This window comes from Lagenorhynchus albirostris, chromosome 2 (genome assembly GCF_949774975.1).
Source record: "Lagenorhynchus albirostris chromosome 2, mLagAlb1.1, whole genome shotgun sequence".
Classification (NCBI taxonomy): Eukaryota; Metazoa; Chordata; class Mammalia; order Artiodactyla; family Delphinidae; genus Lagenorhynchus; species Lagenorhynchus albirostris.
In genome coordinates, this window is record NC_083096.1 from 89,848,840 (window position 1) to 89,990,078 (window position 141,239).

At 48.9% G+C, this 141,239-nt stretch overlaps 4 protein-coding genes and 1 long non-coding RNA gene across 11 annotated transcripts; 1 reads left to right on the forward strand and 4 right to left on the reverse strand.

The window, feature by feature from the left end:
• Nucleotides 1–874: 874 nt before the first annotated feature.
• On the reverse strand, nucleotides 875–53,042 carry LOC132514544 (uncharacterized). 3 transcript variants are annotated; one of them, XR_009538851.1, is made up of 8 exons: nucleotides 47,498–47,689; nucleotides 30,063–30,200; nucleotides 16,071–16,275; nucleotides 13,912–13,951; nucleotides 13,603–13,828; nucleotides 6,061–6,212; nucleotides 4,891–5,015; nucleotides 875–1,549 (listed from the first exon to the last, which is right to left on the reverse strand). It is a non-coding gene; the product is annotated as an uncharacterized LOC132514544 (long non-coding RNA). The 3 variants fall into 3 exon arrangements; XR_009538852.1 differs by lacking the exon at nucleotides 47,498–47,689 and adding an exon at nucleotides 52,336–53,042 and having other exon boundaries at nucleotides 13,603–13,951; XR_009538850.1 differs by having other exon boundaries at nucleotides 13,603–13,951.
• On the reverse strand, nucleotides 9,953–11,875 carry UBL4B (ubiquitin like 4B). Its single transcript, XM_060142420.1, has one exon. It carries the CDS (start codon nucleotides 10,826–10,828, stop codon nucleotides 10,328–10,330), a length of 501 nt encoding a protein of 166 aa, XP_059998403.1. The 5' UTR covers nucleotides 10,829–11,875; the 3' UTR covers nucleotides 9,953–10,327.
• Nucleotides 51,428–61,765, forward strand: ALX3 (ALX homeobox 3). Of its 2 annotated transcripts, none has more exons than XM_060139405.1 (4): nucleotides 51,428–51,707; nucleotides 56,862–57,178; nucleotides 60,028–60,156; nucleotides 60,931–61,765. In XM_060139405.1, the coding sequence occupies exons 1-4, from the start codon at nucleotides 51,431–51,433 to the stop codon at nucleotides 61,075–61,077; spliced, it is 870 nt and encodes a 289-aa protein (XP_059995388.1). In that variant the 5' UTR covers nucleotides 51,428–51,430; the 3' UTR covers nucleotides 61,078–61,765. The 2 variants fall into 2 exon arrangements, with proteins under 2 accessions (XP_059995388.1, XP_059995387.1); XM_060139404.1 differs by having other exon boundaries at nucleotides 60,570–61,067.
• Nucleotides 61,766–65,729: 3,964 nt separating this feature from the next.
• Nucleotides 65,730–83,907, reverse strand: STRIP1 (striatin interacting protein 1). 2 transcript variants are annotated; one of them, XM_060139407.1, is made up of 21 exons: nucleotides 83,713–83,907; nucleotides 81,174–81,243; nucleotides 80,354–80,428; nucleotides 79,788–79,922; nucleotides 79,569–79,689; nucleotides 78,720–78,788; nucleotides 77,616–77,722; nucleotides 77,380–77,507; nucleotides 75,935–76,117; nucleotides 75,328–75,545; nucleotides 74,056–74,121; nucleotides 73,887–73,950; nucleotides 72,722–72,793; nucleotides 72,171–72,245; nucleotides 71,876–71,973; nucleotides 70,448–70,574; nucleotides 70,137–70,237; nucleotides 69,313–69,379; nucleotides 68,694–68,798; nucleotides 67,879–68,083; nucleotides 65,730–66,695 (listed from the first exon to the last, which is right to left on the reverse strand). In XM_060139407.1, the coding sequence occupies exons 1-21, from the start codon at nucleotides 83,890–83,892 to the stop codon at nucleotides 66,448–66,450; spliced, it is 2,514 nt and encodes an 837-aa protein (XP_059995390.1). In that variant the 5' UTR covers nucleotides 83,893–83,907; the 3' UTR covers nucleotides 65,730–66,447. The 2 variants fall into 2 exon arrangements, with proteins under 2 accessions (XP_059995390.1, XP_059995389.1); XM_060139406.1 differs by having other exon boundaries at nucleotides 81,174–81,246.
• Nucleotides 83,908–99,822: 15,915 nt separating this feature from the next.
• AHCYL1 (adenosylhomocysteinase like 1) lies at nucleotides 99,823–140,829 on the reverse strand. 3 transcript variants are annotated; one of them, XM_060139414.1, is made up of 17 exons: nucleotides 140,438–140,829; nucleotides 114,569–114,680; nucleotides 111,674–111,817; nucleotides 110,403–110,503; nucleotides 109,867–109,969; nucleotides 108,604–108,698; nucleotides 107,918–108,024; nucleotides 106,973–107,089; nucleotides 106,654–106,717; nucleotides 105,760–105,848; nucleotides 105,326–105,396; nucleotides 104,855–104,949; nucleotides 104,671–104,769; nucleotides 104,207–104,275; nucleotides 103,671–103,749; nucleotides 102,410–102,530; nucleotides 99,823–101,888 (listed from the first exon to the last, which is right to left on the reverse strand). In XM_060139414.1, the coding sequence occupies exons 1-17, from the start codon at nucleotides 140,555–140,557 to the stop codon at nucleotides 101,882–101,884; spliced, it is 1,593 nt and encodes a 530-aa protein (XP_059995397.1). In that variant the 5' UTR covers nucleotides 140,558–140,829; the 3' UTR covers nucleotides 99,823–101,881. The 3 variants fall into 3 exon arrangements, with proteins under 3 accessions (XP_059995397.1, XP_059995399.1, XP_059995398.1); XM_060139416.1 differs by lacking the exon at nucleotides 140,438–140,829 and adding an exon at nucleotides 119,786–120,046; XM_060139415.1 differs by lacking the exon at nucleotides 99,823–101,888 and having other exon boundaries at nucleotides 102,406–102,530.
• Nucleotides 140,830–141,239: the final 410 nt, after the last annotated feature.

Here is a 141,239-nt window from a genome sequence, read left to right on the forward strand (position 1 = left end):
AGTCCCTCACGCTCCTGCGCACCTCCTTCCGCATCTCCCTCTGGATGGCGTTTTCCAGTGCCCTTATCAGTGCCTCCAACAAGGCCCAGGGGACCCTGGGAGACTGCCACCAGGGTTTCTGCTCGTGCCCTGAGAGCTCTCCACTCTGTCTGCAGGCCCAGAGCCCCTACCTCTGCAATGGCTTCTCCTGCAGGCTGTGAGCCTGGGTACTGCTCAGGACAACCAGGTCCAGGCAGGAAAGCCAAGTCCAAACCACAGCTTTCTGAAAGCCCAGCATCAGCCCTCAACCAGCCGTAGGCCCCAGAGAGATGCCTGGACTAGGAGCTCCCTGAGGGCAGGGGAAGAACCTGATCGTTCACTATTAGGTCTCCATCCCCAGCCCTGGGGCCTGGCCCCGAAGAGGCACTTGACACATAGATGCTGAACAGTTGCAAAGGCAGCTAGCAAGACAATGGGTAGTGCTGCTGGGAGGGGGCTGGGAGGGCCCCTGGGGACCAGCCAGATCTCACTTCTGCCCCTTATTGGTTGAGTCACTTGAGTTCTCTGAGTCTCCAATTATGACTCTTTATCTGAAAGGTGAGAATAACAATGCTTGTCTCACCCACTGTTTAAAGGTCATGATGTGACCCTGTGTGTACCACTGGGCCGGGGGCTGGCAGGAGCTCCACAAATGCTGCAGTGCAGGCAGAGGCAGAACTGCCACTACCACACCTTCATGACACCCTGGTACCACTGCAGAGCTTCCACGGGGGCCTCTTCCACCAAACACACCTCCCCACTCGTTCACCGATGCCTCCTGCCATGATGTGTGCCGGCAGGAGCACCCTGTACCAACCAATGAATCAGACCCAGTAGGAGATTTATATGAGTTTATTACATGGAATTGGCTTACATGAGTGTGGGGCTGGCTAAGCGGGTCCGAGGTCTGTGGGGCAGGCAAGCAGGCAGGAAGGGATGACCATGGGCAGGCTGAAACCCACAGGCACCAGCTGAAGCTGTTGGCCACAGGCCTGAGTCCCTCTCAGGGAAGACCCACGCCTTCTCTGAAAGGGCTTCCAACAGAGTGAGCCAGAGATTACCCCGCTGGGATAATCTCCATAATTTAAAGTCAGCTGATTAGGGACTTTAATCACCTGTGCAAAATCCCTTTGCAGCAGCACCTGGGTTAGTGTTTGATTGAATAACTGGGAGATGGCGAGTGTATGCTACAAAATAGCTGCTGCTTCCTTTCTGTTCTCCAACTCCATGAGAGACTAGCACATGGGAATTCTAGCCAAGCCAGGCTACCAGGAAGGCATCACATACCCCATGGGCTTAAATCTGCATAAAGACGCAGTAGTCACACTTCTCGTCAACATACAGTCACAGTTTACAAAGCACATTTCAATTCCATTGTCTCACATGATCCTCCTGACAGCTCTCTGAAGGGAACTGAATTATTTTATTTTACTGGTGACTTACCCAGCCTCACACACAGCTGCTAAGTGACAGAGTTGGGACTTGAGCCTCTGTTGACCTGTTTCATTCACATCCTCACCGGAGAGTGAGTCTGATAAGGGGAGGGAGGAGAGAAAAGCTTTGGTTACTGGATGCATTTTAAAGAAGGACAAAGGAATAGAGACCCAGGTTTGCAAGACAACCTTTGCCTACGTTTTGGTTTTGCTGGGGTCTATTCTGGATGATAACAAGATAAGGTGTCACGAGTAGGGGATTTTACTCTCCTGCATATGGTGCTAAAAAGGTACCATTACTTTCCCCCAATTAAATTGAATCTGTTCCAAGACTCTATCCTACCTGTCCAGAGGGGAATTCAAGGTGCTGTTATTGGCGCTTCCTCTCCACTACCCATCAGAGGGCAGCAAAGGCTCTGGGGTTTCCCACATCACAGCAGCTTCAGGAAAGGGTCCACTGGCCTCTGTGCCCACTATCCACCAGCTACGCTCATGACCAATCCTCATTTGGTCTCTGCTGAGAGTCAACCTTCTCAGGCCACCCTCCTGCCATTGTCCTCAGCGCCTGCCACCTCCCTGGAGCGCGACAATGAACCGTGGCCCCTCCCAACATCCTTGGAACCCCCATCCCTTGCCCTTTAGCCTGTTATCTTCCACACTTCCCTCCCACCGTCTCCCCATAAAAGACAATCCAGCGTAATCCCCTCAATGAACCTATATTTTTACAAAACAAAATCCAGGAGATGGTAAGAGTGGTCTTCTAGGTGCCTGACAACTAACTGGTGTTTTTGGCCTTACCACCCCAAAACAGCAGTAACAATGACAAAACTTACTGAACATTTATTGTATACTAATCACTTCACTTCTGTTCCTTCATTTAATCCTGTTAATAAGGTGCTATTATTATTAACCACTTTTACATACAAGGAAAACGGACAGAGGGCTGAAGTCACATGTCCAAGGTCAGCCCAGCTCACAAGCGCCTCCCAGCATTCTGACTCCAGGGCCTGCGCTCTAACACTGCTCTGTGCTATTTCTCCCCAAAATCCGTGTAAGGCAAGGTGGCACAAAAGCCTGCCTGTGATCTTGGGATGGAGGAAGGACAATTAAGTCCTTTTAAGGACAATTAAATCCTAAAAAAAAAATCAAGTCACAAACTAAAATTGCAATAAATTATCCCACCCAGGTGGGTGGGGAGTAGGGAAGGGGAGTAAAGGATTCAGATGCTGGTTCTACTATCTACCAACTCCCTGACTTATCCTCTTTGAGTGTCAATCTCCTCCATTATAAAATGAGGATGGTGATCCCAACCTTCCAAGCTTGATGAGAGGACAAAAAGAGAAGAAGTATGTGAGAGCTCTTTGTAAACTCTGAATTCTGTAGATGTTCCACGTTAAGGGCATGGGGCAGAACATGTGCCTCGCCAGCACCTGGGTGTAATAACCTCAGCCTTGGCAGCCCCAAACGAAGGACAGCCCGGTGCCAAGGTTAGGTCATTGTGCTGGAAGCTAGGAGACCAAGCAAGAAATTCCCTTTGAGACTGAGGCAGAGAGACAGAGAGTTTGCTTTCCTGTGCTAAAGATGCTGGAAAGCAAAGAACTACATTTCCCAGACTTCTTTGCAGCTAGGGCCCACATGTGACCGAGTTCCACTAAGAAAATTCGTACATGAGACTTGGACGGGTTGGGGAGGGGAGGCGTGGAAGTAGAAAGAAGCAGCAGACAGCAGCTGGGCCAGGGAAGGTGGAGCCTCCTGGGTGAGCTGTGGGAGGTTTCCAGAGCCTGCTCCCTGGGTAGAGGGCAGCAGAGCTGTGTCTCCACCACAGCAGCCCCGTGGGATGCTCGGGGGAATTCTCCTGGCTCTGTGATGCCTTGGCCCTCTCCAAGGTTCTATAAACTACCTAATGTCCTCTTATAAATTCCTTTCTGCTTAAATCAGCCAGAGTGGAATCTGTTCTCCCAGACTGGTATTGGAAGAGATTCCAAGCAAGAAACCCTCGAGGATATGAGAATCTGGGACTGGTTTCTGAACGAGTTGCATTTCCAGACAACAGAGAGCTGGTTAGCATCAGAAGACAGGATTTTAGCGGTGGACGGTTTCCTGGTGAAACAGCTACTGCTATCACTCTGAGGTCTCCACAATAAGGTGTCTGTGGAAGGCAAGGCTTCAGCAACGTGGCAGCTGCTGAGATAAACCTCTAAAATAAACTTTCATTGTGAGAAATTTCAAACCAACACAAAAATAGAGTTGCAGGATCAACCCTCATGCACCCAGTTTCTACAGTCATCCCCCATCATTGTCACTTCAGGAACTTCCTCTGTCCCAATTCACTGGATTGTTCTGAAGCAAATCTAATATAACATTTCACCCAGAAGTACTTCAGCGTACTTCTTTAAAAGGTGACTTTTAAAAACATAACCACGATAATATTATCTCACATTTTAGAAGTTAACACTAATTCCTTAATGTCGTCAAATATTCAGTCAATGTTCATACTTCCCCATTGTCTTGCCTTTTGTTTTTTAACAGTTTGTTCAAATCAGGATCCAAATAACTCTATACACTGCAATTAGTTGATACATCTAAGTTTCCTTTAATCTATACATTTCCCTTCCTCTTTCTCTCTCTCTTTTATTTTTTTCTTCCTGTTGAAAAAAATGGGTCATTTGTTCCATAAAATTTCCCACAGACCAACCCCTCCCATCTAGCTTGTTGGAAAGTCAAAAACCACATTTCCAAGACTCTCTTTCAGCTAAGGTTTCATCACAGCCTGGCTTCTCCCAGGCAGACCACCCACATGGAACTTGTAGGTAGAAGTGAGCCAGGTAAGAAGAGGCAGCTCTTCAGTGGGGCTGGAGGCAGCAGAGTCCCTGGGGGCACCCATGGTGGGGACTCTGGGTCCTCCTCTCTGGAACCCGAGGAACCAAGTGGCAGGGGGGGTGGCAGTCTGGGTGTCTCTCTTGGCTGCAGTGCTCCTGGCTAAGTGTCCAAGCCTGGTCCCTTGGCCCTCCCAGGGATCCTGTAAGCCACCCCTCTCCATGCAACAAATCCCTTTAGGTGTGAACTGGTCAGAGCGTATTCTGCGGACTGCAGTAGAAATCAATGTGGGGTGGGGGGAGTAGAAGAAGCCTCAACGCTGCACAGCGCTTTAGGGTTTATAAAACACTTTCACATACATTGGGTGCTCTTAACCACCCCACGAGGAGGGCACTGCACAGATGAGTCAGACCAAGGAACCAAATCTCCCAGTTAAGCAGTATCTCAAGACTCAATCCCAAATCTTGATTCCAGCTTTCACACTGTTCTCTCTCACCAGCCGCCTCCCTCTCCTCATGGGCTGCCAGACTCACGGCACAGATGAGGGGTGTCTGGGGCTAAGATGGCCCCGGGAAATAAGGCAGCGCAGAGAGATGGTAGAGGCTATAGAAAGATGTCTCACTTTGCGTAGGATGAAAATGCATCCTCCTTAAACCCCTCTGCCTGGTGATGTCAGCGACAGGGCCACTTGGACAATGTCCTGCGGTCTGAGCACCCCGACACTCTTCTCCTTTCAGCCAGGCTGCGCTGGAGGGAGGGGCAGCAGTGGTCAGGAAAGACGGCCATTCAGGCTAAAGCCCACTCTGTCGCCCCAGTTCTGTCACCAAAGCCTCTTCGGGGTCCCTGTTCCTGTGTGTGTGTGTGTGTGTGTGTGTGTGTGTGTGTGTGTGTGTGTGTGTGTAACGGGGGTGCACTTGGAGTTGGTCAGGGAAATAAAGTGGAAGGGGGCCCAGGGGAGGACTGAAAGGACTGAGGCTTTCTCCAACGTGTGGTCATTCAAGTTTAAGTAGCGGCAGTGGCCTGAGGTTGTCTGGATGAGAGGAGGGGCCGGGCAGGGGGGCTCCGAGGGCCTCCCCCCGGCCCTTTCTGATGGACAGCAGCTTTGATCCTGGGGTCTGCGGCTCATAAATAACGTCCCAGGCACGGGTGCCCTGGGACTTCTCCAAGGGCGGCTGGCTGACAAGGCCAACTTGGGCAGGCCTCGCGGGCAGGCCTAGCCCCACTGCAGTGGGCCGTGACGGGTTTATGGCCAGCAACCAACAGTAGTTACCTCAGATTTATCACCCTTCTACGAGGGCGGGGGAGCCGCTAAAGGCTGCCAGGGAGCCCTTAAATCACTGTGATGGGAAACACTGTCAGAGGCAGCGGCGGGCAGGCAGGTAGGAGCCACCCTGGGGGCTGGGGCTTCCTGCTGGCTCCCTGGCTTGCAGTCCTTTCCAGACGGGGATTTACAGCCCTGGAGCCCAGAGGAGCCACGAAGCCCCCCCGTGGGAGACAATAGGGACCACAAGAGCTGAACGAGAATGAGGGTGCCAGTGCAGCTGGATTGGCCCAGGCAGAGCCATGAGAGGGAGCACAGGGACCCAGCACCCAACCTGCTGGCCGCAGTGCCTGCGAGAGGGCAGCCTGCCACCTTGGCCAGCACTGCCTGGGCAGTGCCACCCTCCCGGAGGCACGTCCATCTGTGAGCAAGGCTGTTTGTGGCAACCGTCTGTGTGCAGATACCTGTGCCCTTTCTCTGGGTGTGTGTCTGTGTCGGGGTTTATATCAGCCAAAAAACGTGCATGCGTACCATGAGGCCATTTCCTATCATTCTCGAGCACCGGGCTGGAGAGCTGTGCCTATGAATTAGTGTTGCACGAGTGTGCAGGTGGGGTGGAGGATGGGACATCATCAAAGGCAGTGGGTTCTGGGTCCTCGTCCACGCCCGCCTACTGGGTGAGTCTGCAAATACAAGAATACAAGAGAGAGGACACTAGGAGGACAGGGAGAAGAGCTGGTGGGGTTTAATAGAAGGGCAACTACAGATGCAAGGAATGGGAGGAAAGGGAAGGTGGGCAGGGGTGGGTGGAAAGAGACAGAAGGATTAGAGAAAGAGCTCAAAGGAAGTGCCCAGATGCCCACACTATGCAGCCAACTCAGCCCCAAACATGGTCAGAGAGAACAGGAGGGAAAGGGTGGAGAAGAAGTACAGGAAGAAAAGCAGAAAGGACAAGGAGAGGAGGAAGGTGCCCCGAGAGGGAGGAGTGGGGCGAGGCAGCCACCGGGAGCACCATCTGCTCCGGGGGCCCGGGACCCGGCTTTGCAGCTTTCTCGTCTCAGCCGTCTCCACCAGCAACAGCTGGCTCTGCAGCTGGATCTGAGCACAGGGCAACCTGCCCTCCTGCCAGTCCCCTGCCACAGGTTGGCAGCCACCCAGGCCCAGCTCAGAGCACAAAGAGAGTGATCCAGGCTGGGGCCAAGACGGGAAGCAAGCTCGCCACCTTGGAGAGTTCACACAGAGAAGGGAGTCTCTGCCCTCGGACATACATGGGCTGATGCCGGCATGCACGTGCAGCACCCTTGCAAGGCCCAACCGCCAGCCAACACACAAGTGTGTGCACCCGCATGTCCATCTCCCTGTTCCCACGTGTCCTATGAGCGCTCGGGTCCTGACTACGATGTATCGCTTAAACAGAGCAAAGTTGGTCCAGGCCACCTCTTCCTGCAGCCCCAACAATTCCTGGGCTTGGCCCTGCAAAGTCTCCCCTTTCTGTCCTTACATTTGCTGTGAGGGATCTTCTGGCTGGACTGCCTGGGCTCCAGCAGCCTGGACCCCAAAAGGCCAGGTGTGGACCCAGACACTGCAAGTGGCACAGAACCTAGAGCTCATTTCTGCAAACCTGGCTCTGCCACTATAGACCCCACCCCATGGGTGTGAGGTGTTGGGTGTCTGTGTTTGTGGGTGTGCAGCTGTGGTGCGTCATGTGACTCGGGGCGTCATGGGACGCCCAGCCAGGTCGGATGCTGGGTGTGCTGAGCCAGGCGACAGTGCTCCAAGTGTGCCGTGTGGACCCCCGGGTGTCAGGAAAAGTCCCTCAGGGGCCCTTTAACTACCCGCCTTCCTATCCTTCACTGGCATCTGGCCCTTTGTGAGATCCCCTCCCTCTGAACTTGGGCAGGACCTGTGATTTGCTTCTAACTGCAGCATCAGGCATCAGAGTCTCTGGAACCCCTGGACCTTGTAAGCTCTCTCCTTCTCCAACATCTACCAGAATTTTCATCCTGACAGACCATTCCCTGCCCCATCCTTCAGGGCTATGGGTAAAAACCATGCAGTGAGCTCTCCACACATCCCCAGATCTCTAGCCTGGGCTGTGGCTGGGCTTCCCAAGGCCCCTCTGCTGCACTATGCAGCAAGGGACAGCAGGGGGTGCACTTCTCTCTAAACGGCCTTCTCAGGGAGATAGGGCTTCTTGTTCTTTGTGCTAAGTCCCTAGCACAAAGCCTGGCACAAAGTAGGATCACCGTCAATCTTTATTCATCAAAGAATAAAGGACTTATGAAATAGCACACAAACTAGAGTGCTGTGTCCGCTTCTCTCAGAAAGATGATTTCGCCAGGGACCAGGGGACCAAGGGTGCTGGCCTGCAGTGTTGCAAGAAGGAGCTAGGAGGAGAGGCCAGACTTCTCCGTGGCTAAGAACGCAAAGCTGGAAACCTGGATGTGGTAGCCATCCTAAGATGCCTCCTACTTGAGCAAGGTTGTTACCTTTAGCGACCTTGTGTCCTTTCATGGCAGGAGAGAGGTGCTGTGGTGAACTAAGTGGCAGAGCTACATGCCCAAGGCTGCAGTTTAAAAAGAGTGCCCCCCCATTCCCACCATCCTTCACGTGGTGGGGCAGAGGAGGGGACAGGGGGGTTGCTGGCACAGGTTTCAATTCGCCTTTGAAATAAGGTGAAACCGGGACAGGGAAGGATCCCCAGGGCAGGCAGTCCAGGAGCTAGGGCTCTCCACACAGAGTAGGATTCTAACCCATTGCTGGAGTATGAGGGGCCACTCTGCCCCCAGCCTCCCAATATTCCGTCATGCCTGTAAATTCATCCATTAGGGGACAAAGCCTGTCACCCCGCAGCGAGAAACGCAGCATTGAGTAAAATATCCCTGGGAGGGGGAACAGACGGAGGCAAGTCCTTGCTCAGTTCCATGTGGCGGTGCAGCCTCCCCCAGGCTCAGCTTTTGTGGGGAGGGTCAGGCGCAGGGCCCCCCCGGGAAGGGTGGAGTCAGTAGTGAGAGGCAATCACGGGCACAGAAGGGCGGAACAACTCTCCTTCCCCCCATTTTGGGCCTGGAGTCACCCTCCCCTGCAACGTCGGGGACGAGCAGTGGAGGTAGCTGCTCCCAGCAAGCCCTGACACTCCCGCTAACCAGAGACAACAAAGGCTTCCCCATCCCTCGTGCCAGCTTCTCTCTCAGCAAAAGGAATAAAACGGCCCACTTATTTTTATCACTCACAGATTTCCCGGGAAATGGGCTATTCGTTTCCCTAATGTAAAAATAATAGGCTCGTCCCCCTTGGTAGATGGTACAGCCCCAGCACGAACACACTCGAAGACCCGTCAGGAGGTCTCTCCCGTGGAGGCGGGGGGACCTGAGAGCAGGACCAGCCCCAATGGAGGCAGAGACACGGTTTCAGGAGTCTCTCCCTGCCACTGCCACTGCCCCACCCCGCTCTTCACTGTCGAGTCTTCACGCCTCACCCTCACAAACACCTGGGGGGTAGTAAATACTATTACAACGCGCCCCAGTTAATAGGATGCGGGGCCCCATAGGCCAAGGACAGGATGCCTCCCAGGGACCTGGGCACTGCTTGTTCCTTTCTAGACTGTGTCTTCATCCCCTTCCTTCTATCTCCATCCCCCAGGATGGACCGACCGCGGTCACAGCACTTCTGGGACTTCGGGGGACCAGGCTCTCAGTGAGTTCCCTGCCCCCTCACACACGGGGTGTAGGGGCTCCTCAGCTCTTGGCAAGGGCCATTCTCTCACACCGAGAGCAGAGAAGGGCGCCTGGCTCTCCTGTGGTCTACGGGCACTGGCCCCTCCACACTGAGCCCAGGGCCCTGCAAGGCTGCAGCTGGCGCCTGGGCATTTAGTCACGCAGGCTGTACTCTGGTTTTATGTTGCTGCTTTACTTGTCACATTTATGACCTCTCTCTCCATCTAGGCTGCACGCCCTGTGAGGGCAAGGATCCCGGCTGGTACCAGTTTTGCTCCCGGGAAGCCTGGGCAGTGGTGGGCGGGAAATGGGGGGTGCTCAGTGAGACCTGGTGATCGATGAGACTTGGGGCAGGGAGAGGTTGGGGGCACGGCTCCGTTCGCACTGGCCACGGTGAATGTGTGACGATGCAACCGCCTTTTCTGCCTAAGCTTCCTGCTCTTCCTGGTCTGTGTGTGTCTCCCTGAGAGCTCCAGCCCTGGCACACAGTAGGTGCTCTCCCCCGACTCCTACCTCTGCTGTCCCTGCCCCTGCCCCTTAAACTGTGGAAGCACAAGCAGGTAGACAGCAGGGAGAGCCTCACCCAAAGGGCAAGGGACAGCTACCTGGTACTTCTCCACCCCTGGCTGTCAGGAGGCCTGGGGGGTGGGCGCCATGGCCTGGGGATGGAAGAAAGGAACTCACATTATCTGTCTTTCTGTCCCCAAGGAGAAAGAGGGTCTGTTTAGAGCCACAGAGGTGTGCTGACAGCCTGGCTTGCTGCTGGGCATACAGCTGCCCAGGAGGCAGTGTGCAGCCTACAAGGGGGAAGCAGCCTTTGAGCGCCCCCTTTCAGGCTGCCCATGGGGCAATCAGAGCCCCTTCTAGGGGATGGTGATGGGGAGGGGATCATTCTGTGTTTCAGAGGGGAAACCACAGGCCCAAGAGAGGAGACAGGGGTCCAAAATCCCTCCAGTTACTTTGAAATTTCAGAAAGGGGTGAAGATGCCCGTACATCAGCAGGAACTAGTGGGGAGTCACCAGGGAGCACTTAAGGATGAGGCTGGGCGAATTTGAGCGTGCAAACGAGTAGGATGGCCGGTTTACTGCTTGGCCTCCTCCTCTCCCTCCTTGTCTCCGGGTCTCTGAACCTCAGGGTCCCTCTCCCCCGTGGGCTCCGTGAGCGGCTCCTCGCTCAGGAGGTGGTGCGCCAGCCGCTCCAGCTCCCCCAGGCTTATCCTCTGCAGGCGTTCCTTGTGCTCCCGCCTCAGCAACTGCAGCACTGCCTCGGTGTCCTGGGGCCCAAAGTGTTTGGCTAGGACCTGGCCCAGGTGGTGCCACAGGGGCTGGGGCTGGTGGGCCTCCTCGGGCACCGTCTTCTCCAGGGGCCGCACAATGACATTGGTGGAGGCATTGGGCCCAATGCAGTAGTCGGAGAGATGCTTGTCATCCGCCAGAAGCTGGCCGCGGAAGAGCAGGTGCCGCTGCTCCTCAGGTGCCCGCAGCCGCTCGGACACCAGCTTCTTCGGCATGGCCACGCTCTGTCGCCCCGACACCTTCAGGCTACATCTCTGGCCCAGGAGCAGCTGGACCGTGAGGAACATCGGGCCGATGGCGGAATCAGGAGGGATTCATGCTCCAGCGGCTGTCCTGAGGGTTAAGGGGCTCTGCAGGAGAAGGTGGCTTCTCCTTATCAATGGAGGGCGGTGGTCCCAGGAGGCCCCGGCCCAGGAAGACAGCCATTGGCCAATGCACGGTGATGTCACAATGCTGCCTGCCAGAAGGCTCATTTGCAGAGCGGGATGTCAGGGAAGTCAGAGGGGGATTTGGGACACAGAACATCCTTCCTCCATGAGAGGAGAAAGGAGAGGAGAAGAGGAGAAAAGGAGGGTCAGGAAAGAAAACACAGGGCTAGGAGAAAGGAGAGCAGGAGGGGGAATGGGAGGGCCCAAAGGACAGGGTGGCAGAAGGAAACATGTCCATATTGACTCATTCAGCACTATATATTGGGTGCCCTTTCTGCCGGACCTGTTCCTGGGGAGAGATCGTATCACAATAGATACTTTCTGCCCTAATTTATCAAGTGTCTTTCTATCACGCACTTGACACGCTCTCTTGGATTGGGTTTCCCAGACACAAAGACAGGGATTCCCGTGCATGTATTTAGTTGGCAGGTGACCTCAGGATGTGCCAGCAGGTGGGCGAGAAAGCAAGTCGATGGGGGGTGGGGCAGCCCCCATTGCATCAGTGAGCAGATTGCCTTTGCGGTCACCTGGGAGCCCTCAGTCCCGCCAGGCGCTCTGGGAGGCCTCGTGGAATACACCTGCCATGCTGCCGGGGAAGCAAAGAGGCTGGATCCTTGTGTTCTCGGTCCTGCCTTTGGTCAGTGGGGTACTAACTCCTTGGCACTCGTGGTCTGAATGCGTGCAGAGCAGGCTCCCATGACCAGAGAAGACCCTTGGGCAGAGACTTGCAGGTGCTGGCAGCACCTTCAGCTCTCCCCATTCCCCCCCATCCCCCACTCAAAAAGAATTCTCTCCTGTCCCAGTTAAAACCTACTCATCCAAAAGAATGGGACAACCCGAGGGAGATGCCAGGACAAATAAGTAGCTATGAAGCTAGACATAGCTTTCAAGCTAGTAGCTATGAAACAAGACAAAACGCTAGAGCTTAAAAAATCCCTCATGACCTTTGAATTCCAAAGTCAACTAACCCCACCCCGGCCCAGCCCCTTTTGCTGAAATGAATCCACCAGAGCCCATCTTAAAGAACGGGAGCACTGAGGGGCTCAGGCTGGGCCACCAGCAGGGTCCACAGCACGGGCATGGCCTTAGCCACCCCTCCCAACCCCCGGGGGCGGATACTGTCCTTTCCTCCACCTGCCAGAGGAGACAATGGGGCTGGGCTTACACGGCCGGCAGGCAGCAGAGCTCACGTCTTTGCCGCTACCGAGTTCTGCCTCCCGCAGAGCCTGCTCAGTGCCCCCTGTGTGCCAGGCACGGCGCAGGCGCCCAGGGCTCCAAGGCCAGTAAGGAAGGGGCATGACGGGGCCTCCGCGGTGTCAGCCACTGCTGCTGCCTTGGGAGTTTTCAGTTCAACTTTTAGCTCTCCTGGGCCAAGCCCTTTGTAACTGCTGGCGCATTTCAGCGCGTGAGGAAGGTGATCACCTCATTTTGGAAATGAGTGAGCGTGAAGGCCTGGCTGATGTCCAGCTGGTGGTGGGATACTGTCAGGGACGCCTTCACCTCCCCCCAGCCCTCCATGCTCCAGGGCTGCGCTCGGCAAGCACCTACTTCTTTCCTCGCCTCCTCTCTCCCTCCTCCTTTCCTTCCTTTTGCTCCAGCCTGGGCTACACTTGATTGACACTGTTGCCAACGTCCCTGGACCTTCCAGGCTTTGCCCTTCCATCGCCCTGGGCCGATTCCCCGCCCTGGTCGCTCCTGCCCAAGGCTCTGGCAGCCTTGGGCAGCGGAAGAAAACACCCACGGAGGCCACAAACTCAGCAGCCCTCCCCTCTCCTCTTAACCCCGTGTTCTCACTCTTGGCAGGTGACCAAATTCTAGTCCATAAACAAACTAAGCTCAAAAGTCAGGAATCTCCCCCAAGAATGACTGGCCCCAAAGGGGTGGGACTGGAAGGAGGAGATGTACTATGAGTTCCGAGCCACAGGCTGGAGGACAGTGACAGTCTGAACTGGGTTGGGGTCAGTGGAGATGCAGAGGAGGGGTGGACAGAAAAAATAAGAGGGCTCCTTTGGTCGGGGAGAGGAGGCGAGGAGGGAGGCAGGGAAGGGGCAGCTGACTGGGTGGCACTCCTGCGAGTGGCACCATCAGGTTTCATCCTTTTGCTTTTGGAATCAAAACTAGCTCCTCAGCCTGGCATCCCAGGGCGTCACGACCTGGCTCTGCTTCCACCCAGCCTTCCTCACACTGCATCCTCCACTCCAGCCACGTCAACCCGCCTTTGCTTCAACTTGCCTGTTTCATTTGAACTCTTCAACTCATCCTTCAAAACGCTGGTTAAAAACTCCTTCCTCATAAGGAAGCAGATGTAGAGAATGGACTTGAGGACACAGGAGGGGGAAGGGTAAGCTGGGACGAAGTGAGAGAGTGGCATGGATGTATATACACTACCACATGTAAAACAGATAGCTAGTGGGAAGCAGCCGCATACCACAGGGAGATCAGCTTGGTGCTTTGTGACCACCTAGAGGGGTGGGATAGGGAGGGTGGGAGGGAGGGAGACGCAAGAGGGAGGAGATATGGGGATATACGTATATGTATAGCTGATTCACTTTGTTATACAGCAGAAACTAACATACCATTGTAAAGCAATTATACTCTAGTAAAGATGTTAAAAAAAAAAAAAAAAAACCTACCTCCTCCATGAAGACTTCCCTGCTTTCCCCAGTCCTGGGTGGAAGTAATCCCACTTCTCTCTGTGCAACAATTACCGGCCTTGAATGCTCCCCGTATTGATGCACCCATATGTGTCTGTGTCTCCCTCAGTGACTCGCAGGGGCAGGAAGAGGCTTCATCTGTCTTCGTACCCCCTGCCTCCAGCACACAGAGCCTGGTACACAGAAGGCCTCGCCTGCATGTTTGCTGAATGAAGACAAAATTTAGACAGGCCGAGCCATGCAGGAGGATGCAGTGTCCAGTACGGCAGGCTGTGGAAGGCTACGAACCTGCCTGCAGCCTCTCCTTCTTCCCTAGAGAGACGACAATCTGAAATTACATAAAAAAGAAATCAGAAAGTGATTCCAGTCTTTACCCAAGGATCTTCTATAGTATTCTTTAAATAGCCACCTCCCTTGGTGCATTTGGAATAAGATAGAGTTTGCAGATGTACATACAGTGTGTGGTGGCCCCCATGGACTCCGTGATGGCAGAGCGTCTGTCTGTGCTGAGGGAGCAAAGGGTGGGTGAGGTTTCTCCTCGGCCCTCTGGGAGTTCCCAGCCCCCGGATGGGAGGACCCTGTGGTGGACAAACCGTGGGATGGACAGGATCGGAGGGAGGGGAGCTTCGGTGGGAGACACCCTGAGCACAGCTAACATAGGAAGGCTTCCTGGGGGCCAAGGTTTGAGTCGTCTTCTGCAGGAGATGAAAGGAAGGTGAACTGGGGAGGGGAGTGGCCTGCAATCTCTCTCCCAGGCTATGGGACATCTCAGGAAAGTGACAGGGGCCAGAGTCCTGAGCTTGGAGGAAGATGAGAACCGGCCACCTGCCTCAGCCTGCCCTCCTAGATGCAGCTGCCCGGGACACTGGCAGCCACTGGGGGAAAAATGTTGGGGCCTGGGCCTCTAGAAGCAGGTAAGACTACAGCTCAGGCTCCATCTCCCCAAGGCTAGTGGCCACTTGCAGGCTGGCGCCTCTGCGACAGGGGTTTCAAGGGCCACAGATGCTGGGTCACACTTTCCAAATCAGGCTTCCTGGTCTGGAGAGTCTCAGTGTGTTAGTGGGCCATGAGGACAGAAGCTTTAGAATTAGCAGTGTCCCCGGAAGCTGAGAGATGGTCACCACTGACTTCTGCCTCTGTGTTGGAGCCCCCATTGCCCAAGGGGGACAGTGGAGGCACGTTGCTGGGCCCTCAAATTGTATTTGGAGCTTGGAAATTTCATAACTTTTTCCCATGCAATTGCTTGTCTTCATTATGCAGTTAGCATAAGAAAATGTAGTTGTGTAATCAGAACAGGCAATCAGACAATGATTGCCATAATTAGGGGGGAAGATTAATGGGAATAGTGGGTTTTGCGACTTGAGGGAAAGGAACAAATGTGTACAGAGAGAACGTTGGTCAGTGGTGGGTCCCAACCCCACTCACAAACAACTATAAATGCAACTGTGTCACTGTGAAACCAGCACAAAGTCTGCAAGAGGGGAAGAGTGGGCAGGGGGAGGGTGCTTTGGGACAGGTCTGTGAACCCTTACGTGCCTGGAGCCCTTGGCAGGACTCCTGGACATTGGTACCCAAACACTGGTACCCAAAGGGCTTGAACTCTGTAGGATAAGAGCCATGGGTCCACCTGCCAGGCTGGGGCCGCCTTGAGCAGCCTGCTCCTTGCGTCTCATTTGTGTCCCCCGTCTAACGCCTCTCCTCTCTTGTAAAGGTCACAAGAGGCAGGTCATGCCCCCAGGACCTTAGCACAGTGTCTGACCCATAAAGACATTCAGTGTGTATTTATAAAAACTTGGAAATGTGAGCTCTCACCCTCAACCGTCAAGGAAGACCCCGTGGCATGAAGATACCTGCCCAAGTGTGATTCCCCACAGGTGGGCTGAGCTCTCCTGCTGGCACAGGTAGGCGGACAGAGCAGCCTCTGCAGACCTAGCAGGCCAAGGGAGGAAGGGGCCGAGAGATGCTGGCTGACAGCGGGTGGCAGGGGTGCCCTGCAAAAGGCTCATGAAAAAGGTATGCTATGCTTCTGCCCACCTCACTCCCTGGGCAAGTTATCAAGTTATTATGACACTTTAATAATGTCAAACTGACCTTCCAGGAGAGGCGGGGGTGGGGGGGGGGCGGGGGAAAGGCTGAGTGGAGGGGGACTAAGAGACACTGAGAAACGGGGATGGAGACAAAGCGAGCAGAAGAAAGACAGATGGAGCCACAGAAACAGCGGAGAGGGGAGAGGCGTGGAGAACAAGAGCGCTGAGCACAGGAGATGCTTAGAAAGGGGAGAAGTCCAGAGGGATTCGAGGAAGGGGGTAGGAGTGAGGGGCAGGGCGGAGGAACCACACAGAGGCAGCAGGGAGAAGGTACAAAAGGACACTTGTGCCAGAAAAGGAAAGAGGGGGAGCAGAAGAAACAGGAAGGAATTGTTACTGCAAAAAAAGGACAATAAATACCTCTGCAGGCCTCCCTGCTGAGAACAGCATCCTTCTTCCCCTCTCCTTATAGTCTGGAAATGGTTCACGGGAAAACTTTGGCAGAGAAAGTGGAGTCCGGGAGTGGAAAGCCTGAAATCCTGGTTCCGGCACCCCATGCCTCCTTCACCCCACGGCAGCCCCCCGTCCAGCACTTCCTGAGCACACAGGGCGCGCTCCGCGAGGCCTGCAGGAGAGAGCACTGAGCGGCAGGCAGGTGGGACACGGGCAAGCCCCCGACACAGCCCCGCTGCAAAGGCCGCCCTCAGGTCCGCCAGCGCGCTGCTCAAACCCCATTCAGCTTGTGCCACCGCCTGTAGCTGTGACCAGGGACCCCCTGCCCCTTTGAGTAGGGGTCTCCCAGAGCTGCTCTGTGCAGGCCAGTGAGGGCTGGCCCAGGACAGGGCAGGCAGCTCTTTAGGTGGCCCCTACCCTGGGCGCCCTCCAGGGTAGGCGTTTGGTAGCTAAATGAGGCCCATCGTTCGTCCCTCATCCACTGGCTGGCACTGGTTGTCTCAGCAGCTGTACCAAAGTGGGTCTGTGGCTGCTCCAGTGGGGACCTCAAAACCCCCCCGACATGGTCCTAAGGGGCTGAGGCCGAGGCAGATGGGCCCGAGCCTGGGCGGGCAGGGAGAGGGAACTGGAGCAGGAGGGAGGGAGATGGCAGGGGGCCTCGGAGCCCAGCGGACGTGGACTGCAGTCTCTGACTGAGGGTTGCCCAGCCTCTCTCCAGGCCTCAGTCCTTGCACCCAACCACCTAGGTCCTGCCCTGCCCTGCTGGCCTGCTGGCCCTTGGCTGGGAACCGCTCAGAAGCCCAGCCCAGAGCAGACACGTGCAACTCAGACTCACACCTTCTGGAAAACCTTGTGGAGCTGCAGCCTGCTGTGTGACCACTAGATGTCACTGGTGACCTCCCTGGGCGGCTCCAGCAGCCCCAACGGAGTGGGTCTAGGGCCTCCGCCCCCTTGGGGCCTGGGCACACAGGACTGGGACTGGGCCCAGAGCCTCATCTGGAGATGAGCCCCGTCCTCCCACAGACTGCCCGTCCTCCCTGCTCCCCGACCCTCACGGGTCATGCTCCAGGCAGCCATGCTCTGAGCACAGACGTCAGTGCCCACCCTGAGCTGGGCGCTGTGCCAGGTGCTGAGGCAGGAAGAAAGGATAGAAAGACACGTCCCTGTGTGGGGGACACATACACATAAACCTGTCATTTTAGCACTGGGCATTATCTTGACAATGGAGGGGAAGGAACTCCCAGCTCCAAGAGGAGGCGGGGGTCAGGCCAGGAAAGCTTCACCAGGGAGGGACCTGGGTGGGTCTGAAGGAGAAGCAGGAGCTTGCCTCCGTGAAAAAGGCAAGAAGGGCACCCTGGCTGAAGGTCCAGCATGCACAAGTCCATGTGTAAGAGTGTGGGACTCAGTGTAGGTGGAGCATGGTGGGCGGGGGTGAGAGATGGGGCAGGATAACCAGGCAGGGGCCAGTCACCTTCATACAAGTGTTCACTGCAGCTAAAACTTCTCTGAATTATCCACGTCTCACCCTAAATCCCTGCAGTGCACGTAGGAGCCCCAAAGGAGCAGCCCCCAGCTCACACACACACACACACACACGCCGCCAACCTAAGCTAGGATCTGCAAAGAGGCTTTCTTTCCCACGCCATCTTTGTGCTCTACCAGGGCTGCAGGAACACCCACCCGGCACTGCTGCCGAGAGGCAGTTCCCTCCTCCCCAGGGCCTTCCCCGGTGGGCCTGGTGGAGACGCTACCCATGGCGCGGCTGGTGGCCTGTCATCTCAGTTGGGGGTGCTTCAACCGTGATCCACACTGGGTGTCCTCTCAGCCCATCTGCACCCCGGGGCTGCGTGATTTCAGATGATAAAAGATAGTCTGCTTCAGCCTGTAGCCACGGTATCTGACGTTCATTTAAACATACTACATGTGCTCTGAACTTTAAAGGGGTGTATTATAAACCCTCAGAAGTCAGCAAGATGACTCCTCGGAGAAGGAACCATCCGTGGGCCCTGGGAGTGAGGGGGGTGCTCCGCTGCCCGAGCCAGGGCTGGTTATTCATGCTGCATCAGCGCCTGCGTTCCACAAACATTCCTCACACACTAAATCCGTGCCAGACGTTTGCGCTAGATGGTGAGGAGTAATCTCCGCTCTGCAAATCTAGCAGGGGCAAAAGGTGGGGCTCGGGCTGGACTCCGACTTGGCAGGTGGGGCACCAGAGGGGCAGGTGAGAGGGAGAGAAGCAGTTTTCTTCTGTCCTAGAAAAAGGGACAGGCATGAGGCTCTGGGAAGAAAGCTAAGGCAGAACCAGCCATCACCAGCTTCCCAACATCCATCAGGGCAGCATGGGGGGGGCTAACTGTGAAAAGCCTTGTTCCAGGCCAACTTTAATTTAAAGTCCTCCGGGAGGCTGTGAGCAGCAAACGATCAGATAGTGTCAGAGATCTGGGGAGGGATGTGTGGGGCGAAATAGGAAACTGCCTTCCTCACTTGGGGCCGGGGAGTGGGGACAGCTACAGGGTCCTGGCGGCTGAGGCAGGGCCTGACATGCCAGGCCGCGTGGAGCATTATGGGGCAGATTCTGGTTCCATTAGGACTGATGCTCTGCAGCCCATCATGTGTCCTTCAGTTCCTGAGTACTATTTCCCCCTTCACTTCCTAAAAAAGAAAAAAAATCCATAGTTTTGTCTTGGATGCAGCAATAAGAAAGATTTATTCACATCTAAGCCAGATTAAATGGAGAAGCAAAGGGGCTCCTGGGTCAGGCAGAAGGGTAGTAGCTGGGTCCATAGACCCAACTGAGGGCCAGAGTGGTTCTGGAGGGCCTAGCATTGGCGGGTACCGCCCTGGGAACAGCTTTGATTAATCCTCCCCTCCCTCCAGGGATGACTGCTCTTTGAAGATCTGTGTCATCAATCAGAGTGGCAGGAACCCTCCACCATGCAGCAAAGATCAAACATGATGCGTTAAAACTGAGGACAGAGGAGGTGCCCACAGAGCCCTGCCCTGAACAAACTCCTGCTCTTGCTGGTCTGCGAGTCCACCACTGGGTCTGGATGGAGAAGTCAGTGGCCATCCTATGCTGCCACACTGATTCTGCAGGACCAAAGGGGCCCCTTGCCGCTCCTGGTGAGATGCCAAGGCTGGTCCTCCAACAGGGCAGCTTGTTCCACCATCTCAGTCTGGCTGTTGACCTAAGGACGCTCAGGCCAGCCCTTGGTTGAGATTCTTGCCCACCAGCCCCCTTCCCTGAATTGATTGAAAGGCAGTCTCCTGCCAGGGAAAACAGCATGTAACCAGCCACAAGACCGTTGCCCCAAAGACGCTGGGACCAAAATGGAGGTCCAGAGAGAAAAGAGGAAAGAAAGCTGGGAACAGACCAGGTGAGGCTGGGCTTGGGGGCACTGAATTACCTGTCAGGCAGGCCTCTGTCAGGAGAAGAGGGACCGAATTCCAGCTGACAAAGGAGCTAGTGAACTTGGATTTGATTTGGGCTTGGACAACTACAAGGACGTCCAGCTGGCAGGTGGGGCACTGGGCTGGGCAGACTGTTGATCCTGTAGTGGTTGACTTCCTGCTCTTCCAGCTGGCAGTACTAACCAAAGGCCGTAGCCAAAAGCAAGAGGGACAACTTCTAATCCAACCAACAGCTGGTTGAATGTTCCAGGCAGCAGCATGGGCCGTATGAACCAATGGAAAATCTCGGGCCCAGTCAGGAGCTGCCTCACCCTTCCTAGGAGATATCAGAATTTCTTCAACTGAGTCAGTCCTGGTATGGAATCCCAAGAGACCAGCAGCCTGAGATACCAGCTGATGGCCTTCCCAGGGTCACCAACATGGGCTCAAGAGCTTCTCAGCTGTAAGAATATCACCCTGGACATTTTGGACATTAAGTCCATTTCCTAACAAATGCTCCTGGGACTCCTAGACAAGTCAACCCATTATTCTCATTCACAGGGGACTGATTAAGAGTTAAGTGTCGGGGATAGCAGGACTCAGGGTCAGGCAGGGAGCACACAGCAGCAGGACCAGATCTGAGGGTGGCAGGGGCCCTTTGCCTTGGAGAGAAGTAGAGAATGTCCAGGGAGCCACGAGCCAGCTGTCAGCCCTGCCCCTCCCTTGGCCTCTCCAAAATACTGTCCCCCATTGACACCCTTAATATACCTGTGTCTTCCCACCCAGCAGAACTCTGTACCTCAGATTCAGTAACTGATGGCTTGAGGCTGTGTCTGGCATTTTCAGTTGGTTTGGACACAAGGTGCTCAAAAGAGGCCTGGGAGGCAGCGGGCAGGTGGCTGGGTGATGGTAGGGCCAGGCTGAATAGAGGCTGAGAACTGGTCCTGCAGCCCTACCTCTGGACACCAGCTTCCTGGCAGGATGGCAGCTGCCCGTCAGACGCCAGTGTCTGTCAGGAGTGGTGTGTCTGCAGTGACAGCCCTGGGGCCAGGAAGCGGGGTGTGGGAGGCAAGACAAGAAGAGGAAGGCTCCAGACTGGAGAGTTGTGCGGAAATGGAAACAAGGCCCTGGCCTATGGCTTCTGACTAAGCTTAGGTGCTGGGGATCTGGTCTTCAGCCCTGAGGCCCTCTGGCCCATTGGCTGAGGAAAGGCAGAAGCGACCGAGCTGGGTTCTTTGCCAGGCAGGAAAAGAACTGGCCCAAGAACAGGGTCTGGTGGGAATCCCGTGGGTTGGCAGATCGGCTCTCCTCACCCAGCTGCTTGAGGGGTCACAGAGTGGTCAGTGCAGGAATCACTTGAGCTGTCCAAAACCACAGTGCACCCTCTCCAGCTCATGGCTGGGGAGAAGGGTAAAAGGGGATCTGGGTTCAGAAGGATTTAAGGTAACATTTAGGGAGAAATTTCTGATATGAAACTGGGATGCTGCTTCGTGTAAACTTTTAGCAATAAAGGGAACAAGCCCTGTTTAATCGACCCAGTTAGCCAGAAGCAGGAAGATGGAGACGCAGATGACCTTGACAAGCAGATGCCCTTGACAAGCCCTCATGGTAAACTCAAGCAGAGGTGCCAGGACAGAAAGACCCCTGCACTCGGGTCCACCAGGCCTCAGCCTAATGCAACAGGAAAAGAACAACTGAGATGTAATCCTTGTGTTCTGCTCAGTAGAAGAGGTGATGAGACGGTCCTGCTGTGGCCTAGCCTGGGGACCCCTGGGTGGTAGAATCATAGGTTGCCAGAGAGAAAGGGGAGCTCAAAGAACAAGACCTGCTACCCCTATCAAGAAACTGGGACCAGAGAGGTAACTTGCTATTTTCAGCCCTATTTTGGAGGGGTTTCCATGCCCGTGGACCCCTGGGAGAATGCCTTCCAGGAGAGGAGCTGAAGTCCAGCTCAAGGAAACGAGGGAGGACAGCCACGGGGAGCTGGGTGTGGGGAATGGTCCCCAAGGCCCCAGCCAAGCTTCTGGGCCCCAGATGAAGAGTGAATCGCTGGTTCCCCCTGGAGGGGAGTAGTCAGCCACCCCGTAAAAGTTTATTTTTATACATGTCTGATCTATTTCACATCCTCTCAGATATTTTGACACATATACAGGAAATGTAACTCTCCCCCATATGGCAGTGTTTGGTTGGCCAGACCTGGGGAAACTCAATAGGGTCACAGAGAAGCAGAGGGGAGCTGCAGCGTCAGGGAAGAATGCCAGAGGCCTGAGGCACCTGGGGCCAGCAGGCCAGGGACAGGAGTCAGAGCAAAGTCAATGCAGAAATCCCCCTGCCTGGGTACAGGGCTCCAGGGCCCCAAGCCTAGGAGGCTGAATGTGCTCCGGCCGCTGCTCCCAAGGAGGGACGAAGCGAACCAGGAGAGGGCAGCTAGAGCCAGGGAATGGGGCTGTTAGAAAGACAAAAACAAGTCAGGCCTGAGAGCCAAAGGCTGAGACACCTCAGACATCAGCAGGGCTCTTCTCCCCGCCCCCGCGCCCTGGCCTCTGAGCGAGAGACTTACAGCTCAAATGAAACAGAGGTAAGGGGGAAAGAGCTCTGGGATAGGCACTACCCACCTGGACCTTCCCTGCCTCATTGAACTTCTATGGGCCTCAGTTTCCTCATACACGCATCAGGTTGATACTATTCAGCTGGGAGGCCGGGAAGATTAAAGGGGAGAATGAATGTACTGTTTCTCAAAAGGGTCTGATAAAGAAGAGCTCTGGCAAATGCTAGTTCTCTGTCCTGAACTATAAAATGCGGAGGATGCTGGTGTCTCCTGCGCAGGGCAGCGGGAGGTAGAAACGGGACGATGTGAGTGGATCACCCGGCACAATGCCTGGCTCCAGGGGTGGCCAGACTCTTTGGTTCTTTCCTTCGGAACACACCGGGTCTCTACATGATGCTGGCATCCGCGTAGGGGTGTGAGCACAGGATGCTGCGGAAGAACAGAGAGGGGCGGCGTGCCCCTCCACACGGGTCAGGGAGGGTCCTTCTCAGCTCTACCCAGAGAGGAAAGTAAACTCCTCATTCCATGACGGACAGTGGCCAGAATAGCACACTCACTTTATGGGGCCTTTTTTCCCTTTTGTATTTTTATTTTTTGAAGTTGAAATTCATGGACGTCGCATTCCTACAGGGTGCCCTGCGGAGACAGGTTGAGGGATGGGCACCCCTAACTCACAGAGATGGGGGCAGATGCCCAGCGCTCTCCCCATGATCCCTTAATGCTGGCATCAGACGCAGGGCATGGCAAGATGGGCCATGGAACAAACTCTCCAAATGGAGCCATTTGGATTGTCCTACTGCTACGTGTTTGAAAACCACACGGATAGCCTGGCCTCTGCCTATGTTTCCAGGGCTTCCTTCCCCCTGGCTGTGGGCATTGCCGGCCTGGAATATGTCCCTGCCTTGGTCACCACTGCCCCAGCGAGCTAGTTCAGGACCTCAAAGAACCGAGGAAGAGCCTCACAGCGCCGGCTTGGTAAATGGAGTGTGACAGCTGAGAAGTCGCTAAGCCCTCCACTTCCTCCCTTCTCCTGTGGGACCCAGAGGGTTGAAGCTCTGAAAAGCCTGGGGAGTGTCAGTCGGTGGAGGCTGTACTTGGCCTCACCTCACCCCATTCCCCCACCCATCTCCCTGTAAATCCTGGCGACACAACAGGAAGGCCCTTTAACTAGCACATAAAAGTGCTTTGGGCTTTCAAAGCCCTGCTCTGCATTTATGGGGAGCCCGAGACTTTTACGGGCCATTTCTAGTCCTCCTCTCCCTGACCTACTGATGCATCGTGGTTTCTAGCTGTGGTGTGGGCAATTGTCACAGCCCAAGGCAAGTGACCATGGGGCAGGGGAGGAGAATGAGACAGCCCTGAACCTGGGAGGCGAGGATGCCTCAGCAAAGCCAAGCTGGTCACCCACCCTCAATGCGCCAGCGTGGCCCTCTGATTGGCCCTCTGTCCTTCACATGGGGCTCAAACTAAGGTTGCACAAAGTTGGTATTGATCAACTGACCGACTTGCAGTCACAGTAACTGTGGGTCAGTCTTGGAAGGGGCCCAGCAAACTCCTCTGAAGGACAGGGAGGGCCTTGTCCTAAGAGGTATTCAGCCCATTCTGGAGTTGGCCAGGCAGGTGAGCTGTTCACACTAGCATTCAAACAATTGATTTTTTTTTTGTTTTTTTTTTTTTAATTTTATTTTTGGCTGCGTTGGGTCCTCGTTGCTGCACGCGGGCGGCGTGTGGGATCTTCCCGGACCAGGACCCGAACCCGTGTCCCCTGCATCGGCAGGCAGACTCCCAACCACTGCACCACCAGGGAAGCCCTAAACAATTGATTTTTAAGATCTTGTTTAGCCCTGAAAGACTGAAGCTATAGACATCTAAGGATTTGGGGGAAAGATGATTAAGCATCTCTCCAACGTAGAGCTAGAGCTTCACCCCAGCAGCCTCACAGAAGAGCCCAGGAGAGTTTTCCCCACCTGGGCCTCTGATCCTACTCGATGCAGAGATCTCTCTGGCTCAGTGCATAGGCAGTGGGGATGGGGTGGGGCAGCCTGGGAGCTGACAGAAGCCTGGTGGAGAGGAAGAAGCGGCCAGGGTCTCCACCTGCTCCCGGGGTCTCCCTGCTTCTCCTGCCTGGAGACCTTAGTCAAGGAGGAAGCCCAGCCCTACAGGCTCCCAAGGCAGACCCCGAGACCCCTCACTGAGGCCTGCCTGTGTCCCCTCTCCATCCTGCTCACTGCCCCTCCTTTCTTGACTGTCTTCTCTATCAAGCTCCTTCTCTGCTATTTCTGTGGCGGCTGTTGTTAGTTTTTCCTCTCCCTCCTCATTCTCCCCTTTTCCTTTTCATTAGTCTCACCCCTACGCTCATTCTCTGGACCCTTCCACTTTGTATTTACCTTTTCTTTCTCCTCTTTCCCTTTCTATCTTTTTTATTTGATCTACCCATCTTATTCCCTCCTCTCTTGGACAAGACTGTCCCTTAAGGTCTCATTTAACAACGAAATCACATAATTTTTAAGATTCAATAAACACAGCACTTTCGTGGTTATTATTACGTTTAAACTTCACCATCATTCTCTGAGGTTGAGTCTGTTCCCATTTTACAGGTGCCAAACTGAGGCTCAGAGAACAGGCATGATTTGCTTAGAACCACACAGCTATTAGATGACTGATCTAGGATTACCTCCACCTGCCTTCAATAATAACGATGATCAAGATTTCTTATGGTAGCGGTATATAGTAGAGTGTCAGAATATAGTATAGTATATGCCAAATACAGATGGTATATTTAGTATAGTATACAGTACAGGGCTGAGTGTTTGTGTTTGTGTTCCCAGCTCACACCCCTAGGAGGTAGGTACTGCTGTTACTACCCCGTTTTACAAATGATGAAACTGAAGTGCAAAGAGATGAAATAACTTGCCTGCGTAACTAGTAAGCAGCAGAGTAAGATTCAAGCCCGGGCACCTGGCCTCCGGACTCTGTACGCACCATCTGCACCATCACTGGGCCCTCCCTCCTCTCCATGCTCGACAGCAAGTGGTCCCTTCATCAGGAAATTCAGGGTGATGGAGGCATCATCTCTGGCTCAGACAGTAACAGAGTCCTCAGGGGCCTATGGGCCTAGCCTACCAGGGGAAGGTGTCCACAGTGTGTGTCTGGGTCTGTGTGTCCTGAGGAACTCCAAGGCCAAGTGCTGAGCAGGGATGTCACAGGGGTCGGCTGAGACAAGAGGATTATGTCTCATTTCCAGACTAGAGAGAATAAAGGCCTCTATTTGGAGCCCCTGCCCCCCAGCTGGCCACTCTGCTCCCAGAAGGGCCTCTCGTTCCCCTTCTGGGAAGGCCTGGAGAACTTGTCCCTCCTCCTGACCTGCCCGGGGAGCAGCAGCTGAATCCTGCTCAGGGAGGGGTCCAACCACTATTGCTGGGCAGCACCCCACTTGGACGCATGGCCTCCCCAGCTGCTGGGGACTTCTTGGCGGGTACCTGGTCTGGCTCTCCCCCCCTGGCATGGCGAGGAATGTGCTTTTGTCATCCTATCCTCCCTCCCCGACCCTAGCCCAGCGCACAATTGGATTAAGAACAAAAATACGAGCTGTGTTTGTTTTAATCAGCTTCAAGACATGGGGGCTTTTAAAGGGAAGGAGAGCAGGCCGGAGCTGGCCCTGGGGCAGGCAGGCTGGGCGGTGATGCCATCCCAGGGTCAGGAGCACGCCGAGCAGTGAGTGCATCTGCAGGTCAGATGCTGGGGCAGATAAGGGCTGAGAGGGAGAGGACCTGGGGGGCCAGGGGGCTGGGGGCTGAGGGAGGATGAAAAGGATAGGAAGGAGGGAGGGAAAGACACAGGTTTTCCCTAAGAGTGCAGAGGGCTGGCAGCCTACAGTTCCCGGCACTGTAGGGTCCCAGGCTGGGACCAGGCTGAGAGCCGTCCTTTCACCGTGAGTCTCCCCACCCCTCTGTAGGTCAAGTGGATCTAGTCCAATGCAGCCAGCCTCCACTTAGCCCCTGCTCTGTGCCAAGGGCAGGGGACACACACATGATCCAGGAAAACGGTGCACTGGTGTGAGGCAGGAGGGGAGGATGCTGTGAGGCTGGGGGAGCCCCCTGGAGCCCAGAAGAGCCAACGGGGAGCCGTTTTTTCCAGAGAAGAGGCTTCCTCCTGGCCCTTGGAATGAGAGATGATGGGAAAGTGGTGAGGGAGAGTCAACCATGGTCTCCACCACCCAATGGCAGGAAAAACCCCTGCCAGGGGCCGCCACGGAGTCTGAGCAATGGTGTCTGGACTCAAGCTTCATGCCAGAGGTGCCAGCGCCAGAGGGGACAGGTGCTGATGGTGAGTCAAACACGCAGAACCCAGTGGAAATTGCGAGGTGTCAGGGTCAGGTTGAGGGAATCAAGGCCTGAAGGAGCAAGAGGCTGGAAAAATAATGCCATAACTGGGCAGATTTCAGGTTTGATGAAGACCTGGAGGCTGTGCAGTGTAGAGGAAGGGCTCGGAAGTCGAGCCAGTGGGTGCTCTGGGATCCTGGAGCAAATGCTTTTGAAAAAGCTCCTGTGGCTACACAGCTGTACACTTGCTATCCGAGTGGCTATCCTCACATTTGCCCTGTGAGCCAAGGAAAGCGGCCCAGACAGGTTCAGGGACTGGTCCAAGGTCACACAGCCTAGGACAGAAGAAGCTGGTACAATCACCGAAGGCTCGGGATATCTAGCCAGTGCTCCAACCCCCATGAATGGAACGGCCTCGGCTAGTTCTCAGGTCAAAGCCTCCAGATGGAAACAATAACATCAGACAGTTAAGGGCAGAACCCCCAGAGGCCCTTCCCAGACCCTTCCTGCTCCCCGGCCTTCCGAGCACCAGGAGAAAGGCCTGGACTGGCTCTGCCCATGCCCCAGTCACACTCCAACACTTTGGGCCACCCTTGCCCGGAGACGACTATGAGGTGATAGATAGCTGGACCTCTGGGCCAATCCCCACCCCCCCTTAGACCAAAGCATGGGCTCCTTGGGACAGAACTGGGTCTTCTAATTCGGGTCCAAGGAAGGGCTTTTGTCCACGATGATGTTTTTACCAGTCAGAGGCGAAAGAGAAAAATCGATAATGAATTCTGTATATGGTAACATTTAGTCAGCTTTTAAATTTGAAATATCGTCTCTTTTCTGATTTAAAATGTTCTTTCTTGTTACAAAACATGATGGAAGTAGGACTTCTAGAAAACCTATTCTTGGCAAAATTATAATTGTCAAACCTATGTCCATCCCCTTAATTTTTAATTGGTCCATAAAATCCACAAGTTTGGGAACAACTGTTATTATTTTATTTGGAGACATTCTTACCTAGCCTGAGGCACAGTTCAGACCTCTGCGCGCTGCGAGTACTTAATACATGTGGAGCATGGGGCATATTACAGCCTGGGTCAGCAGGGACTTCGGGTGGGGAGATCTGGGCCATAGAATCTCAAATGGCTGGGCAAGCCTGAGCAAATTACTGCACTTTCAGCCTCAGTTTCCTCTTCTGGAGGGAGAGACAGAGGACGAAGGAGTAACCTCTTCAGGCAACCTCTAAGATGAATCCCAAGGGCAACATTCCACGGCTCTGGGAAGGGTGACTGAGCTCCCGGGAAAGAGACTGGCCAGTCTCAAGCACTGAGTCTGCAGCTCTGCTCCAGGCAGAGGCCTGAAGGGGGTCGGGGAGAGGCACCTGTTCAGTCAGCCCACAGGAGAGAAGTTCTAGTAACAACAACCAAGGGTCTGCTGGCCACGAGACAAGAGCTTAACCGGACAGTAGCCAAGACTTAGGCCCAAACCAAATGAATGCCCACTGGCCCATGCCTTTGGATGCATCTCCCAGCCCCGCCAGGCTGGGACCAGGCTGAGAGCCGTCCTTTCACCGTGAGTCTCCCCACCCCTCTGTAGGTCAAGTGGATCTAGTCCAATGCAGCCAGCCTCCACTTAGCCCCTGCTCTGTGCCAAGGGCAGGGGACACACACATGATCCAGGAAAACGGTGCATACAATAGTGCCACATCAGTTAAATTTAGAATAGAAGAATTCATAAGTATCCGAGTGTGTTAAGAGGCAATTAGACTAAACAAAATACGAGCAGTCTCCACACTCAAGGACCGGTCCTCGGAAAATAACTCTACTGACCTGAGGGGGATACGGAGGAGAGAGGAGACCCAGTCCTCCCCTAACGAGAATTCTGGACGGAAAAGGTGGGTGTCGTGCACAGACCCAGCAACGAGGTAAAAGCAGAGGCAGAAGGCATGGACTTGGCCATCCATGGGGCCTGGGATGCAGCCATCTCTCTGAATGCGGAGCAAGATTAGAAAGGACGTGGGCCAGCCCAGAGCCAGGCACTGTCACCCCAGGCACTGTCTCCAGCGTGTGGGTGACTTTTTAGCCCTGATCCAGTTGTGAAGCAGGAAAGAGGTGTCTTTGCCAGGGTCCTTGGGTGCAGGGCAAGTGGGCACAGATGCCTGCACTGAGTATGGAAGGAACAGGGAGCCGTGGGGGCAGGGTGGTCGTAGCCCTTCCACCCCCTCGGGCGGCTCAGCTCTGCACAGTCTCAGCCCCATTCCCCAGACACCAAGGGACACCCGCTGCTGACACCATGGCATTGGGTTTCCCCTGGGCTGGCTCAGGCTACTGTCACCAGGCCTGCCAGGAAATTGCTGCTGACACTCGGGGAAGGGCCCCGGGAGCGGGGAGGCTAGGGATTGTGAAGTCGGTGAGTTCTGAGCAGGCGTTAGATGGGGCTGGAGCAGGGGAGTCCGCTATAGGTCTGAGGGGGATTCTAGCCACGTGAGTACAGGGTGGCAGTGTGGGAGTCCAGCCAGGGGACCCCAGAAGGTGATGGACAGGTCCTGGTACCAGGCTGGCAGCCTCCGACCTTACCAGCTGGCAGCTTGGAGCCTTCACCCCCGACAAAGACAGGTCTCTCTCCAGGAACCCCTCAAGGGCAGGGATAGAGCATCTCTGCAGATGACCAATCCATCTGTCCACCCATCAGCAGGTGTTTTAAATACCTGCCGTAGGCCTGACACAGTGACAAACACGCAGAATTTTCTCGGAAAGGCCTCTCTCCCCCTCAATCTAGGAGACTCAGGAAGGCACCTGAGAGCAGTGCCGGGTGGGGCAAGGCAGAGGGTGGTGTCTAACTTGCTTGAAATTATTATTCAATGTTCTTACTTTTCGGGGCTTCCCTGGTGGCGCAGTGGTTAAGAATCCGCCTGCCAATGCAGGGGACACGGGTTCGAGCCCTGCCCCGGGAAGATCCCACGTGCTGCGGAGCAACTAAGTCCGTGTGCCACAACTTCTGAGCCTGTGCTTGAGAGCCCGCAAGCCACAACTACTGAGCCCATGTGACACAACTACTGAAGCCTGTGTGCCTAGAGCCCGTGCTCTGCAACAAGAGAAGCCACGACAAAGAGAAGCCCGCGCACCGCAACGAAGAGTAGCCCCTGCTCGCCGCAACTAGAGAAAGCCTGTGTGCAGCAACGAAGACCCAATGCAGCCAGAAATAAAAACAAACAAATAAATAAATTAAAAAAAAAAAATGTTCTTACTTTTCATTTAATCAACTAAGGATATTAAAGAACAGACAAAAGGAAAGTATTTTAACACTTTTTAAAAAAACTAAAGAGGATAAAAGACAGTTTTTCCCAATATCAGTTAGTGATAGAGGTTAGACTAAGGGTTACTTTGTGGGGAACTGAATCAAAGCGACACCAGGAGGCCTGGGGGGCACTAGGCAAGTAGTAGCTCCGGATCCGGGAGTACATGGAAATTTGCTGATTTGTACTCTTGGTTAGAACACTTGGCCCACATAAGTGATACCTCAATGAAAAGAGCAAATAGAGACGGAAGTCGGACATTAGATTCATGGAAGCTCATGGACTTGGGGCCACGCTTCATGAGTTCAAATTCTAGCTCCACTTCTTGGTATCTGTGTGACTTTGAACAAATTACTTAACCTCTCTGTGCCTCAGTTTCCTCATCTCTAAATGAGGATAATAATTATACTTACTTTAAAGCGTCCTTGTGAGGGTTAACCGAGTTAATACATGCGAAGCCCATCAAAGTGTTTGCCATGTAGTCATCGCTCGGTAAGTGCTAGTCATTGTTATGAATATTATTCCAAGAAAGTGCAGCTGCCAACTTCATGCTGAAATATAAAAATAGATGAAACAACCTCAAATTAAGAAAACATAAAGTGACATTTCATAGTATGAATTACATTACATGATACTGCTTTCTTACACAAACTTATTAGAGGCTCTATATTTGATTACTCATTCATCACTCAAGAAATATTTAGTGAATGACACTAGCCTTCAAAACTATTCCAGACAGCGGAATAAAGCAGTGAATTAGACAAAGTCCCTGTCCTCATGAATTCACATTCTCATGTGGGAGACAGGACAGAAATAATCAAATAAACATATAATACAGCATCAGCAGAGGACAGCAAGCAGGATAAATACCAAAAAATCTACACAAAGCCACAACACACTGAAATGGCAGAAAATCAAGACAAATAGCAGATCTTGAAAGAAGTCAGAAGGAAAAAGAATGCTTCCCACAGAGGAACAAGGTAAGAATTACATCAGACTTCTCCTCAGACACTTCATCTTACAGACAAGATGAAAGGGGAGTGAAATATTCAACGTGCTGAAAGAATTCTGTATCCCGTGAAATCATCTCTGAAAAGCGAAAGAGAAACGGACTTTCTCAGGCAAGTGATGTCAACGGTGGTAAATGCCGTGAGGAAAAAGAGAGCAGCATAGAGGGAAGGTACCATCTCAGAGAGGTCAGGGCATCTCCCAAAGGGGGTGCCAGTTCCGTGGAGACCTGAACAAAGGGAAGGAGCAGAGCTGGAGCCCTGTGGGGATCAGGAGTGAGCGCTCCTGGCAGAGAGAACAGGGGGTGCCGAGGCCCCGGGGTTGGTGGGGTGTTGGAGAAGTAGAATGAAGCCAGCACTGCTGGAGCATGACAAACCCAGGGCGGAGGGTGCAGTGAAGAAGGAAGGACCCAGGGCCCGGGTCACGGGAGGAGTTTGAGTTCGGTTCCGAGTGCCAGGAGAAGCCACTGGAGGAGTCTGAGCCGAGTGGTGATACAATCAGGCCTCTCACTTCCAAAGATCACGCTTGGCCTTGGTGTGTGGAGAATGGGCAGGAGCAGGGAGACCAGGTTCGGGGCAGAGGGGGTGGGGAGAGTCATTGGCTTCTGCATACTTTGGGAAGGTGGAGCCAACAGGATGAGGGATGGACTGGATCTGGGGTGTGAGGAAAGGGGTCACGTGGGTCTTTGGCCTGAGCAACCGGGGAGGGGCAGTGCCTGTAGCTGAGGGGGGGCGCCTGCGAGAGAAGCTGGTTTGCGGCGCAGTGGAGAGTTCTGCTTTGTTGAGACGACTTTTAGGCTTGCAAGTGGAGAGGACACACGGGCAGCTGGACATACCAGTCTAGAACTCAAGGGAGCGGGAAGAGTGGAAAATACCACTGGGAATCGGCAGCAGCAGGAAGTCGAGTTCAAATGCCCTGCCTGTTCTCACGCTTGGGGTTTTCTCATAGTCATGGAAAACTGCCTGTAGCTCTGCTAAGAAAAGTGGAAACATTCTTTCTAGGGTTGTCTCATTAAGGCTGGAATATTCTACGCAACATCAGAGAAGGGGAGACGGGCACCCCTTGTCTCCAGCAACTCCATCAGTCCTCTCCCAGTGGGCAGGTGAGCAGACCTCTGATGCCAGGAGCTCCAGGAAAGGTGTGCTCAGGAAATCAGCCGAGAGGGATGCTTTGGGCCAGTGGCCAGAGGAAAATACCTCCTGGGCAGAACCACTCAGGGCTCTGGGCAGAACTGGAGACAATCTTATATGGTGCCCTGAAGAGACAGTGAAATAATCATTCCGGTCCAATTCTCTCTTGGACCTGATCACAATGTGACCTTTGAATAACAGCTGCATCTGGTCACTAAAACTGTGGCCGATGGGACTTTAACTGCCTCTAACACTTGCTGACATTCCTGTTTAAGGGAAGAAAGCAAATCTTAGACTCAAAGCCTTCCAAAGGCAACTCTAGCTACAATGTAATCACATCCTATGCTTTAGTTTTATTTATTTTTCTGGCTACCCTCTGTTTAAGACAAGTGCTACTGGTGTCCCATTTGGAGTTAAGAATGTACAATGTCCTTTTGAAAGATATTCGTGTGTATGTGTGCATACGTGTGTGTGTGTGTGTGTGTGTGTGTGTGTGTGTGTGTGTAGTCAGTTAATTTAAAGAAAAATGTTAACAGTACAAGTGGCACTCATATGAGGCCAAAATGACGAAGGTGCTACTCACATGACTACAGCCTGAAAAACCATGGCTATAAAAGATGCAGAAATGAAAATAAGAGGGCATCCCTGATGGTACAGTGGTTAAGAATCCACCTGCCAATGCAAGGGACACGGGTTCAAGCCCCGGTCCGGGAAGATCCCACATGCCGCGGAGCAACTAGGCCCGTGCGTCACAACTGCTGAGCCTACGCTCTAGAGCCCATGAGCCACAACTACTGAGCCCGTGCACCACAACTACTGGAACCCGCGCACCTAGAGCCCATGCTCCGCAACAAGAGAAGCCACTGCAATGAGAAGCCTGCACACCGCAACGAAGAGTAGCCCCCGCTCACCGCAACTAGAGAAAGCCTGCACGCAGCAACGAAGACCCAATGCAGCCAATAAATAAATAAATAAAATAAGTTTATAAAAAAAAGAAATGGAAATAAGAGCCCTGAGCCTCATATTCATACACAAAGCTCATAATCACCCGAGATCAAGGGCGAGAGCATCTTCCTTTCCCTTTATAGCCCTGTCAGGCTGCAGGTGGATAACTTTTTCTCTTCCATGTTGCTTTTGGTATTTGCTATGGCTAGATTTCACCAAAGGCAAAAATTCTCTGCATAGAGAATTCTCACCATCTCAAGGCCACGAATTTGATGTTACCAATGTTATTTCCCCAAATGCTGCAAACTTACGAAATGCCTTCTGAATCAGCAAAGATTATTATGTGCCCTTTAAATAACAGCTGCATCTGATCACACTCCTAATTCATGGGGATTGAAGTTCTGGACCAAAACGTCCCCAAATGATGCACTTACCAAATGATGCACTTACCAAAAATAAGGAGTGGGTTTGGGCATGACTCAGGGCCTTGAGCAGGCCAGACCTCAGGTAACTCTGTGTATCAGGTGGTCCCTGCACCGCATTGCCTGCCCAAGTCAGATGACAGTGTCCACGTGCGGTCCATAGAACCAGGTAGAGAACAGAGCTCAGGCAGAACAAGAACAGAAGATATTCAGATGCGAGTCGTGCTGACCTCTTAGGGCCCCAAAGAAGCCACCACACCCCTTCCCTGGAGACCTCTTGGCCCAGTGATATTATCCCAAAAGTAGGAATTGTGGGTCCTGGGTTCTCAGCACCCCCAGCTGCGCGGCTGGGCTGAGGGAGGCACAGCTGTCTTGCCCGAGGCTGTGTCTCTTGTGAAGGAGAAACATCCGGCCAATTCCACCAAGAATGTCAGTCAAAATGCAGCGCAGGACTCGGTCAGCTCAGCCATCCTGCCCAGCAGCTCTTGTGTCCTGGGAGCAGGCGCCTGGACCGTCCTCGGCCAGGATAGGGAGAGGCTCGTGTCCCAAGGGCTATGGCCTTTGCAGCCCCCTCATCCCCGCAGTCCTCTCCCACCTAAAACCTGCAGCCTGGGGGAGCTGCAGGACTTGGAGGATGTGACATAGGATGTGGGGACCCGGGGGCTCCGTGGAGAGATATGCAGAGGTGAAAGGGCAAACCTGCTTCTAGTCTCCTTATCAGGAATGGCCGAGGGAAAGGGAAGTGGGTAGCCCTGGAGGTCAGGCTGGGGGGTCATGGCTGGGGCAGGGTAAGACCCAGGAGACCTAAGAGGAGACCCTGCTGGGTGGGGGGAAAAGGAGAAAGGGGTGGGAGACTAGAGGAGGGCCAAGGAGGAACCAGCTGCTTGGCCCTTTCCCGAGGGGTTGGGGGGGCAGAAGCTAGGGTGGCCAACCCTCCAGGTTTGCCTGCGACCGAAGGGCTTCCTGAGAGACAAGACTTCCCGGTTTAAAACCTGTATGGTTGGTCCCTCGAGGAGCAGTCCTGCCTAGGGACTCACCATGCCACCCTGTTGGAATGCCTTCTTACTTCTCCGCCTCCCTTTATCCACGCAACAAATAATGAAATGTCATTATTTGCTCAGCAGTGAAAGGACAGGCATGACCTGGCCATTGAAGCCCGCAGACTGGGCCTCCCTTACAGCTCAGGCCCCCAAACATGGGGACTGCGTCTAGTTCATGGCTCCACCTCCCACTGAGCTGGCCCTGGGCCCTGAGCGGGACGGGTGCTGAATACATGTCTTCGGCTTGAGGGGCTAAGGCACCGTGGGCAGGCTGGGAGTGGGGACACCTCGGCGACCGGTGAAGGCCCACAGCCTCTCACCCACACCAGCCCACAAGCACACGCACCTACGCACACGGGCCCACCTAGTCTCTGAGCGACATTCTTCCTGACCCAGCACAGAGGGCACCCACCCCTCTCAGCTAGGAAGGGGGAAGAGGACACACGGCAGGCCTGTAGGCAGCCGCCAGCCTAGGTTAGGGGAAGGTGGTCCCCTAGATGAGGGGGACCAGAGCTGGCTTGTTTTCCCCTAGCTGAGAGGTCTTAGCCTCGGGCTCCAGCATCCCGTTCCCTCAGGGGTCCCACCTGCAAGGAGCCCACAATAGTCAATGTACCCCACGTATGTCTGGGGTCATCACGGGAAGGCAGAGGCAAGCCGAGGCTCCCTTGGCCTTGGTTCTTGCAGCTGGAGAAACCAGTGGGGACCCTGAGCCCTCTGGGGCACAGCAGGGACTGCTGGGGTAGGGGGCGGTGCTGGAAGAGGCTAGGGGTTCCAGCTACAACTCCGACTGACTCCTCTGCCCACTTAAGGAGTAGGGAACTATATTACTGAAGTCACCACGGGACTGTAAGTTTCTTGCAGGCAGGGGCTATGTGCACTCATCTTAGTCTACCCTGAAGGGCAGTGCTTAGATGGGCTATGGACTCTCCACACTGTCCATGGACAATGCCCTTAGAGCAGCACCCCACGTTTCTGTCCTGCCCCCTGGTGGCGTTTTGTCATATTGCAACTCATGAGATACAACAAAAAGCAAGGGGTAGGATTTCTGACTGGCTGAGTTCAGCCCACTGTACCCCCCATTTGGGGAGCCGGGTCTTGGGATATCATTAGGATAAGACCCTTTGAGTGTTCTAGGAATAGCTGGAACCTAGCCACTGCCAACCAGCTGAGGAGTGGGAGAAAAGAGCAGGATGTGGGAAGACAACTTCAGAGAAAACAGCAGCCTGGGACCTGATGCACACTATCCACAGACCACAGACAGACAGTGAAAGCACAGAAGGGACCTTGGATCTTTTAAATCAAAACTTAGGTGTCCAGAATTGGATTATCACAGTCTTTGGCAAACATACACTCATGCTCTCATTTAGTTAACTATTCACTTAGTTATTTTTCATAATTCATAAGTACCTATGAACTAGGGATTTTCTTTCTTTTCAAGCGGTAGAGCCCCGCTCTTCTTCTAAAGGAAATTTCACAGGAACCCCGGGGATATAAAAAGTGGAACTGCCCTGGCTGCTGGCTGCTTGGCCTCCCTTTCACTGCCCCAACGGCCCTGAGTAGCCCCTTAGAATTCTGTGCAACAGGATCTATAGCAACATGATCGATCTATGCCAGGACGGCAGAAACCTGTCTCCTTCATTCCTATACCCCAGTGCCCAGCACATGCCCAGTTCGGTGCCCGGTTTCAACAAATGTTGGGTGAAATGAATTGAATGAGAGCAGCTTGCTCTAATAACTGCCCAGGTCTGATTTGGAGAAAGGGCACCAAAAAGCGCCTCTGCCTCCAAATGTCTCCCCCATCAGCCTACCACAGTGCCTACTGTTCCGCATTACCACGCAGTCTAACCCTGCATGTCCTCCAGGACCCAGAGCGGATGCTACCTCCTCCGTGAAGCCTTCCCAGATGTCTCCAGCCAGAGTCATCTTGCTGCCTTTGAACGCTGGGGCCACTTTATTACACCTCTTTCCTGCATTCTTCACACTCACTCAGCCCTCAGCCCGAGTTATTTGCATACATGTCTCCTTTCCCCAACAGTGCAGATGCTGCACTCCTTAAGGGTAGGGCACGTTTGATTGACATTTGCTTCCATCTCAGTGCCTTCAAACAGTAATATTCAATACATTTGTTTGAGGAAGAAGGAAGTCTCCTGATACTCCTAAGGACACTGTGTCTCCAGAAAGGCCCGTTAAAGTTCTCAAGAAAGGCACCTGGAATCAATTTGACCTACTGAGACACGAGCATGGAGTGGTTTCTTCACTTCACAAACCGTCACCAAGCAGAGAGCACGGAAGGAGATCCAAAATAGGCAGGTTTGGGTGGAAAAGAGACACCTAGAGCCGCACTAGTGCCTGAGCTGTGTGCAGAGGATGGGGCCCTGGCCCTGAGAGAGATTCGAAAAATGTGGCCAAGGAAGAGCTGGAGGAAGGGGCCACAAGAGGAGAGAAGGGCTGGAGTGTCCTGGGTCCTGAGGCACTTGAGTTCGCCTCCCCACGTCTGTCTCCAGTGCCTGACAGGCTGGGACAGGGGGACTGGTTCCCTTTTTCTCCCCCAGAACATCTGGGGCTGCATCAGACATAACGATCTGGTAAAGAAAATTGTTATGGAAATATGTAACCGTGAGACGTTATCAAAGGCGTCTTTAAAGTTCCTTTTCAACCCCCAGCCGGGTGGAGGGGATTGGAAATTGGAAAACTGGGAGACGATTACAGGACCATCAAAGTGGTCGAAATTCAATCCAATCTGCAGGTTTAAGGATGGCTAGCAGACCCCTGCCCCAGCCCAGAAGGCTGCAAACCCACTGTTTAAAAACCAAATCAACAGCATCATCAGATCTGGGTCTGGAGCAAACAAACGGCGCCCACAAAGGCTTCCCTGGATTTCCCTTGCATTGAGGAAATCTGAGAAGTGAGGCCCTGGGGAGGCGCCTAGCCCTGGGAAGGCTCCCAGCTTCCAAGGCTTCTATCTTCTCCTCTCCAGCCCACCCCACCCCCATTCTGGGCTCCGCTCTTTGTCTCTCCATCCTTCTTGATGCCTTTCTTCTACATCTTTTTGTGCCTACCCTTTCTCCTTCCATCTGTCCCTCTTCTCCTTCCATCTCTCTTTATATATTTCTTGTCCTAACAGTGTTCTACCTCTCTCCTTTTCCCCTCTGTTTCCCTCTCAAAATCTGTCTTTTTGTGACATTTCCCTCCCTTTGTTGTGAATTTCTATCCCTTTTGTCTTTCAGCACTGCATCTGTCTCTTTACATTTTGTCTTTTCTTTCTTTTTCTTTCTTTCTCTCTCTCTGTCTCTCTCATTCTCTCTCTTTCTCTGTCTCTCTCTGTCTCTCTCTCTCTCTTCCTTTTTCTTTTTCACAGCAACAACCTCTTTTCTTCAGCCTCTCTTTCATTTTTCTGCCCTTTTTCTGCTTGTGGATTCCCTGTCATTTCAGGCTATGTATGAGAGGAAATCCTCTCTGGCTGGTGTATTTACCATTATGAGTCCTGGGTGTTTCTCCCGGGGGTCCAAACACAAAGAGTGCTCCATGCAGATGCTCATCGAATGACTCTTGTCCCAACGTCCATCGCCATGAACTGTCCATGGCGGCAAGATTACTGCGCCAGCACACACAGGCACACACAATAGACATGTGGTTTTACCTATGAGCAGGCTCTGCAGACATGTAAATTTATGTCCGGAGGGGTGGAATGCTACAGCACATAAAATTGATACAGGCAGAGAACGTCGGTAATTTACAATTCTTTTTTATGTGGAGTGAGAGAAAGAGACTATAATTTTGCTACTAATAAAGTTCTCCATATTTATCCTCAAGATGTGAGGGTTTATCTTCATTCATATTTCTTGTGGTCGTAACTTTGAAGCCTCTATGAGATTGCAGGTTTATAATTAGAAAAGAGCTCAATTTGCACGTCTCATTGGAAACACCGGGGAGTTTCATTCCACCCTGCAAAAGTTGCCGGTGACTAAGCACGAGAAGAAAACTCCATTTGGTCATTCACCTTAGAAGAATCGTTTTGGGGACGCAAAGGGAAACACACGTATGTTTATGGAAGAACGGAACGGAGAAAACGAAAGCAAACGCACAGTCCGCGCCGCAGGAACCCGGGGAAGACGCGGGAGCCGGCGCGGCTCGGCGCGCACAACCGACGGAAAGTGGCAATTAGCTGCCGGGCCGCTCGCCACGGCCTGCGGCCCGCGGCCCGGAAGAGAGCGGGACGAGAGCTGCAACGGCGGGTTCGGAGCAGCCGACACCCGCCCTCCTGTCTGCCACCCTCCCGTCGTGCCGTCTGCCCGTCGCGGGTCGCGGGCCCCGCGCGCCGCGCTCCCGGCTCGCGCGTTTCCTCTGCCCGCCGCCCCCAGCTCGGCTCTCGGAGAACCTCGACGCGCGGCGGACAACCTGCGTGCCGCTCTTAATTCACCAGGCCCCAAGTTCACGGGCGCCGCCCCGGTTCCGCTCGCGTGCGCCCCGGCCGGGCTCAGGCCCCGGGATGCGGTGCTGGAATCCACGGCCCCGGGTGGAGAGAAGAACGCGCCGGGCGGCCGCGGGCTCAACCCCCGGGGCCCCCTGAGCCCCAAGGCCCCCGGCGATCCCGGAAGAAACCAAGCGCCTGTTCTCTTTGATCTGGTTTTATAGAGATTTGATGCTGACATTAAACTTCGAATGCTTTTATCTATTTCAATCTCTCTCCTGTTCCTTCTTTGGGCGGGGACTCCTGTGCCAGCGCGACAATGTCTAAGGGCTGGCCAGGGCGCGCGGTTGGGACTAGGGCACCGGGGTCAGCGGGCCCTATGGCATGTCGGCGCGAGGGCGACGCTGGGCGCAGCCACCTACCCACCTTCACACGCAACTCCCGATCGCCCCACGTATCCCTCCTTACTCCCACTCGCGCGCCAGGCCGCTTTCTCCGCAGCGGGAGAAAGCAGAGCAGGGTTGGGAGGCGCGGGAGGCAGAGCAGGGTTGAGGCGCGGCGGAGAGACCGGGGCTCGGAGAGGCGCAGAGCATGGGGCCGGAGAGGAACTGGGAGCCGCCGCCGCCGCCGCCACTCCGTTCTCCCTCCGCAGCCCCTGTACCCATGCCGAGACACTCAATTACTTTCAGGTGTGGACCACTTAATAAAATAAATCTTCCGGGGCAGGAGGCAAGTTTTCAGGGGCCTAATTCAAATCAGCAGACTTTGCATTTGTAAAGAGGGGCTTCCCTAAAATCCCTACGGTTGGGGGACGCGAGGGAGTCGAGAATAGAGGTCTCTTCCTGGGATGATACTGCCAGTGGCTGTGTTGGGGGACCCGGAGAGCCCCTCTCTTTGTTTCTTTCCGTCGCTCCTTGGCTGTGTCTTTTCTATCTGTGTTCCCGGTACATCAGAACGGAATCAACCATTTTTGGACTGAATCACCGTTTAACTAACTAGAGACCTCCAGCCCACACAGGAGACCCAGTGGAAACAAAAGGTTCTGCCTCGCCCCACCCCCCCACCTCTTGCTTTCTTTTCTCCTCCTTTGTCTCCATCATCCATTGCCCAATGCCCTCTTGATCTGAGATTTCCAAACCTGGTTTTGCAGCACTCTAGGGAAACTCCAATTATCTCCAGGGCTTTGTGAAATGCTCAAAATGAAATAAACTTTAATTAACTTTAATTATTTAACTGCAGGTTATGGACCCCTGATTGGCAGGAAAAGCAAAGGAGAAGGTTGGTGAATCAGATAAAACATCCCTGGGTGTCACAGCTCCCGGAAGGTGAGAAATGCCAGCTTCAGAGATTTCAGGGCTCAGGAAAGAATCCCAGGCTCGGGAAAAGAAAGTCAAGTTCCCATTAATGTTTGGGGCCGGCGAGGGCTCTCTAACAAGAGAGGCCAGGGACTCTGTCCTTCCCTGGGGCTTCCTCCCCTCACCCTCTTGCAAACCATCTCCATCTAGGCCTTTGGAGGAGGAAGGGAGTGGGTTCCTCCCTTCCTACCCCACACCACTCCCATTTAAAATCCTTCAGTAAGGTCCAGTTTACACTGGACAAAGCAAACTGGTTCCTTCCTCTTTTGCTAGGAAATTTAGACCACAACAGAATTTTTGTATGAATTTCCCAGGAATCTGGGCTGCTGTAAACAGGCTATCTGTCATGGTTCTGTTCTTTTAGAGGAGTTACTCACCCCAAAGTCTTGAAGGGCCCCTCATCCTCCTCACACCACCGGATCTAGGAAATTGCCCTTCTCCTGAGCACAGGTACGGGAGCCCCAAGAGGTGACCCGATGGCCATGGTGGAGGGCAACTCGCTCCCACGGCGTCTGACAAGGGCCCACATGTTTCCCGTACAGAGAACAAATCTGCCCCATTAAAGCGTTACTCTGTTGGGGAAAACACTGATGCAATATTGGAAACATGCTGGGCCCACTGTGAGAGCCGGAAGCAGAGGCAGGTCTTCTCAGGAAGGCAGAGAAGGCCAGTGGGCGAAACTAATCCCACCACGTCCACCCTTGCTTGGCCCTGCAAATTGAGGGAGGGATTATTGACCAAAACATCCACACATAGAGGGAGCCTATGGGGCTGGTGGTGCAGTTACAGAGAAAGCAACTGGGGATAGACAGGGGAAGAAGGTGCTGGTGACTTGGGGGCAGCTGCAGGAATGGGACCTGGCTGCCTGGACTTGGGGCCAAACTGGAAGGAGAGTCCATTTCCCCGAGCCTAAACTTTACAACCAATAACTCCAAGGTTTGGGCCCCAGCGACACTGCTGATCTACATGGTTTATTAACAAATGGAAAATATATAAACACATAACAATTGCCTCTAAGAAAAAACTTATTAAAATCCCCCCGTGTTATTTGCAAGATAAACAGCTGAGACCATATGGGTGAGGGGGAAGGTGGCTGTGTCCTAATTAGCTCTCTGTTCCTGGCAAAAGTTCCCTCTTTAGGCCTCAGTTCCCTCATTTCTAAATGAAGATGACAACCTAGATCAGTGATTCTCAAGCTCTAGTCTGCATCTGTATCACCCGGAAAAAAAATGTTAAAACAGAAATTGCTGGCTGCACCCCAAGAGTTTCTGACTTAGTAGGTCTCACGGAGCACCAATAATCTGCCTTTCTCACAAGTTCCTAGATGCCACTGCTGCTGGCCTGATAACCTTTGGGCTAGATGCTGTTTAAACTCGCATCCAGATCTAACACTCTGTTCTATCTCCACGCCCCTGTATCTTCCCCTCATCCCTTGAGGTCTTTGGAGCCACATAAGAGAGGGCTGATGTTTTCACACTCAAGCTTGTATCCCCTGTCATCAGTGCAGGATAAATCTTTCGCTGGCCAACAGGGACTGGTCACCCTGCCCACTGAGGAATCCCTGCCCTCTCAGTACACATATTCCAGTTTGAATTAACCCCAGCTGGCTGACTGCAGGGCCTGAATCTCCAATAGTGGCTCTAATGCTTCTTTCCCTTTGTACCAAGCAGGGCTGGGCCTAATCCTAGCTAAATCTCAAGCAGGCCTTCAGAGGGGTTGGCAAGAGCCCAGGGTACATCTTCAGGCCCCTCGATGTAGCCTAGTATCTGCCAAACACTTGGCCCGACACACACATGCGCACACTCCGTCACACAGAGAACCCCGGTCGTCAGGAGAACTAGTTTTACTTTGATGTACCTCTCGCCGCACATTTGTTTCAGCTCCTCTCCTGGAGCCACGGCCTTATTTATCTTCTTGGCATGGGTTCTTAGAATACTTCCATTCAGGCAGCAGCAAAATCACTCAGCTCCACTGTTTTACGAAGTTTATCAAACAGCAAAATATCCGGTCTCTTTGTCCGATGGATCTGGTGTGAATGTGCCTACAGAGCTGCCTTTCCCCAGATGCCCTGGGGTCTGTGTGTGCTTATAGATACTCTCCCCTCTGAGGACCCCAAGAAATCCAGGGCTTGCCTACTTATGCTGCAAGGGGCCCCCAGAGCAAACGCAGGGCTTCGCGGCATCTTCCCGAATAGGGAGACCCAGCCACCGTACTCCACACGTGCACGCACACTCCACCAGCAGAGCCTCAGGCGCCCACAGCGGACTAACAACCCGGGCACCTCGCCCCCGTGCCCCCTCCCCAGGCCTGGCAGAGCGCCCCCAGCCCCAAAGGACGGAGGAGCTGCTTCTAAAATCATCACTGTCATCTCAGTCCTGAAGTTTGGGAGCTCGGTGGAGGGAACCACCTCTCCCGCAGCTGAGGGCTCGGGCCCTCTCCACCCACTTAAAGGGACCAAGGTTTCGACTCAGAACAAGGTCTCCTCCGCTGCTCTCCCCCCACCTCAAGCATGCTGCTTGCTTCCCAGGAATCATCCTCAGGGCTGGGCTCCCTGCCTCCGACAGCCCCTGCAGCCTTGCAGCCAGGGCTCTTTGAAGAGCAAGAGAGTCAGTAGCCAGGCCCACTCTCACTCAGCACCTGGGATGCCCCGTGCTGTCACCAGGATGGCACTGATCACAGGGTTCCAGAGCCCAGAAAGTCCACTCGGTGCCCTCCTCCCTCTGCCCCTTAAGGAGATCCCCAATGTCCAGCGGGTAGCCTGGGGCTTTGGAGATGCACTGGCTTTACAGTTGACAACGTGTACTGACTGAGTGAAGGACCCCTTTCAGGATGGAAATCTGGCTCAGAGGTTCAAAATGTCCCCTGAAGCCATGTCTCTGTGCCCTGTCTCTGCAGCCCCCATTCTCTGGGCTGCGGGTCATCCATATACCCCGCCACCCATGTGACAATAAGTCTGGTCACTCCTTCCCACTAACTACCTCTTCCTTTCAGCCGTCCCTCTTCATTTCCTCTGCCACACCCCAGTCAGGCCTTAGTCACCTCACGCCTGGACCACTTTCCTATATGCTGGCTATGTCCCTTTCTCGTCTGTCCCCTGGCTACTCTGGGCAAGTTACTTACGCTCTGTGTGCCCTAGTTTTCTCATCTGGAGAAATGATGGTACCTGCCTCATAAGGAATTACATAAGACAATGTGCTTAAAAGACCTGGCTCACAGTAAGTGTTCAATAAATGTCAGGTACCATCATTACTATTATTATTCTGCTCAAGCTACCAAAATCATATTCCCAAAGCACAGCTCTCATTCTCCTGCTGAATAACAACAACAACGATGACAACGGTAATAATACTAACACTTATTATGGGCCAGGCCCTGCTCCAAGTGCCTCTCAATACCCTCCCCACTGCCCAAAAGAAAGTAGGCGCCATATTGTGCATGTGCCACCTTCTGGTGCTGCCCAGCCCATGTGTTGTCATGTCTGCTACTCCTTCACAAAACCCCCTGCAGAGGCAGTCGAGCTCCCTGTGCCCAGACGCGTCCTGCCCACTTGACCCACGCTCAGCAGCTACCCTCCTCTCCACCGGCCCACATTTTCCTGGCCCTTCACATTTTCCTGGGCTGCTCAGAGATCTCCCAGGATTCCCTGAGAGGGGGAATGATCCTTTGCCTTGGTCCTCAGGGTGTGCAGCTGGGAGTCCAGGGCTAATGTGCTCATGACCACCGAGTGGTGTCCTTCTGCACCTGGAAGTGACCTGGCAGTGCAGCAGCCCCTCCCTGCTCACATCTGTTCCTCAGCAAGGGCAGCCTGTCTCACCCTTAGCAGTTATCTTAGAGGACTACTGTTCACGTGTCCAAATCTCATCTCCCCAGGAGAAAAAATCTTAGAAGAAGGACCCACTCCGGCTTTGGAGTCGGGGTGCATCCCCCCGGCCCGCAATTCTGCCCAGCACGGTCTCTGCCTCACCGAATGCTCAGATCCACTGAATGGCTGGGGCAGGTGCAGCCCTTGTCTGTCTTTGAAGACTCAGGCAGTGTGCCTGCTGGAGACGGTGCAAGCTGACCAGGCCACCTGCCTGGGGGCCTCCTGGTTCTGTCATTTAGGAAGTATGTGACATCTTGGGCCACTTACTTCATTTCTCTGAGTTCTATATTGTCATCTGTAAAGTACAAGTAATAATAGCTACCTCCAGAGCAGATGATATGAAATTTTAAAATGTAGAGTGCCGAGTTCAGACCGACCTCACAATGGGCTCTCAACACTATTTCCCCTCCCCATCGCTCAGCTCAAGCTCTAAGGCCAGGGTTCCCTCTGCTAAGCTGACAGCGAGGCAAACAGGGAATCTGAATACCCTTCTCAGATGAAAGGTGAGTCTGCTTCCTTCCTCCACCCATGTGAACCAAGAGCCCCCCGTGGAGCCCTGATATCAGCTCACTGTACTGAGGGAGCCCCCTGGGAGTTTGCCTGCTGTGACAGCTAAACACCCAGAGTGCACAAAACGTGTATGGTCCCATTTGGGGACCTCCCCAGTCTCCCTCAGGACAGGCAACGTGGCTCTCACTGCCCAGTGGGCTTTGCCACTTGCCTGCCAGGCACCCCATCATGCCCCGTGAAGTCCCCTTCTTAACCCATCAATGCAGCCACTCCTCCCGACCCAACATCTGACATTAGAGCCTTGCCTTCGGGGTCAGGCAACTTGGGTTGGGATCCGAGCAGCACTCAGCAATGGTGGGATACACGGTGGCGCCCAAGGAGCCGCAGTGTGGGATCCTCTCCTACGCAAAATCAGGACTGATTTGCGTCCTAAATCAGGCCAGTAGAATATGGCAGCAGTAATGGTGTGTGAGTTCCGAGGCTGGGCCATAAACGGCATCTCAGCTTCTACCTTGGTCTCTTGGTTCATTCTCTGTGGGGCAAGCCAGATGCCAGGTTATGAGGCAGCCACGTGGAAAGGCCCACATGGGGCTGAACTGAGGCCTCCCGTCAACAGTCAACACCAACCAGCCAACCATGTGAGCGGGCCACCTTGGAAGCAAATCCTCCGTAGCCTGGCCAATGTCTGACCTGGGGTCACGAGGCACCTCAAGACAGACCACTCGGCCAAGATGCTCCTGAATCCCTGACCCGCAGTCACTGACTATTGCTGTGTTAAGCCACTAAGGTTTGGAGTGATTTGTTATGCAGCATTAGATAACGAATACACAGACCAGTCTCAGCTTCTTCATTCTGTCAAATGGGAATATTACTACCGACTCTGTAACACAGTTAGAGAGGACAGGAGATGGCGTGTGCCTGGCACACTGTAGCTGCTCTGTGAGTGGTGGATACTATTATTGTTCCCAATCCTGCTCCCTCTCCTTCCCAGGAGACTCCAGAAGAGGCTGGGCAGAGGCCCTTCCGCCCTCTTCACTTGCTTTTCTCCCAGTGCCTTGTAAGGTGCAGGCCCGGCCTTCATATTCTCTCTTCCTCCAGCGCAGGAGCAGACCCTGGGCTGGAGTGGATGTATGTGTGACATGGTGGTGAGCTCCATCCAGAACCGTGGGGTGGGTTCCGCTCTCGTTTCTAAGGGTGTTCAGTGGTGTGTGTTTGCATTTCCTTTGAAGGGCCCCAAATGTGATAATTACATACTTGTTAGCCCTGTAAAATAACAAATCTGGAATCTACACTCTGGAACCAATGGATTTCCTGCTGAAATGAGTTCAAGGGGTGCCCTGACCAGCATTCCCGGTAAGAGCCCTGCCCCACGAGGCCTTGCAGACCACCTGTCCGCCCACATCCCTCAGCTCCTCTGCCCCTCCACTCAGCTCTCCACCTCATGGCTCCGGGGAGCAGGTGTGCTTTTCTGTTGCTGTTGTTTTCCTGTTTTCTTAATATGCGCCCTCTGGGTGTGGCTCCTGCATTCCGCCTTAGCTTAGGGAGGCCTTTAGGGGCTGGGGCTTCCTCCTCCACGCCTCCCACTAGCGAGTCCAGCACTTGCAGCTGGGCTTGGCAGATGGTAGGGACTGACACCTGAGGTGCCAGCCTGCCCTCCCCCCAGACCTTCCCTTGATTCCTGTGGACTTCCTCCCACCCCCCCTCCCCAAACTCTCTGCCCGCCCAGGCCCCAGAAATATTCAACAAATCCAAGTTCCCCAAACTTGGCTTCCTCTTTCTCACCTCTGGGCTGTTCTCTCTGGAATGCCCCCTCTCCCTGCCGTCTCCATACACCTTCCCCTGGTTGACCCTCACTCAACTTTCAGGGTTCAACCTGGAAGTGTTCCATGGCCAGCTGCCCCCAGCCCAAGGCTGGGAAAGTGCCCGTCTCATGGCCCCCATAGCCCCCTGTGCCCTCCTGCCTCAGCACAACATACCCTGCTATATACGTGTCTGTCGCTCTGTGTCTCTCCTTGCTGGTGTGGAAAAGCCCTGAGAAAAAGTGGTCTGTGTCTCTGAGTCTATCCCGACCGCACAGCCCCACTGTCTGGCACATGGCAGGCGTTCAACAAATGCTTGATGACTAAACGAATACATAAAACCGATTGATCAAAGTGTGAAAATTGCCAAGAAGTCTAAACCTGCCCCCCTCTGTTTCACACCAAGAAAGAGTTTATCAAAAACACCCTCACAAAATGACTTCCCCTGGTCCGTGCCGCCACTTGCCTCAGAACCCAGTCACCTCCACTCAAAGGCAGCAAGGCACACATCAGGGCAAACCAGACCCTTGGGACACCGCCACATCCCAGACATAGCTCCACCTCTCCGGCCCTTGCCCCCATTCCAACCCGACCCGAGGGAGGTGGGTGGAGAAAATGAGCAGACAAATACAGGTTCGGGGGGACTCGGGCTCAAGAAACATCTCTATGAATACTGTTTCATTCATTCCAGAAAAGCTGAACTACAGAATCATCCCTCTCAATTCTCCAGGGGAGAAACTGAGGTACAGACAGGTTAACTGGCTCTCTCAATGAACGAGATCAAATCAACAGAAGAGAAAAAATAGCTCCCTAACTGTCCAGAAATTTTACTCCGAAGCACAGACTTCAGCCTGGATTGTCCGAATGAAAGCCAAGGATTCTGGGTACCCACAGCACAAAGCTACTGCTTTCTTCCCCCCGCCCTTCCTTTCTTTCTTTTAAATATCATGGATGAGGAGGAAGTACCGGATCTGAAGGTTTATTTACCATTCCTTAGCCTGACCTTCCAGGAAGAATGTCACTAATGAGAAACAATCTACTTGGGCTCCCCGACCCAGAATTTTCATAGGGATCAATTTAGGATTTCAAAGTCTAAACAGGACAAGGGTAATACTGACTGTCTTGCCTTCAAAGAAAAAAAAAAAAAAAAAAAGCAACTGAGTTTTTCCTGTCTGGAAGGAAGTTTTGTATATGTCAAACAAATGTCAGATCTGAGGTTCCATCTTTCCCGTTGTTCTGACCGCGTTTGGACATCCACTGGGAGAGACAGGAGCACATTCGCCTTCGTGTGGTGTAGGCTGAGAGAAGTGGAAAAGGAAAGGAAAGCTGAAGTTGGGACTGATGTTTCCCTAATTCAAGAACTGACCTTACAGTCGAGCCTAGAAGCCAGGAACTCTGCTCTGGAGACCAGATTCCATTCTCATTCACATCCAAATGACGATTTTTTTTTTCACTGTGGAGGAGACATTTCCATTCCAGCAAAGTTTACACTCCACGAAAGCAGGGGTCATGTCTGTCTTGCTCTCTGCTGTATCCCACTGCCAGCAGATGCCTGTCACATAATAGGTCCTCCTATTAAATGAATGAATGAATGAAACAATCAGTCACTGTAAAACAGTTGCCTAGAAACAGCCAATAAGTATCATTTCCTTTTTTTTTTTTTTAATTTATTTTTTGGCTGCGTTGGGTCTTTGTTGCTGTACGCGGGCTTCTCACTGCGGTGGCTTCTCTTGTTGTGGAGCACGGGCTTTAGGCATGCGGGCTTCAGTAGTTGTGGCACACAGGCTCAGTAGTTGTGGCTCGTGGGCCCTAGAGCACAGGCCCAGTAGTTGTGCAGGGGCTTAGTCGCTCCGCGGCATGTGGGATCTTCCCGGGCCAGGGCTCAAACCCGTGTCCCCTGCATTGGCAGGTGGATTCTTAACCACTGCACCACCAGGATAGTCCTTCATTCCCATTTTAAAAGTAGGTTTTCCTCAGCGGGTGGAGACATTTTTTTTTACATGATAGGACCCAGAATTGTCTGGATCATCCTATCAGCTCATCTCACTGAGTCTTTGGACACTACATCAGTGACAAAATGCTATTGTAATTCAGCTGGTTATTAAATAGCACGAACGGTGAACTCACAAATTCTCTTAAAACTCTGCCCCACGTCTGGCTGTGTTGGTGGGTCGTAAAACCTCTCAGGTGTTAGATGCCCTGTTTCATTTGGTCTCAGCTTAGCAGAAACCACTCTCCACCTACTGTCCTGGCCACCACAGCTGGGTATGGCGAGTCTCAATAAACTGTCACTTGGTGATCAGAAAGGCAGCAGTACGGCTCCATCTTGGACCAACTGTCCCCATCCACTCTGGCCTCAAATTCCCTCTCAGGAAGAAGTTCTGACCTTCCTCTGGGAGAAGGAGGGTGTGCATCGAATGATTCCAGCTTTGTTACGTTAGCTGAAGAACGACTGAGAGACAGCCGGTGTCAGGTGGGAAACCATGGATCTGAGCGTAAATTTAGGTTCTGCTACTAAGTGGCTGTATCCACGCTAGACAGATGGCTCCCTTCTGTGGCCTCAGTCTCTCTCTGTAAATGGGGATAATAACTGTGCCTCCTTCCAGGGGTTGTTGTGAGGGTTAAGCAAATCAGTATAGAGAGAATACATTAGACAGTGCTGGCACACTGTACATACTATGGGTTAGCTGTTGTTTTTATCTGTAAAATGAGGCCCCTATACTTCATGATCCCTCAGCCCTCCTAGGAAGGGAAAACTTAATAACTCTGAGGTTGCATTTTTGTTTTTCCTATGCACCTGTCCAGACCATATACGGATAAAGGTAAGAGTTTGCACTAGTGGTTTAAAAGGAGAGAAGGAAAGGCTCCTCTCAGTACTCTGTTTTGCATGGTCCTGGAAGAAAACCCTCCCAGAGGGGCAACCCCATCTACCTAACCCAACTTAAATGTAATCTGTAATTTCCTGCCACCTCAGTGCAATTGGCAACACCATCTCAGCATGGAAATTGGTTCTGTTCAAAGAGCGGGAGAATGGCAGGAGGAACTTCTGGGCTCGGGAAGGGGTGCGGGTCCCTAGGGCTCTCTGTTCAGCCCCAGATTCTGGCCCCTTCCGTCTGGGGTCAGGAGCCTTCCACCAATTCAGTGATGTAACCCAGAAATCTGGGCTACAGTTTCTGGATCTCTTAATGATAATGATAATCTCTTAAATGAACACAGTTCATCACAGCCATCAAAATAAGTGCTTCTCAAATATCGCTCATCCATGCGTGTGGCCCATTTTTATGATGAGTAAACTGAGCCTCAGAACGGTTATCACCGGAGGCAAAACACTTGGCATTTAAGCTAAGCTGCCTTGTTTAGACTGTTGATGATGTTTTTCCTGTGTCATACTTCCATCTTCCACAGTAAACTGCTTGATTACTTTGTTAAACGGAAGAGGTGTCCTGAATTGATATTAACGTGCTCCTAAAAAAGTCAACAATATCTACAGCCCTACCCCAATATCTGTTATTTTTTAAATTGAGGTATAGTTGACTTACTAACCCAATAACTATTGAAAAACCCTCATTAATGGGCAAAAGTGATCGATACAAGTTGGTTGCCCAGAGCTGGGACCCACTGGATCCTAGAGAATGGATCTCCCTGGTGAGGCAGGCCAGAGAGGAAGCTTAATTCCAAGCTAAGCCTCCCTCTTGGCTGGAAATAGCAGCCCCAGGTGCTCCCATCTCACTACCCCAGTCTGCAGTCTGTGATTAGGGGCCCTAATGGCCATAATGCCTCCAATGTGGTGTTTAAACCAATAAGGCTTCAGAGAAGTTACGGTATGTTTAATAATGGCTTAATGACTACTCGTGAGATGCAAGGCTTCTGGTTCCTGTTTGGCCTTGATTTACAGCCCAACTCTGGCTGAGGACAGCCAAGAAACCCCCTCTAAGCCCCCAGCGGAAGAGGGAGGTGTTCACACCAGGGCCCTTGGATTCCTTTAAAAATTGAGAATTCAAATGAAATACAAATGATGTTTGACTCCCCATCCCTCTTGCTAGCCTCTGGAGGCACTGAAAATAAAAATCGGTGTAACCAGACCTAGGGACTCCTCAATCCACTGAAGTAAGCAGGGTCCTAGGGCCCTTGGGTGTTTCTTCCCAGATCTTGGGTAGGGTGGAGGTTGTTTCACTTTTTGGAAATTCTAAGCTACTGCTTTAGTCCTCTGCTTCCTCTTGGCTAGGGAGACCCAGCTCTCAGGAGCTGGAGCTCCTACCTTGGCCTCCTTCCAAGGTGGCAGGCCTGGGGCAGCAGAGCCCCGAGGTCTGAGCTGCAGACAGCCTCTCTCCAGTGGTTCCCCAGGCACTTCCAGATCATTTGCCCACTAAAAGGCATTCACTCCCTGCCTGCTGTTCAAACACAAAACCCTCTAGGTATTCCTCCACCTGCTCCTAAGGTAACCTCTGCTGGACTCTGTTCAGTCCTGAGCTGCCTCTGGGAGAGCCCCTGTCTGCTCTGGCCCTGCCTCTGCTTCTGAAACCCACCAGGAATATACAGAAAGACTATGAGGATTGACTCTGTCCAACCTCCACAGTCAGATGAGGACACTAAGTGGCTAGTTCAAGGCTCCACAGCTAAATAATGATCGTGCCCAGCTCCCAGTCCCCATTGCCAGATAAGAGCTGTTTCCACACAACACTCCCAGTGACTCCCCTCCCCTCCTCTCCCCGAAACAAGAGCTCTCTAACGGAGGTGTTTTTGCTGGAGGCAAGTTTTTCCAACTCCCAGTAAAGAGAGTTAGATAAAGTCCCAGCCCAGCTCCTACCTGCTGCCTGGCCATTATCCCAGGCTAATGTCAGGAGACCAGGCCTAAAAGTATTTGTTGTGGGTGGAGGTGGTCTCTACCCCTGAACTGCCTCACCCCTCCAGGGTCAAGAGCCTCCAGGCCAGATATCAGGGCCAAGGGTGCTGCTCTAAACAAGGGACTCACCAAGATGGGCAGACAAAAAGGACCCTGCCCTCGAGAGGGGGTGGTTTCCTCCCCCTCTCCAACTGCTTCTGATACCGCGACTGGAGTGAATCAGGGGGCTCCCGGGCTCCGAGGGGTTAACCCGCGCGGGGCCGCACGTGACGTGGATGGTTCCAGCATTAAGTCAGAGTGCGGCCCCCTCCCCTGTCCCCCGCCCCCCGCGGCGCGCGCCGCTCCCGGGGGCTCCGCGCCCCCGCGCCCAGGTCCCTCCCCCTTGGCGGGCGCTCACAGGCCGCGCGGGCAGCGCGAGCCCCGGAGCCCCCGGCGGCCTGTGTGCCCCGAGCCGGCATGGACCCGGAGAGCTGCGCGCCTTTCGGCGTGGGGCCCGGGCCTCGCCCCTACGCGGCCGCCGGGGATGAGCCTCCGGGCCCCCAGGGGACCCCGGCCGCCGCGCCTCACCTGCACCCTGCGCCACCCCGCGGCCCGCGGCTGACCCGCTTTCCGGCCTGCGGGCCCCTGGAGCCCTACCTCCCGGAGCCGGCCAAGCCGCCCGCCAAGTACCTGCAGGACCTCGGCCCCAGCCCGGCGCTCAACGGCGGCCACTTCTACGAGGGCCCCGCGGAAGGTAAAGCGCGGCGCGGGGCGTAGCGCGCAGCGCCTACCAGCTCTCCGTCTTCCATCCCCGGGCCCGCAGGGGCCTCCCCGCTTCCCTCTCCCGCTCGCCTACTCTTAACTTTTTACCTCTCTCGCCCTTCGCCGCGGCTCCCTCTGAAGCCGGACCGGTGCTGGTCCCGGCCGGGCGAAAGCCAGCGCGGTGCGGGAGGCAGAGCCACGCGTGCCTCTGGTGGCGGGAATGGGAGGCGGGAGGTCGAGAGAGGGTGGAGTGGCGACGGCCCGGGGCCCACTCGGGCCCGAAGGCGGCCGGAACCGGGAAAGAGAGATCGTGCTTGGCCGGAACTGACACCGACCCAGAAGCCCGGACCGGGCCCAGGACCCGGGCGCCACACTTAACTCTTGGCCCGCATACGGGGAGAGAAGCGCGGCTTTTGTGTCTGGCGCCCGCTGAGGGCCCTGAGGCTGGCCCCGACCTACAGTGGCCAAGCCGGGACTCAGCCGAGGGCTACGGCCTGGCCTCCCCGGGAAAGGCTCTGCTGCCTGCGCCTTAGGCGCTCGGCGCAGTGGCCGCGGCTAGTGCCGCAGTGCCGGGGCCGTTCTCAATACGGAATAACTGTGTTCTTATTTCCCAGACTAACCTGGGCTCCCCGTCGTTATGCACGGCGATGGCCGCCCTTCTCGCAGTCTTGGCTTCCTCGCACTGGATCGTCACCGCGGGGCCGTCGGGAGCGGGCCTAACCCCTGGGTGCCTCCGGCTCCTGGGCCAGTGCCCTATTCACTAAGGCCAGTTGGACCGCGCAGTCTCCCAAGAACGCGCCTGAACTCCGGGGCCTGGCGGGCGGGTTCGCAACCCCGCCGCCGCCCGCTGCACCGGCTGACCTGTGGAAATGTCGGTGCCCGCGCCCGCCTCATCTTTGCTGCCGCATCCCGCAGCTTAGGCCCAGAGCTGGATCCTCCGAGATCGGCTGCAACCCGCCTCCGCCCCGCTGGCGCCTCGCGGGCCTCCTCGGAGAGGCCAGGCAGCTCGGGCCTTCGCCCAGTCGGGGCGGTGGGAATGTGTAGGGGAGGAGGGCTGGGAGGTGTGTGGGGGTCAGCGGAGGAAATGAGCGAGTCCGCGGAGCTTCGTGTCTGTGCCCTTTGAAAGAGGCTCTCCTGATAAAAACCACAGTTGGGACTTAATGAGAAGCAGTTGGCCTGGCTCCTCTGATCCCAGACAGACGGCGGCGGCCGCGCAGCGCCGTGAGCACCGCCGGGGACAGGTACCCGGCCTGGCTTGGTGCGCCACGTCCGGCAGGACCCACCCTGCAGGTCCGAGTCCCTGCTGGGCACGACGGATCCCGCACTGACCGCCAGGATCGCGACCGGCCCCGGCCCCAGCGCCGAGCAAACTACGGAGAGCGCTGGAGCAGAACGAGCGGGCGGGGAGGAATCTAGCGACGGCGAGGGTGTTCACAACGAAATGCGTGGAAAGAAAACCAAAAAGTGTAAACAACCACCAAAAAGAGGGAAAAGGAAATTGGACAAAACAACAGAGGAGAGAGGAAAGAAGGAGAGCTAAAAGGCGGTCGGCGAACTGGGCAGAACGGAAAGGAATAAATGAACGAATGAAAAAAAGAAAGCAAGGGGAGGATCGAACGAAGCGGGTAAATGGAGAAGGAGGGAACGGAGGAAGAGAGAAGCAGCAGACAATACGAAAGAAAAAAAGGACATCCTAAAAGAGTAGAAAATAGCAAAATGGGAACAAGTGGGAGAAGGAAATCAACGATTCCAGCTGAGCAGAGGACAGACCAAACGAAAAGGAGGTGCGGCGGGTGCGAGCCGAGTCTGGGTAGAGACGCCGGCCGCCACTGGATTCCTCAGTGCCCTGGCCTGAACTCGGCAGGCGGGCGGGTGGCCTGCGTCCCTGTGGCAGAGCTGGGCTGCTAGGGAGGGACAGCCTCGGGGACTGGGGCCGCGCGGTCTGCTTGGTGGGAAATGTTGGTCAAAGGGGGAGCCCGCTTAGTTTCTTGGCTTTTAAAATAACGAGCTCCGAGCGTTTCCAGTTCAGACCAGTGAGCGCGCAGCTGCGCCCATCTGCTGCGCGATCCTTGCGAGGCCGGGCAATTGCGCGCTCGAGAGCCTGGCACGGCGCTCCTCTCCAGCCCTTGGCCGCCCTGTGCGGAGAGCGCCCAGCCCTGGTCTGCACCGCGGTCGCGTCCTGGCGGCGCCAGCCATCTTCGCGCCCTCAGCGCGTGGCTGCTCAGAGGGACGGAGAAGTGCCTGGCTGTTCCTTCCTGTTCTGCCGGGGTCTGTCCCCTAGCTTGGCTTCTTGATCTCGGAACGCGCCCGCCGCCGCTGAGGCCCTGAGCCGGATAACCAGGCTGACCGCGGTCTCCGGGCCGGCCGCGGACTTCGAGAAGAGTCCTCAGCCGTTGGCCCCCGCTGAGGCCTCTAGGGCAAGGCTGGGAACCTCGAGGGAGAGCACCAAGGCCCCACTGGGGGTTTACAAACGGCGTGTAGGTCCACACCAGCTTCGGATATTCAGCCGGAGCAGCGGAAGCGCAGGCTTCAGAGCGCTCTGCGGGTCGCTTGGGAAAGGGCGCGCGCGGAGCAAGGCTGCCGCGAAAGCTGAAAGCCGGATGGCTGGTCCTGCGGCGTCGATGGACGCCATCCATGGGGCCAGTGGGGCTCCCGGTAGGCAGCCCGAGCCGTGCGGCTCCCGAGCTGACAAGGCTTCGAGGCAGCCGCTAGTAGGGGCTCTGGCAGCCCCCCGCGTGGGGGAGTGCCCGGGGTGTGAGAGCCCAGTCAGGGACAGAGCTCTGCTGGTTCTTGTCTTTCAGGCCCAACAGACTGCTGCTGTGGTTCTGCGGTTGTGCAGGCCACGGACACCCCAGTGCTGAGCTCCAAGGCTTCCTGTCTCCAACGGAAGCACTACCCTCTTAATCACCCAGTGTCCCCACCAGGTGCAAGTGACTCCTGTACAGAGCCTGTGCACATCTTAAACATGCACCGGGCTTACAGTGCACCTTTCCCCTGATAAGCTTAGATTCAAGCTGCTGGCTTCTGTTCCTGCTCTGCCTTTCTTTGATCGCTGCCCTTCACTTAGCCCACCTCCATCTCTTTTCTCTTCCGGGCCTTGCTCCTCGGGAGGCCGCTTGGTGTTCTATGAGGCGTGCCCCTGTCTCCAAAGTGGGGGACTGCTGCCCTTACACTAGAGTCCTCCAGGTGGATGGAGGTTCCAGGACAATGGCAGTGAAAAGGGAAGAAGTTCTGTGGGCGTCTGAGAGGGCTGCAGAATGGGCAGTCCTGGGAGGCCACGTCCCAGGAGGCCAGCAGGCTTGGCTCTGTTTTTGGATACCTATACTGAGACGGCCTGCTGCATTTTCATCCTTTACCCTGGTAGCTAGGTGGCTTAAGGTCAAGAGGGCAAGTCCCAGAGCTCCAGGTCTGATCACTTCCAATCTGGGCAGATCCTATTGAGATAGTCACTGAGGGCCCAAGAGGCAGATGAGCCAGCCCCAGAGCTTTGGGGAGCCCTCTGCAGTGACATCAGTGCTCCTCTGACCCCGTCCCTGAGTCACCCTCGCCCTTTTCTGCCTGGAGTCCAGCTGTCCCTCCCTCTGAATCCAAGATACCGAGAGCCCTCCCTCTCAGGCCTGCTGTGTGTACAGTGCCCCCTCCCAGTCTCCCTGGTCTTCCCGACCATTTAAAATTATTTGGTTTAACTTCCATTGAGTCCTCCTTCCTCAGGTCCTACCAGGTGGAACTACCCCAGAACCAAAATGTGTTGCCCAGGAATAGAAGTCAGGGACTGAAGCATTTTCCCCACCTATGCTCCACCTGAATTATGAAAGAAGCCTGGTGTCTGGGCTGTCACTATGCACTGGCCTGAGAGCGGGCCCTACCTGACTCTCCCCGGCCTCCAGGACACACTCAGGAAGCGTAGCTTATTTCACGGCCTGGGTGGTCCTGGGAGGTCACCCACCACCTTCCAGCTGGGGGGGACCTTGCCCAACTTGTCCTCCACAGGCAGACAGGGACTCGTCAGACCCAGAACCCCAGAGCCCATCTCTCCAGTTCTATCCCCACCCCCGCCCCCCACCCCCCCAGCTGTAAGTCCTGGGAAGAAACTGCCTCTTGGTGCCGGGTCACTGGGCCTCCTGGGGGCCAGGCCCCCCCTGGGGACGGGCCTGGGGCCAGGGAAGAGGCTGTGTGAATCAGTGGGGCATCTTTGTGGCGCTGCTTCTGCCATCCCAGAGGACTGTTAAGAAGAGATTTCATGGCGACGCTGCTGGGGGTCCTTGCCAGAGGGAGAGGGCGGGGTGATCAGGGTGACCTATTTTTCACCATGCCCCAGTTGTGGCAGAGCTCCATCAAGTTTCCTGAGTGAGGGCTAGCACGTCAGAGTGGGGCTGCTTGTTAATCGTGGGCAATGGGGGAGCCGTCAGAAGCTCCTGGGGAGGGGAGGGGCAGACGATGACAAGAACGATGGGCTATGGAACTGTGCCCTGTTTCCACTGTCCCCTACCTCTCCTTTTCCGAGCATAGCCTGTCTCTATCTCCTGCTCTCTAATGCTGGAGCTTAAGTCCTTGCCCAAACATCAGTATTTTCAGAGGAATTTGACAATCCTTCTTGAAGCTTCTTTGCCCCATCTTGCCTTTCATACCCCAGGGCAGGGGGACTTGACATTGTCCTGAGACTCGGGGTTCAGAGAATAAGGCCCAGCCAGATCGGCCAAAGGTGGTCTGAGCATCTCTGTCCCTACCCAGTCCTGGAGCAGAGGCACGGGCATGGGAGCCAAGGCCTGCAGAGTCAGGGTCAAGGAGGCCACCCCCACTTCCCGCCCCTGTGCTAGGCCCTGCCGTGGCATCCATCCTGGTACCTCCACACCCTGTGGGACGCGCCACCACAGAATACTTCCCCGAGATGAACCCCCCTCCGTCCCCAGCAGATCCACCCAGACCACAGAGCACATGGCTCCCCAGGGCCCCCTCCCCAGCTGGAGGCTCAGCAGGCAGGCCTCCGAATGCCAGGCTCCCTTGAAGGGTGGCTGCCAGGAGGACGGGAGGAAAAAGGAAGGGGGAGGCGGGGACTGAAGCGTCAACGTTCTTCCCCCTCCCTCTATTCCACCCACAAAACCCCCCGGTTCGGTTTCCATCCTCCTTTTTGTGTTTTCCATTGCAGCTGAGGAGAAGGCCTCCAAAGCTGCCAGCTTCCCCCAGCTGCCCTTGGACTGCCGAGGGGGCCCCCGAGACGGGCCCTCTAACTTGCCAGGCTCCCCAGGCCCCTGCTTGGCCGGCCTGCGTGTCCCTCTGTCCCCGGGACTCCCTGACTCCATGGAGTTGGCCAAGAACAAGAGCAAGAAGCGCCGTAACCGCACGACCTTCAGCACGTTCCAGCTGGAGGAGCTGGAGAAAGTCTTCCAGAAAACCCACTACCCTGATGTGTATGCCCGGGAGCAGCTGGCTCTGCGCACGGACCTCACCGAGGCCCGGGTACAGGTGAGGGCACCCCGGCCACAGGGCTCTCTGGCTGCCTCAACCATCCAGACCATAAGCTGGGCCCGGAGGGGCTGGGAGAGGTGGACGCTGGTTCCACACAGAGTCGGCCTGCCCCCGTCGGCCCTCCTGGGCTCCCCTCCACGCCCTGCTCTGCTGCAGCCACAGGCTTGCGGCCCAAGCTGAGGCTCCTGCATGGGATGGGGGTGACAGGCTCCTGGAGTCAAAAGACCCGTATGGGAGTCCTAACTCTGCCACTTCTAGCTGACCAGGTGACTTGGGGCATGTCACTGAATCTCTGTCTTGGTTTCCCAATTTAAGAAAAGGGAATGATAGTACTACCTACATAAGGAGTATCTTTGAGGATCACAGATGTGTGCATTTTGGAAGACGTGAAATGCTAAAACACGAATCCGGGCTTCTCCCAAGGTAGCTGCCCAGAGTGGGGAGGGTCCCTGCCGGGGGGTCTCAGGATCGGTGATGCTTAAAGCCATCCTGAACCAGTGACCTCAGTCCTGCCCACTCCCAGACTGTGGTTGGGAGAGCCTGTCCGGGAGCCCCTTCCCACAACAAACTCTTCCCCAACAGAAATCAGGCCCCGGGGCGGGATGGGGCTGTTGCCAGCTTCACTAGGGTGGAGCCCAGCCTGTGTGGATGGGGTGGGAGGATGGAGGAATGCTGGGAAAGGACAAAGGGAAGGGAATCCATGTCCAAGGCATGCTGGAAGCGAGCAAGAACATCAAGGTGGCAGACAGGAGGTGGGGATGGAAAAGGAGGCTTCAGTAAGCGTCTGGCCCAAGAGGAAGATGGTCACGGCTGCCTTGCTCTGAACCTGCTTGATACGCAGCAGGCTCCCTGATGCCAAATAAGAGGCACCGGGAGAAGGCTTGGGTCTGGGCCTCCTGGGAAAGGTGAGGAGGTGACCTCTAAGCAGAGGACAGTCCCTCTCCCGGCAGAGGAGACTCACAATCGGGGTGGGGCCCCTCCAGAGGCTCTGAGGGCACTGGGGCAGGGGCCAGCTCTGGCAGAATATGGGAACCAGCAGTCAGTCTATAAAGAGGCCAGCTGCGGCCTAGCAGAGAAGGCCCTACAGCTGGATTCAACATAGGATCAGAGGGAGTTGGGCTGTTTCCCCTCCTCTGCTGGGTCTTCCTGCTTCCGTGTTCCTACCAGGTGGAACCCAAACCAGACTTCCAGAACTGTTCCTCAGGGCTCCTCAGGGCCTGGGGCCATCAGGGTAAGAGGCCCAGCATTCAAGGTAACCCCAGACCACATAAGCCGTAGAAGTCCAAATGTCACCTATCCAGACACCCCAGCAGGCCTTAGTGAGGGTGGGGGGACTCTGAATAGCTGCCCCGGTGCAGCTGCTTTGGGGAAGCGAAGCACACTTCCCCCACTGCTCTTCTAGGCCTTTGCAACCCTAAAAGCGTGGAGGCGTGGCCACAAGGCCCCCCAGACCTAGTCTAGAAGCTTCAGTGATGATTGAAGCCCAAGAGTAGGGATGCTTGGCAGACGCATGACACCACCCATAGACCTCACCCCGTTGGGAGGAATAAGGGGACCACACACGGGACAGTGCAGGGGGCAGGTTCAGAGCGAGGAGGGGAGAGCGGGGTGGTGACAGGGAAGAATTCCCAGAAAAGTGATCAGCAACTCCAGGCTCTTTCATCTCCTGCAGGGAAGGGAGAGTAGGGAAAGGAGAGCCGGTTGTGGGTCCTTCCTCAGCCTTGCCCCAGGCCTGCTCTGGGATCCTGCCTGCATGAGAGGCGGTGTGGGGAGTGAGGGACTCAGGTAGGGTTACTTTTACACACTCGCAGCTTCTTTTGTTGTGGCTCCCAGCTAAATCCCTGGAAAGCAGGAGGATTTGGGGGGTTTGGTTTGGTTTTGATATTGCCAATGTCTAGCCTAGAGCCTGACACATAAAAGTTTATTAAATGATAGAAATACACAATACGTGCACCAACACACATAGGGCACACACCAGATGACAAATCCACCCCAGATATGCGCACAGCACACAGGTATGCCACCCCACCCGCCAAGAGCTCACAGATGAATGGGAAAGGCGGATTCCAAACCAGATAATGGTAGTGGGATGTGGTAAGTATAATGAGAGCAATGCTGGCGTATTTAGGAAGTCCAGTGGAGGATGCCCAGCTCAGATGTATGTGTGTGGTGGGGATGGGTAGCGCAGGCAGGGAAAACGTGGGCAAAGGCAGGAGGAGTGAGAGAGCAGTGTTTTAAAGGCGAGCTGGGGTGAGAGGCAGCTAAGAAGAATTGAGAAGAACTGAGTGTTGTTGCCTGACAGGAGATGAGGCTGTGGGGAGGGGCAGGGTCAGTGCCAAGGGGCCTTGTGAAGGAGCTGGGCTCTCGGCCGAGGTCTCCAGGGAGCCTCTGAGAGTTTAAGCAGAAGCAGGACCCAAATAGAAATATCTTTAAGATTTCTCAGATGCGGTAAGGTGGGAACACTGGGAAAGAGATGAGGCAGGGGGGCTAGACACCCAGCATATGTGTACTGGTCCAGGGCCTCTGAGGCCACGGACCCCAACGATACCCTTACCAGACACAGCCAGGCTGGAGAACCAGAGAGTGACTCAGCCCGGGAGCGGGGGAGGGCCTATGGGGCCAATAAACCCGCTCTGGGCTTGGGCCTCTCTTAGGCCCCATCCCAGCTCCCTCGCTGGCCCTGAGGATGATGTGAATTTATAAGCTCCTGCAACTCAAGATCCTCCAGCCTGGAGCCAGCTCCCCACCGCCCCACAAGAGGATGCAACCATCAACGGTCTCCCCGGTGGGCTCCACGCCTCAGGGCTGCTTTATCACCCCCTCAACCTCTCCCAACCTGCCCCCAGGTCTGGTTTCAGAACCGCAGAGCCAAGTGGCGGAAGCGTGAGCGTTATGGGAAGATCCAGGAGGGGCGGAACCCCTTCACGTCTGCCTATGACATCTCCATGCTGCCCCGAACCGACAGCCATCCCCAGGTGAGACCCCTCCCCACCCAGACTCGGGGCCTGGCAATTCCGTGGGGAAGCCAGCAAGAGTGTGAACTGTGGTCCCAGGGAGACCTGGAGCAGCATTGGGGCTCCAAGTGATTGTGGGTAAATCACGTCTTCCTCTGCAAAATGGGCTCTTACCAGTCTCATGAATGGTGTATGCAGAGCAGTTGGTACAAAGGAACCACCAGAGGAAATCTCATTTTGAGATGTAATGGCAGGGGCCTTCTGAGATGCCACTGCAAGTGTTGGGGGCAGGAGGGAGCAGATTCTAGACCTGTACCAAGTGGAGTTTTCTTGTAAAGTTTCTGGAGCCGTAAGGGCAAAGAGAGATTCCCTAGGTAAGGAGGGCCCCCCAGGCTCCTGATTCATGGGTTTTCTTTTTCTTTCTCTCTTTTCAGCTGCAGAACTCCCTGTGGCCCAGTCCAGGGTCTGGGAGCCCCAGGGGGCCCTGCCTCATGTCTCCAGAGGGCATCCCCTCCCCATGCATGTCTCCATACTCCCACTCTCATGGGAATGTGGCTGGCTTCATGGGGGTACCAGCCTCTCCTGGAGCCCACCCTGGCATCTACTCCATCCATGGCTTTTCCCCTGCCCTAGGGGGCCCCAGCTTTGAGCCCTCCCCGGATGGCGACTATAAGTCTCCAAGCCTCATCTCACTCAGGGTGAAGTCCAAGGAGCCACCCAGCCTGCTGAACTGGACCACATGATCTGTCACGTGGACATGCAGACTGAGCTGCCCAACGCCGTTTCTGTTTCCAGCTGCTCCCACCCCACCCCGGCCTGGATGCCAGAGAGGACACACCTCTGCCTCCAAGGCCCAGATGGTTCCTGGAGGCCCCGGCAGAGCAGCTGGGACCCTCAGGCTTCCGCAGGGAACAAGCTACAGAATCTTTTCTGTTAGAATAAGGTGAGGCTGCCCAGGAGAAAAAGGGCTTCAAAGCAGGTAGGACTCTTCCTACCACACACTGGGTCCCCTCCCCCAAACCCTGGGCCAGAGGGAAAAAGATACTGCCCTGCTTCCTTCAGACTTTGTCTGAGTTTAACTGTCATCCCTCCAGCTGAAACAACTTAACTGGCGCTTCATTCAGGGAATGCAGGAAAATGGGAGGACGAAACAGGTTGAACTGGGCGGCGCTCCCTGCCTCTTAGGGGAAACCAGTCTTGTATGACAACCTAGGGCCGGCCTCACTTCCCCCTCCCACCACAAGGGGGCGTGCACCCAGCATCTGGCGCTGACAAGGGCCTGTAAACTGGAGGTCAGTGTAAAAGGTACCCCTTCTCCCCTGCTCAGCCGTCTCTACTCCTGACCTGCAACATGTGCCCCCTCCTGCAACATGCTATGGAGTCCTCTTACCCCTCCAAGGGGCAGAAACTCCACCAGAAATCACCAAATATTTGGATTCTCTTCCATGAGATCAGGCCAGAGCAAAGCCATAGAAACCTTAGGCTCCCTTGGTTTACTCATTGGCTGTTGGTAAGAATAAAACAGATTTCCACAGACTCAACCCCTGAGATTCCAAACCCCACTTTTGTAAAGGTACTTTTGTAAAAAATGTGCTGCCCAGCATAATAATAAAGGTGGCAGTATTTTTTATACCAGGTGATTGTGTATCCTCAGGGTTTGGCACTTGGTTGCTCTAAGGCTGGTCTGTGCCCGGGGTCCAAGCAGGGATCCTAGAGGCTAGGGGAAGATGGGCCTGCGGCCAGCCCTCAATGTGTGCCACGCCTGGCTCTGTCACCTGCTCGGGGTCCCTGTGGCTTCGGCTGGTACAAGGAGGAAGGGGGAAAAGCCCGGCTCTAGGGTTGCTGGGCTCATCTGGAAGGGAAAATGCGGCATGGGAAGGGGAGTGAGAGAGCTGAAATAAGATTGTGGCTGAACGGACACTGGAGGGGAGATGGAACGGAAGTCCGGGGAGCCCACCGAGGGTTCTGAGCTCCCCTAGGCTGGGACCCCAGAGTAGTGGGGGTGTGGCCATTCCCTGCTCCCAGACGCCCAGGAGCATGTCTGAGCTGTAGGGCAGAGACGAAAGCCAGGACTCTTTCTTGTGGTTTGAGAGTATTACCCATTCTATCCTTCATCCCCGCTTTCTGCCTTATCTTCCTGGAAGGCAGGAAAAAAGCAGGCCTGGCCCTCCCACCCTCCCAGTAAACACAACCACATTGCTCAGAGCAGCTCAGCCTCAGCTAGCAGCCCAGCTCCCCCGACCCCGGGCCTCCTCTCCTCCAGGCCCAGAGAAACTCAAGCACACAAAGATTCCAGTGGCCAAGGCCGTGCTTCTTCCCAAGGAGAGTGCAAATCCATCAGATCGGATTTGCCGGCCAAGACAGTTACTGTGACAAGGCTCAAGCATCACCCAGAGGAAACCAGTGTCCTCCTTCTCTTCCCTTCCCTTCATCTGAGGGCCTGGCTTCTGAGGTCCAGGTGCGAGCCCCATGTGCATCAGGAGGGGAAGAGTCTGGGCAGTAAGGAGAGGCAGCCCCAGCTACTGCTGATGAACAGAACTACCTTCGCCCAGCTGGGCAATAATGAACTGGGGTACAAACCCACCCTTCTAATTCCAGGGCTAAGAGAACTGAACTAGAAGTTTCTTCACCCAAGGAGTGGGCAGCAAAATTTTGGACTTTTTGTCTCACAAAAGTTAAGAGAGACGCAGAGAGAAAGATTAGTTTGTTCTACAAATACTGAGTGCCCACTCGTGCTAGGTATTGTGCTGGGTGCCAGAGACAGAGTGATGGTCAAGAAAAACCATGATTCCCTCTCTCACGGCTTAGAAAGAGGGAAGAGGAAAGAATCTGTGAAAGCAAAGGAAGCAGAAGTGGGGAAGAGACAGGCAAGAGAAGAAACTAAAGTTGAGTCAGAGATCAATGCAGCAACGGCAGGAGAGGCAGGCAGAGGCCAGAGCGGGCCCTGTGCGGGAGGGAGGCCCTGGTGGGGGAGGGCACAGGGAGGCCAGAGACCAGCTACTGGCTCCCATCCAGGGGCATCTGCCCACAGCTCATATTTTTCTGTCTAGTGACAGCTAAATGAAGAGAAAGCTAACTTTACAACCGCCCACTTCACACATAATGAATATGAATGGGCATCCCGGAGCCTGTTCCCTAGGATTATCTGTGAGTTGACGGGTTCTCCCACTGACTGGGCCATCCCAGCCAGCCTGTCCCCTGGCTGGGACTCAGGCAGCCCTTCCACCTGCTTCCCATTAGCCGTCCTTCCATCTTCCCCTCCTCCTCCACACCCTAGGCGTCTCACCCCTAAGACAGCCCCCAGGTCTCCAGACGCCCCTGCCCCCATGGCCTCACTCCAGAGGCAACCTCAACCCTCAGCCTAGGCCCGATGTTTTCCCAAGGCCAGGCTGGGGCTCTGGTCGGCCCCTCTGAAAAAGAAAAGGGAAGTGGCCCCACTTGGAATCTCAACCTAAGAGAGGTGCTAGGCTCGGTCTCCCTTTGCTAAGGTTCTTCTCTGCTCCTGTGAGGCCCACCCAAAGAAGCCCTAAATCTTGGTCCTGGCAGGGGCCCGGACACCAGGCCCGGAGAGGAGGGCCCTAGCCAGATCGCCCTTCAGTCCCAGCTTCTAGCCTCAGTCCAGCATCAGGAAATGCTTCTCATTAGAGGCATTCAGTTTTCATGCCCGGCCTCCCCCAGTCCTTTACACATCAACCTGAATTACAACCCCTAAGTGCAGACCCTCTGCAGTCACAGACAGGAACAGAGCCCAGTATCCCCAGGAACTGGGCATTTCCTGTATCCGGCAGAGGGAGAACATACCTCACCCCTGCTCCAGCCTTGGCCACGGGCTCATCCCAGCATGAGCACAAAGCGTCCGCTCTTGGAGCCCTTGTTCCTGATGCTGGAGCCCCCTTGCCTTGCCCTCAACAACTGCAGCCTCCCCTCGCCTTGTCCCTTCTCCAGTAGGTGGGCACCAGCTGGGAGCAATGGGTCCTGTGGAGCCCTGAAGATGTCTGTCTCAGTACCTAGCACACTACTGCTCTTACTTGCTTTTATGGCCAGCTCTCCATCAACTGTGAGCTTGTCAAGGAAAGTAAGAGTGTGGTGTCCTATTCACCTGGACACTCAGGGCACCAGAACGGGGACCGCCAGAACAGGCATCCAAGGTATGATGGCAGGGCTGATGCTCCAGAGGTACTTCTGTACAAAGACCAGGCTTCAAACAGCCAGTCTGCCCAGAGCACACTCTGTGGCCATGGTAAGGCAGCTCCCCTCCTGGGCCAGCCCCTGGGCCCACAGATGCGGGATCCACCTGCCCAACCTTTACAGCCCTTGCTGCTTTGATATTCTGTGTTCTTTCTGCACAGAGTTATATAGAGATATTTACAGACATTTGCAAACCAAGAGAGAAAATGGCACCTCTAGTTAAGGTGAAGCCTCAGAGAAGCTTCAGAGGAGAGATTTGGGGAAATCAAAAAATGGGAAGGAGGTCAAAGCCTCAGCCAGACGGCTTCAGTAAACCAGGCTGCGTGGTCAAGCAAGAACGTGAAATTCCAACTTACTCAAATTGCCACCTCAAGATGCATACTTCCTATTGACCCTAGTAAGAAACAGCAGAGAATCCACTGTGCACACATAAATTGTGTCAAAGTCCCTTGTCCTGTGCAAGTTACTTTGTGGCAAAGGCCAATCACAGGGACTTCCCATCTCCTAGGCCGTGTGACTTACATACGGACGCACTGCTGGCTCCTACCGGCTGCTCATAATCACACTGGCGCATAAAGGCCTGTCCTAGAAGCCCAGCTCAGGGCCTGGACTGAGGCTCAGTGGACACGTACTGAACGGAAGAGCCAACAAAGGGGAGATTTCCCCCAGAATACGTTTCTTTTATTAGTCAAGACCCCTTGGAGACTTAAAACCCCCTACAGGTGGCCTACAGGTAAGATAAGGGAACTTGAAGCAATTCCTAAAAGGGAACACTCCTTTTCTCAGCATCAGAATGGTAAGATCCTCAGAAGCAGAGCGTCAAGATGGAGCAAGGCGGAGGCAGACACGTCCGGGGATCTGAAGGCCAGATGCAGGCTCCAGAAGCCTCAGACTGACACCGACCACAAAGGTGTTTGCTTCTCCCTCAGCCACGTGGGCTCCTGGGCCTCCCGACACTCCCTTTCCCGGGACTCCTGACGGTCTGCTTCCCCAGGCTCTGGGCACTTAAGCTTCCTCTCAGTTCCCATCTACCCCAGTGAGAGTCCAGCACAGTCGAGCCCCTCTCTGACCTGCCCCTCCCTCCCTAATACTGATACCAGCTCAGGGGTGTGATCCAGAGAAGCCTGGGGTGCCTACTGTAATACCTCTAACCCAGGGGTGCAGACAACTTACAGCTCCAGCAACCCAGAGCCCTGGGGCTGGGCGCCCTGGAGCAAAACCAGACTGATGTGGGGAAAGAACACTTGGGATAAGTGCCAACTCCCCCCCCTTCCCCCTCAGATGAGAAAGGTGGGCAGCTTGGCAGGGACAAGGGGGTGACCTATCAATGCTGGCAAGAAAACTCTCTTTCTAGACCTGGAGGAGCTATTCAGGGGCCATATTTCCTGCAGACAAGGCAATGGGCATTGTTTTTGCTTCCTTTTAATGTAAACAGAATACACAAACACATTAAAAACCCCAATATGACACAAGAGAACACACACAGATTCATATATATTTACAGACCCTTGCACACCAAGAAAAAAAAAAATGGCACCTCTGGTTAAGGGAAGCTTCTCTTCCTGTCCCAACCCCGTCCAAAACCAAACTGCTGAGGCAGCTGCAGGAGCCTCTGCAATTGCTTCTAGATGAAACTTAGCAAGAGGCTGGAATGACATCAGAAAGCCCCCAAAGCAAAACCAAGATTCTGACTTTCTGGCCTGGCTCTAATCGTAAGCCCTCCTCTTTGGCAAGCTGACATGCCAAGGATTTGTGTCTCAGGAAGAGTCAGCGTGACCCCTGAAATTCAGATGCAGCGGGTTCCCAGCCCATCCCAGGTTTTCCCAGCCTTGGGTGGAATGACAAATGAGCTGCAACCAACTATGTCCAAGAGAGGAGGGCGCGGAGGAGTGAAGGAAGAGAGGATCCCAAGCAGAGAGATGACCACTCACGAGCAGGACGCTGGGAATCAATGAGAGGTCAGATGCAGACTCCCCAGCCAACCCAGCACTGGCTGGGAAGGGCACAGTGGGGCTGTGCTGCCACCTGGAGGGGGATGGGAGCACTGCAGCAAGGAACCAGGACAGCCCCTGGGGTACCTGGAGATCACCCCTTCTTTCATTTTCAGTCTCTTGCCCAGGAGCCTCACTGCAGCAGCTCCTCCCAGGAAATGGGCTTGGAGAAGACCTCCCTTTCTAACCAGAGGTCGTAGTTCATCTGGAAGTCCTCAGGGAGGTCCACCCGCTGGCCCAGGACACTTTGCAGGCAGTTGTCCACAGGCAGGAAGTCGGGGTTGCTGTGGACCCGGTCGTACCGCCTGGCGTTGAAGCGCTCGATGTTGGCACGAAGGGCACACTCCTCTGCCTGGAAGTCCCAAGGCCGGGCATCAAGATCTAGGACAAAGCAGGAAGCCATGGTTAGGAGCCAAGCCCTTGTGGCAGCTCCCCTGGGGTTCACTGCAGCTTAGGGCCACGCCAGCCTGGGCTTGGAATGTTGACTGTCAACCAGGAGCGGGAAGCCTCCGAGCCCCATCCTCGGGGAAACTGACAGGACTTCTTTCCTAGACACACAGGTAAGTCAGGTCAAAGGCGAAAAGCCAGAGCTACGGAGAAAGAGGCTACACTGCAGTTTATGTGGATCCAGTGAGGGAAAGCCAGGGGTGCAACGTGCTTCTCTCAAAGTCACGCTCTCCCTGGCTCTCTGGGATCAGAGGCAGGAACGTGCAGATCCCCTCCTCTGCTTGTTCTCTCAATTCCCTGACCAGGTGCTGTGGGCCACCTTGGCTCTGCACAAATTCAGGGCGTTGGGAGTGCAGATACAGCCATATGGTCCTGGTGCTGTGGCCAGGAATTGTAAGGGTGCGGGTAGCATGCTCAGGGGACACTGGGAAGACCCACTCTGCCAGGGAGGCCAAGGTGCGGAGGGGAGGAACACATGCAGATACAGAACAACTAGGGGGTACGGGGAGGTGCGCTGCCGGCAGAGAGTACAAACTGGGGGAAAGCATGGCCAATGTGCACTAACTGTGCCCAGAGCCCTATAGGTGTGATGGAAGCTGGGCTGAGGGGAAGCTGGAACAGATTAGATGAGGACACGGAGGGACAAAGTGTGGGCCTTAAATACGTTAAGAGTTTGGCACTAATTCTTAGGGAAATCAGAAGCCAATGAAGGATTTTACTCAGGGAGGTACCACCACTGGATCTGTATTTTAAAAAGATCACTAGAGCAAAGTCTGAGGCACTGATGGAGAGAAAGGAACTGGCAGGGAATCCATCAGGAGCTGTGAGAATTTCAGTGACCAGAACCACGGCAGCTGCAGGGGGGAGAGAGGACGAGAGGACAGAGAAAGTCTTGTGACCATTTCTGGAAAAGGAAAGGGGAGGCACAGAGAGGAATGGGTATGATCACAGATGCCAAGCCTGGCAGTTTCTCCAAGTCCTTCCCAGGGCTCCCATCCTGACGCTACAGAAGCAGGAGCTGGGCTCTTCCAGGTTACTCAGGGAAGCTTAGAGGGAAAGCTGTCACCTCCCCGCGCCCCTCCACCCCCGCCCCGCCTCGCCTCGTGGGGAGCCTCACCGTTGCCGTAAGCCCAGTCGTCGTTCAGCCGATGCCGCACCTTCTGGTAGATGGCAGACATCGTCTTCATGTTGCTCTTTCGCCACTGCCGCCCCAGATACTTGGTCTGCACCTTGAGCAGCTTCAGCACATAGAGCTGCATCATGGCCTGTTTCACCTTCAGGGCCCGCTTCAGGATGGGGGCTGACTTGAACACCACCAGCATCTGGGAAGGGTTAAAAGGGAGGCCCATGTTGAGGGCAGAAATAAACACCTGCACCACCACCATGCTGCTATCCCTTCTGGGGTTAGGGGCAGGGTGACCAACTGCTGCAGTTTCCCCCAGACTGAAGGGTTTCCTGGGACTTGGGACACTTCCACTGCTAAAACCAGGAAAGTCCCAGGCAAAGCTGGATGGTTGGTCATCCTAATTATGGGTCATTCTGGAATCTGAAGAAAGCTATGAATTCCTTCACCAGAAATATCCCTATGTGCACATATACACAATTTCAAAGGATTCATGGACCTCCCCGCCCCAAAGGGATCCACAGACTCAGGGTTAAGGAGACTCTCAGAACCTTGGTGGAGAACCAGCAGAGATTAAGAGGATACAGAAAATTCCTTCTATATATGTAGATTTGTTTCAGCACATGACTGAGCCTCTTCCAGCTTCCAGTTCAACTCATCAAGGCACCAGAGATCAGCCCTTAAAATGCAAGGATGTGGCTATAGGAAAGTTAGGTGGGGACCCCTGCCCTCTAACGTGAAGGGACCAGACAGCAGGTGGCACGCTGCTTTGAGCTCAAGATTCATGCCTGCTGACTGCGCTGACTCACCATCGTCCTCGAATGCTTCCATTTTGTCAGCTTGTTCAAGATCCGAAGCAGATTAATACAGGAAAAGAGATTCCTCCAGCAAAACTGGTTATTGTCACCTGCTTCCTACAGGGAAAACCCAGGAACAATCATCTCTTGCACAGCTGCAGGTGCTCCGCAGTTTCCAAGGCCCTCCCATCTGTGACGTCAGCACTGCTCAGTCTCTCCACACGTGTACCAGGAACCCTCCCCTCCCCTCAGCCCAGGGGGACCTCCATCCCAGAAGCTGGCAGAGGGTAAGGGGTGCTCCCTAGAATTTTCCTGCAGGAAGCATGGAGCATGATATTGGGGGCTGTGGCCCCAGAGAGCTCCAGTGTGGGGAGAGGGAAACAACTCAACCAGGTGAGCTCTGGGTCGGCAGCACCTGAAGACCACACTTCTGAAATAAGCCCTAAATCCAAATCTTCCCACTCTGCAGGGTCCGCCCCTCAGCCCTTCTATGCAATTACAGTGCTTCAAAAGCCCGGCACTTAACAGTGACCGCACCTGTGAAGAACCTCTACCCCTGTGAGGGGGAGGCAGGCTCTCCACCACAACCCTCACACCAAAGGGACCGCCGGGGAAGAGGCTAGTTACTCACCAGACTCTCGGCAGTCAGCTCCGGCAGCTCGTGCACCACGCACTGAGGGTAGTCTAGGACAGAGATGCTGCACAGGGCAAGAGAGCCCAGGCACCCGCCCTGAGCGAGGGCTGGAGTCTGGAGGAGCAGCTGCTGGCTCCTGGCCTCCCTCCCTCACTTGTGGGAGCAGAAGCAGTAATCGGCCTTGTCCGCACCACCCCACTTTCCCCAGCTCTAAGACGGGGAAATATCTGCTACGAGTGAACTTGTAAGATCCCTCTGTAGCCAGAGACAAGCTCGTAATCTTGTAAGGGGTGGAGAGAGCACATTATCCCTCACAGCAATAAATCTGGAGCGGGGGGCGGACTTCTCAAGGCAATTAATTTATGCCAAGCCGCCACTGGAGACTGTGTCTGGCTAACAGCCTAGCTTGTGGTGTTATCACGCTGATGAGCCGTCAATGTCAAGTACAGCTGGCGCCAGGTGATGGCGTAGGGACAAGACATTATAGTGCACAGGGCCAAACTCCTCTGAGAGCAAGCGCCCAGCCAGTCCCCTCAAAAAAAAAGGGCACAGAAGGGCAGTGAGGGCGGTATTGGAGCCCAGGATGAGAACCCTGCCATCCAGGCACAGACAGACTGAGTCACCTGTCACTAGACTAGCTAGACTCAGGTTTGACAAACTGGCGCTCTCTATAGGCAGGCACCATGTCTCATTCATCTTTGGGTCCTGACGCCTGGCAGAGCACTGGCTTGTGGGTACTGAACGGACTCAGTGGGAGAGGCCAGCTGGGAGCCCTGCCATCTGGCCATACCCACCCCTTCCTGACCCCTGGTCCTTATCACCTGTTCTTGGCAGTGATGTAAGACATAATGTTTTGATTGAAGAATTTCAGGATCAAAGGGATGCAGTTCGCAAACACCAGGTGCTGTGCCATATACTCAAACTGCAAGCAACAGGAAGAAATATAAGCATGCCCGTGGGACCTCACCCTCCTTCCTCCAGGGATAAAAGGCCTTGGCTGGAGGACTGTGTCTTAGAACATTCATGCAGAGCTCAAGGAGGTTTGAAGGCCAAGGCCTCTGTTCTTTGGGGCTAGAGGAGCAGCACTGCCTGAGGCCCTGGCCCAGTGGACAGAGGAAGGGGCTGCAGGTACCTGGTAGACGTGGTTCAACTTAAAGTGCTTGAGCAGCAGCAGCAGGACCGCAGAAATGGCCTTAACAATGACCTCTTTGTGGCGGTTCACATCCACTCCCAGCTTCATGCTCTGCAACACTGTGGTGCTAGAAGCACAATCACCCGGGTGGGCCCCCAGCAGGTGCAGCACCCTCCTCTCTGGTGGTCCCAGGAGAGATGGGATTCCTGAGCCTTCTCTGGGCGAAGCTCCCACCTCACCCCCACCCTACGGACATCTCAGAGGTTACGCCCAGCTCCACCCACCCACCTAACAAGCAATCTAGCTCAGCATAATTGATTTCTTCCTTGTGATGCCCCAAACACATTCTTAGCCTATTTCTTTGCTCTTCCTCCAAAACTGAACTTCTCATCTCAAGATCTCCCCTAAGCTTCTGCCACCATATGAACCTGTGCTCCTCAGAGTGTGTTCTGTGGAATACCAGTATATTGAGATGTTTCATATTATGGGGAAAAGGGGTTTTGGAGTCAGATAAACTTAGGAAGCATTTACTTAAATCAGTTTCTTGCAAATTTAGGAGCTCTCACTATAAATCTTTATAAGAGGAGATCAATATTTGACTGTGGAGGCTTTTTCCCAAGGACCATCACGATGGCCTGGTGCTCCATGACATTCCCTTTGGTGTTAGCCAACGCTGCCTCCTCCCTCACTTGGCTGTCACCACCAGACGCAAGGGGTCCACCCACCAGGGAACTGGCCTCAGAGCTGGGTGGTACTGATAGGCAGGCAGGAGATCAAGTGCCCAGGTCCTTCTCAAAGCACAAAGTGATCTTAGTTCGTACTCTCACATCAAAAAGATGAGGTCAGTGCCCCAGGGAGGAAGAACCCCTAAGGATTTTACTATCACCCTGAGACATTCAAAAATATTCTGCATGCCAGTTCACTGGCAAATAGGAAAGAATCTACACCGAGCTCAGGTCCAGCTGTTGGCTGATTTTTGTCCAGAAGCTAAAACTGTACGTCCTGGATGTCCCAATCACATAGCTTTCAAAGGAGCCTTTGGGGAAATGTCAAACACAGTCCGATTCATTTTACAGGGGAGGAAGTGACTTTCACCAATTCACTCAGATATTCACTCAGCGGCAGAGTCTACACTAGAATCCAGGCCAACCAGATTAACCACCTCCCCAAGCAGTAAAACTGAGTATTTCACCCAGTACGTTTTCTTTCTTCTGAGCCAGGAATACCCTAAACTTAATCTGCAGAGAAGTTGAGCCAAAACAACAGCAGCGGCAGCAACAACAAAAACAAAGAATGACAACAGCAAACAACCTAGCAAACAGTGGGACCAAAAGGCAAACACTTCCCCTTTCGCCTCTACCCTTCTGCCCCTGACCTGCTCCGTTCACAGGAGCCATACACACTCAGTACTCAAGACTTGATACTCACGGCATCTCCTCAGGCAGGACATCTGCTAGGATGTTGATTGAGTCCGTTTTGGCCTTTGAGGTGGGAGCTGCGGCCAGCAGGATCTTCAGCAGCGCAATCTGGGGAGGAGCAGACTGTTCAGACGGTGTGGATGAGAGGGGCCAGGGGCAGCACTAGGCCCTGAGAGGTGGTCCTTCTGGAGGTGCTCAGGCAGCAGGAGGAGGGGTTAAAGGACACTGGCGGGCATGCTCTCAAGGCCAGTGTTGTCGGGAGGGGACCCCATGGCAGGTAGAACACTCAGGAGAAGTGCACTCACCATGTACTGCGGCAGGCTGGGGAGCAAGCCTTGGTAGAGGGTTTCTGCAGGGACTTGCTCAACTTCCTCTTCTCCCTTTCAACAAAATGGGTAATAGGTACAAATACAAAGCCCGGTCCTGACGATGCTCTCCTGAGCCAGCTTGCTGGCTGGCTGGAGGAGAATCTGTAAGTATGGATGTAAATGATGATAATGATAGCAAACCTTGAATGATACAACATGCCAGACACTTTACTTGTAAAAACACATTTAATCCTTACTACAACTCTATGGAGAAGGTACTATTGTCATTCCCATTTAACAGGCTAGGAAACGAAAGCGGAAGGAGAGCCAGTACCTTGCCTAGGTCGCTACCCACTAAATGGATTCAGAGGAAGGTGGCCGGCCCAGAGTCTGTGCTCTTAAGCCCTGGACCTGCCACTCGCCAGCCCTGCAGCGGGAGCCAGACTGGGAGCTTTTTGAGGGCAGGCCTGGGGCATTTTGCGGTCTAGGCCCAGCACCGTGCTGGGAACAGCTGGGATCCTACGGACTGAGGAAGGCCTCCAACTCACCCCTGAGAGAGGAGAGCGAAGGTACTCCTCCTCCATCTGCGCCTGGACCTCTGCAATCGACGTGTACTTGTGCTGGAGAGAGAGGGAACGAGGCGCCGGGGAAAACACCCCTCATTCTCTGGCCAAATGCCCACACCTGGCAAAGACCCCACACAATTTTCCTCAAACACCATCTTCTCAAAGAGCGCTAAGTCACCATACAGATCCCGAACTAAAATCCCAAACCTGAAATATTTTTCTAAGTGGGCACCTACCTCTTAAAACCAGTGTAAAAAAGCACACAACAGATCAGGAAAAAAGCAAATTAAAGAAGAAAAGGGGTTTTGCAGATAGTGACAATGACAGGAGGAAAACAAAAGCAGAATCAAGCACCCAGGTACTCAGAATCAAGGACTCAAATGCTCAGAAAGCCCCTGCACGAAGCCCACTTGGTACCACAAATTTCAAAAACATATAAACATTTACATTCCAGACATGCTATTAGGGGCCACACCTCTTCCCCACTCGTGCTGCTTCCTCCCAGGTGGAGGGACACGAGTGCACAGAGCACTCCTGGCCCCTCCCCGCCCCTCCCCCCACACTCACTCCTCCCCTCCCGGGCTGGCCAGTACGGGAGGAGGAACAGGACAGTCTCAGCCCCTCTTTCTCTTCTCTCTTCAGAAAAAAGAAAAGCCTGTAAACTCTTCTGCTCCTTGACCAGGCTCAGCAGGGTTCTAGCACTGCCTGGTCTGGGTAGGCGAGTCTGCCTAACTCCGGAAGTGAGGTATCCGGACACCTATTGTTGTTGTGTTCTCATGCCTCATTCTCCAATCACTCCATGGGCAATAAAGCTGGCATGTCAATCTCCCTCTGCCTACTCCCCTAACTCAACTGCCTTAGAACTTGGGCAAGGAAAAGGCAGGCTACTTACTAAGCCCCTTAAAACCCAACTGTCAGGTAATATAATCTTTCATGAACCCCCAGTAAGTGCCCCAAACAAAAGCTCAGTTAAAATAAGTAAAACGCATGAAAAACTGTTTTAAAGGATGCCGCCACTGTCCACCTGTTCCTCCACCCCCAGTTCCCTCAGGCAGACAGAAGTCTAAAAAGGCTTCTCCCAAAGGGCTGGTCTCACTTTACTCACTTGGGACCAACCTAGGCCAAAAGCTCACCCAAAGCCACCTACCTGCTTCAGAGTCTTGATGCTTTCGTGGATTGGCCTGGGCAGCCCCACCACTGTGTTTGTGTCACTGGAGAATAACAGAGGCCCTGTGTTAGGCCTGGGTCCCCACACACCAAAGGCTGGGAGGGTGACCCCACTACCTTTCTTTAAAAGGAACTCGGATCACACTCACCTGCCCAGAGTGTAACCGATGAACTTGCTGCGGCTGGACTCGAGGAACACCTCGATGTCTTTCTCTCTGCCAAAGGAAAAGACTGCAGCTTTCTTAAATGTTATCTCAAGTCATCATGGTTAACAAAACACAGAATGTCCAGAAACTGTGAAGCCAAAGAAAAAGTCTCCCACAATTGTTTTTCTTTTTGGAAAAAAGAAAATAAAAAAACAAAGAACTGAAATCTTCAGACTATTTTAAGGTCCTTCATAATGCTGTTGGATCAATAATCTAAAAATGTGTAACTAGTTTATTCATTAAGATTAAGGTGATACATCAAACTTAAAAGCATACTTTATTCAGATATTAATAACAAGTTTGTCACAACAGAATTTCTCAGATATTCACAATTTTTACAATTAGAGCTGTAAGCTACTGATTTTTTCATATGAGTCATACTGTCCTGTCTCAGACAATCAGGCTAGCTTGCATTTTCTGATGACTTGTTTTGTATTCCCATCACAGATCACTGAAAACTGGGGCTTTAGCCTGGATCAAGAAAATGACCCCTATATCTGTTCACATGTCCATCTATTTCTTAAGTTGGTGCCCTTTCAAACAGATACCATTTATATACATCCAGGAACCTTGACATCCACCGACTCACGCACATATATCTCAAACATCTTAATTATGGTTCTAAAGAAATTCTTCCTTAATCTATAATATTCTGTCAAAAATCATATACAGGGCTTCCCTGGTGGCGCAGTGGTTGAGAGTCCGTCTGCCGATGCAGGGGACACGGGTTCGTGCCCTGGTCCGGGAAGATCCCACATGCCGCGGAGCGGCTGGGCTCGTGAGCCATGGCCGCTGAGCCTGCGCGTCCGGAGCCTGTGCTCCGCAACGGGAGAGGCCACAACAGTGAGAGGCCCCAACAGTGAGAGGCCCGCGTACCGCAAAAAAATCATATACAACCCCAGGGTGGGTGGAGATGGGTTCACTTAAATGTCCTTGTTTTAATTTTTTCCCACTCCCTTTCACTAGTATCATGTCCAACCAAGAGCTAACCCACGTTACTGACTCAAGAGCCATATAAGGGCCTCTCTGTGCAAGGCCAGCACCCTGACACCCCCAGGGCCAGCACTGGGCACTTTAAGAGAGGCTCATCGCAGGGCCAAGGCCAGCATGGCCCTGCACAGGACCTCACGTGACAACTCAGGCCCGGTGCCAGGCGTGGGGATGTGACAACACTGGTTTCAGGAGCACAGAGTGTTGCGGAGGTCTGAGACTCACCTGACCTTGGGAGCCCACGGGAGCCCCTTTGGGCAGGTAAGCCTGTCAGTCTGGGGGTGCTGCAGTGGGGGAGGCATCACCTCATCCCGCTCAAGGGGGAATGTCTCCCCCTCCAGACTGCTGTCGTCATCATTCTCCTCTTCCTCCTCTCGAGAGTCATCAGCTTTGTAGGGATCCCGCTCGTTGAAGGCATCCAAATTGTCCTGCTTTATCAGAGCCTGAGAGCAGAGGGACGGGAGAGCAGACAAGTGCCAACTGACGAACTGGATAAAAAGGGGCATGGAAGCTAAAGAAGTGATCACACAGAAAGGTGGTAGGAAGAGAGCCAGGAGCAGTGGAAAAACCTGAGAGGAAGTCAAGGTTGGGCCCAAGTGACAAATCAGTCCTTGCCCAAGTCCCTCACAAGTGCCACATTCTGAGTGCCCACTATAAACTGGGCCCTGGGCTGGGGACACAGTGTCCCTGCCCTAAAGGCATTCATTCTGACTTGCTGATCAGGGGAGACTTCAACAACTGTCCAACAACCTGGGGCTCATCCAGTGACTATGCCACTGCACCCGTGCACCTTGAGAACTCTCAGGAGTCGTAGGGACCTTGTCGCCCTCACCTTGTGCTCCCGACGGCCCCGTTTCTGCTGCTGCTCGATCAGGTCAGAGGCAGACGCTGGGGGAGAGGCGGCCCTCATGTTGCGGATGACTTTGATACTGTCCTCAGGCAGCGGGGGGAGGCCCAGGATGGCACGCTTCTCGGCCTTCATGCTCTGCAGCTCCTCAAAGCCGCCCAGTGTGCACTGTGTCACAGACAGGCGCAGAGCCAGGACGACATGTCCGTAAGCGGGTCCCTGTCTGTGTCAAGCTCAAAAGCATCTGGGACACCGTGACCCATATCTTTAGAGACCCACACAACCTCCCAACAAGGGACTGAATGCACCCCCAGGAGAAACGAGCGACATCAACATGGGAGAGCAGCACAGGGGGCAAGGAGTGGAGATGCGCAGGCTGACTGAGCCTAGTGCAGAGGCACGCCTAGCTCTGTGTGTACAACAGACTCCTCGAGTGAGACAAAGGCCATCTGAAGAGCTTAACCCTTCAAGTTGCTAGAAAAGTAGGTGAGACTCAAATGCTTCAAAAGCTGTACATGCCAGTCTTTCAAAGTCAAATTGGGAATACACTGTTGGATGTTCAAGTTAAAAAACAAACAAACAAACAAAAAACCCACCTTCATCTAAATATCCCCCTAGAAGCAAAACCTCAGCAGTGTTCAGCAACTTTAGGCTGCTCAGTTTCACTGTTTCTGAGCAATTCGGCTTTCCTCTCTGGCTTCAGTGAGGCTTCGTGGGGAATCAACAAGCTTATCTGGCCAATGTCAAATGTGTAGAGCACTCTAAGGAGGCCTAACCTCACTGAGCCCTGGCTCCGCAGAGCTGGCCCATTGTGAAAGAGGGGAAGGTGAGTCCCAAGAAGAGCAGGAGTCCAGACCCCAGCTCCGCTGTCTTCCCAGGTCGCTCCTCCTGGAGGGAAGGGCTCCTGGTTTGGCCTGGGCCTGGCTGCTGACAGCGGCTCCCAAGCCAAGGGTGCTAGCCAGCCCACTCTCCTGGACCCACCCCTTCACTAGCTAGAGAAAGAGTCAGCTTTCACACCATACCCTGAGGAAAATGTAGGCACAGGACTCACTCTTTCTTCTTTCAAGTGACATCTGACTGAGGGGGCCCCAATTACACCAGCTCTAATTTTGCCTCAAATCACTTTGCAAACTCCAGGTTCAAGAGCAGCTTGCCTGGAGAGACGTGTCCTGTGACTGCAGAAAACCGCTTCCAGGAACCAGGGAGCCAACAGTCTATTCTGATTCAAAGGCCAAGTCCTCTTTGGCTGCAGTGAGGCCAAAGTGACACTTTTTTTGCCATCACCTTTCAGGAATCTTCTTTCAGAACTTTTTTTTTAACCAAAGCAGTTATAAATTCATATAATTCAATACTCAAAAGGATATACAGTGGAAACTCTCCCTCCTGCCCTGTCCCCTAGCACGGGAATTCCCCTTCAAGGACGCACTCACCAACACTGTCTTCCAGAGCAGCAAGAGAACCTTCTTCATGGGGAAGTGAGGGGCATGGCCGCTGCAAAATTTCGTCACCATCCCAAATAGCATGATGGCAAATGGCTCGCTGTTGTACAGAGGGGAACCTGGGGTACACAAAGGTATCAGGGCCACAGGCAGGAACAGGACCCTCCCAAAGCCCTCCAGCCTCAATTCCCAGGCAGGACCTTGAGCCAGGATCCCCAGAGTCCTACCCAGCTCAGCCCTGAAGGTCTGTCGCATTGTCCTCCATTCGGCCTTATCACCCTCACATTCCTGGTGAACGGTCTCCACAATCAGGTACATGATGTTTAGCAAGACCCTGGCGACAAAAGCCAGCTATAATGAAGCAGGATGGGGGGTCAAGGGAGCACCCCCTGGCTTCCTCACATCCCACACGACACGAGAAAGGCCTGCGCACCAAGGCTGGCTGGGGGGGAGGGCTGTAATGTAGAAAAAACTAAAAGAGTCCCACAGAGTACCTTGCGGTGGGTGCTTCCTTCTCTGTCTCTGGTGCTAAGGTTGGGACCAGATCGTCTTCTGTTTCTAGCAAAGTGCTTGCTCAAAGCAGGTGCTTAATAAGTGGCTGCTGAATGGATGGATATGAACAAGAACGGCCAAAAGCATTTACTACCCTGAGCTTCCCGGAATGAGAAAAACACAGAGGCAGGCGTGAGCTATGGAAGCCCGTGTTGGATCAGACAAAGCAGTGGATGATCAAGGTGAGAGCAAGGAAGTGTTTACCATGATGGAGGGGAAATCAGGAGCAAGCAGGGCGATGGCCAGGGACCGTAACTACAGTGGGGAACACCACCAGTATCTATCTGAAAACTTCCAAATTCACAAAAAGAGTCAGGTTCTAATCCTTACAAAAATGGGAAGGTGTTCTTTTTCTTTAGCAGTTGCTATTACTTCCGGCACAGCCAGGAAACGTCATGAAGTTGTCAGGACTAACCCCACACAGACAGGCATCAAGCTGTGCACGGAAAGGCAGAAGCAGAAGGAGCCACCTCATGTGCTTTGTCCAAATACAAAATGCCACTCCACCGAGTTTCCCAGCAGCAGTGTGGGCAGGAGGCCACATTTCACTGTGGCTCTGTTAAGCATCTTCACCCCGGATTTCCGTTGGGAGTCTCAACCCAGGGCCCCACCTAGGGAGAGCCCTCAGTAGGGCCTACCGATCACACTGAGTCCATCACGCCTGCAAATTAGAGGGTGAGCACACACAGCGAAGAAACCCAAAGGTGCCCGCCCATGCCCTGCCCTGTCCTCCTTCTCCAGCTAGAGCTCAGGGAGAACGGGCTTGCTGCTCGCCTCACCTCAGGTCCGTGCTATCAGCCAGGGAGATGGCCGGCTTCCTCACCGCACTGCTGCAGGCAGCACTGTTGCTGCAGGAGAGATGCAAGAGTCAGTGCCTTCCCCCAGGAAGGAAGAGAAATGGCTCCCCCGACAAGTGTCGCCCAACAGGGGGATAAAACCCTATGCTATGCGCTTAGATTGCAAAAGAACCCACAGGACCCAGTGGATAAGGACTCAAGCCCAAGACCAGACTGCCAAGGTTTGAATCTTGGCTCTAACACTTACTAGTTATGTGCCCCTGGGCACTCAACTTCTCGGTGCCACAGTTTCCTCATCTGCAAAATGGGGACGGTAATAGCAGCTAACTCATTAACACGAATTAGTACATGTAGTGTCCTTAGAACAATGCCTGGGACATATAAGCACGCAATGAGTGCTTTTATTATTGATGGTGTTTTCCTCAGACGAGCAGCAGCTGACCTGTCCACCAAGCAAAGGACTAGTGGAGACACAGGCTACAGCAGGCTTTGTTTGAGCCCATGTGTCAGACTTGTGCCTGGCTTCCTGCTGCGGGGAAACCTGTGGTGCAAACACAATGGAGTCTGAAGGTTCAAAATGAGAAGGCTTTTTATTTTTCTGAGGGGCACTGTGCGCCTGGGCAGGAGCTGCAGTGTCTGGCGAGCTCTCTGGTGTTAGCGGGCTGCGAGGCCCCTCACTGGTCTTCAACGTTTGGGTGCGCATCTCCCGTTATTCAAACTGGCTGGTTAGAACAGAACCCCATGTGGCGCATATAACCCTCTCAAAACCAGTTCTGCAAGCTCTGTCCCTCCGCCGCCCTTTCCCTACTTTAGCCCCTCAGAAGAACTCACTCTATTTCCATGTTCAGAAGCTCCACCAAAGCGTTGAACGTGCCCAGCTCCAGGAGCAGAAAGATGTTGTAGCGCATCCAGGACTGCACCTCTGCCTCCGAGCTACACTCCCCGAAGGTGCCTGCAAACACAGGGCACAGCTCACTGACCCCCTGTCCATATCTGACTGGGCAGCACCACTGAAGTGGGTGCCAGGGGTCCCTGGGTGTCCACTCAGACCTTGGGCAACGTAGAGGATCGCTCGAGCCACCTTCAGCCTCTTCTCCCTGGCAGTGACCTCCAAGCCGTCCAGGAGCCTCATAGCGTGGGTGCGGTGCTGGTTGGTGTCCAGCTCAGTCCACTTCTTATCTGTCACTGCCGGGCAAGAGACCACTTACACTGGAGCCCACAAAAACCCTCACAGTGGGAGGGACACCATGTCAACCCATCAAATTCAGGACTGCCACAGAACCAGAACACTCAGAAAGATAAATTACTCTCTATATAAGGGATGAGGTCACACTGCTGCCCTATGAACCTGAATTTCCAGCCTGAAACACTGCTTTTTTGCGTGCAATTTTAATCACATAAAGGTTTTTCCCCCCAATACTCACATTCTGAAAAGGCCCCACCAGAGTACCTGCAAGCCCACCCTAAATGTCCCATCTGGCCTTGAATAATCATGGTTCAGCAGGTTTCTCAGGCCACTCCAGGATGACTTAAGTCATTCAGATGACTAAGAGAAGCCCTGCAGAGCTCTCATGATGCAAGTTGAAAGAGCCAAGAAGTGGGGGGAATCATCTCACCGTGCATCCGGAAGTCCTCCTCAAAGCATTTTCGATTCATCAGGAATTCTGGCCCTTCTGTATAGCTGTAAAGCTCTGTCAAGAACAAAGTGTCATCATCTCCATGTCCACGTCCTACAGCAGGTGTCACATGTAGCAGAGAAGGTATGCTTCTAGGCCCAGCTCTGTCCCTGAGTCACAGTGACTCCTGGACTGTGCTATCTAATTACTAATGGGGTCTTAGTGCTCTGATGTGCACAAAGGAGAGAATGCTGACTTCCCTTGCAGCCGATAACCAGATGCCAGTTAGGCATAAAGCCAGGCATTTCCAGCCCGACGTGCATCAACCCCACCATGCCAGGCCAGAGGATGACCGCCACCGTGAAAGTGTGTCTCGCAACTGGCTTGAGAATAGGGCCTGTGCTATGGAGGCATGAGAATCATCTCAGGCTGACTTCATATTACACGTGAGCAGCAGTGGCAGCGACAGATGGGCACAGATGCAGGCACACTTGCTGGCACTCCTCAGGACCCCTGTTCTAGGAGAGACCACTGTCAGGGGGATTGCATATGGCCAAGGAACATCAATGTCCACACTGGGACTGGGCCACAGCCAAGTAAGCTGATCACGCAGAGACGCTTCATAAAAGTAAAGGACAAGCCGAAGTTATGAGATACAAAGGGCCTGAACCCAATAATTAACATGTTTTACATACACACATCACTACTAGGACTATCTAGGGGGAAAAAATGAACTCCAAAATGACACTCACTCCTAATTTTATTAAAGACCAATAAGGAAAAACAGCACCCCCAAATAATACGAAGGCCTGTGCTTTACCTGAGAGCTCTGCAGCCCACTTGTCCGTGTCAGCATACTCAAACTCCAGGTCTGGAGACTCGGAATAGCCCTGCTGAGAAAAGGAGAGTTATGCAAAAGATCACTGTGTTTTCCAAAGGAACAAACACATATGCTTCCAGAGACACTGTTGTGTTACAGGATGTCCTTGCCTCCACTTTTCTGATGTTGTATCACAGTATTTTGTCTCCTGGGAAGTTCAGGTCTCCCTAATAAGCCCTCTCAGAGCACCTTGCACTGCTCCTTCACAGCACTTATCATAATTCATAATCATATATGCGCATGTGTATCTGTTTAGTGTCTGCCTCTCCATGAGACTGCCAAGTTTCCCGAGAGTGGGAGTTTTGTCCATTTTGCTCACCAATGATTCCACAATGCCCAGCACACTACTTGGCATGAATGACTGACTGAATGAATGAATGAATAGCTTATACTCAAATAAGTACTTGTTGGATGAATGAACACTGAAGCTTCCATGTTCTCTGTGCAGTGAAATGACCATTCCACATGGTGCTAAGATTTTGGAAGCCTCATTTCTTTCTGGCTAGTGGGCTACCAATAGGTCAGAAAAAAATGAGTATTGACACCCTCAGCCTTCCTGCCCTTCTCTCAAATTTCAGTGAGAACTGACAGAGAAGGCAGCGGCTGAACAGAAATGGGTTCCCTCCCACACACAGGAGAGACTATGACAAAGAGAATCTTTTTACTGCTGGGGATAGGTGAGTACTGAGAACACACCATCTTGGAAGCCTTGTTCTGGGAAAAGAGAAGAGGTGAAGAGAAAGGTAGTCCTTGAACTTAATTACAATCTACTTGGGAAGACAAAGACCACCCACAAAGTGATATACCCACAAACAGTGAATAACGTGAAGAACTCTACGCCTTATTCGACGCAACAGAGTGCACACTCTCACAAGTTCCTGAGCTTCAGTTTCTTCATTTATGGAATGAGGATGACACAAATCTATCTTGAAGGTTTTTAAGGACTAATCAAAACTGTGTAGCACACGGTGGACTCTCATCAAATATCTGCCTCCCTGGCCGGCAGGCATTCCTCATGCTCCCAGCCTACTGATTTCAGCTATGACTCAGAAAAGAGCCACATCAGTATCTGTAAGAAAACAGATTTACGCAGGTCTCTCAGCTTAAATGTGTTCTCTGCCTGACCTTCCACGTGTTGCGTCTATATAGAAATTAAAGGGCAGAAAGAGCAAGTGCATTTAATGGCCACTTAGGAAACTTTTTAACTATTTTAAAACTAGGACTCCTCTCATGATGAAAGTGGATTCACCCCTACCACTTTCATAATCCTCCATACTTGAAAAATTATTAAGAAGTCGCCACTGACGTGCAATAAGCCCACTATGCAAGGGCTACTAAAACGTCAGTTTCATTGCTTTTTCAAGTCATTCACTTCAAGCTCAAAGTGTATCTGATTGTAACTTGCTAAATTTTGATGTTTTATCAGAGGTTTGCTCTTGCCAACAAAAACCAAAAGCTTGAGAGGAACTGATTTCACAAGTCTAAAGATAGCGTCATCACTCTTTGGTATGACCTGGTACATTATGTCTGGACAATGAGGAATTCCCTCTCATCAATAAGCACCGGACTGCTAATCAGCCTCGGTGTCCTCTCAGGTGAAGAAAACCTCACAGTAAGTGCTCTGGGAACAAGGTGATTAAGAAGCCCTAAAGCTCTGCGACGTGCGTGTCTTCATTCATGAATTCTACAACGGAGGCAGTGGGAGTAATTCTTTAACTCGGGGTGAGGTGACTAGTCAGCTCCAGACTACTGTATCTCCGGAATGGGAGGAACAGCCCACTAGCAAGAGAAGAGGGATGCTGAGCCCTAACGCATGTTTAAATAGATATTTCTAATCTTTAACAGTTTAGCATCGGGCGCACTGGGCACACCAACCACCGGGCACTGTCAAACCGTGGCCTGAACCTGCAGTGGCTAAGGTCAGAGTGAACAGGACTGCTCCCCCTCCTACTCTCGCAACCTCGAGGCGCACAGTGCATACTACTAGTGCTAATTAGCTCCGTTAGTCTTCCAGGTGCCTTCCCAACCCTCGCCAGTCCCTTCCCTGCCCACACACGCCGTCCGCCGCGGAACCCACGCGACCAGAAGCCGGAGATGACTAGGGGGTCTGGGGGTGCAGCCGCCCCGCCCTCTGGAGCGCACGCAGACCACTGACTCTTCACCCCTAACTGAGGCAGGGGGTGGATTCCCCAGGGGCTGGGACCCGGAGGTCGCGCTCACAGCCCCGGCCGCAGAGGAGCAAACGAGCCGACACCGGCTCGGGGAGGTTCTCCCGGTCTGCCAAGCTCCGGGCGGGGACCCCGCCTTCACGCCTCCGGCCTCGGGGAATGCCAGCCTTGCTTCCTGCACCTTTCGCTGTAAATGACAACTTCCCTGCCGAACCCTCCGGGAAACCCAGCCTGGACCCGAAAGTGGCCCCGGGCCCAGACCCCCTGCCGCCGCCTGCCTGGTGTTAGCCTCGCCCCCCGAAGCTCCTGACCTCCGAGTCTTTGCGCTGGTTGCGGTTGAACTCTCGGGCTTTGCCCCCGGGCACGAGGCTCCCGGCGGTCCGCGGTGCCCCAGTTGGAGGCTGCGCCGTTGCGGGCGGCGGAGGTGGCGGTGGCTGGGGCTGCTTGTTGTTCATAATCAGCAGGCCGGGACTGCCGACCGCCGGCTCCATCTTGGCTGCTCCACACCCCCGGCTCAATTCACAGACTGTAGCGGTGATGCAACTCTCGCGTGATTTCCTCCTGGAACGCTCCCTGGTCGCCATATTAAGTGTGGCGGCAAGTGGCAGAGCCATCTTGGCTGCCCAACACCTCGCGAGATTTCTTCTGTTTGAAATCTAGTCCTACGTCTTTTTAGTTTCTACCCTGTTTCTTTTCCAGTTTAGAGGTCGTTTTATCTGTGAGGGTTCCCTTAGCCCCTTCAGTCAGTTTAGTGCCCCTCCCCTTCCTTTAACATCGCTTTGCACTTGTCACTTTTACAGCCCTGTCCAAAGGTTGGGGGTATTGTAGTGAACAAAAGGGACACGATCCCAGTCTTCACGAAGATTACATTCACGTGGGGGCGATGTGGGAAACAAATGAGTAAATCAATGAAACAGTTACAGTTTTAACATTAATTAATCATTCATTCAACAAACATTTAATGAATGCCTCCTAGGCTCCAGGCAGTGCGATAGAATGGGGGACAAAATCAAGTTCCTGCACTAATGGTACATAACATAGAGACTAGTGGGAGAGACAGACAATGCGGTCACAATTAGACAAATAAGTGCTGAGAAGAAATGAAAAGAAGTGTAAGGGATTGGAAGGTGACAGTGATGGGGGTGGGGGAGGTGCGGCAGGGCTATATTAGATAGGCTGCTCAGGGAAGGCAGGCCTGAGAGTCCGACTTTGAATGAGTTCTCCAAGAAGTCAGGGAGGGCCACACCAAGATGCACGGAAGCAACAGAGGCAGAAGGACCAGCTAACTGCAGGAGCTCTGAGGTGCCGTGGCAGGAACTGAGTGAGCCAGGGGAAGAATAGTAGGAGATGAGGGCCATGTAAATGCAGGGGCCAGTTAAATACAGAGGCTTGAAAGGCATGGATCGGAGTTTGGATTTTATTCTAAGTGAAATGGAAAACCAGCAGAAGTTGTTAACCAGGCAGATGTAATGGTCTGATGTTTAAAAGACCAATCTGGCTGCTTTTGGAGAAGGGATTGGGAGAGTAGGTGCAAGAATAGGTGAGGGTAGACAGGTTAAGAGACTGTATAGGTGGAAATGATGGTGGTTTACACCGGGGCAGATCATTGGGTTGATATGGTATTTCTATATTGTGTAGGTAGTTTCAACAGGATTTGCTGAAAGACTGGAATCCTATCAGCAGGATAGAAAGGAATAAAGTATGAGTCCTAGATTTTTGGCTTGAGCACTGGGTGGGTGGTTGTATTGCTTATTAAAACAGAGAAGTCTGGGAGAAAGAAAAATGGGTTTAGGGGGAAGATCAAGATGTCTGTTTTGGACATGTCATGTTTGAGATGCCCATTTGACATCTTAGAGGTGATGTGTAATAATTACCTGTCACTATGTTGTGAAATCCTTAAAGGCACTTTATTCATCTTTGTCTCTCCAGAACTACATTTCGGCTGCTCCACACTCCCTGCTCAATTCTTGTAAAGTCATTGTGATGCAACTTTTGCATGAATTCTGCCAAGGTTCCACCTAGTAGGTGCTTTAAAAGTCTTTGTGGCAAAATAATGAATAAGCCCAAAGCTGTTTTGCCGGCACTTCCTCCTACCTATCTTCCTATCTTTTGCCCCTGTTCCTTCTCAAATCCAATAATACACTTTATAAATAAGCATTTCATCCAAGCTGGGCTGGGTCAAGCTGATAGGAAAAACTAAGGAATTTGCAGGAAAAGGACCAATGCTGAGAGGCTTTTTAGATAATACCAGCAAATCCCACACAGCCCAACACCTGACATCTAGTTTCAGTGACCACAGTTTGGTCAAGTTCTAAGGCTGACCAAAAGCTTAGAAGCTTTGGTCAAGTTCTAAGACTGACTACCACAAGTTCTATCACCCAACATAGCCAAAAATAAAATAAATAAATTTATTTAAAAAATAGTACAGAAATAGTATTCCATTGTTTATCCAGTTACCTGTTGATAGACACGTGGGTTGTTTCCAGTTGTTCTCACTTGTTCAAACTTATCAAGAAGTAAATGCCAGAGCTTCCCTGGTGGCGCAGTGGTTGAGAGTCCGCCTGTCGATGCAAGGGACACGGGTTCGTGCCCCGGTCCGGGAAGATCCCACATGCCGCGGAGCGGCTGGGCCCGTGGCGGCTGGCCACTGAGACTGCGCGTCCGAATCCTGTGCTCCGCAACGGGAGAGGACGCAACGGTGAGAGGCTCGCGTACCGCCAAAGGAGCACAGCCCTGCCGACACCTTGATTTTGAACTTCTAGTCTCCAGAACTGAGAAGAAATAAATATCTGTTGTTTTAAGCCACCCAGCTGGTGGTACTTTGTTACAGCAGCCCTAGGAGACTAATACAAATGGCTTCAAATGTTTTAAATGTATTCGTTCGCTACTGCAATCAGCAGATGTTAAAGGAGCACTCTTTATGTGCCAGGCACTTGGCTAGGTATATCAAAGATAAATAAGACATGCTTCCTGCCTCCATTCCTAGAATGTGTCCATCAGGAAGGACAGCTATGTAAATACATGATTGCAGTACTTGGTTAGGATTGTGTATGAAGTTCAGTGGTGGCACAGTGGAGCTGGGAGAACCACGGACGGTTTTACAAGAGACCTTTATGCTTGGTTTGAAAGAAAGAGCAGAAATCAACCTCTGTGGGAATTCTGCTTGATTCTGCCACCACTAGTGCTATCACCCCTAACTAGTTCAAGGTACGTAGCAACATGTTACTAGAATTCTCTCACCACAGACCAGTCAAAGTAATTTTTATGTTTATTTTCTTATTTTGGCTGTGCCGCACAGCTTGCGGGATCTCAGTTCTCTGCCCAGGGATTGAACCTGGGCCTCTGCAGTGAAAGCACTGAATCCTAACCACTAGACGATCAGGGACCTCCCCGAAGTAATTTTTAAAACGCAACCAGATCATGCTACTCTGCTGAAAATATCGATGGGTTCTTATCACAATGAAAATAAAATCCAAACTCCTTTTCATCATACAGCCCCATAAAATCTGATCCCTCCTAACTTCAGTCTCATCTCCTTGTACAGTGGTCTTCTTGCCGTCTGTGAACACTGTCAGGTTTGTTCCCATCTTTGACTTTGCTCTTGCTCTGCCCTCAGACCCAAAATCTTCCATGGCTCCTCTTCCTTCAAGTCTCAGCTCACCTTTTGCAGGGAGCCTTCCCTGACCACCCTATTTAAAAAGCACCCCTCCCCCATCTATCTTATTACCTTTTTTTATTTATGGCACATACCACTAATTGGATTTGTCTATTTCTGCCTGGCTTCCACCCCCACCTTACCCTCCATCCCTGACACCATAGAATGTGTGGTCAGGAATCAGGGATCTTGTTTATACTGTTTGCTGCTTATACTGTTCACTGCTGTGTCCCTAGTGTACAGCACATAGGAAGTGTTCAGTACAGAAGAATGAAGAAAAACTTACTCTTTTAGTCTCATGCTTATCATGTCAGATCATATGTCCCTATGACTCTCTTTGGGATGATTCCCAAACTGTATTCTTATAATTTCATTTTATAGTCCCAGCCTATTCCCTCCCTGCAAAATTACACCTTCATCTTTATACCCTTTCTGAGCTGCCCTCTGTAGTATTGGAGCTATCTTAATCTCTAAAATTGTGTAGTCTTATTTAAGAATGCACTGAGATTTAGAAAATTTGCCCAAAGTAACACAGCCATAAATGGTGTTTCTAGGATTTGAACTTAGATCTCTCTCTGACTAGAGGGCCTTTCTGGCTGTGCTCCTATGGGGGCTTTTTGGTGAGTGGGAGGTAAAAATCCAGAATTAAAATAGGAGCCCTGTCCATTTGGACTAGAACTAGCAAACACTTATTATTTGTTTCTATAAAAAGAGCTGGCTGATATTTGTTTAAAGGAATTCTAAAAAGTAACTTTAGTTTTTTTTGGACTAAAGTTAATTTGCTTGTTATAAAGAAGAAAGTAAACATCTACCACCCAGAGACAACTGCTGTTAACATAAAGAACATTTTTATCCAGTATTTTTCTGTGCAGAAAGAAAATAATGTCATGTCATTTTCCTACACAAATCTTTCTCTGAATTTTGAAATAACTTCCTAATGTAGTTATTAGATCAAAGCATATTGCCAACTTTTTTTCCAGAAAGGTGACCCCAATTTACATTTCCATGAGCAGCACGTGAGTGCCTTTTCATACCATGCCAATATTTTTGGTTTCCACTTCTTGGATTTTTCTTGATATTAAACTTGGAATATACGTTTATTAGTCACCTACTATCTTCTATGACTTGTCTATATCCATTGCCTATTTTTCTATTGGCAACTTAGTATATTTTAAATCAGTTTTTGAATTTTTATATTGATAATGAAAATTTTGTCATATTTGTGGCAAACTTCCCCTTTTTCGACTTATTTTTATTTTTAAATTTATTTATTTTATTTATTTTTGGCTGCGTTGGGTCTTCCTTGCTGTGCGCAGGCTTTTTCTAGTTGTGGTGAGCAGGGGCTACTCTTCATTGCAGTGCGCGGGCTTCTCACTGCGGTGGCTTCTCTTGTTGCAGAGCACGGGTTCTACGCGCGTGGGCTTCACTAGTTGTGGCACGTAGGCTCAGTATTTGTGGCTCACGGACTCGAGAGCACAGGCTCAGTAGTTGTGGTGCACGGGCTTAGCTGCTTCGCGGCTGTGGGATTTTCCTGGACCAGGGCTCGAACCTGTGTCCCCTGCATTGGCAAGCGGATTCCTAACCACTGTGCCACCAGGGAGGTCTGTTGACTTATTTTTAATAAAATGATGTTCTACCTGTACTGCTAAGCCGTTATCCTAGTAAGTCTTATCTCTTTAATGATGTAGTCATCAGAGTGAATTTTTGTTAATAAAAGTTTTCAGCATTTTTAATTCTTCCACACAAACTTTTTGTCTTCAGCATACTAATTTGATAAAAAATCTTTCTCATTTTAATAAGTTGTATGGACTAATTGTCAATAACAAATTATAGCTAATTATCTCTGTGTATTTTAAATATATTGTAAGAGGAATGTGACATAAGTACTTTTCCAGAATAGAACCAAAAATGTGAAATTGGAGGAAAAATTTTATGCTTGGAAAATCTATTGAAAATGAATGACTTGAGAACTTCTGAGTGTACTTTCTAAGCACTCTCACCATTAAAGCATTTGTCATGCAACCTATCCCCCTCCTGCAAACATCTTTAATTTTGTGATAATAACTCAAATTTTGTAGTAAGAAAAATGGAAAATAGGACCCATTTTACATGGCTTTTCTAAAATCTCTAAAATTTTAGAGAGAATTTATGTCTTACAAACATTTAAGAGGATTTTTAATGGCTTATAATATTAACATAAAAGAGGACAATTTGAAGATAAAAGCAAAAACATAGGTTACCTGAAATGTGTAGAACCAACATTTTCATTTTTCTTTCATCACAGTGAAAATACTCGAAATTCATTTTCAGAGAAAAACTTTCCAGAAGTGACTTCAAGAATTATTTGTGGTTGGCCTCAGTTCATTTCCATTTGAGGTGTAGTTTTAATAACTTTTTCAAGGCTTTCCACTTTTATTTCCCCATCAGTGGTGTTTTTTAATTTCCTTTTCGTCATTTTTTTGCTTGTTTTGTTAGGCTCCCTTAGAGCAGGATTCAAGTGGGCTGTGCAAGAAAAGCCATTGAAGATGTAAAAATAAAATTTTAGAATGTTTATTTTTAATCTTATTGTTTCAGATCCTAATTTTATTTATGTTATATGGAGTACATAAAATTATATGTATCTAATTCATAAATGAATGCATTACAAGTTTGGAGAAAAAAGCAAAACAAAAACATGGTAGTTTTTCCAGCTGGGCTCTGTAGAAGGAAACTGGCATATACTGTGTGTCTATAGGGTGTCAGGTACTGGGCAAGATGCTTCACATCCATCCACTCCTAAATGCATGATGGGAGGCAAAGTGAGCCTATTTCTGGCAATCTCCATCTTAGCTCTGGCCAAGATATTGCTAGTCACTGAAGTGCTCAATGTTAAAGTCATGACTCCTGGAGCATCTGCGGGCCAGGTCTTAACCTCCAGTTGCAGTGCCACGTGGAGTTCTCTTCATTAATGGCTATGAGAAGAGGACAAGATTAATAATATTTTAGTTAGTAAATTAATAAGTAAGGCAAATAATATTAATCCTGTCTTCCAAAGGAATCAGTTAGTCTAACTCTGTCTCAGGTCAGATTAATTTATAATCTCCTAGCCTCTTACATACAGTATGGTTTGGTCAGAAGAGGATCCAAACATACATCAAAGGGCTGATTTGACATCTCACTTGGATGTCCATTAGCATTTCAAAATTAACATGTTACAAACAGAACTCTGGATTCTCCCTTTCTTGCCCCAAGCCTGCTGTTCTCCTGCTTTTCCTTATCTAAATCAATGGTATTACCAACCACCCATTTTTTCCTCAAGCCAAAACCAAGGAGACATCTTTTTTTTTAAATTAATTAATTAATTTTTGGCTACGTTGGGCCTTCGTTGTTGCACGCAGTCTTTCTCTAGCTGCGGCCAGCAGGGGCTACTCTTCGTCGCAGTGTGTGGGCTTCTCACAACGTTATTGTTGTGGGCGGTGACTTCTTTTATTGCCGAGCATGGGCTCTAGGCAAGTGGGCTTCAGTAGTTGTGGCACACAGGCTCAGTAGTTGTGGCACACGGGCTCAGTAGTTGTGGCATGCAGTCTCAGTAGTTGTGGCACACAGGCTCAGTAGTTGTGGCACATGGGCTTAGTTGCTCAGCTGCATGTGGCATCTTCCCGAACCAGGGATCGAACCCGTGTCCCCTGCATTGGCAGGTAGATTCTTATCCACTGCACCACCAGGGAAGTCCCCAAGGAGACATCCTTAATTCCTCTCTTCTTCACCTCTCACATCTAGTCCACTCATGACTCTCCTACCAAAACATATCCTGGAGCTCCCTATTCATGATTATTGTCACGCTAGCCTTCCTCACTTACCCTCCTGCTGCCCTATAACTGATTATCCCTGAAGCCAGAGTTTTTAGAGCCACGGACCAACTCGTGTCACTCACTTGCTCTCAATCTGCCATGGTTTCCCACCTCACTTAGATTTAAATCCTAACTCTTTATCCTAACATGCAAGGCCCACATGGGGCCAACAGGGATCTGCCTTCTTCTCTGACCTCATCTCCTACCACTCTTCTCCTTTAGCCTCATGCCCTCCATCCTATCTCCCTAACATGCCAAGCTTGCTACTACCTCACAACCTTTGCACCTGCTGGTTTTCTGAGGGTGACAGCAGGGGCGAGGGAAGGAGAAGCCTGGAATATCTTTGTAGAGATAGTAATAATGATAGCATGCACACATATTTATGTGTGCTTACTGTATGGCAGGAACCATGCCAAGGACTTAAACTCATTGAATCCTTACAACAACCCTATAGGATGGACACTGGTATTTCTCCCATTTGGAGATGAAGAAACCAAGGCACATAGAGTTAAAGTATTTGCTCCAGGTCACATAGTGTCTTGGGTCAGGGTCCCCAGAAAGCAGGCTGTCAGTCAGAGATATGCAGTTCGGAGATGTTTTGGAGACCATCCCTGTGCTCCTGGTAATAACACCTACCAGGAGGTGAAAGAAACAGGATTGGGCGGAGGGAGAAGTTGAACTGTGACACAGCTGCAACAGAGGTCTCAGTGTGTCCTTCAGGGCACTCTAGAACTGAGATGATCCCTCAGAGTTGTCCCGCACTGGAGGTTAAGGGGCCAGGCCTTTATATACCTGCACGGACAGAACCATGGATGGTAGACTGTCCGTAGGGAAGGGGCATGCATATCTTTATACATGGTAGCTTTCTTTACCAAGGGCAATAACTGGAGAAGGACTTAGCTGCGAGCTACCAGCATCCAGCTTTCCTGGCAGTAGAAGAATGAGAGCCCCAGCCCTGGATGGGGAATTTGAGCAGTGCATCATAGTATCCAGGATACATCATGCATTTGTTTCTAGTTTGTGGAGCAAATTACCCTAATACTTAGAGGATTAAAAAAACAAACATTTATTAGGACTTCCCTGGTGGCGCAGTGGTTAAGAACCTGCCTGCCAATGCAGGGGACACGGGTTTGGGCCCTGGTCCCAGAGGATCCCACATGTCGTGGAGCAACAAAGCCCACGCGCCACAACTACTGAGACTGAGCTCTGAGAAGCCCACGCACCACAATGAAGAATAGCCCCTGCTCTCTACAACTAGAGAAAGCCCACACGCGGCAATGAAGACCCAACGCAGCCAATAAATAAATCAATAAATAATAAAAAGATAAAAACACTTGGAACTTTTTTTAAAAAAAAACAAAACCCAAACATTTATTATCTCATAGTTTCTACGGGTCAAGAATCTGGGGATGGCTTAGCTGGGTGCCTCTAGCTCAAGGCTGTTAAAGAAAAAATTATTCTGACACTTGTTAAAATGGTAAGGAAGACTTTATCCAGGACAATTGTGATAGGTGTCAATGCTATCGCAATAGGTGAGAGAGATTGGGTTCAACTCCAAATACGACAAAGACAGCTGGAAATTTGTAGCCAACAAGCGGAATGACGGGGTCAGTGGATGAAAAATTTCTTAAGAGGAAACATCAAGGGTAGGGGGATTCTTGCTAAGCTGACTTAATAGGATTCTTGCTGAAGGCAGGCCAGGATGATCAGATATCATGGGTAGGGGATGAGGAATATGTTGAGATATCAAGGGTAAGGGGATTCTTGCTAAAGTGACTTAGCAGGATTCTTGCTACAACTGGGCTATGCAGGCCCAGCAAGGATGGGGGCCAAGGCCAAGGCCTAGACAAGAAGAAGGGTCAGAGAGCCTGACTAGAGTTTGGTTAAGCAGAGAGTATTTGTCAAGGCCTCTCCTGAAGTTACAGTCAAGCTATTGGTCAAGGCTGTGGTCTTCTCTAGAGGCTTGAGTTGGGAAGTGGGGAGATGGTGGAACATATTCAAATGATATTTAAGTGGTAAAATGGTAGGAATTGTGGGAGTGGATTCTGGGAAGATACAGTGGAGTAGGAAGCCCCAGGAATCTGGCTCCCCACCTAGACAACATTTGCACTGGCAGAATAGTCTGATGTAATTCTTTTGGAACTCTGGAGTCTGTTGAACGCTTACAACTTCCAGGGGAAAACTTGGAAGGTAAATTGTGGTGTATGCATGAGCGAAATATAGTACATACATACAATGGGATAGTATTCAGTCTTAAAAAGGAAGGAAATTCTGGGCTTCTCTGGTGGTGCAGTGGTTAAGAATCCGCCTGCCAATGCAGGGGACATGGGTTTGAGCCCTGGTCCGGGAAGATCCCACATGCCGTGGAGCAACTAAGCCCGTGTGCCACAACTACTGAGCTTGTGCTCCAGAGTCTGTGAGCCACAACTACTGAGCCTGTGTGCCACAACTATGGAAGCCCGCGCACCAGAGCCTGTGTTCTGCAACAAGAGAAGCCACCGCTAGCCGCAACTAGAGAAAGCCTGTGAGCAACAGCGAAGACCCAATACAGCCAAAAAATATAAATAAGATAAATTTTTTTAAAAAAGGAAGGAAATTCTGATACATGTTACTACATGTATGAACCTTGAAGACATTATAAGTGAAATAAGCCAATCACAAAGAGGCAAATATGTATTATTACACTTATATGAGGTACTTAGAGAAGTCGAATTCTTAGAGACAGAAGTATAATGGTGGTTTCCAGGGGCTGGGGAGAGGCGGGAATGGGGAGTTATTGTCTAATAGGTACAGAGTTTCAGTTTCACAAGATGAAGAGTTATGGGTATGAATGGTGGTGTTGGTTCCACAACAATGTGAATATATATACCACTGAACTGTGCACTTAAAAATGGTTAAGATGGTAAACTTTGTTATGTGTATTTTTCCACAATGAAAAAGGAAGACTTCAATTAAAAAATCAGTTGAATATAAATATTATAAATATTTCTGGGAAGAAATGGTAGGGGTTGCAGCATCTTCATTTTCATATTATCTAGTGATATTTTCATCTGATTTTTAAAGGTGCTTTTATTATTTTTAATTTTTAAAATTTATTTATTTATTTGGCTGTGCCAGGTCTTAGTTGCAGCATGTGGTATCTTTTAGTTGTGGCATGTGGAATCTTTAGTTGCAGCATGTGAACTCTTACTTGCGGCATGTGGGATCTAGTTCCCTGACCAGGGATCAAACCCAGACGTCCTGCATGGGGAGCGTGGAGTCTTAGCTACTGGACCAGCAGGGAAGTCCCTGTTTCATCTGATTTTGAGAGGAAAATTAGAAAAGAGCAAAGAGCTTGTTTGCTGGACATTAGGAAACCCATAGCACAGATAGGAAAAAGCTGCAAGTGCTGGTTTGCTCCCCATTGTGTGAGAGTTTCTCCTTCTCATATCTTACCATTAGACTTGAGATAAATTAGTCTTTCCTTGAAAACAAGTTTACACAAACCAATCACCTCTGTTGACAAATTTGCGTAAAAGCAAGCAGTGAGAGCTAGTGCACCTCAGAGAAGGCTTCGCTCAGTTGACCTTCAGCTCCGAATTACACTTCCACTGACTAAAAAACACTTCTAAATGGCCCTTGGGAAGTAATTTGCCCAGACAGAAATACAAAGGCAAGAGAATCATTGAAGAGAAGGGCATTTTGTTTGGCGTTTAAGCGCTGAAATAGAGGAATCAGTAATGAAATGTGTGGTAACTTTCGTGATTTAAAAACAACCAGAGCACAAGGGCCCAACTGCTCATCAGTGAATCTTTGGGGCCCCAAGAGTAGGTAACTCTGCCCCAATTTGGCTCTAGCTTCGAGAAGCAGAGGCTGGTGCACTAGGATGCAGCAGGTTCCTTAGGTGTTCGGGGCTTGCATTCAGGAAGTATTAGGGAAGTCATGGCACCTGCAGTTTGGGTCTTCATGCCCATGTTAAGTTTCTTCTGCTGAGATATGATTACCAGGGGATTACTGCCTGAAAGTATCCTTGGGGAGTCCCACAGTGACTCCAGAGAAGGGCCACAGGAAGCCAGAAAGACCAGGGTCAAATCCTAGCTCTACCTATCAACTGCTCTGTGACTCTGGAGAGATATTTGACTTCCTTATAGCCCTGAGAGTTTGTTTCAGTAGGTCTGAGACAGGATCTAGGAATCTCTATCTTTAACCAGCCCAGCATATGACTCTGATACTAGAATCCTGGTTTGGGGCTGTTTCCTAGAATTGGTAGTACCTAGAGTCAAGCATGAACCCTGGAGCCAGACTGCCTGCGTTAATTTCAGCTCCACCAATTTAGGAGTTGTATACTCTTGGGCAAGTTACTTCACTTCACTGTCTCAATTTCCCTATCCATAAAATGGTGATAAAGGTTGTACCTATCCCATGCGGTTATTGTGAGGTGATCTCAAGTATGCTAATTGCATAAAGCATTTAAAACGAAGCCACTTACACAGCAAACACTGTGTTATTCTAGAGCTACAAACCTTTATCTACAACTCCAAAATTAAAATACTAAAAATCAAAAAGTCTTCCCCTGACGTTTGGCACAAATTAACTTGGCAGTAAAACCTGATCTAACTGACAGGAGGCTATTGTTAGTCTGTATTTATCCCTTATTCTGTATTAATAAACTTAAGAGATATCAACATGTTTGATTATGGAATGCTGCTCCACAGCCCCAGAATAGGTGTCACATCATAAATTGTATATTTGTGTATTTCCTAAAAATCTGAAATATTCTCAATTTCAAAACACAGGAGTTTCAGAGAAGGGAGTGTGAACCTATATTTTATTATCCTTTGTTGGCCAGAGACCCTGTGTGACAACCATTGTGAGAAAACTCGCCATCTGGTGGTTGCAGTGGAGAACAAACAAAAACAGAATAAAACAAATAAAATAAACAAAATGGCATTATTAAAAGTTCCAATAGTGTAGAGCTTCCAATACAGTATATATACAAAAAATTGATTGTAACTTAAAGTTGATTACTAAGTCTAAATTGATTAGACTCTAAATTGGAATCATAAATTTTAAAATATTTTAAAATTGCTTTATCAGTTTGCTGAGGTTTCCTAATCCCAGAGTGACTCCTACTCCTAGCCAGGATGCAGGTGGATTTAGCATGTGCTACTTAGACTAGAATACTCTTTGATATTTTTTACTTTCCAATGCTTTCATTCTCTTTCTTCTCTGAGACTTTCTTTTCTTACCTAATAGAATGCAAATCAAATGCCTTTGGACACCTTTCCCTTTATACCTAACACAACATTTATGCCTGGGGTCAGCAAACTTTTTCTGTTAAGGGCCAGTTTGGACTTTGTGGGCCATGTGGTTGCACCTACTCAACTCTGCCATTGTGGAATGCAAGCAGTCATAGACATTACATAAATGAATCAGGGTGGCTTGTGTACAAAACTTCATTTATGGACACTGAAATTTAAATTTCATGTAATTTTCACAAGCCACAAATATTAGTCATGATTTTTAAAAACCATTTTAAAATGTAAAAACTATTCTTAGCTTGTGAGATGTGCAAACACAGGCAGTGGGCCAGATTTGGCTCATGGTGTAACAGGGAAGAGCCAATTCTGACTCCATGTTGGATCTGTTTCTTTTACTTTAAGCTTTGCTTTTTGTTGCTTTTGATATTGTAATCAAATTACAGTCTATAGCTGTAAGCATACATAATGGCCTGCCACAGGGTACCCTGCCCCTCTGGCTGTTAAACTAAAAGGCTTTTGTTTAGCTCACAGAGAGACATTGACCCTGCCCACCTGTGAATGGCTGCAGAAAAGAAATTAACACATCCTCTATTTTTTGTTTTTTTTAAAAAGATTTATTTATTTATTTTTGGCTGTGTCAGGTCTTAGTTGCGGCATGCAGACTCTTTGTTGCAGCACGTGGGCTTCTCTCTAGTTGTGGCACACAGGCTCCAGAGTGTGTGGGCTCTATAGTTTGTGGCACACAGGCTCTCTAGTTGAGGCACGTGAGCTCAGTAGTTGTGGAGCACAGGCTTAGTTGCCCTGCAGCATGTGGGATCTTAGTTCCCTGAGCAGGGATCGAACCTGAGTCCCTTGCATTGTAAGGCGGATTCTTTACCACTGGATCACCAGGAAGTCCCCATCCCCTCCTATTTTGCAAGATAAATGGTCTTTTTACTTTACTTCCTCACCTCCTCCCCCTCTGTTCTACAAAAGAAACTGGCATTGAGACCCCGATAAGATGGTTTTTTGGGGACCCTAGTCCGCCATCTTCTCGGTCTGCTGGATTTCCAAATAAAGTCTCTATTCCTTGCCTTAACACCTTGTCTCTCGATTTATTGGCCTGTCATGTGGCGAGTAGAGCTTGGACTTGGTAACAATGGGAGGGCTATAGTTTGCTGATGCCTGCCCTAACTCAGGGTTTCACAAGCAGTTAAGCAGTGATGTCAATTCTTATTGTACATTCTTTTAAAATTCAGACTTCTCTGGAATTTCCCACATTCAGAAGTTATTTGGCAGGTAAGATTCTGTTCAGGGAGCATTTTGGAGTGAGGCCGCACCCCTTATCCCCACCTTCCTGTTGAACCATCCAGGTCTACGTATTACTTTCACTGAGCTTGTCAAATGAAATACTTTGTTTTGTGCAGGCGTGTAAAATATTGTTTTTCTGTTGCTTTCTTTTCCTTTGCTAACCCAGAAGGCTTAAGACCTTTACTATTACTATCTGGTCTAAGACGTTCCTAAATGGAGCAGATTTTTAAAATTTTCTAAATCGATAAAGCCAAAGTCTGATTTTTTTGTTTTGGAACTATCATTAAAAAAATTTTTTTTAAATCTTTGCAATAATCAAACTTACAAAAACGTTAGTACATTACAGATAATCTTCTCCTGACCCATCTGAGAGTCGTTGACCTGATGACCCATCGCCCCCTAATACTTCATCAGGAAATTAACACTGATGTTACTAGCACATAGTCCTCAGACTCGTTTCAGCAACTGTTCTAATAACGTTCTTGATAGCGAAATGATCCACTTCAGTTCGTTCAGTTAATGTATGTGTCTTCAGTTCTTTGGTTATTCTTTGACCTTGGTAGCCTTGGCACTTTTGAAGATCATAGGCCTGTTATTTTGTAAAATAACAATTTTCAATTTGGATTTACCTTATACTTCCTCATGATTACATTCAGGTTTTGCATCTTTGGCAGAAATATCACAGAAGGGATGCTGTGTTCTTCTCAATGCATCCTATCAAGTGGTGGAAGACTTAGATTTCTCCCATTTTGTTCACTTAAGGTGAACTCTGCCAGGCTTCTCCATTTTAAAACTCCTCTTTTTCCCATTGTACTTAAAAAATATTTTATGGAGAGGTACTTTGAAATTACTTACATATCCCATGCTTCATTAAACTATTCATTCATTCATATCAGTATAGACTCATAGTTTTCTCTTTTATTCAGTGATTTATAAGCCATTATTTGGATGCTCAGATTGTTCCAGATTTGCCCGGTAAGTCCCTTAAGGCTGGGTCTGTGTCCTTTTGACATGCGATTATTTTTTTGAGTACTTCCTTGCTTTCTTGCTCATCTTGTACTTTTCCTGCCCAGCCATGGAATCCGCCATTTCTCCAAAGACTCCTGGCTCCTTTAAGTGGAGAATGTAGTGCCTGAATCTGGATGCTAGGTGTATATGCACTGCACTGGAGGAAGAGGGGAACTGCTGCTCCACGGCTCACTTAGTGGACAGTGCTCCCCTATATTTCTTTATGTTGAAATTCATGAGTTCACACCAAAACCCAATACCCCCTATATTCAAACCCAATACCAGAGTTTATTCTAGTCTTTTCCCTTTCTGATGTGTAACATCTCCTCTAAAAATGAGAAAGCTGGCTTCCGTTATCCTTAATATTTCTGCTTATTTAATCAAGTTCCCTGTTCCTACCCAATCCACCATTGCCATCCCTCCCCTGAGTGGATGCCCTCCCCATCCCAAGTGTAGGATGACTTCCAGCACTAGGCCACACCCCCAGCTCCTACCCACACACACCAGGCTGGGAACCCATGTGGATGCCTGCCCCCATCTAATGGTGGAATTGTGGGTAAAGGAAAAAGGGGAAGGGGAAGGCTGAGTCTTGTTGAGGTTTTATGTAAATTCCACAAAGGAAGAGATCTTGGTTTTCGCTGATGTATCCCAAATACCTAAAACAGATCCTAGCATGTGGTAGGCAATAAAAAACACCTTGAAAAATTTATAAAACTATAGGGTAAACAGTTCATTTAAATTCTTTATATTCAAATATTTAACTTCAAGATATTTCCCCATCATAATAGATTAACTTTTTATAACTATAAAGTTATCAGATTCAGGAAACAGTTAAAAAAAAAAGGTTAAATCTCTGATTAGGCAATGTGAAGTTTGTCTTAAATTTGGATTTATGTGCATGGATAAAACCTCACAGAATTGCACTGAAAACAACAACATTGTTTGGGACCAATTTAACAAAACAGAAAAGGTATTACTTCTGAACAATATTAACAGATACATTGTTAAATCAGAACACACGGAGACAACTTCAGAGATGGATACAGGTATGGGGGGCTGAAGCTTACATAACTTTGGAGGCATTTTTTAAGGAAAAGAATTAGGTACAGGGTCTTATAAGGGGACTGTGTAAGTGAGGAGCCCTGAATTTTAGGTAGCAAGTCTGCTCCTGGAAGGAAGTCAGAGTGAAAGTGTCCAGGCCCAATGCGCAGCACAGAGCAGGCATACAAAATTTTAAGATATAACTGAAGAACTCTGCATCCAGCCTGTTCTTCTACATATTAGGTCCTAAACAAATCTCTCTTAGATACTGCTAACTGACCCCTGACTTGTCCCTTCTTAGAAAACAGGTTTTAATGAAAGTTTTGCTGTTCAAGCAGGAATGACACAGGATTCCAATAAGGTCTTATCATTTTAATTGACTTTAATGATTATTGCTCATCTGCAAGGATTAATATTGCATTCATTAAAAATCATACAAAATAAACTTGTTCCTCCCAAGTTGCTCTCTACACGCTCCCTCTGATGCCAGACATTTTCCCACAGTGTCCTTTGTTACATGGCTTGACAGAGACGGAGCCCTTATCTAGTATTCCTATGGACACAGTAATAGATATGGGAGCAGGGGGCAGGCCAGAGGTCAGCAGGACCTGGGCCCCTTCCCTCCAGCAGAACTCACACGATAGATACCACTGTTGGCCAGGTTACCTCCCCTAAAGGATGTGCTGTTCTGATTGGCTGGTTAAACGCCTTGGGAAAAAGGGCTTGAACCATTAGCATCTACAGAGAAGAAAGCATGGTCACACTGGCAAGGAGTGGGAATGGGCTGGTTACGGAGAAACAGGAGAGGGAAAAATGTTTTGGCAAGATCACTGACCCCTGCTAGGAAGTCACAGAGTGAAAGCTTTCCTTCTTAAGTTTCTATTTTTAATGTCTGTCTTCTCTGATCAATGGCAATAGGGAAATGAAAATTTCTAGTACCTAGCACTACTGCCTGACCCAACTTTGAAGGATCACCAGCTAGAACAAGTTGAGAATTTAGAATCCTGGATAATTATACACTTAAAGCTCATGAGCACAAAGCTCACCTGACCATGCAGAAATGCTGGTAAGCAGGGTGCATGGCATGGGAATACATCTCTCTTATCTCTGAGGATTCTTTCAGAGTGTGAGCCAGGACACACCGATTATTTCCTCTATGCGCAAACTGCCCTTTAAGGTCTCAGTTCATAAACTTTCTGTGACATGCGTCAATCAAAAGTGGTACTGCTTCTGTAAAACTAAAGCCCCAGACAAGTTATACAGAGCTAATTTCCCTCAGCCTGACCCAATTTATCATTCCTCCTCCCATCCACATCTACCTCCCTTTAAGTATTTTAAATTGCAGAAGCACAGCTGATTAGAAACTTGCTCTTAAAGGATAAATCCTAAAGACAGAGCTCAGTGCTGTATACTGAGTAATGGCTCAAGAAATTTGCTTTCAGCACAAGCTGATGGGGCAGAGCTGATAAAATTTACTGTTATGGCCCCAGTTCACTGATGCTATAAACTATGGGCTAGAAACAGAGGGATTATCAGAGTTTGAGATCTGCATTTCTCTAGACTCAACTCTGCACTTTTAGCTCCAAAGGTTCAAAAGATAAACTGATAACAACCACTCAAGCAGCTCCTCAGTATTAAGACTAAACATTTTTCTTACTTAAAAAAACAAAATAAAAAAACAAAAACCAAAAAAACAAACAAAACAAAAACAAACAGAAAAACCCAGAAATAAATGCTAGGGGACAAAATTCAACTTAATAGAGTACAGTCTGGATAAAAACCTGGAAAATGAGAGGGTCTGGTGGGAGTGGAGGAAGGGCTGTACTAAATCCAAGTGGGCCTACCAGATCTTAACAAGCGACACTCACTAGTACACATCTCTGAACCAAACATACCACCTTTACACAGGAAACAGGGCTTGGAACATCTAGGGGAAATTAACATGCACCACCTATACATAACCTACCTGCCTGGTAGGTACCATCCCTGCTCCTCTGAAGAAGTGAAAGAGCACTGATTTCAGCAGCTAAGAAATGGGCTCTTTTAAGGCAATTTAGACATTGCAGATTGTTCCACATAGAAGGTACCTTAGCATTTCCTGTTAATAAGGTACCCAATTAAGACTATAAAGACCCCAGAAATGGTAAAGAAAGAATCACCTTTCTGGGCTGGGAGAGTAAAATCCTTCTTTAGTGACTAGGGTGAGAAACCTTGAATCTCAGTTTCATCTAAAGAGCCATGAAGCAAGTTCCTGTGTGGTCTGCAGAACTTGGATAATGAGATGAAAAAACAAGAAAGAAATTATAGGAAAAAAAATCAAGAGGAAAGGATTAAGAAGAAAATAAAAGTTTTCTTAAAAAATATTTCTTTTAGAGTTGTGTGGTTCACGTGGACTGGTCCTTGGTAATACGGTCCATTAGTATCTGTAAAGAAAGAGATTGACTGTTTAGTATTTGTGTCTTCCACATGAGCGTTCCAAGAAAAGAACCCAGAACAGAGAACACTCTCCAGGGTCCTTCCCCTGCCCAGGCCAGGGATGCCTGCAGTAATTCCCCAGGGATTGTTCCTCCCTGCGCTTCCAAAGGATTTCCAGCAATGCCACCTCTAGCTGTATCTCCTGCTCTCTAACACTATACATCAGTGGTCTTCAACCCTGACAATACATTAGAATAATCTGAAGAAGTTTTACAAAATAAGCCGGGGCCCCATTCTAGACTAACTCTATTAGAGTCTCTGGGGGTGAGGCTCAAGCTCCAAAATCTTAGGAAACGCTGACTTCTTTACATCTACTACTAGATACACAATTTCTCTGTTTGCCTTGTTAGTGTGGGGCAGAGTTCTTGTACTCTTCAAAATTAGCTATAACACTATTTAAAAAAGCTGGCTAGCCTGCATGGCTTAATATTGGGGAGAAGAGCTTTTCATTTACTTTCTCCCAAGTTACCTGTAATAATTGGGTTTGAATGGCCCGTTTTTGTTGAGTCCCAGATATTTTGCTTGGTCATCTGTCAGCTCTGTCAGGTGGGCATCAAATGATGGCAGGTGCAAGCTGGCAACGTACTCATCTAGGAAGAACAAAGCGGCAGGGGGGCAGACTCCATTTCAAATATGCCTCTCAGGGCATAGCTTCCCCCTATTTTCATCTGAAGCTTCTTTGAGAGAGAGGACAAGGCTTGGAATAACTTCGAAAGAATCTAACTCGGAATATTTGCTTAATTTTAAAAAACCCCTCAAAGTTGCCTTTAAGGTATTTCTCTCAGTACATCCAGAGTGCACTTAGAAAGCCATTTGCCAGCGGGACAAAATGGGCCGACTTGTTCCTCCCCATTCTTCTCTGGCAAAGCTTTTGGGTTCACCTCAATGGCCAACATACCATGTACTATTCTCACTTTCCTGCAGCAACTTCCTTAGCTGGATCATAGTCAAATTATGAATCAAAGTGGACACCAGTAAGGTCAAAAGAGTTAAGTCATCAACATTTACTTACGATAAGATCCAAAAAGGCCTCAAATCTTAGGATCATGGATTTCTAAGGCAGCCGGCACAAATGTATTAGTTTTCCATAGATAAGCTTCCTGGGCTTTTGCCTTTATGAATATGAATTAAAAACCAAAAGCCAACACCCAAAGGTAAGCTGAGGTAAGCTGTTGAAGGGGACAACAGCAAGAAGTTTTTTAGCTTTAAGACGACAGGGGTTTGGGCTGACCAATGAGAGGGGAGGTTGGCACCATATTCAGAAAGGTAAAGAACTAAAGATGATGCATTATGTCACGTGAACACAACACAGTTGACCCCTGGAATGACAGATTTTTTGTATATCTCATAGAAGATGGACAATAAAAACTATATTTCTTTGTTTCTCTCATTTTGGTCCCAGGCTGTAATCAGTGGTAGTAAGTTTACTAAACTTCATAAAGCTACTCAGGATAAGAGCATCTACCCTAAACCATTGTGCTAAAGCACCTTTACTCATTAGCTGTAATTCTTACTAAAATTTTGCAATATATTTAGTATTATTCTCACTTTACTGATAAAGAAACTGAGGCTCATGGAGATTAGAACTTGTCCCGAGGTCCAAAAACCACTAAGTGCTAGAATAGGGATTAGAATCCTGACTCTAAATCTAATGCTTTTCATGATATTCATTTTACCAAACCATGCAACAGTCTGGGGAATCAATATAGGTTTCTACTGTTTTCACTCACCCATTTTCTTAGGAAGCAAGTATACATCTTGTTTGTATCGTCCCTCAGGTGCATTATAGAGTTCTATCAGTGCCAAAGCCTAAGAAGGGAAAAGAGGGTCAAAAAACACAAAAACGCTTCTTAGGGACATTAAAAAACAACAACAAAAGAACTAGATTTAACAGGGTCTTGGGGTAAATATTTAAGTGATCTACCACAGTGACAGCACACAGGACTTGGACTGTAATAAACACCAGCACACAACATGGGAGGATTTACCGGTGCTTTTGTTTAGTTCCTAATAAAAGAAGACACTAAATACAATTGAGCTGAAACACTATATTCTAAATTAAAACAGCCAACCAAAGGGACACAAACACTGACACTGCCTGACTAATGATTATTTTCTACACTTGAGAAAGCCGAAATCTTGACAACTTGTAACCTGAAGAAAACAGGTTGATAAGAACACAGGAGGGCACACTCTCATTGGAACTCTGATCTACGCCCAGTTCCACTCATCTTAGTGCAGGCTAAGCCGGCCTTTTGTCACATACCTGTGTTGTAGCTGTGATGGACAGAACAAAGGTGGGAACTGTGGAGCAGCTCAGATTGAGCAGACGACCCTAAAAAGTTGAAACAGTTGTGTTATCCCTCTGTCATGTCATGCAAGTCACACAAATGCTGGAAAGGACTTTATACTCCTTCTAGACTCAGTTAGTAGAGGAAGAATTACAGTTCCAAATCAGGACTCTAGGTTTTATCTTATTTTCTGCAAGTCCATCTGAGTCTGACAAACTGAAGAATCAGCTGTGGTCAGGAAGTAGTATGTTACTTAGTAAAAAGTAGGTATTTTTTGAGTGATTCTATTTGGAGACCAGATTATTTGAGAAATATACCCCTACCCAAAAGACAGAATTCAGGGAAACATAGGCCGAATATGTTTACCCTGCCACCCCTCCCCGGATGGCTCTAACCATATTGTTTGTGCTGTACTGCCCGAACCCTTCTGTGTGTGCACCTCTGCCAGAAGGACGACGCGTTTGCCATCTGGCCAGATGACATGATCCACCTGAGAACGTACTCGCTCCCATGTCAGCTCCGGAGTGCGGAGGCTGGTCTGAAAGGAAGAGAGCGCAGTTGACTGGCTATAATGGAAGGAAGCAAAAAAAGGCCTAGCAACAAATCAATGAGAGAAGGCTTACCACATCAATTTCTGTGTTTGAGTGGCCCATATTGCATACGATACAACTGTTTTTCATGCGATCCAGATGCTCCCGTGTCACTACGTTCTTATTTCCTAAAAGTAAAGGAGAGTGGCTGAGGAAACAGATCCTGGCGGGGAAAGGTACTGACTAGCTTTCAGTTAGAACATGGGACAGAGGTTTGCTGGCACTGAAGAGCATGTATACATTGTGAGGAAAGAAGTGTGTGTTGCCTAACAGCTCTTTAGGCTCAGTTATTTGGTTTTAAGATCAAGCAGGATAAAAAGCCACCAAGGAAAAAGGCTCTTTGTTCAGGAAAATATGTTAAGGTTCTGATAGCTTACTCTAGTTCTCAGACTTCTAAACACAACACAGGTCTTACCTACTTTATATAAAAGTTAATTAGATCATTTTCAAGATTTAACCTCAGAGTTAATACTCCTCCATGTACACCAAAGCACTGACACTTACCTGTGCAAGTTATTACGACATCAACTTGCCGGATGACTTCATTCAGCTTTACCACCCTGAACCCATCCATGCTGGAAGAAAAGGAAGGAACACTATGAGCAAAAGCAAGGAGGCAGTGGGACAGAAGCTGGTCACAAAATGAGACAATTAAATGTCTTTCTAAAGTTAAATCCAGGGCTACCTCGCTGGAATGGTAGTAATAAGCTGTGCTAAACTATACACACTGGGCTCTTCAGACTCCCCAAGATTCCATCCAGGAAGGGAAAACACCAAGAAGCTCTATGAGTGCCCTATGATTACAATGCAGGGAATAAAGCAATCTTAGCCTTCTCCTTCTTTGAGAAATTTCTCCAAGGAATGGTTAATACAATAATCAAACTCTTAGAAACATAAAGTCCCTGGAGTGAACCTAATGGTATTACCGCTGTTCTTACCAGGCCTGCAGAGCACAGATGGGGTCAATTTCTGTGATATAGACAATTGCTCCGAGGGCCTTGAGAGCAGCACAGCAGCCCTTTCCCACCTGCAGAGCATAAGGAAGAAGTCAGGTCCATTCAGGCACAGATATTTAGGCAGGTAGGCTCTCTGGGAGATGGGAATTAGCCTCCCTGAAACCACCAATCATCTAGCAAGTCCTTGCAAAGATGCTCCAATCCAAGCAGAGGAGAAACAGATTCTGATTATGTTGTGACCCTTAGAGGAGTGATTTAGCAGACATTTCAAGGGCTTTAGCAAGGGCTGGAGCTTGGGATAGTAAGAGAGATAAAGGAAATAAAAGTATCACCATCAAGGAAACAAGACCAAGGAAGATCAACTGTAACCTCTAGTTTCCTGTTCCAGGAAAGCCTGATAACTATCACTTGAGAAGCATCTCACTCAAGGACAGCCTAGCAGCTCAGAAACTTCTGTGGGTCATTGTTTATGACAATAAATAAAGTCTCCTGTCATCTATTCTAGTTTAGAGATAATCAACTATATGCCACTTCAGGTTTTACCCTTCACTCCACTAAGTCACCTGTGGGACCAAAATGCTACATATTTACTTGAATTAAGTCTCATAATGAAAAGGTTACTGTTATAACTGGGGGGAAATGATGGCAACATTCCATACCATAAGACAAAGTGGTGAAATCTGAAAACTCAATTCGTTCTATATGTCTCTATTCATAAATCTGAATAAAGGACTTTTGCTACTATTTTGAGACACTTTATCTAAAAGCATATTTTAAACCCTGCATCAGTAAGTCTACACTGACAGCATAAGTCTCCTTCACTCAAAATTTCTAACAAGTCTGTGAAAAGGCAGACACTGAGGCCCAGCTACTTACCTCACCATAGCCACACACCACCACTTGTTTCCCACCAAACATTACATCTGTGGTCCTCTTCAGGCTGTGGAAACAGACAAGCCTCAACTCAAACATTATTAGATCAAATACAGTCCCTCTGAAAATTTAAGTGTGGGCAATGCCCCATAAGAACTTCAACTGGAAGTTGGCTGGGCTCAGTATGAGATAGAATGCCTCTAACAAACTTTTAAAGCCATAGGAAGACCAGGGGGCAAAACTGGAGGGATATCAGACTAACATTATAACCCAACCCAAATTTACCCCCTATAAATTTGAATAATTATACGTTTCAACCTACCCATCTAAAATGGATTCTCGGCAGCAGTATAAGTTATCAAATTTCTGTTTGGTAACAGAATCGTTGACGTTCATGGCTGGAACACAGAGTTTCCCAGCTTTGGAGAGCTGATACAGCCTAAAGGGAGAAGAAAGCCACAAAAACAAAAACAAAGTTAGCTGGTAAAACACAGTAGCTGGCAAAGTCTGCCTAATTCTCTTCAAGCTCTGTGCTGCCCTCCCCAGTCTTATTTATTGCCCAAGAATATTAGTAAACAAGGTAATTCCTTGTTATCTCTCCTAACTTCTTTTCATTTTCTCTTTCCCAACTCCCCCCCGCCTTTTTTTGGAAGGAAAAAAACCTTTCAATTGAAGAAATTTACTTCTCTTTCATAAAAGGGGATACATTTCCTTAGACCAGCATTTTCTTAATCTTTAAAAAAATCCATGCCTACTTCTGATAAAGATTATCAATGATTCTGATATGGTTCCGTGTGTGTGTGTGTGTGTGTGTGTGTGTTTAAGCATGTGCAAGGTGCCCCCAAAGGAGAAACACTCTCTCAGATATTTTATAGGTACTCCAACAAGCAAATAATATTTTGCCCAGTTTTATTTTTTGTAATGTGTATAACATAGTTTTACAATAGATTTTTTTCGTATTTCAGATATAAAATTATAATCCAAAATTGAATACAGTTTTTCAAGATATATTCATTCCCTACCTCCCAGCAATGACTGAGAATCACAGTGGAATAAATGGGAGAGAAAATCTCTGAACTAGAATCTGAAATAACTTCCTTTTAGGGTCTCCTTGATTTTTTCCAAAGGTATATATACTCAAAAGTTTTATCTAATGAAGATACTCCCATTTAGTTACAAGGCTGAAACATAGCCCTAAAGCCTAAAAGAGACCAGAAGAATCTGCTGAGGCAAGGACACAAGGGGCAGCTACTCCAGAATCTGTTACCTGTGAACACCAGTCACGCTCTCTTCCACAATGCCTCGGATCTTCTTAAACACGTTTGGATACTTCTTATAAACCCAGTGGGTTAAGTCTCCCCCATCATCCAGGATCTATAGAACAGCCAGAAGACTTCTATGGGCATTCAGGCTGCTAGAGCTGGGGGGAACTTTGAACCCACTTTCTGCACTAGTAAGAGAGCCCTGTATGTTTTGGAGAGCACTCCTCAGAGCTCCTTAGAGCAGGTTTAGACAGTGGAAACACAGTCAAATTTGTTGGTGTAAAATGGTTAAAAGGATTCCTAAGTTTGTTCTAGGCTATGGTGAAGAGTAGTAGGCTAATCACAGACTCATTTTTTAGTCTAGAGCCCTGATAAAAAGCCCCTTGGAACGTAAAAGGAGAGCTGGGGCAGGAAGGAAAGAAACCAGAATTTTACTCCAAAGAGGTACCATATCATTTTCTTCTATTTCATTCTGCTGTGTATGAGCCACATGTGTTCAGTTGGTCTTACCCTTCCCCCGCCTTTCCATTCAGTACTCAGACCCAGCCTGAATAGGTATCAAGCTAACCATTTTGGCAACAAAGTAAGTGCATAAGACCAAACATCCGAAACATATTTAGGGAACCATGCTTTGAGGGAAAAAAGGAAAGAAATCCATTGTCAAAAGTGTAGGATGAATATGCATTATTACCATGTTGGCTTGCCACCCATCCATGTTCACACAGCGGTCAATGCACCACCAGAAGTCATCTTCTGACTCGCCCTTCCAAGCAAACACTGCAACTCCTGTAGAGATGGAAACAAATCAGCTCATTCCTCTTTGGGGGAGTGTGCTATACCAACATCACTCTCTGAGATCCAGGTGAAGAGAAAAAGGCTAAAGAGATTACGCTGGAAAGGAAACAACTTACGGAGGGCAAGAAGTCAAAAGAGCATCTTTAGTTCAGAAATTAGTTAAGAATTTAAGGGATTTTTGTTTTTGAAAGTATTTTAGAACCTTAAAATGTTATTCTCTTCGGTCAATTTTATACGTGGAACTTTATTCTAAGGAGATAAAATGAAGTGGAAATCAAAACAAAGCTGTTCACTACAGCATTACTTATATTAGCAAATATCTTGAAACAAACTAAATGTTCAACATTAGGAAAATAGTGAAGTAAAATCCCATGGCCATATGACTATTAGAAATGATGCTGTCGAAGTTTTCAGTGACATGGAAACTACTTCTGAAAATGTTATATTTACGTTATAAAATTGTATATATACCGAGACTTATTTCATTTCTGTAAAAAGCGAACAGAAAAATGGAAAAATATGTCAAATATTATCTCTGTGTAGCAGGATTTTAGTTTTTTTGGGGAACCTCTTAAATTTTCTGCAATAAACATCAGAAAAGAGTAAACAAGAAAAACAAAAGTACTATACAGTTGTTTTCTGAGGATCATAGGAAGATGGGAGAACCTTAAAGAAACTTCAGAGTGATTTTCCTTTGAACATTTTAACAATAAAAATTACTTATGTTTAACTGAACTCGTAAGTAGTTCATATATTTTCAATGAAATATTGAATACCAAATTATCTAATGAACTATCAAATAGATGGTACCTCTTACTTGTGTTCTCTCAAAAGTGAGGAGACTTTTGTGAAAGGAGACCAGCTGAGCTCATACTCACACAGCTCACATAGTTTAAAGTTCTTTCTCATTCATTTAACATTAGAATTGGGCATTTCCCCATATATTATATTCTTTACAAAGTTCATTTTAAATGACTATACAATATTCCATTATGCATATGGACCTTTATTATCCATTTCCTTCCTGTTGACACTTGTATTACCCTCCACATTTTACAGCACCTAGACATACATGACATTGTAAAGATAATTCTGATATATAAAAATTATGTTTAGATAATTATTTTGCAGCAAAGTCGGTGAAAAAAGTCGAACTTACCAGCCTCAGCCAGTGCTGCAGCCACTTCATTTTGAGTGGAGTAGATGTTGCAGGCAGACCAGCGGCACTGAGCCCCCAGGGCACAGAGTGTTTCAATCAACACCTATACAGATGTATAGGAAGACAGAGTGAGAAGGAGGAGGGCCAGACTTGAGTGGTAACTAAGAGAACAATGCCCAGCAACTCAGCAACAGGTGCTACACTGGGAAGTTACAAAAGGGTGTGTAATCCACTAATCAGTACACTGGAATCTAACTTTACCCTCCAAAAATGGTCCCAAACGTCTTAATAACATATTTATAACAATCACATTTTTGCAAATCGAGATCTCCCTAAGTCAGGTTGGTTAAAAGTAGGTTATATCTACACAATCAAAGTAGAAAACCCCATTATTGTGTAACTGGGAGGTTCCACTTAATAGTTAGCACTTGGAAGTTAGATAGGGAAGGAAAAGCCAGTTAAAAAAAAGAGAAAAAGTGTCCCTCCCCACCCCCACTCCCATCAGAAGACCATCACTTTTCTCCCAACAAACTCACCGCTGTCTGGGCTGTGATATGTGTACAGCCCACTATTTTAGCACCAGCCAAGGGCTTCTCTCCCTGAGCACGTTTCCTGAGTGAAATCAGAGCAGACATGTCTGTGAAAGAACAGAGTATTTGAGCTAGGTCTGCACTAGCAATATCATTAATTCCTGCCCCAGCGACATCTAGGGCTGGTCTGGATCTGTTGAGATATGGTGAGGTAAGGAAGAAAAAACTCTAAGCACATTTTAAATTTTTATTTTATTTTATTTTTGGCCGTGCCACGCGGCTTGTGGGATTTTAGTTCCCCGACCAGGGATTGAACCCGGGCCCTTGGCAGGGAGAGCATGGAGTCCTAACCACTGGACGGCCAGGGAATTCCCTCTAAGCATATTTATTTGATGTCTGGCAGCTTCAACTGCAGAACAACAGCAGTGAGTTGTCATCTAATCACTTGGAATTTTTCTCTTCCTCTACAGTTTCAGCCTTATATACAGAGGGCTTATATGTAGTCAAATTCTCAAAAGTGATAGAAATGGAAGGTGAGTGTCACCATTCATCTGGGAGAAGAGGGAAGTAGTTATGGCATTGGCTAATGGATTCCTATATACTACAATCATCAGACCAGGAAGAAAGACTTTACATCAGCAGAAGCCACTTGCTTCTGTTTTTCTACGCTGTCTAATCCTATTCTATCAGTTTGTTTGAGTTCTGTACTCCTGCCCAGTATAGAACATGCCTCCAGTGTGAAAACAACAAGAGTAAAGAGACATTATTGCGAGTGGGGCTGGGTAGAGAAACCAAGATTTAACTGATTGTCAGTCATTTTTACTCTTGCTCCAGCAGAGGGTGCTCAGGATCAAAGACCAAAAGAGACCCTAGGTCACCACATCCTTAGCTGAAAACCCTCCCACATTTGCTGCTTCTGGGAAATCTGGGTCTCTGAGATTGGCAGCTATGGTAGGATCCCGCAGAACTAACCACCATGTACTGATCCAGGACTTGCTGACTCTGCAAGCAGATCTTTGAATATGGTATCATGCGGGAGGAAAAGGGCAAGTACTCTGTGTAATTACCACACGCTGAGAACAGGAAGCAGCAGGGAGAACAAGAACAAGAATCCTGAGGCTCAAGCTCCATACAGATAGACTTGTTTATATAAAAGCCCAGGATACTGGAGTTTCCCAGGAGACTTTCAAGTTAGCTTTCAAGCCTTAAGTTGTTTGTGCATTCTGATGACTAGCAAGTGGGCTGCTTCTGGTCCCCTACCCACTCCCTTTCTTTACCTTGCTCTGCAATCTCAATCTCCCGGCGTCCAAATTCTGCCTGCTTGATGTTCTTCACACAGAAATTGCTGCTGCCCTTGGAGTTGGTTTGCTGCTTTTCTCGGGGGGAAACCTCATCATCAGAGCTATCTGTATAGGACGCAGCTAGAACCAGGAAAGAAAGAAAGGAGGAAAGAAAAACCTCAATGGCCCCAACTCCACAGAGTGCAGTCACCAAGGGACTCTCATTTAAGTTAAGCGAACACTCTTAATTGGAGCCACCTTTTACGTCTCTCTCCGTTCTACTCCTCCAGGGTCTAAGAAATGGCATGAATGAAACTGTTGTAGATCTTTCGGTATTGTGGCCCTTTCCCCGCCTGCCCCCCCCCCCCGATGACTTTGCCATTAGTGCCTACGATAAGGAGCTATTGATCCCAAACCTGCACCAGCTCAAGAGAATCCCTCAAAACAGGGGCACTTGGTCCCAACCGGGACTGGAACCAGACATGGCAAAAATGGAAGAATAATTTAGGCCATATAAGGAATGTTATTTCTATAGATCACTAGTTCTCAAACTTAAGTATCTAAAGCATCTGTCAGAATCACATGGAAGGCTTGTTGAAACACAGATGGCTAGGGCCCCACTGCCAGAAACTCCCATTCAGTAGGTCTCAGATGGGACCCAAGAATTAGCATTTCTAACAAATCCCCAAGTGCTGCTGATATTGCTGTTTAGAGGATCATACTTTGAGAATCATTAATGTAAAAGAATAAAAACAGTAAGATAACCTTATCTTATAAAATCTTATAAAGAGATTTTACACTAGGTTGCACTAAGGAACACAGAAATGCCACAAAAGATGAGCAGCACTGATTCTGTTGCCAGCCCTGAGATCACTCAAGATGTTCAACTTTAAAAAGCAGCTTCACAAAAAGCCAAAAATGTCCTTGCAGATAGATACGCAGGAGAATATAAAGCAAGGAGAATATAAAACAATCACTCCTTACCTCTCAAATCACTTTTTTTCTCTCATTGAATATTTTCCTGATCACCGTCTCTGCCAGTGTACCAGGTCTCTCGCTGACTTCTACATACACATCCTCCTCTGTCCAGCTAACACAAATACTACTAAAGGTTATCTATCCACTAGGACAATTTAACTCTATCACTAAGCTTTTAAAAATGCTCTACTAGGTCCCCATAAAACATGGCCATCAAGATCTTTAAAGACTTCTTAAAGCTTCCATCACTCATCCCAACTTTTTCTCTCATAATTCAATCTTTCAAATTTTTTTCTCTTAGCTATAATTAGCCTGCTTGCCACCTATCATTTTTTGTATCTGTCTCACTCCAAGACACCTTTTCACTTATGACAGCCATTATATTTTGGAACCTTTTCTTGCACACATGCTCACATTTATATATTCATTTATTTCCGTACTTAACCCTGTATACCACCATTTGTACTTGTCTGCCTATCTTGTCCATAATGGGTTAACAGTGTCACAGGGCAGAGGATAAGTTTTTAAAAATTGTCTATCCGTTTCTTTTTTTTAAAACAGTCCTTATACCTCAAGCCCAGTCCTAATGTTAGTAATGCAATGCAAACAAGATTATGGCAAAAGAAAATAAATGGCTTTTGGTACAAATTCCTTTGCTGACATTCATAGCAATCTATGACCTTGAGCAAGCCTTTTAATCTTTTAACAATGTTTCCTCAGTTGAACAATGAGGGGGTTGGATTAGATGCCCCGTTTCCTCCGGTACTCAAACTGAGATTCTATATCCTTTTCCATTTTAATTTTCTAATACCCGCCTCTAAAGTTGAGAAGGGCACAGTTCAAAGCAGAAAAAAAGACTGCTTATATAGGGATAAGATAGGAGAGGAGAACTAAAAAGAAACAGCTGGAGCCACATTAGTTGGACTCTTCCCCACTCCAGAGGTTAACAGGGGAAGATATTTCAACATAAAGGGTAACCTAGTAAATAAAAAGAGCTAAATACTAATTTTTTTTTGCTGTACGCGGGCCTCTCACTGCTGTGGCCTCTCCCGTTGCGGAGCACAGGCTCCGGATGCGCAGGCTCAGCGGCCATGGCTCACGGGCCCAGCGGCTCCGTGCATGTGGAATCCTCCCGGACCGGGGCACGAACCCGTGTCCCCTGCATCAGCAGGCGGACTCACAACCACTGCGCCACCAGGGAAGCCCACTAATTTTTATTGTTGACAATTCAAGCAGTCTTAAAGGCAAGAAAGAAAAATAGGTGGCAGGGTATATCTTTAACAAAGAAATCAGAAATTATGCTTCCAAAGTACACCTCTTCTTCAAGGCCAGTTCTGGCAGCCAAAATACCATTGATTTTCTCCCTTCTCAATGTGGGTGAATAAACGTGGGAATGGGAACCGGCCCAGTACTACCAACCAGGAACTGGCCACAGACCACACACAGAGACCACTGGGGAGGAAAGTCTCACGATGACAAAAGCTTCTCCAGCTACAACCCTGGCTGGGAACATTCCTATTGCTCAACCACTAGTTATCAGCTTTCAGCACAAAGACAGGCAGTCCTGACATGAGGTATTTTCGGATCCTAGATAAGTGAAGAGAACTGGGTAGAGTACTAGCTCAAGACTCTGGAATAGGGAGGAGAGAGCCTCCCTGGTGGCGCAGTGGTTGAGAGTCCGACTGGCGATGCAGGGGACACGGGTTCGTGCCCCAGTCCGGGAAGATCCCACATGCTGTGGAGCGGCTGGGCCCGTGAGCCATGGCCGCTGAGCCTGTGCGTCTGGAGTCTGTGCTCCGCAGCGGGAGAGGCCACAACAGTGAGAGGCCCGCGTACTGCAAAAGCAAACAAACAAAAAACAGTTGACTTGGAATAGGGAGGAGAGATCAGAGAGAACAGGAAGTTCACACCTACCTGAACTGTAGCTGTCAGTGGAGGACTGAGAAATAGAGCGAGACAAAGATCGTCGACCAGTCTTGGTGGGGAATTTGGTGAACTCCTGCATGTCATCAGCAAACTGGATTTGCTATAAGAGGAAGACAAAAAGTTGAAACTTACAAGGATTCTATGAAATGTTTCATTTTTAAAGGCTATACATTGCCTCCCTTAAAAGCTAGTATAATCTGGTGGCTCCTACTAAGCCAGTAATTCTTCCACCAGAAATGAGGGTGGAGGAGGCTATTCTCTTGACTCCTCCCAAAATGCCAATTACTATCTCTTCCCGATGGTGTCAGCAGAATTTTGTGGGGACAGGGGGAGGAGAGAGAGCTTAAGACCCAACTTCGTTTAGCATTTGTCTAATTTCACAGGTCTTCCTTCCCACGTTCCATAAAGTTTTCTTTTCTCTTCTCTTCTAACCCTGAGACATTAAACTCTTTACCCTTGCTCTCAACTCTATCAAAAAGCAGGCATAATCTCTTAGGGCTTCTGCTTGATTTTTATTTCAGAATATTCTCTTGTAGCATATTCTTATCCTGAAGTTAGCAATGGTCTTGTTTTTTTGAAAGAATTATGAAGAGATGCCTTAAATGGTGATGGGCATTGGGGTGCTAATAGTCAGAGTCCAATCATGTACCTATCCTTCACAAAGCCAACGGAATATTGCCAGAACCTTCTATACACAGTAAAATACCAGAATATTCTAATAAAAATTTAAAAACACACATACCATAGTAAATTCCAACTAATTAGGACTAATATATATATATATATATATTTTTTTTTTTTTTTTGCGGTACGCGGGCCTCTCACTGCTGTGGCCTCTCCCGTTGCGGAGCACAGGCGCCGGACGCACAGGCCCAGTGGCCATGGCTCACGGGCCCAGCCACTCCGCGGCATGTGGGATCTTCCCGGACTGGGGCACAAACCCGTGTCCCCTGCATCGGCAGGTGGACCCTCAACCACTGCATCACCAGGGAAGCCCAAATTAGGACTAATTTGAAGGAAGGAGAGAATAATGACTTGGTAAACTCTGTATTAAAAACTTACTTAACCATAATTCAAAAAGAGTCATGTACCACGATGTTCATTGCGGCACTGTTTACAATAGCCAGGACATGGAAGCAACCTAAGCGTCCATCGACAGATGAATGGATAAAGAAATATGGCACATATATACAGTGGAATATTACTCAGCCCTAAAAAGAAAGGAAATTATTTGTAGTGAGGTGGATGGACCTAGAGTCTGTCATACAGAGTGAAGAAAGTCAGAAAGAGAAAAACAAATACCATATGCTAACACATATATATGGAATCTAAAAAAAATGGTTCTGATGAACCTAGGGGCAGTACAGGAATAAAGACACAGACATAGAGAATGGACTTGAGGACACGGGGAAGGGGAAGGGTAAGCTGGGATGAAGTAAGAGTAGCACTGACATATATACACTACCAAATGTAAAATAGCTAGTGGGAAGCAGCTGCATGGCACAGGGAGATCAGCTCGGTGCTTTGCGACCACCTAGAGGGGTGGGATAAGGAGGGTGGGAGGGAGATGCAAGAGGGAGGGGATATGGAGGTATATGTATGCATATAGCTGATTCACTTTGTTATACAGCAGAAACTAACACAACACTCTAAAGCAATTATACTCCAATAAAAATGTTAAAAAAAAACTTTCTTAAATGAAGTAAGGCAGAAACAGATAACTTTTGAAGGATACTTGGAAGACTGGCTTTAATAAATAGCAAATAGCTTACAATTAACATTATTTATAGTTAAATTAATTAGTGTTTCTGAAGTGTAGGAAAACACTTCTATTAACTGGTTTAAACCTTCCTCCTAAACGCCTGTTTAAACTCTGACAAACCCTTTCTTTGAAATATAAAATAAACCTCGACCTCCTCTGAAAAACAGAATGGTTTGAGAATCTGAATCAAGCTTCTCCTCACAAGCTGATTAAATCTGAAAAGGCTCCCATGGAGAATTCATTAAGCTAAGTTTTCAGCAAATAATATCTGGAAATGTAACCTATTACAGATTAAAATCTTCTCTCCATAATGCTAGCAACCTGGTTATAGGCATTTTGAAGCCAGGAATAGTAAAACGCCCATTAGTTACAGCTGCTAAACATTCCCCTCCTCTGTCATATGTACCCTCCAGCTAGGGTAGCATCTGGTGGCAGTGTAAGAATCAGGCATAACTGTGCAGCCTAGGCACAGGCAGCTAATATGAGCAAGGCGATTACTGAATTAGTAGGATTCTACAGGTAATGAAGCAGTAATCAAGGGAACACAGACTTGTGTTTTTACACCAAGAATCAAAGCGGAGAATACTGATGTCACAGATAATACTACTGGGCAGCAGGCCTGAAAGAAAAACTTCAGTGTACTTTCATTTTAAACCTACCTTGGCTTACCATCCAACTGGGCAGTTTTTCTTTAGGTTACTTTGTGAAATAGAGAGGAGGCAGAGTCCACAGACTGTATTTTTAAGTTTAAGGACAGATCCTAAAGGCATGGAAGGGCAAGAGAGCTACATATTCTGGCATCTAGACCAGGATCTTGCACATAGGAAGCGTTCAATAATTATTTGTAGAATGAGTGAACCTTTCAAATTTCTTTCTTCTATAAGATCAAGTCAATTGAATTTCAAAAATAAATAAGTAAATAATAAAGATTCAAGCTAAACCACAAACACTACACCTGAACTTGATTAACAAGTATCTTCGTACACCTGAAGAAGCAGCTTTTTTAGTTTAGGTGCTAAAACTTTAATTAGCTTAAATGTCAAAAACACAACTGCCTTTCAAACCCAAACCAAACCAAACCAAAACCATTTATTGAAGTGACCACAAGTCAGCATCTGCCCTTCTAGATAGGATTTCCCACTGTATGTTCACATGACTTCTGCAGTCAGCAAAGCTAGATTTACTGAAGGGATTAATCCAGGGCCAAAGTAATGACTTTCAACCCAATATGCAGTTATTTTGGTGGCAGAAAAAACAGTCAAGAGACCATCAACACCGTTTAACACTCTCCAGAGGCAGCTCTTCCTCCATCAGCTTCCTTGCTCCTGGCCTAGGCAGCCTATTTGGAAGTTGCTCTCCTCTAATGACTGTTACGACTCCCTCCCTGTTCATCTTTTTTTTCCCCCAAAGGTTCTGGGTATATTCCCAGACACCACCTACCTGGGGGTAGGAAGCGTGGGGGAGGGAAATGCAATAACATTTGCATTTTTTTAAATAAAAAATATAGACAGCCTGCTGTGTCAAGACAGATATGTATTTCTTTAGCAACCTAAGAACTAATAGTCATAATCCCACCTTGTAGAATGGGATTAGGCTTTAGTAGCCTAAAGCTTAGCAAAATCTTTCCCATCTAAAAATATGAGACTGTTGCAAGCAGCTTACTAATCACTGCAGCGCCTCATCTCTCAGATAATGAATATGGTCCATATTTGAAGTGGGCAGAGAGTTAACTCAGGCCATGACATAAATGGGTCACTGTCTATTCTTGCAGCATATTGATAATCTCAATGCTTATAAATAAAATGATTCAGCTACACAAAGATACATGATAACCTTGTCTTCTCTCCCACCCCAAACTACGTGCAGAAGAGAACCTATATCAATAACTGCTGCTGTGAAATGCAGCTTCTCTGCTAGTTTCCATCAGGCCTGCTAGCTCCACTGGCTGTCTTCATAGCTAGTAGCTCTCTCTTCTCCTTGGTGAAATACCTCCTGGAATGTTGTTCACCTTCACATTGTAAATAGACAGTGCTGCCAAAAGCAATTTACAGATATCACAAGTTTTCTCTCTAGCGAAGCCAGATCTCAATAATAGCCTTCTAATTGGGTTGGACTCACTGCATTTAAGCAAAACATGGTTATTTAGTTGAAAACAAAATACAAAAAATGACTACAAAGTCGTCTGTTTACATTACTTCCTATTTATCATGATTTCTTCCAAGCATTATTAAGTCTTAATTGGTATGCTTTCATGTTTCTTCAAATCTAGACCTGTAAGGAATGCCAGGTCTAATATGATGTAGGATGGGGATGAGGAGGAGGGAAAAGAAGATAGTTGAAGTCCAAAAAGGTCTGAAAATCAAAAAGTCCTATGTTAAAGAACTATTCTGTTTCAATACTCACTACCCCATATAAACAGCCTTACCCACAACAAACACACCAGTGTTCTATTTTTTTGGCCGGGCCACGTGGTTTGCAGGATCTTACTTCCTCGACCAGGGATTGAACCCAGGCCCACGGCAGTGAAAGCACGGAGTCCTAACCACTGGACCGCCAGGGAATTCCCACCAGTGTTCTATTCTTGAACTAATATCAATCATATATGAGAAAGGTTAGAATATCAGATTGACCCATTCTGCAAATAGCACATCCAAATACAGAAGTGTACTTGCTGTGCCTTAGCGACTCAATTAAATGTCAGGCCAATTTTATGTGCTATTTTAGAGCACCTTTTAAAATAGCTTGGTGGGTACAATGGTTGACTCTTCTATGTGATACTGAGAATGGTAAGAAAAGCTCTACTGAAGAAACAATTTGGTGTATGGTACATCTACCACCTAGTGGTAAGTCTGGTGACAGACTGAGCTAAAAGAATTGCTCTACAGAACTTAGCAAGAAGAAGGAATCATAGGCAATCGATAACAGCTATAAGACTCCAGAGAAGAAAAACAGTCGTATACTACTTGTTTAGTTGATCTTAATTGATATTTTTTACCATCAGAAGCTGAGAAGTTTACTTCCACAAACACATGGTCTATCTACTCAGATTAAGTAGCTTAATTACACTTCCTTCCCAGGTCCCACCCAATTTTGCCTTCTAGGTCCTAAATCAGAGAATTAATAGCCACCAGAATTCCGCTATGACACTATGGCCAGTGGAGGGTGATCAGGATAATATTCAGGGTATTACATTCCTTTAGCCAATACATCTAGTAGGCACCAACTAAGTACTCAGTGCTATTTCAGGAAAAATCTATGGAAGATCTATGGACTCCTTCCAGGACTCCTACCACATCTTTTCTAATCCCCTTTTCACACATCTTCTGGCTAATTTATTCTTTCTTCCACAGATTCTACTCTCACCTGCTTTTTTTTTTCAGAGGAAATGAAGAGAGTATGGCTGTCAGCATAAAAAAAGTCCAAGACCTTTTCTTGATACTTACCACTGATCAGTCTGATTCCCATTTCAGATGAATCCAAAGAAACAGTTATCAATAAACACCAACTTCTTGGTACAAGAACTATTTCAGACTTCCAATCAGGCAAAAGAAATTTCCCAAATGAAAGGCATCCCTTTCTCAACTTGTGGCCCGCAGGTACACCAACAGAAAACAGCTTATCTCAAGGGAATCAATCTCAGGCCACAGAGTCGAACCCAGAGCCACCTCCAGTCACTTCTTCCATTCCCTGGTGCAGAAACCAGTCTTCTGAGACTCGGCAGGTTTTGGCTGCTCACTGTCCTCCTTCCCTGTCTCAAGTTTCTTAAGTTCTCAGTTTCCCCAGATGGGGCCTGAGTTTCTAGAGGGAGGGGGTAGGCAAGCTAATCACAGCACACATCTCCCTCCCCCACTCCACTGGGCTGTGTCTCAATAGTAACAGGATATAACACACACACACACACTGCTAGAAACCAATTCCACTGTCACAAGAAACACTCCTTTCAAAATGGGACTCAACTTGATCTTTCTTCAATGTTGGTGGGAGCAAGGGGTGTGGCAAAACCAGGGCCCACACTGCTGAGTCACTTAAATGGTGAGGAAGGAACATAAAGCTTGAAAAACTCTGCCAAAGAGTGGTTTTACCCTTATCAGCTACTCCCCCTCTCTTCGTATTAGAGAGCACACTTCATTGGCTTTCTATTATCTCCTAAAGTGCTCTAGTGAAAGTGAGTGATCTAGGCCTCCAACTGCCAACTAGAGGCAAAATTAAGAGGTTTAAAAAATGGCAACAAGTGGGCTTCCCTGGTGACGCAGTGGTTGAGAGTCCGCCTGCCGACACAGGAGACACGGGTTCGTGCCCCGGTCCGGGAAGATCCCACATGCCGCGGAGCGGCTGGGCCCGTGAGCCATGGCTGCTGAACCTGCGCGTCCGGAGCCTGTGCTCCGCAACAGGAGAGGCCACAGCAGTGAGAGGCCCACGTACCGCAAAAAAAAAAAAAAAAAAAAAAGCAACAAGTAAGAGGAAAGGCTTCCTAATCTTTTGAAAACCACAAATTACAACAGAACATAACATGCAACCGGACTATGTTTCAATTGCCTATTTAGCTATCTACCTGTCCAATTGCCTGGCCAGTTCCAACTTTCCTCATCCTCAATCCGTCTACCAATATGATATGAAAACATTCCAGTCATTCTTCTTTTTCTCCTGACACTGAATTATCATTAACTCTAGGGTTGTTTTTTTTTTTGTTGCTGTTTTTTGTACAGGTGACTGAAGAAATCTAGGTTCTTGGAACATACCCATGGCTTTACTGATACGCCAAAGTTCCCCCCACCGCATCCCCCAGCACCAGTTGGCACGTTCTATTTATTTTTCCAACTTTATTACGATCATTTTCAACATAAAAAAATTAACACAATATAATGAACATTTGTATACCCTCCATCTAGATTGAAGCTTTCCATTTTCCATATTAGGTTTCTTTCTCTATCTCTATACATATACACACATGCATACTTTCAAACAGTCCTGCAAAAAAATTTTTCCAAATATAAAAATTCATAATAAATTCTTCAGAATGCATCTTCTAACAAAGATATTCTTCTACAGAGCCCCTATAACATTATAATACTTAAGAACATTAACAACAATTCTATATCATCAAATATCCAGTCTGTATTCAAATTTACTTAATTTTTCTCAAGTATATCCTTCATAGTTGTAAACCCGGCTCTTCCAACCCAGGATGGAATCAAGGTTCACTAAATGCATTTGGTTGTTAGGTTCTTTTAGTTTCTGCTAATTTAGAAGAGTTCTCCTGCTTCCCACCTGCCCCCACCCCCCACCCCACCGTGCTCTGTGATACTGACTTTTCCTCCCAGAGTCCAAGCCAGTTGCCTTATAGAATCTCCTTTTTTTTTTTTTTTTTTTGCGGTACGCGGGCCTCTCACTGCCGAACTCTCCCGCTGCGGAGCACAGGCTCCTGACACGCAGGCTCAGCGGCCACGGCTCACGGGCCCAGCCGCTCCACGGCATGTGGGATCCTCCTGGAGCGGGGCATGAACCCGTGTCCCCTGCATCAGCAGGTGGACTCTCAACCACTGCGCCACCAGGGAAGCCCTGTCCCATATTTTGAATTTTTCAGACTGTTTCCTTCCTGTGAACTGGATGTTCAGTTTTGGGGTTTGATTAGAAAAGGGTTAAAATTTGGCAAGAATATTTCATAATTGGTGTTGTATACTTTACTTCGCAGCGTATCAGGAGGCACATAAAGTCAGGTTGTTCCACTACTGGGGACACTAACCTGAAACCCTTGGTTAAAGTGACGAACATCAGTCTTTGAAAGGAATATTTTCTCCTTTGCAAGTAAAGGTTAATTTGTGGGGTGATCCTTGTCAGCCTGTGAATGTCCTGTTCCCTAGTGACTTTACCATCTGTTCATAATCCTTGCCTGAGCCAATTATACTGGGGGGGAGGGGGGTTTATAGAATCATGATTCCTATCATTCTTTCCACATATATTAGGCTGGCATGTAAAGAAAAGCTTTTCTTCTTTCTCTTTCGCTTTTTTTTTTACGTGTCATTCATATTTTATTTATCCAATATGTTACACTCAATTATATGAGTGCACTGAATGCTCCAATTGTCCCAAACTGGGCCAGTGGGAGCCTCCTTTAAGCTGACTCTTCTGTTCTTTTGACATGATCCCATTTAAATGATTCCTTTCTTTCCGACATAAGAAGATATACCAGGCTCATCTTGTTCTTTCTCTGCTTCAGACCTAGAATCAGTCATTTCTCCAGGGAGCCCTGATTTCTTTCAGCGGGGAAAGGTATTTAGAAACTAAAATCTGGATATAATGTCTGCCTATTGCTATGAGAGGTGTCAGTGCTTCTAAGTTCTTTCAGTAGAGAGAGAAATTAATCTTTTTTGTTTTACTCATGAGTACATATTGATACTTTTTTTCAAATTTAACATTACCATTTTTAAAATTTTTAATTTTCCTATTTGTATCTTTTTTTTTATGGTGACAATCTTGGTCTCTAACAGCAATACAATATTTACTTATTTGCTTTAGTCTATACTACACATAAAATAATTTCAAAATTACAAGGCTAATATTATTAACAATAATCTATGCAGTGAAGTGTCAATATTTCATTGAAGTTCTTTTTTTCCTTAGAATATATTTCACAAAGAGTATGCATAGTCAAAGTACTTTTTTCTGGGTGATTGTGTAATCTTCCTGATATGTAGTTAGGTTCATTTGTTTCTGTTTATATGCAATTTTAAGATTTCCTTTTTCTTCTCTTAATTTTATTTTTTGACATATAAAACACATCTCAAAAATTTTAAAGGTATACTCAGAGAAGTCTCATTTCCATTCCTATCCCCCCAACTCTGTTCCACTCTCCCCAATTTTCATTAATTTCTGGTTTAGCCTTCTTATGTTCATTTTTTGAGGTAGGAAAAGCAAATATGTATTTATATTCTTATTTTCCCTCTCTTTCTTATTCAAAAGGTAGCAGCTAAAATATTCTGCACCTTGTTTTTTTTTTCACTTGTAAATCACTTTGTATTGGTTCAGAGAGTATAAGAATCAACAATTCTTGAATGTCAGGAAAGACCAAGCCTGGTTACACATATATACAAACCTTACATGTTTGTAATAAAAAGTCATTAGCCTTAATTCGCAGTCCTCTTTAAAGCCAATACTGATTTTAAGTGAAGCTCACAAGATGTGAAACTTGCAAACCTTACTGCAAAGTACGCTGGGATATTCTTTAAGATGAAAACACAACTGCTTACAAATTAGGCAAATCTGTATTCTTCAAACGAATTGCTATGAGAAGAAAAGTTATCACTGAAAGCAAGTAATCAGTGGATATCTCTAGAAGGAAGATGGAGTCTGGCATTTTGGAAGGTGGCCACATAGACTGAGTAAATGCCATCTGTGTAATTTCTTAGTCTATCAAATTGGAACAAGATTGGAGATGTTATAAGAACAATTCTTCCTTCCTTGATCTGGAAGTCTAGCTTAAATAAACTTGAAAGCCAATTACATCTTAGAAATTTAAACCCTCTTTACATATTCACTTGAGTGAGTGAATCCCACCTGTGATATGGCAGAAGAAATACAAGTAGCTCCCAATAAGTAGCAGCTGAGTCCACGAGGGTCAGCATTCAGAACCCTAGACTAATACTCAACAAAGGTTAATGAGACATTTTTTTTAGTCACCATCCACTGCTTCCCATCAAGTACAGGCTCAAGGGAGGAAAAAATCACCAAAACTCAATATTAAATAACATTATCTGACTTTAAAGACCTAATGTTAAATACTATGTAGTAACAGGTATTGCTTCCAGAGATGAGTGGGTCAATGGGACTCTTCAGAATCCATTCTGTAGTTAGACTGGATATTTTCAGGTTCAAAGGACAAGGTGAAACCACTTTAAAGATCAGCTGCAGCAAGCTTTAGTTTCCACAGCTCTTAAAAACAAAACACAAAATATTAAGCTTCTAATACATGGACAAGAATCTATCAAAGATCATCAGTCACATCAAAAACATGTTTGTAGGGCTTCCCTGGTGGTGCAGTGGTTGAGAGTCCGCCTGCCAATGCAGGGGACACGGGTTCGTGCCCTGGTATGGGAAGATCCCACATGCCATGGAGCTGATGGACCCATGAGCCATGGCTGCTGAGCCTGCGCGTCCGGAGCCTGTGCTCTGCAACGGGAGAGGCCACAACAGTGAGAGGCCCGCGTACCGTAAAAAACAACAACAACAACAACAACAACAACAACATGATTGTAGGGACTTCCCTGGTGGTGCAGTGGTTAAGAATCCGCTTGCCAGTGCAGGGGACACGGGTTCGAGCCCTGCTCTGGGAAGATCCCACATGCCATGGAGCAACTAAGCCTGTGCGCCACAACTACTAAAGCCCGTGTACCTAGAGCCCGTGCTCAGCAACAAGAGAAGCCACCACAATGAGAAGCACGCGCACCACAACGAAGAGTAGCTCCCATTTGCCACAACTAGAGAAAGCCCGCGTGCAGCAACGAAGACCCAACACAGCCAAAAATAAATAAATAAATAAATAAAACATAATTGTATTTTTCATTGTAGAGAGGCAGTATTTGCCATCCTTCTTGATGTTCTAACTTGAGGTGTTTATGTTCACTTTTAGATAAGTCTCAGTATAAAATAATGACCTTAGATAGCCTACAAGAAACAAGCTGGTTGAAAGAAATTGTAGGCCGAAACATCTTTGGAGCTATTGAAAAATAAGAGCTACCTGTTGTTCCAGAATGAATACAGTACAATCCCCCTATTCTCGCTGCCTCCCAGACCTGAAGACAAAGTTTGGGTTTTCCTGACCTATGACTTTCTGATTAGCCATATTCTAATGAGTAAAGTGGACAGATAAGCAAGGATAAAGGTCTCTTGCTTTTGGCTGTATGGTAAACCAAAAGCCAAAACCAACTCTTGTATAGGAAAAGTTATTCAGCTAATTTTACCAGTAACACTGCTAGAATATCACTGATCTAAATGTTTTTCAAACCATTTTTGTTTAAATCTTGGCATACAAAGAACAAGCAAATCCACTCGAGGGCACTCAATTAGGACTTTTTACTTAAAGCTGATTAGCAGTTTGAAATCCACACTTGCTAGCATGGTGAAAACCAAGGTCCTGAATGCCTAGATTTCTATGACTTTCTAGTTTAAGCAGCTGCTTCAACATTAGTGGCTGTGGCTAAGATTTTCTTATAGAGGATTTGTATTTTCAAAACATTCTGGAATCCTTTGACTGCTGGATCTACCCTTCACAGATGACAAAACAGAACAGGGGTGAGAGTTAAGTGACTTGCTCAAGGCAATTTGCTACCAACATTAACAACAACAACAACAAACCCAGTTAAGTAAAAAACAAAACAAAAACAACCCCCCCCCACAAAAACAGTACTATTATCCTTCGTTTGTAACAGGCTGGGGGAAACAGCAGCGTTCCCCTTTATTTTCAAGGAGTTAGTTTACAGAACAGTCTACTATTGCACTAAAGCTTTCTGAACTTACAATATCAGTTGAACATGGTGAGCTTTGGGGGAGGGAAAAGAACTCTCAGTTCCAAAATCCACACTGGTTTTGGGAGAAGTGAAATGATGCAAAGAAAAGTCATATTAAGTTGCCAATGAATTGCCATTGAGAGATACTGCTCCTTAGACGTGGAAAGGGTGAAGAGAGAACAGGAGAGCCCAAACATTGTGGAAGCAAAAAGCTCCACTCTGGCATATGCTTCAACTGTCTTTTGGGGATGGATTGGGGAGGAGGAGAAAGTACAAGCAGTCTAATCCTGACACTTTCTGATGAAAGAAATGACCCATGAGCTTCCCATTGGAATCAAAAGCAATTTAAAAACTCCACCTGATATATAAACCAATTCAAATGATTGTGCTAATTTATTTCTTCTAGTTGAACTACCTATAAAGTAGAATTACATATTTATAACTATATAAGCCTAAAATTTTAGACATGAAATTTATTATTTTTTTTAGCTGTATCAAAGCAAGAAAATATCTTAAAACGTAGATTTCTCCCAATAGTGAGTATTTACTTCCTTTTAGGAAAATGCCCCTTCTGTTGATATTTTATATTTGGGTTTTAATGTAATTTGGATTGGATACAGAGTTTATCCTTTACCCCTCTACCCTATTTTTTTTTTTTGGCCGCACCTCACGGCATACGGGATCTTAGTTCCCCAACCAGGGATCGAACCCGCACCCCCTGCAGTGGAACCTCGGAGTCTTAAATGCTGGACTACCAGAGAAATCCCTACTGCTCGTATTTTAAATAATTTCTGCTTTCTTTTAAATGAGAAATATCTGATCTTTTAAAAAATATATAAGTAGAACATTTAAATGTAATTTATTTAGTACCTTTCATGTAAGGAGGAGAAGTTCGTGTGAAAGATTTAATATTTAAATTTTAGATACTCTTAAACCTTCCAATCCTTAGTGTCTCTAGTCTTTCAGAGCCTCTTAAAAAAATATAGTAAGTCCCCTACATACAAACCTTCAAGTCGCCAACTTTCAAAGATGTGAACGTGTTTGCTTGTCCAATCACGCAAGTTAGTTCACGTGTCTGGCATACGTTGTGCATCCCCTACCAGTGGTTGTGTTTTTGTGTACTTTACTGTATAGTACTGTATAAAGTACAGTAGTACAGTATCTTTATTTCAAGCCCTGGATGTCCAGAAGCAAGTGTAAAAGCAGCAGTGATGTAGCTCGTACTGCTAAGAAGAGCCAAGCAATAACGATGGAAACAAAAGTGAAAATAATTGAGAGAGTGGAGCGACAAGAGGAAGAAGTAACTGAAGAACCAAAGAGATTCACAACCCAGGAAATGGCAAGGGAACTTTCTTTATTTGACGAGGCACTGTTAGTTTTTGAGGCACAGGACCCGAACATAGAATGGTACACAAAGGTTGCAGCAGCCTTCAGAATGTTCAGAATGCAATCCAGTGCTACTGTGTTAACTATGATGAGAAAAAAAAGAGCTACTACCCAGACATCACTGGATTGTTTTTTAAGAGGGTAGATAGAATTGAATCCAGCAAGGAACCAGAACCTGTGCCATCAACGTCAGGCATTTGAGTGAAATTGCAGTTTGCCCTCTGTCTCCTGTTGCTGAAAATCCTTCAGCTTTCCCACCTCCCACCTCCTCCAGTCAGTAACTCTTCTTGCCTGTTCACTCGATACCAGCCCCTGTATGCCAGCTGCTGTACTGTACTACTGTACTTTTCAAGGTACTGTACTGTAAGATTAAAAATGTTTTCTTAAAAAAAAAAAACTCCACCTGTATTTACTTATACACAGAGGTTTTCAATTTGGTACGGTTAAAACTGACCAATGATTGTTTTTTCTGGTTATCTTGGAAACCCGCTGGCTATCTTCATAAGATATGACGATGCTTTAAAACATGCAGCAAAGAATATATTTTAAATGTGCTTTTTATCAGCGTTTATTTATCCTGTGCAGAATAGTGATGGGGGAACTTTTCTTTCACACACTAACACTTAGTATAATTAGAGAACATGCCCTTAAATTGAGAACATTCTACTAGGTTCCTTTCTCAACTGGGGTGTACCACTCAAACACTACCTACTTCAGGTCACTTGCACTTTATAACATGTCTGAAAGATCTAGTGAGGTTGGATTTTCCCAATTCAAAATGAGCTATAAGTAAATTTGGGAACCTCCCAGTAAAATTTTTAGATAAAGACACATTTTGTCACTGATGCTTTCCCACTTTCTGGTACCACTTCTCTAACTGACTCTGCTACAACTAAAAAAAAAAGTTCTTGTAAGGTTATTAATTTTATTGAAGTATTCTGGACTTAACTGACATAATATATGATTACTGAATCTTGGTTTCATATCCACGGTAGACATTATATAAAGTACTCATTTAATGAACAAGAAAAAAATCCTGGCTATATGGTTTTTAAGAACAGTAGAATTTTCCCAAAAACTCAATAGTAGGTTTTAACTATATAGCTTCATAAGCTGAACAGAACCTCAAAATAAATCTAAACAGACCCAGGAAGTGAGGTCTGAAATTCCTTTGATCATTTTAAAGGGCTTCTTTAAAAATAGAAAATAAAGATAGTTGGTGGTATGATTATATTCTACTAGATTAGGTAGCTTTGACTTTAATGCATCATTGAGCAAACAATGAGATGTCTTTTATATTAAATAGCAGGCTGTAAGGTTTCACACCAAAATAGTTTTTCCATATGCTGGAGAGCAGTTACAACTGGAACCATCTAGAGCCTCCCGGCTCCTCTGGGGAGGACTGTGAGTACTGTTCTCTAATGGGCTCTGAATTTATAGAAGTTTGGCCTGGAAGGCCTTGAATACAGCACTTATTCAGCAACCCCTCAATGTGGGTCTGGAAAGTTCTCCTTAGACTTAGGCAGAGAAACAAGAATATCCCTGTTAAGACCACCTTAAGAGGTCTTGGCCTGTGGTTATACTAAAGGCCAGATTTCAGGGAGGTAAAGGTAGAACTGGCATAGAACTCTGCAAGCTCGTTGTGCTCCAATCTCTAAATCTGGCTGTGTCTTTTCTACATAATTCTTTCTCCTGTTGCCCCAAATGAAATTTCATTCATATTTCTATAGTACATGTTACACACTGTACTAACTCTGAGGAATGGTTCTGCCATTCATTCAAGTCAAACACCAACTTTTCTAGGGATAGAGACATACTAATATTGGTATAAATAAAGCAAAGCCTTATCTACCCTCCCCTTTTTACCCTAACGTAAACAGACCCCTTCAAGACTAAAAAGGAATCTTTTGTCTGGGTCTCAAATCTATTCACTTCGGCTTAAGGAGGAAACTGCTCTCCTGGCTACCTGGCTTACCAGCTTAGTTAATTGTCTTTCTGAGCTCTGCCCGTTTTTTCCTATCATCTTTCTCTGATCTTTTACTCTTTGGCTATTTCCTCAGTCCCTCAATCAACTCCTTCTGTGATTTTCTATGTTTTGAAGCCAGAATTTCACTAAAAAGTCCTCTCACGATCTTTATAATTTTACTATCTTAATCCAGGAATTCACAATATAAATTATCATGTTAAGGAAATTCTCATATTCTGACCTGATTTTTAATCTATTGAGTCCAAGAAGCTCAGCCAACCAGAAACTAGAGATGAGGACAGAGAGTCAAAGTCATTCCTGACATTTCAAAGAGAACACAGACTAAATAAATGCTATTGGTTTAGTGGAGGTCTAGCCATTCCTTATACTTTTTCTAGAGACACCCTTGAGTTCTTGGCAAACTACCTTGGCTATACAGATGAAGAAACCCCAGTCCTGTCCTGCTAGGAGGTAAAATGCCCATACACCCAAACTCATGACCTTGCTTTATCCCAATCACGACATTAATCAATTCTAGGCAAGCAAGCTGTCTAGGTTTTTAGCCTGGGATCCATGGATGGGTTTCAGGCTGCCAACTCCCCCTTATATGCAAATTGTTACATGTATGTAATTTTTCTGGAAGATAAGCACAGCTCTGATAGGGCTCTAAACTCCAAACAGTTGGGACCACTACACCAGACTCACATGACCCAAATAATAAACTCATAAGAATGTAAATGCCACAGGATAGATATGGACCTTTGCCTTGTTCACCGATGTATCCTAAGCAGCCAGCACAGGTCCAGGTACACAGTAGATGCTCAACCTTGAGTTGACAGGGATGCCTGACTTCTGGTTATGGCTTACTCTGTATACCTTGGGAAAGAAGAGTAAGTATAGGCTATTTTCCAGGACCTCTTTTATGGGGCACAAGATTTCCCTCATGGCCAAAGTCATCCGAGATAGGTGGTGGCTGCATTACCATCCAAATAGCAGATTTCACAACAATTTTGGCTAGCCTTGCTAGATAATCTGAAAGAGTGGTTCTAAATCTGGGATCTCTCAAGTTTAGCTGAGAAAGCTGTTCCAAAATGCACATACCATCCCATTTTCCACCTGCCCCTTACTCTCAACCCCTCCCCATTCGGATTAAGTAGGTCTAGGTTAGGGCCCCGGTTACCAATATTTTGAAAAAGCTCCCTAGGTGACTCCCTAGCTAGCTCCCTAGCTTTTACTCCTTCCCACTCCATGAGGAGGACTGATCTGAGACAATCTAAGCAGGATCTGAAAAAGCAAACACAAGCACATGGAGTTTACCAGGCTCTTGATAAAGTGACTCAAGGAACACAGGGAACAAATGAGTTGGTCTTGTACAGAAATAAAACAAATAAGGCCAAGAAGTAGAAAATCTGCTTTTAATACCAACTCCATCTGTCAGCTACAGACAATCATTCAGATGGATCCACAAGGGTTTAGGAGAACATGACAAAGCCTGTCTGAGGAAGAGAGACTGTATTTTTACAATGCGTTGGTCCAAATTCAGTAAAAACTGGCAAGGTGCTCTCATTCCAAACATGCCCAGTGCTCAGCTAATCCCCTCCCTGTGAAGTCAGAAAAGAATGTGCAGAATTCTGAACCCTCTACTCCCCAGATAGGAGAGGTTCCTTCTCCTGAATGCAAGGGTTGAAACTAATCCCATCAACTCTCCACTCCTAATTACAAACTAGAGAAATGAGGTGCCTTCTCAACATAGGTGCTCTTTTTAAATTTATTTTTATTTTTGAATTTTATTTTTTATACAGCAGGGTTCTTATTATCTATTTTATACATATTAGTGTATATATGTCAATCCTAATCTCCCAATTCCTCCCCCCTACCGGCCCCCCCGCCCCGTGCTCTCCTTCTTAACCTTTCTGATTTGTAAACATTCTTTACTCCACCAAATTAAAAACCAAGCCTTTTCCAACCTCAATTAATTCTCAACTGGCAAATAAGAACAGAAACCACCACCAGAGTAATGTTTCCCTCTGGGAAGTCCCGGGGAAGGGGTGCCACAGGGTCAGTCTATCCAGTATGCATTTTCCTTGGACTTACACTTAGAACACAATGTTCCCAACCAGCTTGGTCTCTTCTCTGTTACAAACCTGAAGTAAACAGATTCTACAGCAGCTACAAGCCTGTTACCAAGGCCACTGTATTGATCAGTATAATTAACATTCACAATTCATCTAGTCCAGCATGACAAGCCAGCTGGGCTATTCTCTATAAGAGCTGAACACTGGGAATCTTCATGTCTTGCTTGCAAAGAAGTCTGGTGCTCTGGACACTAAAAACTCAAGTACTGAATTAGAGGCTGGATGCCACCTGGCCACCCACAGGAAACTGAATTAGTTACTAGAACAACTGAACACACTTGCCATTTCTACAAAGTACAGACTTCTACTTCCAAAACAGCAAAATTCTGGAGGTCCCCCATTCCCCTGAATCCTGCCTAGGTTACATACTGTGGGGAAACAACCTACACAGAATTCTCAGTGCCAACCAGAGCCCAAGCTCCTGATTAGGGCAAGCACTGGGCCAGTTCCCTGAAGACTGTGACTCTGAAGGTGTGTTTCAAAGACAAGGGCACATATAGCTTTTGAGCGCTGAGCTCAGCCTTTGGTGCAGAAGAGGCAGCCAGGGTTGCAGAACGAGAAGAATCAGAAGTTTGCTCAGCACTGCCAGGCAGAGCTGCTGTTTATTACTTTTATGATTCCAACACAGATTCCAAAATGAAACTGTTCAACTCATCAGTGGCCCCCAAATCTCAAACACCCTAAGAGTAAGCTTAAATCAAGAGTAAACCAGAATACCACTTTCAACTGTGGGCAGTGTCCTTAATGCTAAGGGTTTCAAACTTGGTGGGAAATTCAAATTACCTTTCCCATTATGTCATAAGGACACCTCTAAGCTTCTGGCCTACTGCCTTGTGGGTCTCATGCTACTGGACTAAGATTCTCAAATCTTAGCCCGAAGAGTCTCTTACCTATTTCTGGCATTATAAAGGGATCTACTAAGCTGTTAGAAATTCTCATCAATTTCTCACCTGCAGTTCTTGGTACTCCGTTATCACTCACGTGGGAGGGGGTCTAAGTTAGAAAAACAACACTGGCCAGCTGAAGGGGAAAGTGAGGCAAAGCCACCATGTGAGTCCAACTCACTTCCTCCTAGGGACAAGCATCTCAAAATACTTTACTCAGTAAACAATTATTGTACCAGGCCCTACATACTATACATATGTATGGGGTATGGTCCTTGTCCTTAATACTGTTGGTCTAGAGAAATCAAATGAAAAGTAAGATTCAGATATCACCGTCAGTCTTGAAAACAGTCTGCGAAGTACTACATTGAAATCAAACCTATTTTTGAGAGACACAGAGGAGCAAATTATTTTGTTTAGTTTTGATACGCAGTCTAGTGAGTCCCCTATTCTAAACACTGCTATGGAATCAACTCTGGAGATTTAGGGGTACCAACAGTTCCTATGAGAGCAATGGGGCTGAGATAGTACAAAAACTCCCAAAAGTTGCTGAAACGCTGGTTTCAGTGTGCATAAGTTCCTCATTTGAACCCTCAAGGCATTGATAATGAGTCTCTTGGGAAGCTGAGGAGCATCCCAAAGAGGGGGGTGAAAAGAACACCAACAACCTCAGCTTTGTTCCAAGGACAAGCTGCAAGCTAGAAAGTTAATCTCAGCTGTTTCTTGATCTGTAAGGGAGAGAGATACTATGGCTTAGAGGCCTGGCCTTCTAAATCAGGGCTTTTAAAGCCAGGATCCAGAGATGAGTTTCAGGGAGTCCCATAAATCCTCTGAAAGTATAAGTTTCTGTGCTCCTGAATTTTGCCGAGGAAAGAACAGTGATTTTTATAAGACTTTTAAAAAGGGATCTGTGACTCAAAAGATTAGGAACCACTGTTCTGGAGTCTCTAATCCAGTGACTATCTCAGGAGCATTCCCTCAAACTGGCAAAAGAGAAACCTATTTATCTACCTTTCACACGTATTTGTCTACTTATTGACCTCCCTTCTGAAGTTAACAACGGGGGTGGGGTGGGGGTGGGGGGTGCAGTTTGAGAATTCAAAGCGAGTAGCTCTTTTCTACATCTCCAAAATAAAGCTAACTGTCATGAGAGCCCAAAAAGGTTTTCCTTAAAGCCTTTGAGTAAGGATACAATGTGGGGGTGGTCAAAGAGGGCAGAGCAGAATCTATCCTATTGACTTTCCTGACAGGTCTCCTTTTTGATTTCAGGATTCTAAAAACCATAACTGGAATAGGTCATAGCCCAGAAACTTTGACTTGCAGTCAAGCCAGTCCTGGGGTAAAGGGAAAAAGTAATTCCCATTATAATACCCATGGAAATCTGTCCTTCAAAGGTTCACCTTAATACAATTAATAAGTACTAGAAGAGTAGGAACCATTTATTAAAAACAGAACTTCCAAACTCCTGACACTGCTCAAAACACAGTGGTATGAACAGCTTCATTCAGGAGGCCAAAATGAATGGAACATGGCTATACTCATCTGCTCCAGGCCTTCAGCCCCTTCATTCTGCTACTCACCAGTTCACCATCCAGCTCAGAGAGCTGCGCACACTGCAGATCAGCACATTGGCATTTTCCTTGGCACCTTGAGCACATAGGCGCAGTGGGATTCCACTGATGCCATTGTACACACACAGGCTCAGGAAAGGAGAGAAAAATACATAAACAACAGGGCTTGCTCTAGCTGAGCAGTTCTTCGACTGTAAAGAACTAAACCTGAGGCAGGTCCAAGATGAACAGCATGGAACAGTGAGCAGTCCCAAACCCCTCCCGTTAAAGCCTCACTGCTAGCACACAACTAAGTACAGGGTGTCCATTTTAAAAGAACTGAACTGGTTTGGGCTGGTAAAGGAAAACACTTTAAGCCCATTAAGCCCTAGAAGTTAAGTACAGAGGCACATTAGCTGAGGCATTGGAGCTTTCAAGACAAGAAAGCAGGAACATGCTTTGCCGTCCTAGACTGGCGGTTCTGTCAAAGTACTTTCCCAATCTCTCCCCAGCATTCCAAATAATACCTTTCATCAGTAGTTCATTCCACTGTTTTATTCTGTGTCCTGTTTGGGTAGTAAATGATTAAGCCCCACTGTATATTGCTAAGCAGTACCAATCATTATATACATTCTGAGATTAAGGCACCTGACTGAATCCTTTAGAAAAACTGAACAGAGATAGGAACAAAAATGAAACCAGTATGAGTGTTAACAAAGGCAAAGGGTGCTCCACCCTAGATCTGTAACTGCTATGGAGCAAAGGCCACACATTTCTGCAAGAGAAAATCAGTTACACGTAATTAAGAGCAGGCTGTTTAGAGCAGAGAGAAACAGTACCTGAGTGGGTGTGAGGGAGTTGGAGTACACAGGCCTGGAATCTGAAGGTGACCATATACAAACATAAGGTCACAGCTCAGATGAGCCTTTGGAATTGTTTCATGTGATTCAAAGATTCTAGTTTGGAAAGACTCCCGAACTATTACAGGTTGAGGAAATAAACTCCTGGACTCAGGCCAATGTCTGACAAATGCCCTCATTCTATGGGTACACTGTCATTATGGGGAATGAGGTGGGGGAGTGGTCAGGTAGAACATATCTCATTTCCATCACAAGCTCTAAACTCTCCCACTGTCTATATACTTCCTGGAAATCAACAAATAGTCTAGTGTTCAACCGGAGTAAGCTCTACATAAAATAACATTTTTGTCAGGGAAATTTCCTGTTGAAAAGATATTCCAATAGAAACATCTTTGTTTTGGCTCTTTGAGAATATTTTGAAATTCCATATAAAGCAGGGTACTTTTCAGAGTGTTAAGAAGGCACTCACTGACTAGCATGCTGGGATAACAGGCATAAACCTGAATTGTACCAGGTAAACCAGGACATATGGTCACTCTAGTAATAAAGGAATAAGTACACTAATTAGTATTTACTAAATGCTAGTCTCTTCGACAATCTTGTAGGACTATCATTATTCCTCATTCCACAGGTAAAAAAATGGAGGCTCAAACAGGTTCAGTCACCCAGCTTGTCCAAAGGTCACACAACTTTGAGATGGCAGAGGCTGAAGGTAAACCTCACTCCAAAAATCAAGTGCTTAACTTACATCATACTCCTCCTCCTCCTCACAGTTTTAAGAATAAAAAGGCGGAAGTTAAAGAGGTCTCAGGTAACAGCCAAACAACAGTGGGATAGCAAGAGAACTACCTGAATGAGTCAAAGGGAAATGCGGAATCAGAATGGAATTCACAATTCAATGTGAATTTTTAACTACTTACCATATGCAAGGCACTGATAGTGCTGACAAGAGTTGGAAGGAAAATTTGTGGTAAGAATCTGTCTTTAACCTTGGATTCTCGGACTTCAGGAAAAAACTCTGGTCTATGCAAATGTACTGTTCTTCATACATGAGTGGGGTGCCTCTGCGCCACCTCAATGTGATGTATTCTGAATTATTATACCCAGTATAAGGTTGGCCCTTCTTTATAAAATTTAATATTCAAATTTCCAAACTTGGGAAACAGATAGGTATAAATGATTCTCCTTTATTGGCCAGTTCCTTTAAATAACAGCCCCAAGAGAGCATTAAGGTGCTTATTTACAGATTGCAACTACTTGAGGTGGCAGAGTAAACTTTGAGGAGTCACAGGCAACTAAAGACCTACATGATTCTACGTATCAAAATATCTTTTATAAACAACTTTACAAGAATATTATATTGGGTAACACACACTGGATCCAAATATACCTTCCTGATGAAACAAAAAGTACACATTTATAATCTTGCCAGCAAAGTATCTAGACAATGAACAGATTTCTGTTACAAGTTAAAAATCTAAAGGAATTTACAACAAAGTAATATGGAAACTGTGCCTAACAAACTAAACAGAATCAAATAAGAAAAAGAGAGGTAATCAATATCTGGGGGAGAAATCTAAAAGAGATAGGATCTTCTTACACCTCTGATGGGATCTTCTTACACCTCTGACTCCTGTTCAAAGACTGGCACTAAAACAGTAGTCATTCTAAAGAGAAGTAAGAGATACTAATGATGTGGAGAAGATAGGAAATGTCAACCTATCAAATCACTTCTCAGTGAATCTAAGAAGTACAGGTGTAAATTCTATAAAACTGCACCAAGGGCTTCCCTGGTGGCGCAGTGGTTGAGAGTCCGCCTGCGGATGCGGGGGACACGGGTTCGTGTCCCGGTCTGGGAAGATCCCACATGCCGCGGAGCGGCTGGGCCCGTGAGCCATGGCCACTGAACTTGCACGTCTGGAGCCTGTGCTCCGCAACGGGAGAGGCCACAGCAGTGAGAGGGAGAGGCCACAACAGTGAGAGGCCCACGTACCGCAAAAAAAAAACAACAAAACCGCACCAAGAATTAGCCATAACATAATCCTGATAAGAAGTGGATCATCCTAAACATCTAAGCATTCCACTGGGTCTCTACCTGGTATGCTTCCTAAGTCTCAGCTGACCCTTCTGATGAATTAGTGCTATATATGCTTTATTCAAATATATCCTACAAAGAATATCCTACAAGCAAAATTGTTCTGTTGTGTTCTTTTTCTCCTTTCCCCTATTGTGCTGGTGGTAAAGGTCTGACTGGATAGATCCTAGGTCAAATGCCTAAGGTATCACTCTAGAAAGTCACCCCAAATGTTCGTACAGATGCTCTGATAGACCTTCCAGAGAAACATGTCTATCTTACAAGGTTTTCATCAACAAGCTTGGGTTTATTCTATGGAAAAAAAAAAAAAAACCCTTGACACAATGTCAATTTCCAAAGGCCCAAGGACAAATATCACAGCTGTAACACGAAGTAGCAGAAAAAGAGGGATAAATACCCAGTTATGATGGGGAACTAGCTGACTTGTTTGGTTTGACTGATAACTGCCAACATTAAACAACGATTCTCTCCAGCTATGGTACAATGTACACCGCCCTTACAACTCAAGGACTCCTTTTCTCTCCCAAATTTTCCTGGCAATTCCATCTGAAAGCACCAGTGACAGTCATGAACAAGCCTTAACACGGGAATCAATACTATAGCTATTAATACTGTCCTGTGAAAATTTCCTTTAGAACTTACTACCAGCAGAAGTTGTCTCCCTGAGGAAGTGGTGTGTATCATTTCCCATGTCTGCTAATGAGACTATAATTCTGATTCCTTTTATCCTCTCGCTCCTAGGAAGCTTAGAGTTGCATGTGATGATCAGCCTCGTCCACTGTCTTAGCCCTCAGGGTTAACAATGTTTTTTTCCTTTTTTCTATAGTTTGGACTTCCCATCTGTATTGTGTGTGTCCTGTGTTATAAGCCACCTCAAATGCTCATTAAAGACAGGGAGTGTAAGTATGCTAATGGACTTCTTTTTAAAAACCACTTTTGCTATCTTAGCTCCCAACACACACCTATCTGCACTTGTTCCAAACAAAAAGCACTTATTTGGCAGATGAGGAAACTGAGGCACAGAAGCTCACTTGCTCAAGGTGGTACCCATTTAGTTGGCTTTTTGACACTCAGATCAAGCTCTGAATCAAACCAAAACAAGTCCCATTATCTACACACTACTGTGGTAGATCCCGGGGCATACAAAAATGAGTAAGTTGTGATTATAGCTGAAGAATCTTGCTATCTATGCTTTTAGTTAAACGACATCTAGTCTATCCTAAAGTGAATAAAACTTCACTAGTTACAATGGAATCTGTTCTGACTGAAGACCATCAAGGTCACCCTGCAGTAACCTATAGCCTCCGACTGGCACCAGAAATGTCCTCATTTCCTGAGGGGCCTCAGGGCTTGGAATGATCCAAGGATTACTTGGTCTAGAGCCACACTGGAATCCTCACAGGCAAAGGACAGCACTATTTGAAGAGGCCTTTTCTCACACCATTCAATACATGCCAAGATAAAATTTTTTCCTCTTACTTTGCTCATGCTTTCTCACATTATCAACACATGGCAGAGGTACAAAAGTGACTTAAGTCATTATGTCTGATTCAGCTGAAGTTATGAAAAAACAGATTACTTAGGACTTGCAATGTGACCTTGACTAGTCCTCGATCAACTCATTAACTAGATAAATGCCTTTCATCATCACTAGGGGAAGGGTAATTAGTCATCATAAAGCACTTTAATACAAAATGCTGTGTAAACACTAAACAACAAAGCTCAGAAACAGCAAGATTAATAAGAAACACAGGGGTACATTTACCAGCAAATGGAACTTACAACAGGGTCTTCCCACATTCCTGGCAGAGACCCCTCCTTTCAGCTAATGGAATATGAGTCTCTAAAATCATTAGCACTTGGCCTGACAATAGTTCACATTAGCAACATTTCTCCTTGAAAGAAAAGAAGAAAATTTATTCGTGGTAGGCAGCCATAAAGACATCTCAATTACTAGTTAGCCAGATGGACAATTACTATTTGAGTACCTACTATATGCTAGGTACAGAGCTAGGCACGACAGATACAATGGTGAACACAAGTCTCTGCCTTTATGGAGTCTACAATCTACAATACAAACTTTGTCTTATTAATAGTGGCACCTGCAGAAACAAAGCCTTACTAAAATAAAGGCAAGTAAAAAAAAGATGCCTAATCCCTGAAGAACTAGACAAACAATACGCTAATGGGGAGAGGAAGAGTTCCGGGAATTAGGTTACCAGGGATTTCCCATTCTTTCCCCTAACTCATCACAGGTACTATCCATATTCCATTAGCTTATAAAGACTGTGACTTTGTCTCCACACAGTGCAGATTACAAAGGTTTACTGCTCCAACAAAGCAGTCAGCTGAACTGAGAGCACTAAAAATAAGGTCAGTCAGACTTCTTAGAATCAAGGGATCTTCTACAAAGTGTTTTTAGGCATTCTATTGGTAAGATCTAAATTTTGTGGGAAGACAGAGCTAAAGCACACAATGGTGACCTGTCTTTTCAACCCTGCATTTGATTTCTGGACTGGTAGGTTAATTTCCTTAAAAGAAAAAAAAAATCATCTCTCCCACTTATGACAGCTTACCTAGTTCAGCCTGAACGACTGTAACTATTCCTGCAAACCTTGCTTTGTGCAGCTTATACAAGCAGTGCATCCCATCAAACACTGCAGGAAGAGATAGCCTTGAAACTCTGTCTTTATATAGGAGGGAAATATTTATCCAGGTTCTTAACTGGTTTCAGAAAGGTCACCTCTCTGCAAAGGTTCTCTGGTTTACTGTTAACTGGGTACCAGTTATGTGGAAAATCAAGATGTGTTTGGCAGAAAATGCTCAGAAAGCACTAGGGATCCCAATTCCACCACTCAGAGAGCTGGTTAGATTAAAACCTCCAAAGGCTGTCATTTAATCTTCCACAATAAGAGAATTAGAAGGATGTCCTTTGAGTTCAACCCACAGCACAACAGACTAAACTTGTTCTGCCTCACTAAGTGCAGTAAAGAATGAGCAATCGTTCCTTCCCACCCACCCCTCCAACCCACCCAAGCTCCTTTCTCAAGGGATGCCTAAGTGATCTATTCACATGACTCTACGATCAACCTGTATCCATGACAGTATCTGCTGTCACCAACCTCCAAAGGTTAATTTCTTAAATATGTCTAAACTAGACGACCACAGAAGGTGAAAATCAGTTTTCTTTTCAATTTCATGCTGCCCTCATCGTTTTCACCTGCATAAAAGAGCTAGCTCCACGCATTTTTTTCATCTTGCCTCCAAGATCGCACGCAGTTGTTGGATAAGCCGGCCACTGCTCCCAAAGAAGCACTATCAGATTTTCACTCACCTGAGAGGAGACTTCCCGTACACCCTCATCCCGAGACTGGTCACTGGGGTCACTTCGTCACCCCCTCCCACTCCCGTCTTCCAGGCCCTTCATCCAGGAAAAGTCAGTCGCAAATTTAAGGCCCGGCCCTGTCGGGTTTCGAAAAGATCCCGGAGGACTTGGGCCGAGGGACAAAGGAAAGTGAGGTCAGGGTCTGCCTTTCCAGCTCGGGATAGGCCTGGGGCCGCTCACCCTCCACCCCTCACACCACCTCCGTCGTCCCGGGTCCCTCAAACCTTGCCCCTTAAGTCCCGAACTAGCTGGACCCGGGCCCGGAGCTCGCTCGCGCCCCTTCCGCGAGGCCCCAGCCCGGACCCCTGCCGCCACCCAGAGCCCCCCGCACCTTCTTGGGCGCCTTGGTGACGGTGGCCATGAAGGAGTACTTCTCGGCGTCCTCAATCTCCTTGGCCTGCTTCAGCTCCTCCCCGACACCGGGCAGCGGCATCGCGTCAGGCATCGACATCCCCCGGCCGGCCCGGGCCGCGGCTGACCCGCCGCCCCCGCCTCTTTCCCTTACGGGCGCCCGCCCGCCTACCCGCGCGGCACCCTCCGACACGCGCTCGCCCACCCTCCAGGCGGGGCCCCGCGCCGAGCCGCGTCCGGTGCTGAGGTGCTGGGGCCGGCGCCTCGTCCGCTCGGCCGTCCAAGACAGCCGGACAGCAACGGCAGCGACAGGAGCACCAGAAGCAAGCAACACAGAGCTCCGACCGGCCCGCGCCACCACCTCCGCCGCACGCAAACACGCACGCAAAGTAAGGGTAGAGGGCGGTGACGCCACGTCGAGTACTGGCAGCTCCCGGCGGGCAGGGGAGAGGCGGGGAGAAACGGCGCTCTTTCATGACGTCACCACCCTGGACTGGGCCGCCGAAGCCACCCCTTTTCCTAGCTCGCTCGGGAAGAAGCTCCAGGGGTGAGCCGGGCCCTTTGTACCGCCAGGTGGCGCCATTAGCCTTGTGAGCGGCGCGTGGTTCCTGCAAGGTTGCCGCGGAACTGGAGGGCCTTTGGACTATGGGGTTCCAGGAATGGTCTCAGAAGGGCGTAGGGATGCTTGTGAGCAGACCAGAGCCCCACACGACACAGCCTTCACCCAGTCCTAGGAAGCTTCCGGGGCCCAAGATAGCCCACTCACTCACTGCCCCCTCCCC

Bases quoted from the DNA above. Each gene is read 5' to 3' on its own strand.
- STRIP1 (XM_060139406.1), bottom strand. From the start codon at position 83,892: ATGGAGCCGGCGGTCGGCAGTCCCGGCCTGCTGATTATGAACAACAAG. The intron at 76,118-77,379 runs GTGAGTGCGTCC...TCTGTGACACAG, and splicing joins TGCTCTGGAAGACAGTGTTG to TGCACACTGGGCGGCTTTGA. The intron at 68,084-68,693 runs GTGAGTCAGCGC...AACCCTTCCCAG, and splicing joins GGAAGCATTCGAGGACGATG to ATGCTGGTGGTGTTCAAGTC.
- AHCYL1 (XM_060139414.1), bottom strand. From the start codon at position 140,557: ATGTCGATGCCTGACGCGATGCCGCTGCCCGGTGTCGGGGAGGAGCTG. The intron at 110,504-111,673 runs GTAAAGAAAGGG...GTTCTTTCACAG, and splicing joins GATTGAGATTGCAGAGCAAG to ACATGTCTGCTCTGATTTCA. The intron at 108,699-109,866 runs GTAAGTTCGACT...CCATCTCTACAG, and splicing joins TGCAGCACTGGCTGAGGCTG to GAGTTGCAGTGTTTGCTTGG.
- UBL4B (XM_060142420.1), bottom strand. From the start codon at position 10,828: ATGTTCCTCACGGTCCAGCTGCTCCTGGGCCAGAGATGTAGCCTGAAG.
- ALX3 (XM_060139404.1), top strand. From the start codon at position 51,431: ATGGACCCGGAGAGCTGCGCGCCTTTCGGCGTGGGGCCCGGGCCTCGC. The intron at 51,708-56,861 runs GTAAAGCGCGGC...TTTCCATTGCAG, and splicing joins CTACGAGGGCCCCGCGGAAG to CTGAGGAGAAGGCCTCCAAA. The intron at 57,179-60,027 runs GTGAGGGCACCC...ACCTGCCCCCAG, and splicing joins TCACCGAGGCCCGGGTACAG to GTCTGGTTTCAGAACCGCAG.